Source organism: Amphiprion ocellaris, chromosome 1, assembly GCF_022539595.1.
Source record: "Amphiprion ocellaris isolate individual 3 ecotype Okinawa chromosome 1, ASM2253959v1, whole genome shotgun sequence".
NCBI classification, from domain to species: Eukaryota; Metazoa; Chordata; class Actinopteri; family Pomacentridae; genus Amphiprion; species Amphiprion ocellaris.
The window spans coordinates 40,428,899-40,573,077 of NC_072766.1; the positions used below are offsets into that span (position 1 = coordinate 40,428,899).

At 38.5% G+C, this 144,179-nt stretch overlaps 2 protein-coding genes and 2 long non-coding RNA genes across 7 annotated transcripts; 2 read left to right on the forward strand and 2 right to left on the reverse strand.

Annotated features, from left to right (window-relative positions):
- The first annotated feature begins 6,524 nt into the window (after window positions 1–6,524).
- Window positions 6,525–7,889, forward strand: cdkn1ca (cyclin-dependent kinase inhibitor 1Ca). Its single transcript, XM_023280391.3, has 2 exons — window positions 6,525–7,062; window positions 7,155–7,889. The coding sequence occupies exons 1-2, from the start codon at window positions 6,657–6,659 to the stop codon at window positions 7,247–7,249; spliced, it is 501 nt and encodes a 166-aa protein (XP_023136159.2). The 5' UTR covers window positions 6,525–6,656; the 3' UTR covers window positions 7,250–7,889.
- A 14,827-nt stretch (window positions 7,890–22,716) lies between these two features.
- On the reverse strand, window positions 22,717–108,061 carry kcnq1.1 (potassium voltage-gated channel, KQT-like subfamily, member 1.1). Of its 4 annotated transcripts, none has more exons than XM_055012658.1 (18): window positions 107,391–108,061; window positions 90,321–90,411; window positions 77,107–77,233; window positions 76,569–76,620; window positions 75,838–75,934; window positions 67,652–67,792; window positions 61,682–61,792; window positions 55,516–55,611; window positions 55,217–55,333; window positions 51,819–51,957; window positions 46,301–46,327; window positions 45,964–46,020; window positions 40,154–40,283; window positions 30,526–30,601; window positions 27,401–27,495; window positions 27,222–27,268; window positions 27,053–27,114; window positions 22,717–23,981 (listed from the first exon to the last, which is right to left on the reverse strand). In XM_055012658.1, exons 1-18 carry the CDS (start codon window positions 107,744–107,746, stop codon window positions 23,721–23,723), a joined length of 2,082 nt encoding a protein of 693 aa, XP_054868633.1. In that variant the 5' UTR covers window positions 107,747–108,061; the 3' UTR covers window positions 22,717–23,720. The 4 variants fall into 4 exon arrangements, with proteins under 4 accessions (XP_054868633.1, XP_054868627.1, XP_054868629.1 ...); XM_055012652.1 differs by having other exon boundaries at window positions 76,569–76,647; window positions 107,391–108,059; XM_055012654.1 differs by lacking the exon at window positions 46,301–46,327 and having other exon boundaries at window positions 76,569–76,647; window positions 107,391–108,058.
- A 22,012-nt stretch (window positions 108,062–130,073) lies between these two features.
- Window positions 130,074–130,464, reverse strand: LOC118469833 (uncharacterized). Its single transcript, XR_004846798.2, has 2 exons — window positions 130,327–130,464; window positions 130,074–130,217 (listed from the first exon to the last, which is right to left on the reverse strand). It is a non-coding gene; the product is annotated as an uncharacterized LOC118469833 (long non-coding RNA).
- A 389-nt stretch (window positions 130,465–130,853) lies between these two features.
- On the forward strand, window positions 130,854–132,818 carry LOC129347300 (uncharacterized). Its single transcript, XR_008599337.1, has 2 exons — window positions 130,854–131,044; window positions 132,589–132,818. It is a non-coding gene; the product is annotated as an uncharacterized LOC129347300 (long non-coding RNA).
- The last annotated feature ends 11,361 nt before the right edge of the window (window positions 132,819–144,179 follow it).

Below are 144,179 nucleotides of genomic sequence, written 5' to 3' on the forward strand. Positions count from 1 at the left end.
AGAATCCGACCTGGTCAAAACAAACAATATATTTGTGTGATTTGTGTCTTCCCAAACATCCTGGCTGGTTTAGAAATGGCAGAAGATACTTTTAATGATGTCGCAGAGGAAGACGAGAGTGAATTGTGGTGTTTGACAGTATTTGATTTAATGACATGCTCCTAATCCACCTTAGAGTACATGTAGGCTAAATATACAAATAAGGCAGCACAGTATCTTCAGTGTCCAACAGGAATATCTGTAGCTGTAATGTTCAAATGTGACTGTAGTCTACTTCAGTACATCCAATAGATGCTCATGGCTCACTGTGTAGAGCGAATAAACCATTGTTTGTTTTGACCACATCGAATCCCTTTACTTCCCTTCCCTTTTTTTAATTTATTTTTTTTAATATAGTCAGCTGTTAAAGTGCTCTGAAATGACGGTTAGGACGTGGATGACTGAATGAGTTTTTATTGTTTTCTGAGTGAGTAGTTTAAACAACGTGGTCTCAGTTTGTTCCGATGTATTTTAGCAAATCAAGCTGATGTTCTGCTGCGTGTTGTTCTGATGGGAGGCTGCTGAGGGTCTGAGTGTTTCTGAGAACAAACCCGAGTTAAACCTGAAGTTCTGCTCTGGATCTGTTCCACTGAACACACAAACTAACACACAACACAGCAGTGGACGTGCTTCTATGTTGTGGGTTTTATTAGTGAGACAATAAATAGTTTTGTGACTCGTTGTTAACCAGGAAGCCTGTGTTAAGTTGTGACTATCCCCAGTTGACATGGACGTGTTTCCTGAACAATCACCAGGTATTAAACACCTGACAGGATGGCAGTGATCTATATGGATGAAGCAGAAAGCTTGCAGAGCTGATTGGTAGCACAATGAGTAAAACGGTGGTCTCGTAATTTTATCGCTGGATTACGTGGGTTCGAATCCTCTCACCGTACTTGAAAAATACGTGTTTTTTATTTCGGCCAGCACGTTTCTTTTTACTGTCTGTAGATGATATTTACATGGATACAGACTTTATTAAGTAGTGATGCCGACGTTTTTCGGCGAGGTCTTCTTTATCTGGTATCTTTATTTCACGTAAATCCAGGTCTGATCGTGACGAATCTGCGGACGAAACATCTGGAGACGGAAACTATCACCAGTTAACCTGATCACCAGTCAAACTGGAACACCGGTTCACTGAACAAGGTAACTGTGATTATTAAACAGTCAGCCTTACTTTTATTTCTGTCAGTCTATTTTATGTTTTATTCTTTGACAGTAACATAAACATAACCAGTTAGTTACTGCTTGGTGTTAGCCACGAGTCGCTAGCATGAATGCTAACGTTTCCCACACTGTTAGCTAGCAGCTAGCATGAATGCTAACGTTTCCCCACACTGTTAGCTAGCAGCTAGCATGAATGCTAACGTTTCCCACACTGTTAGCTAGCAGCTAGCATGAATGCTAACGTTTCCCACACTGTTAGCTAGCAGCTAGCATGAATGCTAACGTTTCCCACACTGTTAGCTAGCTAACTAGCATGCTCCCTTTGGCTGCAGAGTGGACAAAACTTTGGGTCTTTCTTTTAAACCAGACCAGGAAAATGAATTTCTAAGCAACCAGATCCAACTAGGTTAGGTTAGCTATCTCTGTCTTTGTGTAATTTTCCATCAACTATACAATGTGATGCTCCACTGATCTGATATCAGATCTCCACATGTACTTGTCTGCATTCCACCATTTGGGTTATTTCAAGTTTTATGAAGGTTGTAGGATGTGTCATGTTGCTTTTCTCTACACTTAGGAAAGGTAAATTTGGGTGTTATGCAAACGACTGCAAAAATTAGATTTAAATGTGTATTGAACTAAACAGCTGTTATAAGTGGAACCCTCTGTTTTGCTTAATAATTTGAGTTTCCTGTTTATTTTTGTATGTTTTTTGGATGAATGTGACAGAGTTCCATATTATGTTCAAGGGATCTTTGCCTACCACACCTAATATATTCTTTCTTTGTCATTTCGTTGTAGGCTCTTTCTTGGTATCAACCCTGAGAGGGGAACAAAGACCAGCCAGGAGAAGGTGATGTTGCTCCAGAAAAAGACATCTACTGTAAATCCACATGTAGCCTCCTTTATAAAAAGACTGATGGACTCTGAGTGGGACTTCATGTAAACCTCTCCACACAGAACCTCACTTTCACAAAGCAAAAGCCCAGTCTGCAACCAGATGTTCATGTTGTCATTTTAAGGTAACAAGTCTCAGTATTGTGTTGGGTTCAGTAGAAAATACTTCAGTTCCAGGTTTGTTCCTTGACTAGGTGTTTATTGAACATGATCAAGAGTTATGAAAGACTGATTCTAAAGGCAGGGTTCCTGAAATGTGATATGCAATTTTTAAACAGATTGTTGACAACCTGTTAAACATCATTAATTGTTTTTATAGATTTTATTTTACAAGACTTGAATTACTTGAAATTTGTTAGTTGCTGAATGTGTTCAATGCAGTAGTTAAATAATTTAAGTGATATATAGGAATCTTTTGTTACAGTTCAGGAAAAATGGAAACCAAACTCAGTGTACCTGAACTAGAACATGCAGAATGGGAACCTGTTCAGCATGAGGAAATGATTGTATGTTGTTACTAAAATTGAATGGGTTAAATAGGTCAGTTTTTGAACTATGTTTGATACAGAGTTGGCTTTAATAAAAGATTAATGTTGAAAAATCATCTCTTGTCTGAGCCATTTCTATACTATGCTATTTCCTGGGGCTTTCAGCTCTCTGAACAGCACAATACTGTAATATTTTTTACAGTAATAAACTGTTGTTGTAGAATACGGTAGGATTACTGTAAAATAACAGTGCTCTGCTGGCAACTTTTGCTGCCAACTCTTTACTGTAAATTTACAGGGAAATTTCTTAGAGTGTAGAATGAGGGGAAATTAGCCAACAGTGAGGAAAAATGAGGAAAAATAGCCCAGAGTGTGAGAAAATTAGTCAACAGTGAGGAAAAGTGACACCACAGTGAGGATATTGGAGGCCAGAGTAAGTAAAATTAGCCTGGACAGACGGAAAATTTGCTAACAGAGAGGGAAAATAAGGACAGAGCGAGGAAAAATGAATCAAGAGCTAAAAAACCACCCAGAAACTGCTTGGAGTGAGACACACAGCTGTAGAAAAACACCAAAAACAGCGTAGCAGCATCGATCAGCAGGTCGGAGCTTTGAAATATTTAACACCAGCTGAATGGAGATAAATATGCAATCCATATTTTATACAAAAAAAAGATTGAGCAATAAATCATGCATTAGTTTTGTTCTCCATCACGACGGCCGAAACGGTAAACTTCCTTTCTTTGTGGTCCAACATGGAGAACATTTGTCAGGTTGTAACTCAATATGCCTGCCATTAGCGTCAGTCCAGTCAGTGGTGGCCTGGAGCTCAGAGGAGGAGTTGAAGGTCAGCGAGCTGATCAACCAGACCGTGGTGGAGAAGCTGAATAGTTCTGCCTTCATTACTGCTGCTAAAGGCCCGAAACTTCTCTTTTCTCCACCTCAGAGGCTGGAAAATCAGAGCGGCGCTGGTTTTACTGGCAGCTATGTGACGTGTTCCTCGACAGCTTGATCAAAGACATGAAGAGAATCAGTCTGTTTGTGTAGAAATGATGATATAAACAGCTTAATTGATTTGTTTTTCCCTCTTTAACCTGCTGGGAACAATCTCCTTCTTCACTGTGTTTAAAGGCAATTAAATTCATCTTATTTTAACTAGTGTTTGTAGCCCGAGTTAACCCACCAAACCCCCAAGCCCACCAGCAGGTGTGAAAGGCTTCTTATCCATTTTAAAAAGAAAAATAGACTGTTTATCCAAAGAGAATCATCAAATTCTTACATATTCATCTGCTATGTGCTGTTTGGTTGGAAAACTCATTGAAATGCAAGTTTAAAGAGGAGACATTTCATCCAGCTCATTTTATTCTACATGTGTCATTTAAAAATTTGCCAAAAATAAAATGTTTTCTCTAAGCAGATTCCATAAAAAACTAAAAATTCTGCGCTTCTCTGTGCAACCGTGAAGCTCTGAATGACTCAGCTGAAATAAACAGTGACATGGCAAAAATTCAGGGACTTTTCAGCGATTTATGTGTACAGTATTAGTAACAGCTGTGAGCATTTGGACAAGTGTTGTACATGCTGATGCCCAGTTTTTGTTTTTGTAAAATAAGTAGTTAAAATCTACTTTTATCTTTTTTGTGTAATTAATGACATAACTGCCTTATGCACACAGACATTTCTGAGTTCTCTCTTGTTCATGGTTGTTCTGTTTCCACAGAGGTGCAGGATTTTATATTGCAGTGAAAAATGAGGCCACAGTGAAGAAAAAAGAGCAAACAGTGAGGAAATTTGAGGCCAGAGTGAATAAAAATGAGCCTAGAGTGAGAGAAAATGAGGTCACAGTGAGGCAAATTAGCCTACAGATGAGGGAAAACTGGCTAACAGAGAGGGAAAGCGAGGATAAAGTGAGGAAAAATGAACCGAGAGCTGAAAAAACCCTCCTAGAAACAGTTTGGAGTCAGACTGTCAATCTAAATGCCATCTCTTCATTTGTGCCACTTTTAGTTTTGGGCCTTTTATTTACTTTGACTTTAACAAGAAGACTTTTGGCTTTTGTTTCTCCTACAGGCTCCACTCATACTTATCTGGACACTAAACTGCTCTGCTGCTCTGTGTTTAGACTTCAAACACTAGTTCTTTTGTAGTTTTCGCTCTGAACAACAGGCCGCCATGTAAAGGAAAAGTGTGGTGGACGAACAAAGAGTCCAGTCTGATTTAAATGTGGAGGAATGAAGCCCAGCAGAGATCAGCTTTGTCATGTTAAACTCTTCACCACAGACACTCTGAAAAATAAAGTTTGGCCTCAACAGCAACAACAATTTAATCAGTATTCTAATGAAATCATGTTCAAGCAGAAGACTATAATTACAGGTATTTTCTAATTTAATGTTTGGCAGCATAAACACCATTTTAAAGTTGATGACTCACTAAATTAGGATTTTCCAGCTAGTATCTCCATGTTTTTTGAGAGTTAAATGCTTAATTACTATAATTTTAAAAAGAGCTGTTGGATCAACTAAACCCTCCAATTACCTTCAAATTTACAAACATCTGGGGTCAGTTTGACTCCAGCAATTTAAAGTTTAGGGCCCTAAAACAAACAAAAAAAATTAAGGTGCCCTAAATAAAAAATTAAATTGTGTAAAATGTTGATATTAGCTAACTTCATGCTAACACTTTAGCCTCACATTGTAGTTCATTAATGCACTTGCTTCACTAGATGGGTTTAAGACCAGTCTACAACCTGATTAAAGCATTTCTTTGCTGCTGAGTCATTTCTGATCAATTTTGAGTAATTTTTAACCATTTTTACAGTAATTTTGGACAGCTTTCAAGTTATTTCTGAGTCGATTTGGACAGGTTCTGTCATTCTGGACAAATTGTGAGTAATTTTGAACCAATTCTTAGTCATTTTGGACCAATTTGTAGTCATTTTGGATATTATTTTTTCGTCATTTTGGACAAGTTGGAGTCATTTTGGGTGAATTTTTTAATAATTTTGGACCAACTTTAAGTAATTTTGGACCATTTTTTAGTCACTTTGGACTATTTTTTTGTCATTTATGCCAAATTTTGGGCAACTTTTACAACTTTTTGGACCAATTTTAAGTAGTTTTGAACCACTTTGTTAGTCATATTAGGATTTTTTTGTCATTTTGGACAACTTTGAGTGATTTTGGACCCATTTTTAGTCATTTTGGACAATTTTTAGTCATTTTGGGCGATTTCTAGTCATTCTGGACATTTTGTGTCATTCTGGATATTTTTTGTTATTTTGGCCAAGCTTGAGTCATTTTGGGCAACTTTTAAACCATTTTGTATCACTTTTTAGTCATTTTGGACGTTTTTTTTTCGTTTTGGATCTTTTTTGAGTTGTTGATTCATCACATTTGAGGATGCTAAACATGTTCTGTACAGGCATGAACAAAACTTTACTTTCTGTTTTATACAGCTAAAAGCCTGGGGTCAAACGAACTCATTTTTATGTTATTTTATGTTTTTGTTTTTTTTTTAAATTTATTATATGTTATTTCTATGCTGTTTTAAAATGTTCTTTCATGTTGTTTTATGTATTTCATGTCATTTTATACTGTTTTTAAATGTAAGTTCACGTTTTTCTGTTCTGTTTTTTTAAATCTTTATTTTTTTTAATGTTGTTTTTTGTGTTTAGTTTTTTTTGTTTTTTTTTTTAAATAAAAACCTTCAAACTCTTCAAAATAAGGCTTGAGACTTTGACTTTTTATCTTGCAGATCTACTTAAGGCGGGAATAGATCTCCTGGGTGACTTTTAATCTCAGCCGTCTCCATCCCATCATGAAAGCTTCCCTCCTCCTCCAATTCAGACAGCTGCAGCCAATCAGAAGCCTGGATTCATTGTTCAGACTCCAAACAAAACAGGATGCAGCCTTTAAACGAGGCTCTGATGTTCAGATCAGACCAGAAGGAGACACCAGCAGCAGAAGCAGCAGCAGCAACAGCAGCAGCAGCAGCAGCAGCAGCAGCAGCAGCAGCAGCTTCTCATCTTTCCATCCTCCAGTCTGATCCAGAACCCCGTGCAGGATGACCCACTTCAGGTGCACAGACTCGGTGCGCAGGAGCCTCTTCGGCCCGGTGGATCACGAGCAGCTGCGGCGGGACCTGAAGCTCAAACTTCAGCAGATCATGGAGCAGGACACCCGGCGCTGGAACTTTAACTTCGAGGCTGAGACGCCGCTTCCCGGCCGGTTCCAGTGGGATGAGATCCCCGTTCAGTGCGCTGCGCCTTTTTACGCGCAGAGGAACGACGCAGCCTCCAAACCCGAGCATGGAGACCAGCCGAGCGAGGAGCAGAGCGCACGGACGGACCAGGAGAACCGGCCCAGCGTCTCCAACACGCACAAGAGTCCCGCCGAAGTGACGCCGGTCCGGAGGAAGAGGATGCACTCCAGAGCCGCAGCCAAACCCAGAAATAACGCACGGATCACCGGTAAGACGCAGAGAGTCGCCGCGTCCAGGAGGATTCTGCTGGAAAGACACAAGTGATTAAACATCTTCTTCTCTTCTCGTTTTTCTCTGCAGATTTCTTCTCTAAAAGAAGGAGGTCGACAGAAACCAAGAGCATCCAGAATCCTTTCAGCTCCACTGAAGCAGCTCCGTGCAGAACAATAAGATGAACAAACATCTGGACTTTTCACAAACTGGACCAAAGACTGTTACTGCGCCAAAGGATTTCATCTTATTTTATGTAGTTTTTAAATCTTATTTCGTGTTATTTTATGTTTTTATGTTATTTTTATATTGTTTTTAAATGTTGTTTCATGTTTTTCTATGGTATTTTGCTATTTTGTGTGTTTTAAAAATCTTTTTTCATGTTATTTTATGTTTTTTTATGTTATTTTTAAATCTTATTTCATGTTATTTTATTACTTTATTTGTGCTCAAGCTTAAATTCTGCATTTTTGTGTTTGGGTATTTATTTTATTTATGGACACGTTTATTTAAAGTCTTTTTTCCTCCCATTTGTGATTGTTTACTTGTCAAGATGTGTTTTTATTTATTTTTGTAATTATTTTTTAGCATTATTGGTTTGTTATGATTTTTTTTTTTTTAAATACTTGAATTTATGTTGGGTTTTTTTGTGTGTTTTTAATCCCTTTGTCCAGCTTGTTGTTGAATTTGCTGCTTCTTATCTGTATAGAAAAGCACTACTTTCTTCTCATCTTTATCCAAAATGAACTGAGGTGATGAAAAACATTGTAAATTCCTATGAATACGTCATTTCAATAAATGGTGTCATCAGAGACATGAATTCTACTTCTGATTTTTACTTTTTGCTGTAAAACACAAAGAAACTTGAATTCTTCAAGCCATATCTTTACAAATCTTCATTTATTCTCCAATATTTAATCTTGAAGAAAAAGCGGTGAATCGATAGCTTGGGATGTAAAGCCACTGACTTCTAATACATAAAATAATTAACTTTTCAATCTGTGACAGTTTGTCTGAAGCAAAAATCTGTCAGTTTGTCACCAAGAATATTTAAAAGACTTCAGGAACTTTGGTTTCTGTCATTTTAATCTCTTTGTCCACCTTGTTGTTCAGCTTTTCTACTTGGTAACACTCTAAGCCGCTTCTTACATGTAAAGAAAAGCACTACTTTTTCTCAAAAGAACTTAGAATATCAAAAAATTTATAAATTCTTATTAACATTTCCATTTTAGGAAACTTGTGATTTTATGCAATAAAAAAGGTAATATGTATGCAATATGTAAGGGGGATGTTTCAAGCAAAAATCTCACACTTAATCTTTCTGTAACTGACACTGTTGAAATCTTCTTGTCTTTACATGCGAAACAAAGATATTATTTTTTAAAAATTCTACTTTCTTAACCCTTAGATGCACAAGTGGATCAAAAATGACCCGGTGAGGTCGTTTTCTTGTAATATTGTTCACATGAAAAGTTTTTACAATTTCATTTTCCAGATATTCCTCAAAAACAGTTTTTAAAATCATTCCATTTTAATTTTTAAGCTACTTTTTTTTATACTTTTAAAGAAATTGTAATCTATGTATTACTACCTGAAGCTCTTTATCACTGATATCATACAAGAGGTGACACAGTGCACAAACTTGGAGGAAAAGAGTGGAAAAATGTCAACAAAATGGATGTTGACATTCTTCTATTGCTGTTCTGTGAAATGTTCTTTGTCAATCATCAAAATGTTCAAAATCTGTTATAAAGTAAAAAATGAACATATTTCAAACACAAGAAAAGCACTCAGAGAGTGCAGTCCTCCTCCAAGGCTGCTCAGCCGTTGTATGATTTCTGACAGATGAAATCTTTAGAAAATTTGTTGTCCACAGCGGTGGATTTGTAGTAGGATCACAATGATCATCAGCAGGCAGCTGACGTAGTGTTCACCTGTTGTCATGGTTACAGTGACGCAGCGATCTCGCAATGATACAGAAATCTTTAACAAATCCGTGGATCCAGACTATAAGCTGCATCACTGCCAAAATCTAATCAGGTGTTCCTTGTCATTTCTGACCTTCCCTGAAAATTTCATCCAAATCTGTTCGTCCGTTTTTGAGTAATATTGCTAACAGACAGACAGACAGACAGACAGACAGACAGACAGACAGACAGACAGACAGACAGACAGACAGACACCGATGGTCACATTAGTCCGCCACATTCCTTGGTGGAGTTATGAAATCATTCTTGTGTGGACCAAAATACAATTCAAACAATAATACAAATGTTTATCCTAAACCAAAATGACAAAAATAGCATAAAAACACATTGATTCTTATACAGGTCATTTTTGATCCACTTATGGAAGAGTGTCGGGTCCAATCACTTGCGTATCTAAGGCATGTATCATTTTAATTCTAGGGCCACATTCAGCCCAATTTGATCTGAAGTGGGCCGGACCAGTGAAATTACAGCATATTAACCCATAAAACTCCACATTTTTCCTTTGTTTTCATGCAAAAAAATATGTTCTTCAAATGTTCACATTTAATGAACAAAACATTCTGAACAACCTGAAGTTTCTTAAGAAAAATAAATTCAATTTCAGCAACATTATGCCTCAGTTTATCATTTACACATCACAACTTACAGAGTATCTACAAAGACACAAAACATTTAGCCATGATAAAAATAACAACAGTCGGACAAGAAAAGACAAAAAAAAAGACAAAATATGACAAAAATGAGACAAAATGAGAACAAAACGGCAAAAACATTAAACAAATGACATGAAACAAAACAGAAAAGAGACAAAAAATTAGGCAAAAAGTTACAAAGCACCAAAAAAATGGACAAACTACAAAAATGAGACAAAAAATTACACAAACGACACAAGTGAGAAAAAAAACACAAAACAATGAATAAAGTGAAACACAAAATGAGAAAAATAAGACCAAAACTACAAGTGTGACAAAAAGTAAACAAAATGACAAAAACATGAGATAAACGACCAAAACAAAACACAACAAAAACAAGACAAAATATTACAAAAATGAGACGCAAAGCAACAAAAGAACAATAAGCAACATAATATTTTACTTTCTGATCCAAACAACTTGTCATGGTGTAGAAAGTATTTTAAATTTATAGTTTTACTAATTTACAATCTGCAGTTAATGTCTTCTCTGGAATTTTTACTCTTTACAAAATCGTCCTGAGGGCCAGATTGGACCCTCTGGAGGGCCGGTTTTGGCCCGCGGGCCACATGTTTAACACCCCTGATCCAAGGGTTAAACTTTTTATCTAAAAGCTCCCACGATCACTCATTGGCATTAAAAGTGGAGCTTTATAGTCGGTGAATACATTTAAAAGTTAGCGCTCCTTCGATATGAGCTCAGACTTATGAGCAGCGTTCGGTTTCAGCCACAGATGAGTAGCTTCATAACAGGCGTCTCTCTGCAATCGTAGGAAAAATCAATTCAAGTTGCAAGTTTGGCAATCGAAAGGAGAAAACTGTTTCGGAGTAATTGCATTTTCTGGCTTTCGTATGATGAGACGTTTCATAATCACAGTTATAAGAGATGCCCTGTCAGGCTTGAAATTATATCCATTAATATGGACTGTAATTGGCAAATTATCCCATGAGGAGAGGCCAAATCCTGCAGAAACGTGTTCTCTCCAGCAGGGTTTAAAAGAATTTCAAGGGGCCATCTGGCTGCAGAGCGGGACAATGGCGTCACAAAGCAGAGTGTGTCGTCCATTTCACCTGCAAATCAGCCTTTAGAGCTCCTCGACCCCCCACCACTCTGCTGCACCGTTTCCTCTTTTCACTTTGTCCCCTTTTCATAGTCAAAGCAGCTTTTATCAGCGACATGTGCCCAAACCAAACCCACCAATGTTTATTCTTTGCTTTGGCTCCAGTTTGTGTACCATATTTGCACACAAGCAGGAAAGAAAAGAGCAAATAATCACGTTTTAAATGAGGAAAAAAAAAACAGAGCAGCTTCCAAATTAGGAACTGATGATGCTTCACTTTGTTCCAATGGAGTTATTTTTAGACAAATCAATAATCAAACTATCCCTTGGGTCCATAGGGTCCCCAGGGTTCCCACTGCTAGAATTAAATTCCCTTAAAGATGTGGACGACAAACTGCTCAGTGCATCATCAGTGAGGGAAGCTGTCACTAAAAACATGACTGATTGTTTCATTTACTGCAAATATGCTGCTAAATTCATTCTATCTTTATTTTTTTCAGCATTTCCTTTCTGCATTCCTTGTCCTGCTTCTTTCAGCCTTCATCTATATCCGGCTGCTCTAACATGTAAATTTCCCTAGTGAGGGATCAATGAAGTTCATCTTATCTTTATCTTTTATTCTGCATAAACGGCAAAATAAAACCTGTGCTTTCAATTTTACACTGAAATTGTATTAATTTGCATGATGTCTGACCAGGATTTGTCCAAATTAAAAGACGCTAAATGGAAAAAAGCTGCATGAAAGTCGGTCCAATGACAGTTGGGCCACTCCAGAGATGTCTGGCAAAACTGCTGTCAATAGTCCTGTTAAAAACATCGCCAACACTCAGCCAAAAGTCTGCGACTAGTCTGTGAAAAGTTTTGGCAAAAGTCTGGCAAAACTCAGCCAAAAGTCTGGCAAAACGTCGATCAAAAGTCTGGCAAAACTTCGATCAAAAGTCTGGCAGAACTCCACCAAAAGTCTGGCAAAACTCCACCAAAAGTCTGGCAAAACTCCACCAAAAGTCTGGCAAAACTTCGATCAAAAGTCTGGCAAAACTTCGATCAAAAACCTGGCAAAACTTCAGTCAAAAGTCTGGCAAAACTCCTGTCAAAAGTCTGTCAAGTTTCCTATCAAAAGTCTGGCAAAACTGTTGTCAAAACTCCACCAAGACGACTGATTGTTTAATTTATTACAGGAATGTTGCCAAATTCATTACATCTTTCTATTTTAAAAACTTTTATAGTACTTTTTGCATTTCTTGTCCTGCTTCCTTCAAACCATCTATATCCAGCTGCTCTAATGTAAATTTCTCGTGTGAGGGATCAATAAAGTTAATCTTATATTCATCTTTTATTACAAATATACCCTCATGGTTACATAAACACAGTAAAATAAACCCTGTGCTTTGAATTTGACACTGAAATTATGTTAATCTGCATGATGTCTGATCAGGGTTTGCCCAAATTAGAAGCTGCTGAATAGAAAAAGCTGCATGAAAGTCAGCAGAACTGAGCTGTTTCCTTAATTAAGCAATTAGCCATTAACGTTGCCATCTAAAAGGTTGTATACATTCACAAAAACATGCAATTTTGAAGTAAAATCATTTTGCAATAGCTTTTCAGAGTTTAATTGCATGATTTAACTAATAGCATGACAGGAACATTTGCGCAAATACGCTTTATATTTGCATTATTTACTGTAGCAGTTGACCAAATGAGCATTTTAGTGTTCTCATTGCTGTTTTCTAGTGTTTTTAATGCATTTTCTGAACAACTTGTATGTGGAATATGCTCTCCAAATGAACTCACTCTGCTTTGCCAAAGCAGCGACTCACATAAAAGGCAATTTAAATGTTTTATTTATGTATTTATTGGGATCCTCTATGTTGTTGGAGTGTTTATGGCCACGGCACTAATTACAGGGAGTTATAAAACACACAACAAAAAAGAAAAAAGCCTTAAAACCTCCCCGTCACGACGCTCTCCCCTCACCCACCTCCCGGTTCGGCACAAAGGCCAAACCACCGTCAGCACGCTTTAGGAGGCTGCAGCTCATTGTTGCCACACCAGAGGCAGATGGTCAGTTGGGCCTTTTCTCCACAGGGCCACTTGTGTGAAGGAATGCCTGGACGCCCTGCGGACGGCCAGCGGGGAAAAGGTCACCATCTGCCGCCCAAAGGTCACCTGTGCAAAGAGCTCGGTGTTAGGCGAGCTTTTGGCCATTTCCATAAGTCAATGAGGACACGACTCGGACTCCCCCACCATGAAGCGTAGAAGGAAGCTCTGCTGCCAACATGATTGATGCACGATTTTTAAGGCAACAGAGACTTGGACAGAGCCTCAGAAGTGGCTTATTCATCTGATATACGTGTGAGTCACATTTTTTAGTCATTTAATCGAGGATGAAATGGATATTTGTGTAACAAAGAGAAGAGAGTCGGTGCTGATATCACAAGTTTAAGCCCCAGAGCTCACCTGAAATCACGACTCTGAACTCTGCACAGCGCAGCCTTACATTCTAAACACATCCACACTATAAAACAAACAAAAAAACAAACATAAAAAATTGCTAAAATCGGACTAAAAGGTGCCCAAAAAAAGAAATTAGAATGGGATAAAACAAAAATCAAAACATTTAAATAAATATAACTGCTGTCAATAGCTTTAAAATAATCTTTTATTATTACTATTAGTTGATTTAAATACAATATACACGATATAAAAAGAATGAAGTAGCATTTCCAACGATAGAGATTTTCGATGTGGGCATTATGTACAATTTTTGCCTCCTGTAACTGGAAAAAAGTGTAAATTATTGTTTCCCAGCGCACATACCACTATAAGCTGTGCAGGAAACCATGCTGGCGTTCCAGATAGCAACCATCACCACTAGAGGGAAGCAATCCCAAGTACTGCTTAAACAAAAACATAGAAATAATTACTTAAAAAAAAAAAAAAAAAAAAAAAAAAACAGTTCGGCTACTCCAGAGATGTCTGGCAAAACCGCTGTCAAAGTCCTGTTACAAACTCCACCACAACTCAGCCAAAAGTCTGCGAATAATCTGCAAAACGTCCTGCCAAAACTCAGCCAAAAGTCTGTCAAAACTCCTGGCAAAACCCTGGCAAAACCCTGGCAAAACTCCTATTAAAAGTCTGGCAAAACTCAGCCAAAGGTCTGGCAAAACTACTCCTACCTGGACATGCAACCCAAGGACTCCTTAAATGTAACGACCTACAAAATATAGATAATTAAAAGACACGTCTTTTACAATATGTATGAGTGTAACTAGTGAGAACTACGTTGCCCATGATTCTTTTATTGTATAATGTTGCGCTTACTCAGCCAATGTATTTTCAAGGTGTTTAAGTGATATATTATAAGCCAATAGGATTTTCAGTAAAGCTGCACTCTTAGCCAATCAGAACTCATTTTGTTGGTGAGTGCGGGAAAAAGACAGGAAGAAGAAAAAAACGGCGCAGCGACGTTGGAGAAAGAGAAGAGAGAGAAGCACATGCAGCAGAAGAGAACAGCAGACGACGAGCGGGGAAAATCCGGTTTAATGTCGAGGTGATTAAAGTTGTAGACCTGCATACTTTAAGTATTGGCACAGCTATTATTTAGCAGATTTATGTCTTGTGAAACTTGCAGTTTAGCGACTCAGTCTACCGTAGTTCAAAGTGAAGTGCAGCTAGGCTAGCTGCTAGCCGCGGTTATTGTTTTTGTTACTAACTTGAAAAAGTCTAGGCGTGGACTCAAACGTGGACATTTAAGCACGTATTGCTGTCAGAGACAGTTATAAACACCAGCCGCCACTTTCCCTGAGGACCGGGAGAGCTGAGGACTTCGCTGGAGGACCACATGCTAATTAGCCTGTTGCTACTGCTGTGACGAGGGACCCCGCCGCTGAACTTGGACATACGGACGACGCTGCTGCATTGCTGCTGCTGCTTCATCTTCACCGCCACCTCTTCAGACCTGCTCTGCATCTTGGATTGGTGAGTAAGAGGAGCCTTTTTCTCTAAGGCACTGCGATGGTTGTTTTTCCTATAAAAGGAGCGTTTGTTTTATTTGTGCACCAACTAAGGGCCCCAACAATAACTAAAACCCAAGCGCTTGGTAACATTGTGAACACACACACACACACACACACACACACACACACCTGAACATTGAACTCTTAAAACTGTCTGTTGACACATTCAGTTAAGCTGCCTTTGTTGAAGGTATAATTCATTCTGTTAAATATTAAATGGGTTATTGTTATATATGTTATTTGGTTGACCTGCATATTTCATATTACTGGAGTTTAGTAACATTTAGACAATTATTGCTTGTTTCTGAGGAAATACAATTGTCGCTCATAGAGTTTTGAGTTAAGTAGTTCCACAGTGGAGGCACCGCGCTGTTCTTATTCTCTGTAGATTTTGCCTGTTATAACATCTAATTAAACAAGGGATTTAGCCAATTCACCATCAACTCCTAAGCACTCAGGATCCTGTTTGTTAAGGCTAAAATAGTACCCTAGTCTAATAAAGTACTTCCAGCACCAGGAAGGGGTTACATAAACAAAACATAAAAATAATTACTAAAAACAATTACTCTTTTCTCAGGCCACTCCAGAGGTGTCTGAGAAAAGTCCCATCACCCTCACCCTTGTATATATTGTATATATTGTAAATATTGTTACTACTGTTCTGTTGTTGTTTTGTTCATATCACTACGTCTACTGTTGCATGGGCTGCTGTGACAATGTAAATTTCCCCTGGCGTGGGAAGAAATAAAGGACTTATCTTTTCTTGTCAAAAATCCTGTTAAAATGCTGCCAAAACTTGACCAAAATTCCAGCAAAAGTTTGGCAAAACGTCTGCCAACTCTGGCAAAAGTCCCGTTAAAATTGTGATAGAAGTCCACCAAAAGTCAAGCAAAAATTAATCAAAAGTTCAGCAAAATTCTGGCAAAACTCTTGCCAAAACCTCTGCCAAAAGTCCTGCCAAAAGTCTTGCCAAAACTTTAGCAAAAAGTCTGCAAAAAGCCCGTCAGAACTCCTGGCAAAAATCTGCCAAAACTCAGCTAAGTGTATGCCGTAAATCTGGCAAAAGTCCTGTCAAAGTTTTGCCAAAACTCCTTACAAAAACTCTACCAAAACTCTGGCAATGTAACCCAAATGCAGAGCAACTTTTGCCAACTTCCAGCACACAGACAGGCACCATGAAGCACACAGGAAACTATCAAAAATAAGCACCTCGGTTGCTGTGTGCAGAAAAATGAACCAAACCTTTAAACAATCCAACAACATTTCAACAATCCTGACTCCATTTCAAATCTCAGACTCCCAGATTAGACTCCATGTGACAAACAGAAGAAATACTGAACAGGTCTTTTAAATCCTCTCAGGTAGAGTCATGGGAGGAGTCGACCCACTTCCACTGTGGTGTGTTCAAGAGCTATCGGGAAATACTGAATTCACCTCCGAGTGTTTTTCTGCTGCAAAAACAAAGCAGACCTCTGCGCTCCTGAACTCGTCCAGTGAGTTACAGAAGAGATTCTAAAGTGCTGCTGCTAGTAAATAAATAAATACTAAATCGGTGGATGGCTGAGGCCCAGAAAACATCTTGGAGACGTTTAGAGGATAAAAACCGAGCAGAGCCTTTAACTCCGTGGACCGAGGCCAGAAAACAAACAGTCCAAAACTAAATAAAGTGAAGCAGCGTTTAGCTACAACTAGAACAAACCGCCAGCAGAACTTAGCTGTGGCTATTTTTAAATCCAGGTTAAAACACATTTTCTCTTTTCATGTGCCAATAACTGAGCTCCAAAACTTCTATTTTTACTCCCACTATTACATGTACTTTGAAGCTTCACATTTTTTGTCTTTTATTAATATTTTAATCTTCCATTGTTTTGACTCATTTGCAGTTTGTTAGTACTTATTTATTGCTTTTGCTTTTAATTATGTAAAACAGAGTGAGCTACCTCTGTGTTAAATGTGCTGTATAAATAAACCAGCTTTGATTGATGACTTAAGAGTAAAACAGTTTAAAAAAAAAAACAAAAAAACTTTTTAATGTGAAAACATAACTTTTAAACTACATATTCCAAAAAGGGAAAAAAAACTAAAGTGTTGAGCTCATTTGTTTTTTGTCAGAAAACCCTGAAGGGACAATAAATAGACACTTGGTAATGATACTTTAGTTTCTGATTCTTTTGTTCAGACATTAGGTGAATGGATAGATGTTTTTACCTTGCTTGACAGTTTCGGCGAACACTCTCACCTTCCTCAGAAGCATCTCACTGACAGCATGACGTGTCAGCCGGCAGATTTTGACAGCCAGCATTTGCGGCCCAGTAGAGTCGCCAGATGCTCCGGACCAACCACGCCCATGCCGTAATGGCATGTCGTGGTGAGCCCAACGACCCGACCATCTCACCAGACATGCCGCATCCCCCGCTGTCCTAATTCCTCTGGAGTATGGTGTCCCAGGTGTGGGAGAGCATGAAGCCTCCTTCCTCCCTGTTCATGGCTCTCTCCGCCCGCCTCCTGATCTCCATCGCCTCCTTAATCCAGCGTTTCAGTTTGTTTTCTTCCGTTCCGATGATTCTTGCCCCGTCCCAGTCCATAACATGATTGTTCCTTTTGCAGTGGTCAGATATTGCAGATTTGAGATTTTCCTGTAGTGCCTTTTCTTTCTGTGATCTTTTGAGTCGTGTTGCTGTTTCCTTTTCGCATTCCTTCTGATGTTCTTTTTTCCTTGTGTGAAATGTTCTCCCCGTCTCCCCGATGTATGTGTTCTTGCAAGAGTTGCATGGTATTTCGTAGATGACATTGCACTTATTGTTCTGCTCGATATTGTCTTTTGGGTGTACTAGAAGTTGTCTAAGTTTTATGTGTGGTTTTACGGCGGTGCCTATGTTGTGTTTTTCATGGTTCATTGGATGGGTTCTGTGATCCCCGGATATATGGTAATGTGACTGTGGTTTTATTGTTGTCATGTGTGTCTCGTGCCTGTTTTGTTTTTTGTTGTTTCTTTGCTTTCTGTTTGGTTTTTACCTGTTGTATTCCTTTACTGATGGCCCACCTGGGGTACCGGCAGTGTGTGAGTGCTTGTTGAATGTGTTGCTCCTCCTGTCGTCTGTCCTGTTCTTCTGTGATGATGGTGGTCCGTTCATATAATGTTCTGACTACTGAGAGTTTGTGTGTTGTTGGGTGTTCTGAAGTTAAAAGCAGGTGTTGGTCTGTGTGGGTGGGTTTTCTGTAAACTGTAATTTTTACACTGCCGTCGTCCTTGTGGTGGATGTTTATGTCCAGAAATGCCAGTGTTTTATTGTGCTTTATGTGTGTGTAAATTTGATGTTGCCTGTGGTGTCGATGGTGTTGAGGTGGTCTGTAAGGGGTTGTGTGTATCCAGTTTTAACTTTTTCCAATATGTCGTCCACGTAATGTTTCCAGAGGGTGGGTTTGAGAGGTGGTGGTGCTGTGGTTATGGCTCTTTGTTCCAGGTCCTCCATAAAAAAACTGCTCATTATGGCGGAGAGAGAGGGTCTCCCATGGCGATTCCCTCTTTTTGGCTGTAGATGTTGTTGAATTGGAAATGAGTGGTCTTGGCAGTGAACTGTAATAAGTTGTAAATGTCATGAACTGTGAGATTTGTGCGTTTGTGGAGTGTTTTGTCCTTGTGTAGACGTTCCCGGACTATGTGCAGGGTGACGTCTACCGGGGTTTTGGTGAATAAGGATACTACATGTGTGAAATGAGGATCTCGTCTGTTTCTATTGTTAAGTTGCTGAGTTCTTTGGCCAGTTCTTTAGAATTTTTGCAGTGGTGTTCTGTAAGTCCAATAAGGGGTTTGATTATTTCTGCCAGTGCTCTGGATAGGTTGTATGTGACGGAGCCTATGCTGTCTACTATGGGTCATAGAGGGGAGTCTTTTTTGTGGATTTTTGGTGTACCGTATATTCGGGGGATGATGCTTGCTGTGGGTATGAGGTGATCGTATGCTTCCTGTGTTATTTTCTTGTTCTCCAGAAGTGGTTTTAGCAGGTCTTTCAGTATTCTTTTTTTCTGTGGGATTATTCTTTATTATTTCATATGCGTTTGTGTCAGCTAGCATTGTTTCCATTTGTGATGTGTATTTTTTGGTGTCCATAACGACTATTGTTCTTCCTTTATCTGCAGGTAAAATGGTGATGGTTTTGTCCTTTTTTTAATGAGTCTATGGCTGCTCTTTCTTGTTTAGTGATGTTGCTTTGTGGGAGTTTTGCTGTCTTGAGTATGCCTGCTACAGCATTGTGTAGTTTGGCCTTTTGGCCTTGGTCCTGGATTAAGGAGGCGATGGAGATCAGGAGGCGGGTGGAGAGAGCCATGAACAAGGATGAGGGAGGCTTCATGCTCTCCCACACCTGGGACACCATACTCCAGAGGAAATAGGACAGCGGGGGATGCGGCATGCCTGGTGGGATGGTTGGGTCTGTTGGGCTCACCACGACATGCCATTACGGCGTGGGCGTGGTTGGTCCGGCGCATATGGAGACTACTGGGCGTGCTGCAAATGCCGGCTGTCAAAATCTGCCGGCTGACACGTCACACTGTCAGTGAGATGCTTCTGAGGAAGGTGAGAGTGTTCGCCGAAACTGTCAAGCAAAGTAAATAACATCTATCCCTTCACCTAATGTCTGAACAAAAGAATCAGAAACTAAAGTATCAACAAGAAGACATGATGAACCTTTTTGAGCTATTACTTGGTAATGATTACCACCATTTTTTACATCTGCAGAAGAATCTTCAACTTTCACAAAATAAGTGAACTGATATGAAGACGGTGATAATGGTGTTTGATTAAACGGAACCTTTTCAAGAGAGGAATTTAAATATGAGGCATCTTCCCTGAGATGAATGCAATTACATTTATTATTTCAAATGAATACAGGATATTAAATCAGAGCTCATGATGCTGTGGTGGTGGTTGAGTCTCTGACATCAACCGAATTGAATTTAAAGAAGTTAAAAGGGAAATAATGAATCCTTTAGGGAAATAAAAACTTCATACGTTAAAGTTTTGGAACTAATTGCTGAAAATTTTTTCTGAAATAACTGTGCTGATGTGTTAACTAGATAGATAGATAGATAGATAGATAGATCCGTTGGCCCGCTTTTAGCAGAATGTGTGCACAATATTTCGAGAACCATTAAAGATAAAAACCTGAAATATTCAGTTTTTTGTCTTTGTCACTGACTCAGAATCTACAATATTAGAGAAGCAGATCAATGAATATCTGATTGTAGGGGAGCTGACATATGAAAAAAGTCCTATCTTTGAGGACAGATTAACAACAAAATTGATAATGCAGAAGTCAACTAGTGATATTTTGTGAACTTAATGTAGCTGCATGTCACAACAATACAAAACTAAACATACTGAATACTTGTAAATATCAATAGAAGGTCACAAAAATAAAAAAAAGGCAATTTTCGTTGAACTTTCATGACTGATTGATAAAGTTTGACAAATTGTACCACAAAAGCAAAAATATTGGTAGATTTGGCCTTTTTCAAGTAAATCCATACGTTCTGGAGTTCCAAATCACTTTTCTAAATAGAATTAAAAAAACTATTGAAACTATTTTATAGGGCTGGGCAATATGGCCTAAAAAAAAAATCTCAGATTTTTTCACAAACAATCCCGATTCACGATTTATCCGATTTTTTTACCCCCTACCTAATCTCCTCACGCCGGAGTCCAGTCTACTTTATGCAAATGAGCTGCAGCCCTCTCCAGGTAAACACACCTGATTGCAGCTGGAAATGCGCAGCATGTGGCATGCTGGTCCGGTTGTGGTGCGTTTCCCGCTGCGATCCGGTGTGTTTACGTGGAGAAGGCTGCAGCTCATTTGCATAAAGTAGACTGGACTTCTACTTTATGCAAATTGGATGCGGCGTGCGGAGATTCCACGCATCGTGAAACTGTCCTCAAACTTCTAAACTAGGCGTCAGTGACATAAAACGAGACAGATTCAGCTGCTGCACGGATTATTTCTGCCTCAAATGCTTTCAGAAATACTTTTTGCTGACGTGTTTTTGAAATAAAAGGGAAAATTTGCAGCCGAGCCGCTGTGTTTATCCGACTTGTCTGCAGGACTGTCCAGCTGAAAGCTCGGTCATGTGACCACGTCGCGGCCTGCTGTTGCTCAGCGCTGTCATGTGACTATGTTGTGGTTCGCTAGTGACCACCGTCCGTGTGATTTTCAGATGTGGTGCGTTGCCGTGCGGAAAGATAGCATCTAGTGGACACGTACCTTTAGATCTGCACCGCTCGCCACCATGTTGTTTGTGTATCAAGCGCAGGGGGGAGGGGGGAGCACTCTGAACTACGGGAGCCCAGCGGGAAGGCGTTGGTGGCGGATGTTGATGAGAAAATCGATTTTCATTAAAACAAATCGACATTAAGTATAAAGTCAAATTAATCGATAAAATCGATTTATCGCCCAGCCCTACTATTTTATCTACTTGTCAATATTGAAGATTATGAATTAATGTCACAATGAGAAATAACAGTGAAGTTTCAGGTTTTTATCTTTATCTCTTTTTGTTCAAACTGCTTCAAATTTCAACGTGTGAATGGAAGTTTGATGGAAGTATGTCAACTGAAAACATTGTTTTTTAAAATTTCACTTGATGTATCTATAAAATTTCACACAGGTAATATCAAATATCCATAGTTTATGATGGAAAAGTCTCAAGCAAATTTAGAAATGGTCGAACAGAAGGAACCTGATGATTTGAGATGGAATGAAAACATATTATTTTATGCTTTAGACTAGTAGCAGAACACATCATTTTACATAATCTCCAAGCATAAAAATGCAACATGTCTGGGCAGCAGGATCACAGATTATGACTAAAATATGCTATTTATGATCATTTTAAAACTTTGATTTCATTTAATTTAGCTGTATTTATATAATGTCAACTCACAACACGTGTCATCGCAAGGCTTGTCATCTTAGAAAATTAAACAGAGAAACCCAACTTATCCAAGGTTTCTTGTGGACTTCTGCTCTGGGATGCGTCCATCTGCTCCAACCAGATTGTATTTCTGGAAATCATGTTGCAACCACTTAGTTTGGTGGTTTCCAAAGTGCAGGTCCTGACTTCCACTTTGGGAACCACTGAGCTAATCTCACAGTTCCTCTATATTAAATGAAGCGTCATGACACTGACCATGGGCAAAGCAGTTACATCAGAGGCTTCTCTTATTACTATATTTTTATGTTTAGTTTTTTTCATTTGCTGCCTATAGATGATAAAAATCATGGAACTAGCAAGTGATTAACTATTGAAAAGCTGCTAGCTGGTTGCAAACTGCACTATTGTTTGGTGCGTGATGTGCATTGAAAGATGGACGAACCCTTGGTGAAAAGGTTTCTTAAACAGCATTATATTCAGGCCTTGTTCGAGTATCCATACTACTGTATTATATAATGTACCAGAAAAAGATTCAGCATGCCCCAATGCACAATATATACACTGTAGTGCTCGGATTTTTGCAGTATGCAAACTAGCATGCTTTTTCTGGCTACGGTGTCTCATGCACAAATAAATAAAAAGCCTGAACTTGAGTTAAAATGCACAGATGGATGACCACTCATTTTACACAGTGCAATATTTATAAGGAAGCAGTGTCCCAAATGTATGCATACTGCATTAAACATACCGTGAAGGCAGCTGTAGTAGTAAGCTAATCTAAAAATTAGCAGAGGTGAAACCTGTGTGGAGCTGAGGTGGGTCCTGGACTCTCCGGTGATGGCGCTCACCCTTTATGATGCATAAATTTAAGAGTTAATACAATTTAAACAGATGACTTACATAAAAATTCACTCCCAGTACTGTTGTCACAAATGGGAAAACTAGCTATAGAGACCAAAACTGGTCTTTGTTCCAGGCTGTAAATGTGTTTATTTCTGCTGTAAAGTTGGACATTTTAACGTGGAGGTCTATGGGCATCGTCTCACTTTTGGAGGAAGCCTCAAGTGGACATTAGATGAACTGCAGTCACTAAATGGCCGCTTGGTTCCCTACTGATCTTTTATTTTAGGTTGAGATTTAAATCTCTGTAGTAATTTGCATCTCTTCCTTGTTCTTTTGCCATCACATTGTGGCTCTTTTGTGTGTCTGCAGTCATTTTCTATCATTTTCTGGTTTTTCTTTTCTATGCGGCCATTTTGGAAGCCATTGAGGTCATTTTTAGTCATTCTGCATCCCTTCTACTGACATATATAAGATTTGTCATGCTGGAAACACAGTAAATGCATTACTTTACTTCAGAAATGCGAAGAAAAATGTAGCTTAAATGGACACTACCGCACTACATGATCGATAATAAAGTTTTACTACTATTTCATTACCTCTATGATATTAATACATGTGGTTTATCAGCATAGTTTACTATTACAAAGATCACATCACATAGAGACTTGATAATTACTACAATCTTATATTATTGTATAAGAACTTTTTTCTAAACATTTAAGAAAAGTGAAACAAAACTAAAACAGTGATAACAGCATTTGATTGAACTCTTCAAGTGAAATATTCAAATTTAAAGCCCCTTCGTCTAAGATAATTACAGTTTCTATCATTTTTTAAATACTATAGGATATAGAATCACAGTACAGGTTGTGTTTGCAGTGTTTCCGGCATTAACCTGAAGAATATTCAAGCATAATACTCAACTAAGAATCTAACAGGAGCATAATCTCTAGGGGATTTCAGATAGTTTCAGATACATCCATATGTCCCACATGCTCTACATTCCACATAAATATCATAAAAAGAACTCTGCAGGTCTGCTCAGACGGATGGCTGTTGAAACTGCGTTCAATCTGAATACATCTGATGAGTGAAAGGAGAAGTTGGAGGCTGTTTGGTTTCAGGTCTCAGCAGCTCTCCTCCTGACTGGCGGCGGCGCTGAGGGGAGGGTTGGGGCTGAGCGTGGTGCTGGGGGCGTTGGACGAAAAGGACGAAGGTGACGAAGACAGCTGGTCGTAGCTTGGCAGGCTGTCCTGGCTGGGGAGGACGGTCGACGTCCGTCCAAGCCGTGGCCGCAGCCGGCCTTCGTCTCCACCGGCGTCCCTCTGGTCCAGCAGGAAGGCCAGGGACTCAGCGATGCGGTTCAGACTCTGCTCCATGTGGGTTATCTATCAGAAATATACACAAATTAAGCCAGTCAGAATGAAAACTGGATGAGGCCTAAATTAAGTATGCTTGTTTGTTAAGCAGAGGATAATGTGACATCTTTAATCTGTTGTATTTTGCAGTTGTATTGGGCATGATCTATTTGGAGAAACAGGTGTTGGATAAACCAGGAAACATGATATGAATTAAAATCACAGCTTGGAGCCTAAACTGCAGGTTCCAAACCTGCAACTTTTTAAATTTGGGTGGTTCACAAGATTATTAAGAGGAAAAAATGAACAAAGAAAAAGATACAGTATACTGACTGCATAAACAATGTTCTTTTGCTAATTTTTGCTAGTTTTGTCTAAGATATTGGCTACTTTAATCTCTTTAGGCCAGAAAAATACTTTAAATGAAGCAATTTGAGCATGAATGGATGGATGGATGGGAAAGATTTATATCTTTTTTTACTACATACTTTCTAAGATAGTTTATAAAAAAAGAAAAAAAGTCTGCAAAATGACACCATTTATCAAAGCCAGAAAAAGTAAAAACAGAAATAATCATCTGGTTTTAAACATTTCAACAGTCTCTAAGCTATTAATTTGTGACGTGGCATTTGTTAGTTCAGGAAAATGAATCAAATCTAACCATAAAATCTTTATATTACATCAAAAATCACTTTATCCTAAATATCTCAATACAAATAATAATGAGCATACAGGAGGGATGCAGGATTATTGGGTTTTATTGCACCGTTGAACATTATTAGGACATATTATGGGTTCATTAAACAGAATTACATTTCAGGAACAGAAATTGAAGAGATATTCATTGCCAGCTAACAAGACACAACAGACTGAAAATATAGGAGCCTGTTAAGTGACACCTTCACTGCCATGAAGTTTCTTTTCATTTGACAATCAAGTCAACTCAGGGTATTTATTTTCTTCATATTTTTAGACAGAGTGCTTTTAATATTGTGGATTTATGTTATTCTTACAATGAATATTTGTAGATAGCTTCTCTTTTGCTATTCTAAAGAAAGAAAATCTCCTTAAATGCATTCTCTTCAAGAAACTACCTTTATTTGATAATTTTATTCATGTTACAAGTGTGTTAATAATGGGCAGTTGTGTTTTTCTTTGCTGCTTCTTAAAAGTAAATTTTTTATGTGGCAGAACTGGCACACTCTTAATCCTCTGAGCCTCGAGCAGTTTCTGGGTGGGTTTTTTTTGTTCCTGTCACATTTTTCTTCACTGTAGGTTCATTTTTCACTGCAGTATAAAGTCCTGCACCTCTATGGAAACAGAACAACCTCGACTAGAAGTAGAGAGAACTCAGAAATGCCTCCTGGGCAGCATAACACAGTTGTACCGTCATAAATCAGCAAAAAGAAGAAAAAGCAAAGGTGGAATTTCGTCATTTGTTTTGCAAAGATGGAAAACACCTGGAATTAACAAGGACAACTTTTTTCCAAGTGTTGCAGCACTAGAAAAAATGGTGACTCTGCATACTACAAGTATTTTACTAATAAAATTTTTAATTTGTTCCCAAACACTTCCTGCAGTTCAGCCTAAAAGTTCGTGATTTTTTTCTATGTGACTCTTGATGAAATTGAGTCATTAATGGCTTAATGGTTGAAATGAGGAATACAAAATCTGTATTCCTCATTTCAACCATTGACTGATTGATTGACCGACCGACCGACCGACCGACCGACCGACCCCAGAATCTGGCAAGTGTAGACGCTTTATTTATGGTGATTTTTTACAAAATACAGCAAGTTATTTTGATGAAATACTACAATTATAGTTACATTTTTCATTTGTTTTCAACTTAAGGAGTCACAAAGTTCAAAACCTAATGAATGCTTTTGTTTTTTTTTTTTTGCAATTGCTGGTTCTGATAAATGGCCTAATTTTGCATTTTTTACTGTTACTCTGTCAAGGAGGTGGAGCCTCAGTGGAGTTATGTGACAGTCGGTGTTGGTTTGCATGTCTGTCCGTCTGTCTGTCTGGTAGGAACATTACTCAAAAACGGTACATTCTGGTAAAGTTTTATGCAACAATTTGTGGGTTTTTTTTGCATTAATTCATGGTGGAACTGTCTTTATTACTCTGCAAAGGTATGCAGCAGAGTTATGTGACGATCAGCATAGTTTGTCTGTCTGTCTGTCTGTCTGTTAGCAACATTACTCAAAAACGGACTAATGGATTTGGATGAAATTTCAGGGAAGGTCAGAAATGGCACAAGGACCAAGTGATTAGATTTTGGCAGTGATGCGGCTTATAGTCTGGATCCATGGATGTGTTAAAGATTTCTGTATAATTGCGAGATAGCGACACAGCGTCACTGTAACCATGACAGCAAGTGAACGCAGCTGCCTGCTGTCAATCACATGATTGCGATCTCACTGCAAATCGATTGCTGTGGAGTGATCAGGACTTATCCGTCGGAAATGATATAAGGAACAATTGATTAAATTGTGGAGGTGTTTCTGAGTTCCATCAGTTCCTGCCGCCCGCTACATATTTAGGTCACGCGATTCAGTATCTGTACACAACGTACACATGCATAACACATGCCTGAACTCGGTGCAAGGTCATTTTGTTTGTGGGTACATCTTTATTGAATGGCCACATTCCATGGTTCCATGATTACCACCACAAACTTTTCAAGATTTACACAGCCAGAAATGATTAGACTGAGCAGCCTTGGCAGAGTACTGTGCTCACTGAGTGTTTTTCTTGTTTGTTTTGCTACAAAAACTGACTTTTTAAAGGTTTCCGTGGATTTGGGGGTTCAGAAGGTTAAAGTTTCACGTTTGAAGTGAGTACACATATATTTTACATTACAATATGGTAAATAAAGCCAGTTAAACATTCATATTGTTCTCTGAAACTATTCCCAGAAACAGTTTATTTAAATAAGATATTATCTTCTAGAGAGAAGTCTTATGAGCTCTACTTTCCTAAAAGTTAAACTCATGAGTCCAAGACAAACATGCCAGATTTAAATATTTAACTTTTGTCATTCACAAACAAAACAAACATGTAAAACACTAAAAGACGAGTACCACGAATCCCACCTTGTCCTCCATCCTGTGGAGTCTGGATCCGATGGAGTTGGTGCCTTTGTCTTTGGCTCGGTCTTCGTAGGTAGACAACAGTCAGGTGAGGAATCAGGCAGCAGGATTAGCTTTGTGATTTGTTCCATAGTTAATGTATTTCTGAGAGAGCAGTGGAGTGATTAATTACCTGAACCCGTCTGGAACAACGTTATCTTCCCTAAAGACTGGTCCAGTCTGAGGTAAACAATGGGAAGGCAGAAGATTATTTACACTCTCTGTGTGTTTCTGCTCTCATGCAACCACAAGTTTGTTTTTTATTGTCATGCCGGCAAAAACCCCCCCCAAAAAACATAGCATCCAGTTTACCTTCTCTGGAGCTCCTTGATCCGCACCATGAGGTTGAGGTGACCCTGGGAGTATTGTTCGATCACGTCTCGCACGTCATACGGCTTACGAGCTTGCTGCGAAAAAAGAAGAAAAAGCAAATGTTTCAGATTGTTTCATCAAATTTCAGCCTTAAGGCAGAAAAAAAGTTCGTTCTTACATATTTAAGTTTCTGTCTGGGAGATTGAAGGTTGTGATTTATGTCACTTCATAGAGTCTCTGCTGCTGGGCCTTGAGTTGTAAGGTTTAGAGAACAGACAACAAAAATAATAATTAAAGCTGCAAGCAGCATTGGTCAGATCCTAGCATCATTGCTGGTCAGCGAATGCGAGCATGTCCACCAGGTGGCGCTGCGACTGAGCGTGTTTTTCAGCATATCGATGTGATCGGGGCGGGCCTCTGATCAAACATGTAAAGTTTGAGGCAGATTGGAGCATGTACAGGCCAGTTAGACAGCACTTCCTGTTTCATGGCGAATTGTCGAAATTCCACCAGCCGCCATTTCCACGCCCTCAGACTTTGGCGGAGCATTTTGATAATTTTTGATCACAACAGCTGGTTGTACATCGTGGCCAAATTTGAGATTTCTCAGCATTACCTCTTGAGTTTATAGCTTTGGAAAATGTCCAAAAAAAAGTCCCAAAATCGTCCAAAATATGACACATACTTCAAAATGGTTGACTTCCTGTTGTGTTTTTGGCATGCTTGCCAATTACATTTTTGTGCGTCTTGACGAGTTACATATGCCTACCAAATTTCATGAGTCTATTTGACACGTGCTGGCCATAGTAAATGTTTGAAATTTTCTCAGACCCTAATAATGTGCATGCAATAATAAAATACTAGTTGATTTTGAAAACATAGAATAAACTGCTTCAACAAACTGCAAACATCACCCTCAGTGTCTTCTGAACGATGCAACAACTTCAGACATTTATCCTGTGAGCAAAAGTTTTAATTGTTTTAACTTTACTCCTGAGAAATCCTGTTTTGTTCACACTTTTGTGCCATAATGGTCCAAGGGCTACAGTAACAAGCACACCGTTGCCATGGAAACGGTGCTGGTTCGAGGGCAAATCAGTGCAAAAGTGAATTTGTTGTTGCAGTTCTGAGCACAAACAAATAGCCGCTGCAGCCGCCCACAAGGAAACTGGGATTTTAAAGTGAACTGGCTTCAGTTTTAGCAACAGCAACTGATTTAATTATTGTATGAGCAGCGTCTTTGAGACTGGTTTTTGTTCGTGTACGATTGCTGAGATCTGAGGCCGTGGGTGGAAGAAATTGAGACATTTGTGTGTTTGTAGTGTGTGTTATGTAATGATGTTTTATTTGTGTGTTTTTTGGAAAATTGAGATGCTACATTGTAAGGGACCTTTCAGTAAATTCATAGTGTGATCTTTAGCTTCCATCTGTCCTTGGCAGCCAGCGCAACTAGATTTTAAGCTGAAATTCACTTTTGGATTTGTAGTTAAGTTTTTATGTCCACTGACTTTTCTCATAGTTTCTTGGTTTGTTTGGTTTTTGCGGTTATTTTCTGTCTTTGTGTCTGTGTAGATTTCATGTCCCTTTTCAGTTACTTCCTGTTTTATTTTGAAATTGTCCCTTCATTGTGTGTCGCTTGTGGTTTTATTTTGGTTCTTCGTTGCTCTTTTCTCTCCCTTTTGATTGTCCTGATCAGTTTAAGCTTATGTCTCATCTCCCCAGTCAGTTCTGACTGCTAACATTTTTCCTATCAGGTTCACCTCCTTTATGTTGGACCACTTCCTGATTACTTACCTTCAGTTTGTACTTAGTTTTTTTTTTTAACCTTTTCGCATTTCTTTGGCTCTTAGTTTTGTGTATTCCACGCTTTTATTACCTTTATGCATCTTTAATTAGTTTTTCCTCCAGCTTTTGATTTATTCTGGACTGTGGTTTGGCTTTTTTGATTCAGCTTTTTGATTTAAAGTTTGCTTTTTGTTCCATTTTTCCAGTTGTTGGTGTCTGCATGTGGGTTCCCAATACATAATTTCTTGACTGTTTTGAGCCTCTGATAACTTAAACAAGAGAGTTTCATGAAAATAAAGGTAGTTTCCCCCGTTTCTCAACTGTATCTAATCTTTTAAAGTACTGCACACTTTATTTTTAGCTGTTTGCAAACTCTGCTGTAACATAACATCCTGTCAGAACTGCTGCTGAACCCGTGTTTCCTTCTGGATTATAAATACAGAGAAAACTACTTTAAATTATGCATATAGCGTAACATATTACAATGTTTTTCCTTTGTTTTTAGTCATTTTTTATAGATTTTTTTTGTTATTTTTAAGTTTTCTTTTCTCTTTTTTATTGGTTTTATTCTAACTTTTTTATCATTTAAAAAATAGATTATTGTAGTGCATTTGTCTTGGTTTATTTTACTTCATGCTTTTGCATACTTTGCACCAACTCATATAAGAGCTGCTTCACAAGTACGGTTTGATTTTTGATGTTTTGTCTTTAATTTATTGATTGTTGCCTGTATGAAAAGTTACTTGTAGCTGATTGTATGATTTTTCCCATTTTATCTGTGACTTTAATAAGAATTAATACTGCAGATAAATAGACTATAGATATGTGGAGATTTTGGACGTGAACATTAACTTTTTTAACTTCTATTTTAAGTCTTTATTAATTATCTTTGACAGCCAGAGTTTTAATTATTGATTAATCTGCCAACTGCTTTTATTATTTGGGCATTAAATGAAAAAAAGGCATCAGTAGGTCAGTCAGTGTCATTATAGATGGTGGTGTTGCTCAACCAGCTCAGACTTAGTTATTTATTGTATTGATAAATCAACTTCAGGTTCATTGGTTCTCTGAAATGTTAACATTGGAAGAAAAGATAAGTTATTCAATTTAAATACTTCCAAATACATATAAACCTTGATTATTTTAAAGGGAGAAAATTATCTCTGTAAGAAAAGTGTACTAGTTACCCAACAATTTCTCTTGGCCACAAAATAACGCATTGTTTGTACCACCAGGATGTCAATTTCATCATAACTTAAGCACTGTTTTTACTTCTAAACCATTTATTTTACAGGGGAATGTAAGAAAGCTATTTACTTTAAGAAAAGTGTGATACTTGCCTGAAAATTTCTCTTGGCCACGAAGTAACGCATTCTCTGGATCACCCGGATGGCTTTTCGATGTGACTCCGTCAACCTGTGGAAAAAACAAAAGAGTTTCATATGTCTGTGTTGGTGTGAAATGAAACTGAGAATGTGGCTGAAAATAGTGAGAAAATTCCTTTTGCTTCTCTTAAAAGCTAAAAACACAGAGTGGCCTTGTAAGAAAATGTTAAAATTCGTGGTGGTGTTGGTGAAACGCTGCTTAGACTTGCTGCTTTTATTTTTTCCCAAATGAAAAACGCTGAGAACCCATGAAAAGATGGCTGACATGGGATTGATGCCCAAACTCTTATCAGTGTAGGGGAAGCTCAGGAGGGTTTCTGTTCATCTGGAGCTTCTCCCAGAAGACTCTGAACGGGAGCAAGGTGAGTTACAGGAAGAACAAAGCCGGGTGATTTTTCAGGTCTGCGTGTTTTTCTGCAAATCATTAGCACAAAGCCCAGAGTGATTGTAGGGCATTTAGCCTCCATTATGATGTTGTGGGCATTATTAAATAGCTATTACTTACCGGGGTTCATTACCCTGGGAAAGCAGTGAATGGCTACGGGAGGTGGGAGAGCAGCGAACGCTTTGTCGAGTCCGGTTTGCTGATACACTGAAGGTCTGTGTGAGGCTCATAATGGACTTTTTTTTTTTTTTTCCACAGTGCAGTGGGCTGATTTTCAAATGCAGCTTTCATAACATTTTGTCAAATTAGCACTATGAAATGTCAATCATGTCGCTCTGTGGGCTATTATAGAAATCCATTTTCCATCATAAAAGGATTATGTGGTTGTGATATAACCAGACAGCAGATAGGGAGGCCAATTTCTTTTTGACTTCTCCTGAAAGTGAAATCTCCAACACTGAATGTTTCTTTCTTCGTGTTATAATCCACACCGCTAATGAACACTGTGATGTCAACATCTTAAGGTTTTGTTATAGAGCTCAGTATTATACTTACACAAGGCTGCTTAACGCAGAGAAATGGCTGCAAAGCCTAAAAATCCATCCAATATCACGTCTAAAGCTTGCAAATTTACATGCAGTGTCTAATTTGGTAAAACACTTATTGTGGAAAAGCAACAATTGGCAGTTTTGTAGGGGGTGTTGGATTTATTCTTGGAGTCTGTATTGGTTATTTAGATTTATTCATCCCCTTGGGGAAATTCAAGGTATCCAGTACCTCACACATGATGCATTTAAGAAAAATAACTAATGTGCAAAATCAAAATAATATGGAAATCATGCTGGCGGAAGAAATAAGGTGCAAAATTGAGCTGGTATTTGCAATAAAAAAAAGAGTATTTAAGTCTAAATAGAGTATAACAATAGAAATGATAGACTGCCTGTCCAAAAAAAAGTAGCCACTTGGATTTCACTGAACAAATAGGTAATAGCTTTCCATTGGATACTTACCGCAGTGATGAATATGTTTCAGCAAACAACAAATTATTTAACCCTGGCTGATTCAGTGAGCAGCTGCACAGTGACTCCATGGTTAGCACTTTCGCCTTACAGCTAGAAGGTCCCTGGTTCAAGTCCCGGCCTTCCCAGGATCTTTCTGCATGGAGTTTGCATGTTTCTGTCCATGCGTGGGTTTATTACATGGGGTACTCCGGCCAAAAATATGCTGAGGTTAATTGGCAATTCTAAATTGTCCGTGGGTGTGAATGTGATTGTTTGTCTCTATATGTAGCCCTGTGATAGACTGGTGACCTGTCCAGGGTGTCCCCTGCCTTTACCCTAAGTTGAGTGGGATAGACTCCACCCCCCCCCCCCCCCCCCCCCCCCCCCCAAACGACCCTAGTGAGGATTAAGCGGTGTAGATCTTGGATGGATGGATGATGCAGTGAGGAGCTTCTCATTTCTTAAACAACCATGTTGGAAGACATATCCTGTGGTCGTGGAAAGGATGTTAATCTGTTTCAGAAGGGTCAAATTATTGCCCTGCATCCAGCAATGAAAACCACTAAGGAGATTTCTGGAAAAACTAAAATCAGGTTAAGAACCGTCCAATGCATAATTAAAACCTGAAGGATAGTGGTGAACCATCGTCTTTGAGGAACAAACTCTTAGATGACCGTAGGAAATCAACAGTAGAACTCATGGCTATGTCTAATAGTGAAAGTAAGAGCATTTCCACACACACAATGCAAAGGAAACCCAAGGGATTGGGACTAAACAGCTGTAGCTCTAAGAAAGCCACTGATCAGTGAGGCTAATCAGAAAAAAAAGGCTTCAGTTTGCTAGGTAGCACAAAGATTGGACTGAGGAGCACTGAAAGAAGGTCATGTGCCCAAAGAATGAGGTCAGCTGACTATCTGAATACACTGAATGACCAGGTCTTTCCATCAATGGAGTTTTTCTTCCCTGATGGCATGGACATGTTCCAAGATGATGATGCCAGGATTTATGAGGCTCACATTGAGAATGAGTTGATCAGGAGGCATTATTTTCACACATGGCTTGGCCTCCACAGAGTCCAGATCTCCGCCCCAGTGAGAATCTTTGGGATGTTCTGGAGAAGACTGCACAGAGGTCCAACTCCCCCATCATCAATATAAGATCTTGGTAGAAAATTAATGCAACTCTGGACAGAAATAAATGCTGTGACATTGCAGAAGCTTATCGAAACGATGCCATGGCGAATGAGTGCCGTTCACAGAGATAAAGGCAATCCAGATACAAGAGTGAATATTTAATCTCTTTTTTATTTTCTAAAATGTTGCACTATTTCTTTAATGGTTTCAAGGTTACACACAGCTTTGGATCTCGTGTGTGATATTTCTTTTAGTTTAATAGCCAGCAGTTATCGCTGGCTGATCGCTGAAGGAGTCCACCTAATTCCACGTGGAATTCAGATTGCATGCTTTTTGCGCCAGGGACTCGCAGTTGAAATTATGCATGCACACGCCGGGCCTGCTGCAGATGAAAAAAGCTTTTGATCATGAGATCATTATTACAGTGTCAGACAACATGTTGAGCATCCTCTTTAGTCTTTTTTAACAAGACAACAAGATGGGATGAGCTCAGTCATTAGGAATGAAACGCTGGGACGCGACTGAAATTCTAATGATGGTAAATTTAGCAGAGATCAGAGGCAGAAGTCTTCAGAGCAGCTCGGAGGCACTCGTGAGTCTTCTTTAATACAAATAGTTTTAAAGGTTAGTGTGCTGTATAGACACACCGCAGCCACAGCTGACAGGTGAAGTGAAGAACATCGATAATCTCCACCAGCTGTCAGCCTGCAGGTGATTGGTCCCAGACAGATGATGGTCGACTATGGAAGGAGTCAAAATGGTAGAAAAAATCTGCACATCTGCTTCACCTCCCAACCGACCACATTGGCATCCTGGCCTTGCATATGTACAGTCGTGAACAAAAGCTTCCATACTCTAATAAAAACCATGTATATCATGGAGTTTTCAGTGACTCTGAACAGTTTATGATGGAGTCACAGAAACACATGAATCTTGCAGTCATGCATTTCGGTTCTTTCTTTCATTTGTTTTAAGTCTTCTGGAAAATATGACAAAATCTGCTAGATCAAAAATGTACGTACAGAAATGCTAATATTTGGACATTCTCACCTCAATTGGCACTTTTGGTTTTGAGTTTTCAATGACTCCTATAACTCAAAATTTTCAGTAATGAAATCACTGAAACACATGAAACATTCATGTATTTTGGTTCTTTCATAGATGAAAGGTCTTCTGGAGGAAAGTTCTGTGGTCAGATGAAACAAAAATTAACCTCTTGACACCTGAATTTATTTACAATTAAATAAAAACAATATTTGTGTGTGTTTTTGCTTTCCAGCTGATGCTAAAATAAGTGGAGATTGTTAATTTATCTATTACACATAGAACATAGATACATAGCTATATAATAATAATAAAAGATATATAATAATTTTGTTCCACTCCGGCTGGTCCTACGAGAAATCAGTGCTTGCAAAAGGTTCCGAGGTACGTATTGAATATGCATTAACCAGCATTGGGGGAATGGATACGCTATCTCAGCTGCAGTCTAAATAAAAGTGGTATGTTGCCAATTTGCGACAATAGGCGTAAAGCAGTTTAGTTATTTGGCCACAAAAACTGAGCAGAAATGTGTTTGTAGGAGAGAATGTGAGGCCTTTAACCCCAAGAGCACCAAACCTACCATGAAGCATGGTGGTGGCGGTATCATGCTCTGGGGCTGGCTCTATTATAAGTTTATTAAAGGTCTTCTGCAAATATGACACTATCAGCTGGGTCAAAAATATACATACAGCAATGCCGCTTCAACATCCTTTGTCCATTTTCACTTCAGCTAGGTTCTTTTGGTTTCTGTCCACAAGCTTCTGGTTTATCTTTGACAGAACTGATGTAGTTTAACTAGATCTGTTGTCGGTCTGACACAGGCTTGTTTCTTCATTCCAGTCAGCAGGTTCTTGATGGGGTTTAAGTCAGAACTTTGGGGACACCAGCCTAAAATCTTCATTCTAGCCTGATTTAACCATTTCTTTACCACAGCTGATGTGTGTTTGGGCTCACTGTCTTGTTGAAACATCCAACTGTGTCCAAGATCAACTTTCTACTGAGGACTTTAAATTCAATCCTTCTTCTGTATTCCATTTACTTTGGGTAAAGTTCCAGTTCTACAGAGCATGATACTGTCACCACCATGTTTGATGGTAGGTTTGGTTGTTCTTGGGGTTAAAAAAGACCTGTCCAAGGCAGTCTGAAACCTAAACTAGTTCAAAAATCTTCAGAACCAGTCAGAATACAGTCTGAAACCAGTCCTAAACCAAAACTGAAACCAGTTTTCGAAACAGTTCAAAACCAGGACAAAATCAGGACCAAAACCAAACCTAAACTACTCCAAAAAATTTCCAAGGCCTGTCCAAGACAGTCTGAAACCAATCCTCATCCAGGACCAGATCCAGAGTGAAATAAATCCTAAACCAACTTTAAATCACATCCAAAACCAGAAGAATCAAGACTGAAACCAAATATAAGAATCTCAAGAGTCCAAAACCAGTCCAACATACAGTCTGAAACCAGTCCAAAAGCACATCTAGACAGCCCCAGAGCATAATACTACCACCACCATGCTTGGTGGTAGGTTTGGTTTTATTTAAACTGGTTCAGAGGAGTCACCAGCTGGAGTCACCAGCTGTAGTCAATCTTAATCACTCACAAGAAGTTAAGAGACCATGAAACAGAAAATTTGATTAACCCCACAGATTTTGTATTTTTTTTCAGAAGACCTACACTTAATCTTTCTAGGAACCAAAAGGTATGATTGTTGTTTTTTTTTGCAACAAAGATTCATGTGTCAATGATTCCATCATAAAGCATTCAGAATTCTAGGAGTCATTGGAAACTCAAGACTGTCATATATATATATATATATATATATATATATATATATATATATATATATATATATATATATATATATATATATATATACATACACGATCTTTATGAGTGTATGGAAACTTTGGTTTATGACTGTATGTAGTTTTGCTATACGGTTGATTTTTTGGTTACTTATGGGAGTTTGTAGTGATGAACAGCCATATTTGTTAAACTAAAATTGTATTTTAGTTTGTTACTTTTGGTTAGGTCATGTTGGTTGTTATTTATTTTGCTAAATAGATCATTTTTGGTTGTTGTTTTTGGCTCTGTCCACCCTTAACTCCCGATTACTGCAAATAGTGTAAATAAATATCAGAACAAGGACCCCTAGACGGAGCACAACACCACCACAACAACACTTTCTAACAGCAGCAGCCTCCCCCAGCATTAACTCAGCCTCCAAACTCCCCAGATCCCAATCCGATCGAGTATCCATGAACCGGAACAAGGCTGATCCATAAGGGCCTGCCCTGCAGCCCACAACACCCAAAGGATCCGCTGCTAATATGATGGTGCCAGAAACCACAGGACACCCCCAGAGGCTCGAGGTCCATGTTTTTAGCAGCACAAAGAGGACCTGCACAATATTGTGCAGGTAGTTTTAATGTTGTAGCTGTTGTGGTTTTGTAATTTATAGAGCAAATGTATTACTATTTGTGTTTTACATTCCTTCACCGTCACAGAGTTGCATTTATTGGGGCTTAAACTTTTATTTTTATCACACCGACTTGACTTTTTCAGTAATTGCATAATATCTGTGGCCAGATGGAGATTACACTGCTCTTGTTTCTATGCATTCAATTAAAAAATCTGTCACAATCAAGGAGAGACAACTTGCCTTGGCTCGTTTCCCGTTCAGAAAATGAATTTATGCAAGAACTTTTGCAGTTATCTTTTGTTATCTCTCTGCTAATGGACCAAATGCTTTATGAGATTAATACAAATTTTTAAAAAGGCACATGAAAATATTTCAAGGGAGCTGCTGAGTTCTACCTTCCACCCACCTAACTGTTTCTACATCACTATAACCTCTTTAATATTCACCCACATATTTACTAAGAAGGCCTTGAAACTTGGAAGCATTTTTATTTGTCGGACTTGGTTTGCTGCTGCTGCTATTATAGCTGTGGCATTGGTACATCTTAAAAAAGTTCACACTGATTAAATCACGGGGCTTTTTGCTTTTAAATGATGCATAATCGGGGCCAATGCCATTTCAAGTCCAGCACCAGGAATTACCCTCGACCCGTCATCTGGCTGGTGATTGTTAAGTGGTTAAAGGCTTCGTCTCTTGTGTTACTGCAGGTGTAATTTCTGTCCGCCGGTGACAAGTGTGTGTGGCAGTTTTGTTGAAACTCTTGACACCTCAGTTATCTACAATTTACCAAAACACACAGCATTGCAATGTCAAAGCGGAGGCAACTGCAGCAATAGATCTGTGCTCCGTATCGGGAATGTGTGCCGCGAGACTCAAGACAGACTTTTAAAAAAAAAAAAAAAGACTTTAAATCAAAGACAAACCGAGCAAATTGCAGCACATTTTTCAAGATTTCTGTTTAAGTCGTCGCCCTCTTGTCACAGATAACACAAGCGGTAGTATCTTAAAGTGGCTCAATTTAGCATGGGATTTGATGTGGCGTTGCTCTATGAGAACAGCTGGTTCCATATTTTGGAGTCAGCAGAGCACACAGTGATCTTTGCCAACAACGCTGCTGCATGCAATTCCCAGTCTGCATCATTACCCCACCATTTACGAAGTAAGTCCCACGGGTCAAAACTGTCGCTCCATTTGTTTCACTTACTGTGCACTTGCATTACACTGCAGTTACTTAACACTCATTTCCTCATATCAGTCTCAGTCTCTGGCTGTGCGAGCGCCTCGGCGAGCGCAATGATTTCCCCTAATAGAGAATCATTACGCAGTAGCACGAGCCACCGGGGGTTTGGCATATTACAAAGGTTAATTACAAATAGCACAAAAATACATGCAAACCCTCCCTTTGTACACAGAAACTCAGCGGCGGTGCAATAGCAACGCAATGCTGCAAAACCTTGCTGGAGTTTTTTGTGTTCCAAAAACAGTTAATAAAAAAAAGTCTGCAAAGTTCTACTGATGATTTAAAGGGAAGTTTGTTTAGTTCTCAGAATGTTTTTTTTGTCAATGTTAGGGTAACTAAAGATGTTCTAAAAATGTTTAGTGATGCAAACATTCTTATCATGGGACATCTTATGGATTATATTATGAATTCCCTCAACAACATCCCCAAAACACTGCAGGTAGAATATATCATATTACAGGAACGTCTTCTAAAAATCATCTGAGGCCTCGATGCCATCTTAAAAATGTTTTTCAAATGTTGTATTGAGAACATCCTTCCTTTGGTATCACTGTCGAAGTGCTTTATAGAAGAAAAAGTCAAAAATGTTCCGCCTTTGTTAAAATACGACAGTACAGGAACGCCTTATGAAGAACATTCTGTCATTTGAGGTCTCAGTAACATTTGGAAAATGTTTATTGAATGATTCTTCCTTTTTTATCATTGGGAAAGGTCTTGTAGAAGAATAATGTGTTCCCTCAATAAAAAATTCTAATGTTCTACCTGTAATGGGTCATATTAAAGGAAGAACTGTGTAGATTCTCAGTCATCCAGGTCATGGTAATCTTAGGAGCTTCAGTAGAAATCAACTGGACATCTCTTGTAGGTTCTTGAAGATGTTTCACCTCTCATCCAACTCAAATGAGGCGAAATGTCTTCAAGAACCTACAAGAGATGTCCAGCTTATTTCTACTGAAGCTCTTAAGGGTTTGTAGAATAATGTTCTAAAATGTGTTCCTCAACAACATCCCCAAAACATCTAAAGAACATTGAAGGCAGAATGTTCCACCTTTGTTAAAATATTGCAGTACAGGAACATTAGAGAACATTCTGTTTGAAAAATATTCTGCCATCTGAAACCTTGATAACATCTGGAAAACATTTTTCAAAAGTCAGTTTGAGAACATTTTTCCGTTTTTATCAGGATTGGAACATTGTAAGAATGTTTTATGGAAGAAGTGTTCCCACGAGAACATCTCCAAAACATCCTCAGAACACTACAAGCAGAGTGTTCCACCTTGGTAACATATCGCATGACAGGACCTGTTTCTAAAAATCAGCTGAGGCCTCACCAACATCTGAAAAACAAGTTTTTGAATGTTGTTTTGAGAATGTTCTTCCTTTATCATGGAAAATGTTGCACAGATTCTATAATGTGTTCCCTCAACAACATCCTGAAAACATCTGAAGAACATTGTAGGCAGAATGTTCCACCTTTGGTAAAATATTGCAGCACAGGAAGATCTGGATAACATCTGAAGAACATTTTTTCAAAAGTTTGTTTGAGAACGTTCTTCCTTTGTTGTCAGGGAACGTTGTATAAATGGTTTACAGAAGAAAATTCTGTGTGTTGCCTCAACAACATCCCCAAAACATCCTCAGAACATTGCACACAGAATGTTCTGTCTTAGTTATTCTATCACATTACAGGAACGTTTTATACAATTCATCTGAGGCCAAATTAACATCTAGAACTTCGTTTTTTGAATGTTGGCTTGAGAATGTTCTTGCTTTATTATCATGGAACTTTGTGAGAATGTTTTCAAGATTCTCCGATGTGTTCCCTCAACAACATCTCCAAAACATCCCTAGAACATTGCAGTCAGAATGTTCAACCTTTGGTAATATACGGTGGTACAGGAATGTCTTCTAAAGAACGTTCTGCCACCTAAGCTGTCAATAACATTTTAAAAATAAGTTGTTGAATACTTGTTTGAGAACGTTCTTTCTTTGTTTTCATGGATATGCATCATGTATTCTATAATGTTTTCCCTCAACAACATCCCCAAAACATCCTCAGAACATTGCACACAGAATATTCAATTTTAGTTGTTATATCACATTACAGGAATGTTTTATAAATTCTGTGGGAGGTCTCAATAACATCTATAACACTTTTTTAGAGTGTTGGTTTGAGAACCTTTGCTGTCATGAAACAATCTGTGTTCCTGACAACATCCTCTGAATGTTGATGCTAAAACATTTTCTTAAAACAGTTTTTGAACATCTGATTGAAACATTTCTTTAGTGAATAATTAGAATTTGTATGTAACGTTATCTGATGTTGTGGGAACGTTCCCTGCTGGTTTGGACACTCACTGTGACACCGAGGAGGCAGGAAGCAGCTCGCTGTCGCGCTCCGACTCCATCTCCAGGTCGTCGGCGAAGCTGCAGTTCCTCTGCAGGGCGCTCTGGGACTGAACCTCCAGGAGTCCGGGGTTTCTTTTCACTGCACCGTCACAAACAGCAGACTTCGGTTATCGGCTCGTCTGAGCGGGGACGCAGCCAGTAAAGTCTCTGCTATATTTGCAGCCTTGGACTCCGGCCCAAATCTCTTGATCTGCTACTGTAGCCCACAAAGCTCAGCAGCAAAAAACCAAAGAAATCCACCTAGATGTTGCATAAACTACAAGTCACACCGACAGAAATATGGTTAAAATAAGGAGGAAGCTCGCTGCACAGACCTCCCAGATGGGTTGAGGAAGGCCTACTCGTGGGAAGATTATGACCTCGTGCGACCCCGAATGCACTGTGCACAGAAATGTTTTGGATTATCCCACAACTGTCATTTTCAGATGGGAAAAAAGATCTGAGTTTACAGCCGCAGCCATCGAGCCAAAACGAAGGAAGAGAGGAAACGAGCGTCATTTGGACGAAAGGGTATCACAGATGGTTTACACTAGGAGTTTCTGAAATATTTCATGCCAGTAATGCTGCAATTTGTACTTATGCCACAAAAACTAGGAGGAAAGGCTTTTCTTGTGCTTTGTGTTGTCGCTGTTGGGCTGTTTTGTCTTTTACCCCGTGGAGGACAAATGGCAATTCACAAATTAGTTGGATTAGACTTGTGAGGAAACTTCCTGTGTGTTTCTGTAGGGTCTCTAAATTAGTCAGGTTAATCTCCATAATTAACAGCGCTGTAGGACATTAGCCCTAATATGTATATTCGTTACATTAAGTTCTGTAATTAATACCACTGTAGGTTCTCGACTTTAACTTGTATTATCGGGTATAGTAGTATTTTATAGACTTTTGATTTTCCCTAATATGTGAATTAATGGGGTAAGACAACACTTTAGTGTCTGAACCCCAATATTTAAGCTCGTTTAGTTAATTTATTGCACCATTGCAAACCTTTTTGAGCACAGTTGCTGTTGTTAAAACCTCCTAAGACCTGGCGTCCACATATATGAACACCTTTTATTTTTTTCAAAAAGAGTGTATTGTTCATGACAACTACAACTACTGCAACTACAACTACTGCAATTACTACAACAACTACAACTACAACAATAACTATAACAACAACAATTATAATAACTACAACTACTACAATTACAACTACTACAACTACAATTACTACAACTACTGCAATAACAACAGCAACTACAATGTAAACAACAACTACAACCATTACTACAACTACAACAATTACAACTACAGCAACAACAATAGCAGCTACAACAACAACTACTACCACAAGTACTACAACAACAACTACAACAACTACACCTATTAAGGTGCGTGTCCATTAGATGCGATTTTCCCGCACGGCAACGCACCACATCTGAAAATCACACGGCTGGTGGGCGGTCACTGGTGGACCACAACATGGTCACATGACAGAGCTTTCAGCTTGACAGTCCGGGACACGAGTCGGATAAACACAGCGGCTCGGCCACAAACTTTCCCTTTTATTTCAAAAACACTAATGCGTGCTCAGACCCAGCTGTTCTAAGCTTCTCCTCCAGGGTGAACTGTGTTCCACACCTGCCGACCTTTAAGCACCTTGCCTGCCCCTGATTGGACAAACGCATGGACTCGGGGGCTGGTCTGCTCCTCGATTTCAAACCAGACCAACATGGCGGCTCGGCCACAAACTTTGTCTATTATTACAAAAATACTGAAGCGAAAATTATTTCTGAAAGCATTTGAGGCGAGAAATAATCTGCAGCAGCTGAATCTGTCCTCGTTTTATTTCACTGATGGCTAGTTTAGATGTTTGAGGACAGTTTCACGATGCGTGGAATCTCCGCACGCTGGAGTCCAGTCTACTTAATGCAAATGAGCTGCAGCCCTCTCCAGGTAAACACACCGGATCGCAGCTGGAAATGCGCTGCATGTGGCATGCTGGTCCGGTTGTGGTGCGTTTCCCGTTGTGATCAGGTGTGTTTACGTGGAGAGGCCTGCAGCTCATTTGCATAAAGTAGATTTGACGTCTACTTTATGCAAATTGGATGCGGCGTATGGAGATTCCACTTATCGTGAAACTGTCCTCAAACTTCTAAACTAGCCGTCGGTGAAATAAAACGAGGACAGATTCAGCTGCTGCACAGATTGTTTCTGCCTCAAATGCTTTCAGAAATACTTTTCGCTGATGTGTTTTTGAACTAAAAGGGAAAGTTTGCAGCCGAGCCACTGTGTTTATCCGACTTCTCTGCTGACCGTCCAGCTGAAAGCTCGGTCATGTGACCACGTAGTGGCCTGCTGTTGCTCAGAGCTGTCATGTGACCATGTTGTGGTCCACTAGTGACCGCCCGCCGTCCGTGTGATTTTCAGATGCGGTGTGTTGCCGTGCGGGAAAATAGCATCTAGTGGACACGTACCTTTACAACTACAATAGCTACAACAACTACTACTACAACTAGAACAACTACTACAACTAGAACAACAACTACAACTACTACAACAACAACTACTACTACAACTAGAAGAACAACTACTACAACTAGAACAACTACTACAACAACAACTACTACTACAACTAGAACAACTACAACTACTACAACAACAACTACTACTACAACTAGTACAACAACTACTACTACAAATACTACTACAGCTAGAACTACATCTACAACAACTACTACTACAACTAGAACAACTACTACAACTAGAACAACAACTACAACTACTACAACAACAACTACTACTACAACTAGAAGAACAACTACTACAACTAGAACAACTACTACAACAACTACTACTACAACTAGAACAACTACAACTACTACAAATACTACTACAACTAGAACTACAACTACAACAACTACACCTACTGCAACAACTGCTACAACCACTACTACAACAACAGCAGCAACAACTACAGCAACAACAATAACTACAACAACTACAACAACTGCAACTACAACAACAACAACATAAATGCAACATAAATACCATATAAATACAATATAAATATAATAAAATATAATGACCAGATATTAGATATTATCTGATTATTATATTTATTGGTTACTCCTCATCCCAAACAAGTAGAAGAGATCTAAAATACAAGCCCAACCAAAGCTTGGGTCTTAGGAGGTTAAGGGTGCTATGAAAAAACAACAACAACTTGACTTGACTTTGTTGAAAGAAAGTGGGTTAGAAACAGAGTGGTCTAACCCAGAAAAAGTCCAGACTGAGTTTTATATAATTTTTGTAATATTTTATGGTCTAGATTTTAGTGGAAAACCAAATATTGTGTTACAATGGCCGTTTGAATATTAGACCATTCTTGACAACGCAAAACTTTGAACCCGTTTTTCTCCAAAATTACAGAAAGTGGGTCAGACCACTCCGCTTCCAAACGCTTAATCTATAAGATCCATGTTTATAAGTCATAACTCCAATTAACAGACACAATAATTGGTTGTGGACGGGTGCTGGCGTGAAATAAAAGTACAAAACAGATTAATTAATTAAGAAAAATGAAGTTTGCAGCAAAGTTTGTCGAGCTGTTTTTAAGGAAGGCTGCTTGCAGACCTGTTAATTATCCAAATGTGCAACTGCTGTGGTTTGAAGCGGCACCAGTTGGAGAAGTGTGATACGACAGGTTCCCAATTCTGACGTGTGAAAGAACAGACATGGTGTGAAATGAAGCGGCTTTAAATGGACTTTAGACGAAGGTTCTTAATTGGGGCTTTCAGACTGGACAGATGTGAATCTGACCATCACTCTGAGGACAGAATCCTGATTTATGCACTTCTGGAGTTTGTGTCACAGTCCAACACATACACAGATGGACTCATGATTTGTCCAACATTATATTACAGACCGGCTAAACACATTTAATCCTCCTCTTCCCAGGCAACACTCGACATGTCCACACTTTAAGCTGTAATTAAAGCCACTTGACCCATGTGGTGCAACTTAAAAAGTCCAAATTATGATTATTTACAGGTTCATAATTTCATTTTTGGTGTCAACTAGAAGATGTTTTTCTGCTTTAATTCTTAAAAACACATTGTCTTTCCAGCTGTGTCTCTTTAAAAATTACATTCCTGTACAACTGAACTGCATTCTCAATTACATTTTGAATAAAAATGTATTTTTCTGCCAGATTTAGATTGAAATATGTTTCAGATCAACATGCTAATGCCATTTATTTTATGCTTTTTAGCCAGTCATATATAAAATGGAGTGAGAAACCAAGAAATTGGAGGAAAAGCTACATATATGTTCAAAAGAATCCTATTCATACCCAAACTTTGCTATTTTCCCAAACATATCAACATAATTTTGGTGCATATATTACTTACTGTTGTGAAAATCTCAAACAAAGCTGGATAATTTCCCCAAACCGAACCACACAACATAGTTTTGGTACCTAAATCTAACCAAACAGTAAAAAACAAAACTAGAATCTAAGAATTATGGTATCATGTGGGACGAAAACCCTGTTCTCGTAAGACCACAAACATCCCACTTGTAAATCCATAACTGCATAAGCTGTATCATCTTCCCCGAAAAGAGTGTGTAATAAATCTGCCCAAATAAAAGAAACATTAAAATCATAAATTCATCAAAGAAAAAAATCTGTCTGGATACACACATTTAAATTCCAAATAAAATACAACAGATTTAACTTATCAAGAATATTACAAAACAAACATACGAAGAAAAGCAAAATAGATTTCACTGGACTTAGTTGGATAATACTTCAATTCACTTGAGGAAACACTGCTAGTAATTGAAAAAAATCTAACAAATAGACATTGAAACACCAGGAAACTGGACCACATTACACCGGTCCTCAAATCGCTACACTGACTTCCTGTTAGTCAAAGGATAGAGTTCAGAATCTGACTCCTGCTCTACAAAGCACCGAATGGTCCTGGACCAAATGACCAAAAGCTCCACATGAAGCATCCAGAGCCCTCTGGTCATCAGGGACAGGTTTACTGTGTGTTCCCAGAACCAGAACCAAGAATAATGAAGCAGCATTCAGATATTATGCTCCTCATCAGTGAAACAAACTTCCTGAACTCCTCGGCCTGCTCAAACTGTCGGCTCTTTTAAATCAGAAAACCTGAAAACCAGATTGTTTACTTCAGCTTTCTCTTAGATGCTCAATCTTTTAATGCACTTTTATGATCTTAATATTTACTTTTGTGTTTTATTTCTATGATTTTAATGTATGTCTACCTTTAAATCATTTTTCTGAATGTATTTCTTTGGTGTTGTAAAGCACATTGAATTGCCTTGTGTATGAATTGAGTTATACAAATGAACTTGCCTTGTGACTCCCTTAAACTGGAAGCCTTTTAGGGGAGAAAATACATTTATTTCAATACATAAAAGCAGTCTTGTACAGGAGCATAACTTTTGCGACACAGGGTTGTATTTTTGTCTGTCTGTGTAGCTGCTGTTTTTTTTTTAAAAAGCTACACTCTGCTCTGATTGGTCGACAGCCTGGCGATAAACGTTGGTTAGTTACCGTGATCTTAGTTCTCTGGGTAGAAATGCAAAGAGGTGTTACATGGTGATGTAGATAAATAACTCAAGAAAAACTTTGATGTTGACTTTGCAGAACTTTTACACACACAGAGAAAACTGAAAACACAAAAAAGAAAAGGAGGGAGGGATAATTTTGGCTCTTTAAGACACTCATCAACGGATGAATTTACCTGGAGGCGGTGAACTGAACTGAAGGGAAGACAAAGACGTCCAGGACTGCTGGCGATCTGACGCAAGCAGGACAGAAACACAAACATGACTGCAGAGCATAAATGACTTAACACAACTACATTAGTCAAAAATGACGGCGCCGACGATGCAGTTTCATTACCGTTAGTCATGAATTACAACAAGACTGCAGCATCTCATAACACGGTGAGAAAAACATAGTTTTCTACTTAATGAGAAGGCAGAAAGTGTGATTGTATGGGATGCAGTTAACCAGAGAGAGGACAGGGAGTGTGGAGGGGCAACATGTGCAGGACGAGGACACTAACAGCAGCTCACCACATCCTCCCACAGTGTTGAATCCAGCTGAAACCACAAGCACAGACAAGACGCCGAGAGAGGAGAGAGAAACAGGCAGGGAGAGAGGCTGTTTAGTTGAAGCAGAACTAGAATCTTAAATGAGGCAGTGAAATGGGAGAAGAGTTCTCTAAAAGGTACATTTCCACTGATAAACTACAAATCAGTGATGGAAAAAAGCAATTTTCAACAGTATTTTCCTCAAACTTAAATTCACTTTAAGTGAGGTCTCAGGTTCCTTCTGCTTGACTAGCTCTGATTTGCTTGGAACATTTTCATCATAAACTGTAGATATTTAAAATGGAATCTGGAAGCTGTAATTTGATTCTTTAAATTGCTCATCCACCTGTCTTCGGTAGATTTTTTCACATTGAAATTTGAGGCTGTTTGAACGACAGTAATAAAGATAAAAACCTGATATTTTCAATATTACTTCTCATCATGTCATCAGTTGAGAGTCTGTAATATTGGGTGAGTACATCAATAATCTCTGGTAATGTGAGTTGTGAAAAGTCCCATCTTTGAGCTCATATTATTAAAAAAAAATGTTAACAGAAGTTAACTAGGGATTTTTCTGAACCATTTGTAGCTGAATGTCACAATAATACAAAACTAAACATACAAAACACCTAATAGGAAACATTTGGTCACAGAAATAAAAAAAATATATTGCCAGTGAGTCTAAGGAAAATTGGAGAAAATTGTGCTCAAAATATAATCAAAAAAAAGGTCAAATAAATTATTTTAATTTTGGCATGTTTTTAATTTTTGGACGTGGCTTGGTAGATTGGAAAAACAGAGTGAACCGTTACTTTACTACAACTTGTTGAGAGGCAATTTAAAAAAAATAAAATCTTAGAAAGAAAATGATATAAACTAAAATTTCTACACTGTATGCTACAAAAATGTCAGAGAAATTAGAGATGGTCAAGCAGAAATTTAAATTGCAAGCAGAAAATCAGAATGCAAGCAGCAATGTGATGATTTGACAGTATACAGATGTATTACTTATTTATTGGAGACGTTCCAAGCAGCTTTTTCTTGGCCCTGATCTAATACAAGCCCCGATATGGAGTCTCAATCCAGTACTATTTTCCTTCTTAATACACATTTCACATTCATTGAAGTTAAATCTGATGTATATTCTTGATGATTGAATAGTTCTGCAATGCATTTCTGCATTCAAGCAGTTCCTTAATGTTCTGTAGTTTTTCAGAAATGTTACTGTAAAGCTTCAGTAGGACTATGTCTGAACTGTGGTGTTAGAGAGTAAATGTAGTGTTAGAAGGTAAATGTAGTAAAGAGTAAATGTAGTGTTAGAGGGCAGGATGTACTGTGGCTCCACAAGCTCCAAAAAATGTAGAAAACCTGTATTCTCTACATGTCAGCTAATTTAGAGCAACATTAGCTAATGTAGAGCAACTCCAATATAGAGCAGCTTTAACTAATAATATCAATTTTAGCTAATATAGAGCAAATTTAATTCATGTACACTACTGTTCAGAAGTTTAGGGTCACTTCAAAATGTCCTTAGTTTTGAAAGAAAAGCAATTATTTTTTCAATGAAGATAACATTAAATGAATGATAAATCCAGTGTAGACATTGTTAATGTGGTAAATGACTATTCTAGCTGGATTTTTAATGGAATATCTCCATAGAGGTACAGAGGAACATTTCCAGCAACCATCACTCCTGTGTTGTAATGCTGCATTGTGTTAGCTAGTGGTCTTGAAAGGCTCATTGATGATTAGAAAACCCTTGTGCAGTTATGTTAGCACATGAATAAAAGTGTGAGTTTTCATGGAGAACATGAAAGTGTCTGGGTGACCCCAAGCTTTTGGCCCAAATCATGTGTCAAGTGGAGACCATTATGGGAGTTTAGCTAGCAAGGGGCACCATGACAAAGACTTATGTGGTGTTTAATGACCTCCTGCCAGAGAAATTTGTGCTCACTGTCCTGTGATAAGTGGCGCACAAACAAATACCTGGGCACAGATTGGTGTTGATACCAACAACCTAAAAATTGCTTTTATAGACCTGAACCCAATCATGACATCCTTAGAACACCCCTAGCATTTGTATATGTATATTTACATCATCTACATAATTGAAACAATATGAAGTTCAGGTCAACCAGTACATTTAAATCAAACTAGATGTGGGTTTCTTGTAAACAGCCCAACACTTGAGCCACCCTGATCGTGTTTGTGGAGTCAACGCGACCACACACCAGATGGCAACTTAGTGAAATGATTCAGAGCTAAAAGCAGCTCGCTGTGGATGTAAGACATGCAGTTGGACCTGTAGCTTCAATTTAGCTTCAAATCAAAGGCAATGATTTTAAACAAACACGACGCGAACACACACGCATACATGTGTACGACGGGGCGAATTAAATGCCGACAACCTAGAGCAAAGCGAAACCATTTGCACAGTTACATGTTGGTGGGAGCTCAGCAGTCACCCATCTAAGCAGCTTTTCATGTAACCAGCTGGTGTAAGAGAGAGAAAAAAGCAAAAAAAAACAAGGTTATATAACGAGGCACTACAAAGAGTACAATCCAATTAGATGTTTACATGTTATGGAGATGCTAAAAGTGTCCATATTTATCTCCTGCGAGTCAAGTAAACACACCATCCTGTCCAGCATCTCCTTTAGTTCATCTGACACAGAAACAATAGCCACTAATGCCCTTCATGAACAATGCTTCATTTCGTTCTTAATAATGTTTTCAAAAGGTATATAATAGTCAACGAGGAGAACAACATTCAGAGCAAATGAATAATTACAGAAAATAAACCGAGCTGAAAAGAAATCTATAGCTTGCAGGGCTGATTTAATTAGGTCATTAATTATTAAAACTCTCGTTATCTATTATCTGTCAATCCAGCTGTGTGTCATCTTTATTTTCTATTTTTTGTTTTGTGCATTTATGACATTTTTACACTGAAATCAAAGCTTACTATAATTATTAAATTGGATAATTTTGACCTGCTGGTGGCACAAAACAGGCTGACAATAAAATTCAATTAAAAATCTACTATATTTGTGTTTTTGTGCTTCAGTTAATACTTCATCTGCAGTTAAGCTTTATAAAGCACTGCACCAACTATACAATGAACTGCTAGACGTCCACCTTGAATGACACTGGAAGGATAAAGTATTGATTTGAATCGCTTCTATCACTCTCAGTTGTCCGGTATCGATTGGCCGTTGCTGCGTGGAGTTTTGTAAGTTCAGCAGTGCGCCGTCGGAGTTCATGCTCATCAGTGCAACCTCACGACTGCGTTGCTGCAATGTGCTCATCTATCTTTAATGTTCAGACTTTGTCCTCTGTACCTCCTCTGGCTGCAAACGTACATCTGAAGATCTGACTTCTTCAGTTTACTGGATTATCAGCGAATGTTTGGTCTGCTGCTACTTTCAGACACACTGACACTGTGAGCGTCAATCATGATTTAAATGAAACCAGGTGCATGACTTATGAAACATACAGTATGCACACACTGAACTACTCTTTAGGTTTTGGCTACATTTATGGCAAAATACGAAAAGCCTTTCTTAATCCTACACTGGGGGAATTTGCATTGTTGCAGCAGCAAATACATACATAAATACTAGCTTAGATTGACAAAATTCATCTGGATGTGGAAATATCGCACGTCAATATTTGTTCACAGATTCTTTCATGAGTAAAAGTACACATAGAGAAGTATTAACCCTCGTGTCATCCTGCGGGTCAAAAATGATCCGTTTTAAAGTTTGAAAATGTGGGAAAAAATATATTTTCACAGTGAAACTTCTGATGTCCACATTTTCAACATTTTTTTGAAATCTTTGAATATTTTTTGGTGGAAAAAAGAAATTTTAAAAATGTTTCTTAAGAACATCCACAAAAAAAAAAACCAAAATCCAGCAAATTTTGCTGGATTTGGTTGATTTTTTTGAGAATGTTCTTAAAGAAAATATTAGAAGTTTTACTGATATATATGGAATCACTTTAGATATTTTTAGAATTATTTTGGAAGATTTTTACTCATTTTTTGAAAATATTTACAAGAATTGTCTTGCCAAATTTGGGGGATTTTTTTTAAAATAAAATTTTTCAGGGAAACTTTTAAGGAATTAATGGAATATTCTTCCTGAATGTTTTGCAAATTTTCAGAAATTTAGGGAATTTTTTTGCTGAATTTTAGGCTTTTTTTCAGACAAGGAAACTATTTTTGGAGCTCGTAAATGAAGACAACAGGAGGGTTAATATTGCACAGATGTTATCTATGTTGTACAGATTGAATCTAAGCTAAGCTAGGCTAAGCTAAGCTAAGCAAAGATAAGATTAGCCTTCAATTAATCCAACAGTGGCGGACTTTGTGTTGCTGCAGCACCAAAGGACATAGTAGAAAAATAAAAATGAACCAAGATTAAACATAAGTACTACTTCATATCAAAATTTTTCTGGATGTGTAAAGAACAATATTGCACACATCAATATTTGTGCACAGATTCTTTCATGAGTAGAAATACTGATAGGGAAGTTTTAATATTGCTAATATACCTAATATTGCACAGATTTTATCTATGTTGCACAGATTTAAACTCAGCTAAGCTAAGCTAGGCTAAGCTAAGTAAAGTTAAACTAAGCTAAGATAAACCTTTAAAATTAATCCCACAGTGGGGAAATTTGCATCGTTACAGCAGCAAAGATGGTGCAAACATTTAAGGAATGTAGTACCAAAATAAAAATAAACTAAAATATACATAAATTCTAATTCTAGTAATAACAGTATTGCACATATCAGTGTTTTCGCACAGATTCTTTCATGAGAAGAAATGATATCAATATTGCACAGATTTTATCTAAATTGCACAGATTTAGGCTAAACTAAGCTAAGGTAAGCCAAGCTAAGATAAGATAAGCCAAGCTAAGATAAGATAAGCTAAGGTAAGATAAGCCTTTAATTATTTCCACAGTGGGGAAATTTGCAGTGTTACAGCAGCAAAAATAGTAGTACAAAAATAAAAATTAACTAGAATATACATAAGTACTAGTTCTAGAAATCAGAAGTATCAGTATTAGTATTTTAAATATGAGTGGTGCTACACAGATTTTTTGATTAATAGAAATAGTGAGAGAGTACTAAAATTGCATTGATTATACATAAGTAAAAAATACCGATATAGCATATATTCTATGTCGAATAAAAAGTTTTTTTTAAAAAGTACAAAATATTGATAATTTACAGAATGAATTTGTCCGTAAGTCGAAAAATACTGATATTGCACAGATTTATGAATATATAGAGAGAGCATTTAAATGGACAAAAAAATTCCCAATTCACAGCTTTGAATTTGTGGATTTTGCACCAAAAGGAAGTCTGATAATTTCTCTACTGGTTGTAAATTTATGGAGTTTACTTAATCCATGCTAAAGAACATTCTTAAATATGTTAAAATTGTGGAGAACAACGTGTAGATGAGTGCTGTGTATGTTTTAGTACCTGTGCCCACGGTGCTATAAACGTCTGAACTCAGCTCCCTCCCGCTGTCAAACACCGAGTCGTAGGTGATGCTGGGGATGGTGGGAGAAGTCGGACCGTTGTCCTTGTCGGTGCTTTTCAACTTCCTCTTTATCTTCACCTGCACCAGAAATGCAAACGTCTAAGCTTTGGCGAAGTTTTTGACCCGCGAGTAGCGCAATAGCAAAACCAAGATGTTGAAAATGTGTTAATTTTGTGGTTTCATCCATGCTAAGGTGGTATTTTTGACTTTTAAAACTCTCTGTTCTGCAAAAAAATGTGAAATTGTTATGGTTTTCAATAATTTAAAATGTAGTGTTAGAGGGTAGATGTAGTGTTAGAGGGTAAAAGTAGTGTTAGAGGGTAAATGTAGTGTTAGAGGGTAAATGTAACATTAGAGGGTAAATGTAGTGTTAGAGGGTAAATGTAGTCTTAGAGGGTAAATGTAGTGTTAGAAGTTAAATGTAACATTAGAGGGTAAATGTAGCTTTAGAGGGTAAATGTAGCGTTAGAGGGTAAATGTAGCGTTAGAGGGTAAATGTAGTGTTAGAGGGTAAATGTAGCATTAAAGGGTAAATGTAGCATTAGAGGGTAAATGTAGTGTTGGAGGGTAAATGTAGCATTAGAGGGTAAATGTAGCATTAGAGAGAAAAACACAAGACATATTGTACGTATACAGACGAGTGACAAAGGAAAAACATGCATCATGACAGAGACTTTTCTGATGCTTAATATCTCCCAGTCAGAGCCAGAATATTTTATGTCACCAGTTGCACTCTCTTTCTGAGACCTATGGCAGTCGAGGCAAAAAAAATACTAACGCAAACATTTTTCTTGACTTCGAATGCACTTTTATTGCTTAATTATGTTTTATTTCTATGATTTTAATGTATGATCTTAATGCCTACCTTCAAATCATTTTTATAATCAATTTCAAAGTTCTGTGCTGAATGTCTTTCTTTGCCATTGTGAAGCACCTTGAATTGCCTTGCTGCCTAGATATTCTTACATATATTCATTTGAATATAATAAAAATCTGTAAAAATCCCCACAAGTAGCACAGTGTGAAGCATAGGAAAACATAAATCAAGGTATATATGGGTTATTATTATCCATTCAGGACAGTGGTGACAACTATTAGCAGCTGAGCTAGATGGGTGACAAATTAAAGGAAAAAAATAATGTAAGGCATCCTAGTGAGGTCTTGGGCCACCAAATGCTGCCAGAACTATTTCAAAACACCTTGGCATTAGTTCTTTAAGTCTCTGAAGCTCTACTGAAGGAATGATTCTTTCAAAATAAATCCCATCTTTTGATGTTTTGATGATGGTGGTGGACGAAGCGCTATCTAATACATCCATCCAGTATCTCTCAAAGGTGGTAAACTGGGTTGAGATTGATTTGCAGTAAGTCTTCCTTCTAAAGGGATAAGTAAACCACCAAAATACCCCTACAGCACAACAAAGCCACCACCTCCCTGAACTGTGGGGGTAAAATGTTCTGTTTTTTCCTTTCATTTGTCACCTGCATCAGCATTTCTCACCTGTGGCCATAAATATTCAGCACCAATTTCGACTTTTTATGTTAAAAAGACACACTACAGGAGTTAGCATTTATGTTTTTGTTGATAGTAAATGCATGAATTTGTAATAATGATGACGAAGTCTAAAAGTAGCACCACAAATAAATACATCTCCAGTGTCGGGTCAGTAAAATTATCATTTTATATTGACATATTTTCATGTTTTGTATTGCTCCTCTGACATTCCACCTCTTTAAAATGTACTTCGACAGGGAGAATGTTTGACACACAAACAGTATTTTAATTTATGCATGAGTGGGGGCACCGTATCCACTAGGGCTGGGCAATATGGCCTAAAAAAAATCTCCGATTTTTTTCACAAAAAATCCCGATTCACGATTTATCCGATTTTTTTTTTACCCCCTACCTAATCTCCTCACGCTGGAGTCCAGTCTACTTTATGCAAATGAGCTGCAGCCCTCTCCAGGTAAACACACCTGATTGCAGCTGGAAATGCGCTGCATGTGGCTGCTGGTCTGGTTGTGGTGCGTTTCCCGCTGTGATCAGGTGTGTTTACCTGGAGAGGCCTGCAGCTCATGTGCATAAAGTAGACAGACTTCTACTTTATGCAAATTGGATGCGGCGTATGGAGATTCCACGCGTCGTGAAACTGTCCTCAAACTTCTAAACTAGGCATCGGTGACCTAAAACGAGGACAGATTCAGCTGCTGCACAGATTATTTCTCGCCTCAAATACTTTCAGAAATACTTTTCGCTGACTGTCCAGCTGAAAGCTCGGTCATGTGACCACGTAGCGGCCTGCTGTTGCTCAGCGCTGTCATGTGACCATGTTGTGATCCGCTAGTGACCGCCGTCCGTGCGATTCTCAGATGTGGTGTGTTGCCGTGTGGGAAAATAGCATCTAGTGGACACGTACCTTTAGATCTGCACCGCTCGCCACCATGTTGTTTGTGTATCAAGCGCGGGAGGGAGGGGGGCGCACTCTGAACTACGGGAGCCCAGCGGGAAGGCGTTGGTGGCGGATGTTGATGAGAAAATCGATTTTCATTAAAACAAATCGACATTAAGCACAAAGTCGAATTAATCGATAAAATCGGTTTATCGCCCAGCCCTAGTATCCACTGATACCCACGAATCAATATCAATTCTAAAAACTGCTGCTGGCTCTTGTCTTAGTTGCATTCGTTTCCTGCAGTAATTATTGTTTCGGTATTTGTTATTTCTTCCACACAGATTTCTCACCAATAAGGACATTTTTCACAGGAATAGTAATAAAATATCATCCCTGTCACCTGATTAGATTTTTAATCCTTCATGTGACATAGTTTTAATACTACTAAGTAATTTAATTAATCGATTTGTTTGGATTCTGGTCCCTTAAATCTGTAAGAAAATGGACAAAAATGGAGTTGTTCTTCATCTTGTGGACATGTTGATTTAATTCTGATTTCTCTTTTCGTGATTTTGAGCTAAATTTACTCTTAAGTTAGAGTAAAAGCAGCTGCATCAAAGCGAACAAATACGCAGATTTGCTCATTAATTAAAAACCAAGTTAAAAAGATTGAAGCCTCTGATGAAAGAACTCTCATTTTTTATTATTTTGCATCAGTGAGAGCAAACTATCTGTAGCACAGCCTTCAAAATGACTATGAAGTTAAATAAAAACACCCCAAGAAGAAAGAAACGGCCTTCACATTTTAGCCTTCAAGAATTTTGGATGTACAGTATTGCAGGGCTGTTGCTTCAGACTGCATTAGTCGTACCTCTCTGTACCTAATAAAGAGGAAATCTGAGCATAAGAAGCAGTTCCGGTGAAACCTATAAAATGATTACTAACCGATTTCTTGGGCTTCGGGGTGGACAGAGAGGAGGCAGGCAGGTTGGATCTCTTTCTCAAAAACATCTTGAATGTGGCAGAATCAAAGTTCTCCACTGCAAAACATCTCCACGACGTCTGGAGGGGCGTGAAAAGAGAAATATATTGGTTGGACAGGATAAATTTCATGCCAACATGTCTGTCGTGCAAAGAAAGAAAGCGAGGGGTTACATGAAAGGATGGAGTCCATAACAAGAGCTGGGGGTCGCTAGACGGTTCAATCCCCCGGCTGCACTGAGGCTCTGTTTGAGTATTTCTACCTGAATGAGACAGGCGGCTGCAGGGATCTGTCTGTTGAAGTGTTTCTGCCGCTGCTTCTGCTGCACCTTCAGGGCGAAGCCGGAGCCCAAGATTCCCTATGAACAACACAGTCGCTGCTCATTAATTCAGTTTTAACCGCACACTCACAGGCGAGGAGACAGAAACAAACAGCAAACCGAGGGATAATGCGGCGCTTAATGGGGGAACATTTAAGTCTATTATTCATAAACAGAAATTAATAGATTAAAACGCGGAGATTGAGCTGCTTTTCCTCAACTAAATCATCAGCGCTGTAACTGTTTCAGACGTTTCATTATGAACACTGAGGCGAACAGTAATCCATAAATTGGTAACTATACTCGCTTGCTTCAAAGCCACAGCTGCTGTTAATCCTCACTGCAGAACTCAACTTCGAGGTTCTGTCTGCAGAAGTTATTGGGTCTGAAATATTGCATTTTAGTCTGGAGACTAAATTAGGCACTTTATCTTATTGTTGCTCAGTCGCTTTGCTGCGTTTCATTTATTTATTTAACCTCCACATCATGGAATCACTTGTGCACATGACAAAATCTATGCTATAGAGCTACATCGAAGTCATTTCAAGGGAAGAAATCCTTATTTTCTTTTAAAAGATGTGTAAAATGTTAACTTTGATACACAAAAGATGTAGTTTTAGGGGTTAATCAATGACCAAAGGTTGACTTTAAGGCTCTTTCTCACCCACTGTTTGGTTACGTTCATGAAAATATCCTGATTTGGTTTCAAATACAATAAAATTAAAGCTTCTTCTTCATTTTTTGGGTTATGAAGGCGAAAATAAACCAGTAAAACAAATGGCGAAGACAGAGAGTGATTATTTTTATTAATTTAAAAAAAATATATATATAACTGATGCACAAAAGATGAGTTTTTATGGGTTAATCAATGACCAAAGAGGGACTTTAAGGCTTGTTTTCACCCACTGTTTCATTAGGTTTAAGAAAATATCATTGCTTAGGTGAAAATACAATTAAATTCAAACTTCTCCTTAATTTTTTGGGCTATGAAGGCAAAAATAAAGCAGTAAAATAAATGCCAAAGACAGAAAGTGATTATTTTCATTCAGAAATCTCAAAAAATGTAACTTTGATGCACAAAAGATGCGTTTTTAGGAGTTTAATCAATGACCAAGGGTTGACTTTGAGGCTCATTTTCACCCAGTGTTTGGTTCGGTTCATGAAAATATCCTGATTTGGTTTAAAATACAATAAAATTAAAGCTTCTCCTTCATTTTTTGGGCTATGAAGGGGAAAATAAAGCAGTAAATTAAATGAAAAAGACAGAAATTGATTACTTGAATTTAAAAAAATGTAGCTTTCATGCACAAAATATGAGTTTTTAAGGGTTAATCAATGACCAAAGAGGCTCGTTTTCACCCACTTTTGGTTAGGTTTAAGAAAATATCATTGCTTAGGTTATAATACAATTTAATTCAAGCTTCTCCTTCATTTTTTGGGTTAGGAGAGTGAAAATAAAGCTCTCAACACTGCTTAACTACAAGCTTTGCAGTGGCTGCTAAAATGCATCAGTGCAATTACACATCATGATCCATCATGAAACTAATGTTATAGAGGTACAACTAAGTCATTTTACTGCAAGAAGTGATTCTTTTACTTAAAAAATGTCAAGAAATGTAGCTTTGATGCACAAAAGATGAGTTTTTAGGGGTTTAATCAATGACCAAAGAGGCTCGTTTTCACCCACTGTTTGGTTAGTTTCATGAAAATATCCTGGTTTGGGCCAAAGTTCAATAAAATTCAAGCCTCTCCTTCATTTTTTGGGTTATGAAGACAATTGAGCTGCAAGCATAAATCATTAGCGCTTAGACGTTTCATGAAGAACATCTAGGCGAACAGTAATCCTTAAATTGGTAACTAAACTCACCACATAGTTTGCTTCAAAGCCACAACTGCTGCTAATCCTCACTGCAGAACTCAACTTTGAGGTTGTTTCTTTCAGAAGTTACTGGGTCTGAAATATTGCCTTTTACTCAGCGCTCGACGGTAAACAGCAAAGATTTAAAAATCTCATTTAAATTAGCAGACATTCAGAAACAGAAATCTAATATAATCCTGTGAAACCGCATTTGGGTCGTGATCGATGTACGCACTTGTGCGTCTCGTCGGCTTCCTTACCGCACTTAAGACACAATATTGCAGCACTGCCTCACAAAAATTGCATTCCTGCACAGATAAACTGCTTTCTTATTGATGTTTAGAAAGAGACACATTTTCTCCTCGAAAGGCAAGATGAGGACACATGAGGAAATGCTTCTAGTTTGATTATTCTCCGTTCAAAATCGCTTTACTTCGCCTTGTTAACATGTTCATATGATGTTTTTTTTATGTGCTAGAGGACATATCATGAGTAAAACAGGTTGTCAAAGCCATGACTGGGAATTAACTTCCATTCTGGGGTTTCTTCCAGGGTTTTAAAGCGAAGGAACCATCATTATTCCAGTTCAAACATGGCGTGGCTAGAGCAATCTAAGATACAAATACTTCTACAGTGTTTTGGCAAAGTCGTAGGTGAGCTGGTGTGCTCGAGCTGCAACAAAAGCTAATAGGTGGCTGGAGAAAGACACAAATACTTCATGAATCCACATGTTCTAAAAATTGGAATGGTTTGGAGATGCACTTAGGCTATTTTGCAGTAAGAAGGGATTATTTTCTCTTTAAAAATGTACTAAAATGCTTATATAAAAGCTGGGGTAGGCAGTATTTTTGGGCATCATTTGGCAAATTTTCCCAAATAACCTTTCAGCAAATTGTAATTGAATTTATCTGAGAAGAACCTGGACTCCTGCAGCTCTTCTTAGCTCTGTTTTCAGGCTTTTTAGAGGTTTAATCAATCACCAGATGGACTTTAAGGTTAGTTTTTACCCAATGTTTGGTTAGGTTTCATTAAATATCATGGCTTCGGTGTAGGACAAGTATTGTCCTATCTAATGTGAGACTGGTTGACTGTAAAGGACCAAAAGCAAAGCAATACGATTAAAATCATATTGGTTAGAAAGGTCACAAACAATGGTAATCCAGAACTTCAACCTCCACATCGTGGAGTCACTTGTGCACATTATACAAACAATGGTATGGATTTACATCTAAGTCATTTTACTGCAAGAAGTAATTAGTTTCATGAAAAAATCTCAAAAAAATGTAACTTTGATACACAAAAGATGTGTTTTTCGGGGTTAATCAAAGACCACAGTGGGACTTCAAGGCTCTTTTTCTACCACTGTTTGGTTCGGTTTAAGAAAATGTCATGGTTTGGGTTAAAGTATAATTAAATTCAAGCTTCTCCTTCATTTTTTGGGTTATGAAGGCAAAAATAAAGGGTTAAAATAAATTTTGAAAAGAGAAATTGATTAGTTTAAAAAATTCTAAAACAATGTAACTTTGATGGACAAAAAATGAGGTTTTAGGGGTTAATCAATGGCCAAACATTGTCTATAAGACTCTTTTTCAACCATTGGTTCGGTTCATGAAAATGTCATGGTTAGGTTTAAAGTATAATTAAATTCAAGCTTTTCCTTCAGTTTTTTTTAATTATAAGGATGAGAATAAAGCAGTAAAATAAATGGCGAAGACAAGGTGATTATTTTCATTAAAAAATCTCTAGAAAATGTAACTTTGATGCACAAAAGACAAGCTTTTAGGGTTAATCGAAGACCAAAGGTTAACTATAAGGCTCTCTCTCACCCACTGTTTGGTTTGATTCATGAAAATATCATTGCTTGGAAAAAAATACAAATAATTTGAAGCTTCTCTTTCATTTTTGGGGTTATGAGAGCGAAAATAAAGCAGTGAAGTAAAAGGCAATGACAGAAAGTGATTATTTTCATTAAAAAATCTCTAAAAACTGTAACTTTGATGCACAAAAGATGAGGTTACAGGGGTTAATCAATGACCAAAGAGGAACTTTAAGGCTCGTATTCACCCACTGTTTTGTTAGGTTTAAGAAAATGTCATTGCTAAGGTTGAAATACAATCCAGTCGAAGCTTTTTCTTCATTTTTTTTGGTTAAAAAGGTGACAAGTTCTACCTCAATTACGATATAATTGGTTGGCGGAAATGGAGCAAAAGTAAAAAAGTCAAAGAAATGGCAAAGATACATTGATTAGAAACGTGTTTGTGAAATGTCATAAATAAAAGTAATCCAGAAGTAAATAGGCTTGGCTCTAAACATAATAGAGAATGCAGTTTAGTTGTAAGTTAGTGGAGAAATAGCTGAACATTGGCTCTAAATTTTCGGTTTAATCAATGACCAGAGAAGAATTTTACGGCTGTTTGGTTGTGAAATGTCACCAACAAATGTAATCCCTCTAAACATAATTGAAAATACAGTTTAGTTGCAGAGGAATGTGAGTTTGCAGACACACCAGTGAATATTATGAGACTGAGCTCTCGACACTGTTTAACTACAATCTTTTCCTTTTCTTTGCGGCTGCTGAAACGTGTCAGCGCAAGCTTTTACATATGATTTGGTGGTTTAAAGATGCAATGGGGAGACGCTGGAGACTAAATTAAGTGCTTTATGTTAGCGTCGCTCCGTTGCTTTGCTGCATTTCTCAGATCACAACTGAAATTTGTTCAAACTCCACATCATGATCATCATCATCACCGAGTCACTTGTGCACACCACAAAAGCAATTTCTCATCCTTTTGAAGCAAAATTGCAAATGCTTTGGCACATTCATGCAAGTCGTGTTGTACAACTGTCTGCTTTCTCCCACGTTATCAATTACTTATGTCATGTTGATCAGAATGCTTTATATTCCGCTGCCTCTCTGCTGAATAGTCTCGAAAACACCCAGGCATTGGTTCGTTGCATAAGTCATTACATGCCAAACGGCTCAGCCAGTTTGTCAAAACCTGTCAGGAAGCATATTTTCCGTTTTTGCAAATGTGTCCTCATACAACTGTGTCACTACGATACAGAAACCACCATTTTGGTCCAATGTAGAAGGGGGAAAAAATACTAAATTAGAAATGCAGAGGTAGGGAACACCCCTTGGGCAGTGCTGTATGTCGAATTCCAGTGCAGCCTTCCTACACCTCCAGATGCTCCCGACTGTTGGGCCACAGATTCTCATCCATATCAGAGCACAAAGCGGTGCAGAAAGAATCTTTTGGAACGTCTTATCCAGCCTCTGCAGGCGTCTGCTGTGATGTGTTTTTTCTTGGTATTGTGCAGTGCGGTGCTGTAAAACAGTCTTTTTTTTCTTTTTCCGTATCGCAATGACATGGTCTGCCAGCAAATTACAGTACAAACAGTAAACGTGCAAATGTGAATCCTGTCCAATCTCTTGAAATCAGTCTCCCATGTACAGTAATGTGCAACCTTGTACTGCTGGAATTGATAAGATGTCGTACAGGAGAAGCGAAGCCAAGTCATCACAACCCGTTTCTGCAACACAGCGAAGCATTTACTCTTGTATAAATAATGACACAAGGATTTGTATTCTGGGCTGCACAGTGGCGTAGTGGTTAGCACTTTCGCCTTGCAGCGAGAAGATCCCTGGTTCGCGTCCCGGCTTTCCCGGGATCTTTCTGCATGGAGTTTGCATGTTCTCCCTGTGCATGCGTGGGTTCTCTCCGGGTACTCCGGCTTCCTCCCACAGTCCAAAAATATGCTGAGGTTAATTGATCATTCTAAATTGCCCGTAGGTGTGAATGTGAGAGTGATTGTTTGTCTCTGTATGTAGCCCTGTGACAGACTGGTGACCTGTCTAGGGTGTCCCCTGCCTTCACCTGAGTCAGCTGGGATAGACTCCAGCCCCCCCGCGACCCTAATGAGGATTAAGCGGTGTATAGATGATGGATGGATGGATGGATTTGTATTCTGAAAGCGCTGACATGTTCACTGCTATAAATATTTGCTTTTGACAGAAACTAAGAATTCTGAGCAGGTTTTTGCAGGTGGTGGTTTGAGAAATGCTTTTTTTACGCTTCGCAAAGCTCGAGAAACACAGCAAAGCAACTGAATGAAACGCTAAAAGGTTTTCAAACCACATTTCTGTCTGAGGAGGATTTTCATCCAGCAACATATCTGTGTCACCAGTATGTTAGGAAATAAATAAGAGACTTTCACAACCCGAGAGACGAATGTTTTCTACCCACTTACTGCAGGAAGGGCAAAGAAAGAAATGGCAAAGACGGAGAAACACGATGCAATGGTCTTTCCGATCCAGGTTTGAGGCACTTTGTCTCCGTAGCCAATCGTAGTCACCGTCACCTTAAAGAGAAAAAAAAATATGAAGATTAATACAAGAAGCTTTATTTGGCAGATTCATATATGGGTACTTATGTTGAGTACAAAGCATTTACATAAATGCTAACTCTAGCTTGTTACCAAAACCTTAATAACTATGCTAACATGCTGATATTAAAGCTGAAATAGGCATTATTTTTGACATAATTTAGCAAAAATTCTATAACAATTCTTTAGCATATTGTAATTTATGTGATCTGAGAAGAAACTGAGCTCCTGCACCTCCTCTTGGTTCTGTTTTTAGACTTTAGAAAACTTAGTCAGTGACGGAAGGCTTTGCACATTTACATGTACACTACCGTTCAAAAGTTTGGGGTCACAATTTCATGTTTCCATGAAAACTCACACTTTTATTCATGTGCTAACATAACTGCACAAGGGTTTTCTAATCATAAATTAGCCTTTCAACACCATTAGCTAACACAATGTAGCATTAGAACACAGGAGTGATGGTTGCTGGAAATGTTCCTCTGTACCCCTATGGAGATATTCCATTAAAAATCAGCTGTTTCCAGCTAGAATAGTCATTTACCACATTAACAATGTCTAGACTGGATTTCTGATTCATTCAATGTTATCTTCATTGAAAAAAGTGCTTTTCTTTCAAAAATGAGGACATTTCTGTGACCCCAAACTTTTGACCGGTAGTGTATATCCATCCAGATGCAGGAGAATCTTAATCAGTGGTGGCAAATCCTACATTAGCAACAACTGCAACCAAACAAAGAAAGTCCTACTCATCCAAAAGAGATTCTAAAAGAGAGTCTGAGAAATAATCACAGCGGATGTTATCATTAATCGGTTAATAGCTACTCATAATTTAAAAAATGAAGACCATGCATGTCAGAAAATGTATTACAGATTAGTTGTAGTACCTGGTTGCACCACTAGGTGGAGCCTCTTACTATTTAATGAGAAGGAGCTCTGCTGCTTGTTTGCTGTGCTTATTATTGTAACACTCTTGGCAGGTTGGTTTTGGAAAGCGGAGACCATTGTGGGGGTTTAGCTAGCGATGGGCACCATGACAAAGACTTCTGTGGTAGTTAGTGTCCTCCGAAAAGCATTTATTTTCTCAAGATGAGCTGGAGTCTATTTAAACAGTGTTCTTACTGCCAAATGGCTGTTTTTACTGCAAAAGTCACATATCCATGGTTAAAAAACACCACCCCAAAATGGAAAACTGTCCATTAAATTTCATTTACAATTAACTGATTAATAACCAATTATCGGTTGAGAAAATTGTTTCAAATTTGCATCTCTAATAACCAAATTCAAAGAAGTGTACTTTATATTCTGAGCATGGCAGTCATCTGCTGCTAATTTAATTATTTCAAAATATCTAAATACGTTCTAGTGGTTGGTGTAGGTAGATTTAACAGCAAATTGATGGCTGCAGGTTGGGCCGATTCAGTTCGTGTTGCTTATATTTCCATTTCTAGATTTCTGTATGATGTTTACCACATTCTCCATCTGAGTTTAGTGTGCAAGGAAACCAACTTTTTCTAATTAGTGTCACACCAAAGTACTAAACATCTGACCTTAATAAGGCTTTAAATATAAAAAAGTCTAGACATGCTGTAGTTCCTGCGGTTCATTCTGAGGGTTGCATGAATGCTATCAAAATTCAAAGCAATCCTCACAGTAGTTATGGAAACATTTCACTGGAAACCAAATATATGAATGTCAAAGTGTCACAAGATGAAAAATCACAGGGATCAGTAAAGTCAGTTATACAACCTTGGTACTTCAAAAAATATCACAGCAATCCATCATATGGGGTGTTTCAGTAGAGAAATCTAAAGTAAATGAACGACCAGCAGATCGATTCTGCAATCTGTACGGCCGTCTGGCTATTGTGGCTAATAAAAAGCTCTGAAAATGCTGCTTTTATGACCGAGTGGCAACACCAGAAACACGGCTTTGTCTGGTGCTGTGTCATGTTGCCTGACGTGCAGGTGACTAAACAGATCTGCTCAAAAGACTGGAAAGCAGCCGTTGTTGCTGTGATGAATCTGCTTTGAGTCCTAATGCAGCGTAGGAGGCCGATGTTTCCCCAGACGCTGCGACCGCAAGTTCGATCTTTCACCTCTCCGACTCTTAACATCTCCTAAACAGACGGAGAACGAACCTAAATCGGATAAACATCCCGATATGTAAAGTGTGAATATAGTAGAAAAAAACCACATTCATTTAAAGGAGACTGGAATGCTGTTGACTCTGCTGTGTAAATGTGTTAGTGTGTGTGCGTACGTTTTTTTAATATCAAAGTCCCCGAAGTTTCCAGGAAGCTGAGTGGGTGGTGACTTATTGTCTGAAAATAAATTTTCAGCCCATATTCTCTCCACTACTTGTTTTTGCTGCTTGTATTAGCAGCCCACTAGATGTGCCCAGGGGTTTCCACACAACTCCTACTGTAACAACAGTAGTACAGATAAAACACTTCTATATTTGACCTTTCGCTCTGTGAAATTCAGCTTACAACAGTAAGTCGGTGCTTTCTGCAAAAATCTTACTTTTGGCAAGATGGGAGAGGAGAATATTTCGATCACAATGGGAAGCCAGGATCGGCTCGGGATGGCGCTGACAATTATTTCTAATTATTATAAATAAGTAGAGATTAATTACAGGGATGTAATAAAGTCACTGAGACAATTAAAATGAATTTTCTGACTTAAGTGACTCAATTAGGTGGTTATTAATTAAATGAGAGTTGAATGAAGTCATCAAAACCGCTTGTGTGTGTGTGTTATGAAGCAGCAGGTTAGCTTAGCTTAGCATAAACACAGGAAGCAGGGGGACAGTGGTGGACAAGACAGAAGTATTTTGCAATTTTAAAGGTTGTACACCGGCATCAAAAGCACTTCCTACACTGTAAAATCAAATGTTGAATGCCAGAACGCTACTGTAAAATTACGGTAAAACATTTTCTACATTTATGATGAAGAAATGTATTGATATTGTTGATTTTATAGTTCAAAAAAGGTACTTCATTTCATTTTACTCTAAAAAAAAGTTTTAACCTTTAAAAATATGAAAATTTACATGAAAATACGCTATAATATAAAATTTGTGTAACTTATTATAAATATGACAGCATTTTTCCATCATCAGTACAACAGTTAGTGTATTTAACATTTAATATGTGTGTTTTTAGCTGTCATAAATATTAAAGCATATGTCCGTTATTAACACAAAAGCACATCAGTTTGACTGGTAACAAACTGCATTTTTTTTTTACATGTAATAAATGCAGAAATTGCCTTGTTACTTGTTATAAATATGGCAGCACGTTTCCATTACCAGTACAATATGTACATTTAACTGGGAAAAACTGTATACTTTTAGAGAATTAAATGCAACAATTACAGTATTGTTACACATATTACGCCATTTTCCCATTAAAAAATGTGCAGGAGTTGGGAAATGCATTTTTCAAGACAAAATTAAAAAAAAAAAAAACAAAAAACACACTTTTCTCCTGATTAACTTATTTATGGTGATTCAATGTTAGAAAAACTGCAACAAACTGTTTTAGAGTTTGCAGATTTTTACGGTCATGGTTTGACAGTTTTTCACCGTGAAATGTACAAACATTTTCTACAGTGTATGTTGAGAAAAATCGCAGCTCTGTGTGCGCTGAACACCTGATAGTGAACAGAAACTTCAGACAGATTGTAGAAGGCGCTCTGGAGGCTGATTCGTGTTGATACAACCTGACGGCTGCCACTTTGGCGACCCTGAGGTTTATTTGCTCTCACCCGCTTTGTGAATCACACATGAGTAAGCGGGTTTCTTATGCAAACATTACAATATTGGGATAAAATGGCGGTCTGGACGGATAACGCTGCATGTATGCGCAGATATTTCCTCCAGCTGTAGTGACATGGTGCAGGTGAAGCAGGTTAATGAGAGTCTGTCTAAATGCTGTGCAACAACAGACTGACACCTCTCTCAAGTGTTATGTTTCCTCACGCTGCGACACTTATTTGCTATTTTTACTGTATGCCTGAAGTGTAAGTTGTAAAATTAAGAAAAAACAGATCATAAACCGTACAGCTATAAGCGAAAACCTCACAATAACAACACCTGCTCCTCAGTATAGCACCACAAACACCTGGAGTGTAAAAATCAAGCGCTATTCCCACCTTAATTAAATGTAGAATTGCGAGATCAGAAGCCTCATTTACCAATTTTACAAAACCCTTTTCAGTTGCACACTTCATTTTGATGTGGTGTGTCGATATAATAAAATTAATTACAATTTCTTCATTAGTTGATTTAAAACTAAATTTGAGTTATCGTAACTTAATGAACTTGGCTTGATAACCTATTTTTTCTTCACCTTGAGTTCAGAAATTAGAGTAAAAAACAATTTCAGACAGCAAAACTGTGTTAGAGGGTCTACAGGCTGAATAAATATGATACAGAGGGCATTTAATTAATTCTTCAAATAAAAATTCCAAAAACTACTCAAGTAAATCTAACTGGAACAAACTGGTAATTAAGCACAAAAACGCCCAAAATATCATTTTAGATAATGTGAAAAAAAAAATAGTTGGAACAACTTCATTTTTATGAGTAATCAGCTTAAAGACATTAAGAAAAGATTAATTAAAAATAACTGTAATTGAAAAGGAAAAGTAATTCCTCAAATTCAATGTATTTTGCTGGTTAAACATAATGTCATGTCAATAAAATGAGATTATCTGAGATTCTTCAGGAGTTGAGGACAAAACTATTAGCCCCTCTATAAATATTCTCTGATAAAGTGCCGTTTAACAGAGCAAGCACTGTTAAACACATAATTTCTAAACATAATAGTTTGTTTTAGAAAACATAAATTCTTTTTATTTAGTATTTTTAACACGAACGAAAATCTACAAGGGTCAATATTATTAGCCTTAGGAAATGACCTTTTCGTTGAGCCACAGCAGAAACCAATATTGAGCCAATGATGGACTTTAACTTGCTCTAAGTTTGTGAAATAAAGTTAAAGGGTAATTTTCCAGTATACAGGCATTATAATAACTTTATTATTTATTTTATTTGTTTAACGAGAATGTGTTGGGATTCATGAGGAAATGTACCTGGAATTTTTAAAAAACTACACTGAACTTTGGCTGGCTGTTAGCAAAAAAGAAGCAAAAAAGACGACTCTTTGCATGAAGGAAGCTAATAATTCTGACCTTGGTATGTTTTGAGTTGGCATGTGTCATTCCTGAAATAAAAGTAAATGTAAAACTGCACTATCATTGTGTTGCTTAATTTCCAGTACCAGTTCTGTTTTCTGAACTTTAGTTCTAAAATTCATATTTGCTCTTGAATCAAACGTTCATTTTTGTGTGGAGTTTCATTAAAACTACATTTCAGTTTGGCTTTAACTTTGCTGAAATCAAAGTTTCTTGTTTTAAACTGAGCGAAAATGAACAAAATAAAAACTGTGCGGCTGATCTGTTTGAAATTTTGTGAAATAATTATATTTCTGTGAGCAAAATAAGTTTCCCAAATGAAACTAGTATGTCTGTTAAGAATTCCTCGCTCTGGGAGAAGTTTCAACAAGAATTTAATTTCCTTCTAATTATTTTGTCCTCGACTTTACACCAAACCCTGAACGTGATTAAAATCAGATAACAGGGCTCAGTGTACGTGTAAAGATGCTTATTGACAGATGTTAGAAGACTTATTCCAACCCTAATGCATGCCTAGTCCAAGCTCTTACCCTATGCTAGCTTAGCCAACCTTAAACCAAGCCTTGATGGTAAATTTAATGATTTATCTTACAGTAAAGTGCAAAAAAGTGCACACAGATCCCCAGCTTCTTACCACTCCCCACCACAGAGCGTCTGCATAGTTTCCAAACTCAGTTGAGCCGCTGCTGTCGACGGCGTCTTTCTCTGCCAGGTAGACGAAGTACGAGGAGAAGATGAGGCTCAGGAACCCGATGTATAAGGTGGTGATCAGCTCCTGGAATAAACATGCACAGACACGTACATATTTCAATAAACAACATTCTAAAGAACATATTATAATTAGATTATATATATATCTGTGGGTCTGCTTCTCAGTTCAAGTCTAATGCGGGCGTGTTTGCTAATAATATGACATACGGACGTGAATATTCATGTGAATGTGATGATTAAAAACGTTCTTTTTTAAGAATGCTGCCGTCTGAGCCGGCATGTGTCACTCAGGAAGTAAAGTTTTTAAATCCTGTCATTTAGTCGCTTCATTTTCAGTTCCAGTTCTGTTTTCTTAAATTTAGTTATAATATTCATATTTAGTTATGAAAAAATGACAATAAAACTTCATTTTCCAGGCATATCACTAAAGTCACACTAAAATTATATCTCAATCTTGGCTTTGACTAGGGTGAGGTGAAAAGTTTTAGTTTTAAGTTGAGTGAGAATTATTTAAATACAAAATATGCTTTATTAAGTTATTTTTGCCGAGCTTTTCATTAAAACTACACTGAAATGAGTCTATATATTGTAATCCTGGGTTTGACTAAACTGAGGTTAAAATATCTACAGTTTTATTTGAGTGAAAATGACTAAAAAATAAGAAATATGGAGCAGTGGTTCTTTCTTCACTAAAATGATAAAAATCCTATTTAAACGCTGGTGGTTATAATGTTTGTTATTGAATAAAACTGGACTAAAATCTTCATTTTTAGCATTTGTTTCACTAAACCTACACTGACATGACTGGAGATATTTTAATCTTGGGTTTGACTAAGTCAAGATTAAATTATTTTGAGTTTTAGTTGAGTGAAAAAAAGACTAAACAGAAAAATATGGAGCTGACTAGTTTGAGAACTAAAATTTAATCTGAAAATAGCTGTCATGCAACATCTTTTCTTCTTGCTCAATTTACAGTACTTTTTACAGTTCTTTCTTTTAGTGGAACTACACTAAAATGTAAAGCCAGGATTAAAATATGTAGAGTTTTAGTTTAGTAAGAATTGCTAAAATATTTTTTTTTTCTGATCAGTTTGACTAGAACTAAGAATAAACCTAAAAATTAGCTGTCAAAGTTGACATTCCTTCATTATTTATATGCTACCATATACACTAGCGTTCAAAGGTTTTGGTCACTTAAAAATGTCCTTGTTTTAAAAAAAAAAAACACAACACATTTTACATTGATTTTTCTTCTCTCCTGCTTCCTGTGCTCACATGTATGGCATTCTAATACATCTGAACTCCCAATAAAGTCGTATTTCTGTTGTCAGACAATGGAAATAGTGACTGAAACATGTCTCAAACTTACCAAATATGAGTTAAATCAACAGCTTTGCTAAGAATTTGGATATATTTTGCAGAAATCAGAGAAAAAAATACACAACAAGAAATTGCTTTAGCTCCTCTCTACCTGTGAAATATAGACTTAGTGTATGTTATACTTTGTTTAATATACAGACCAAACTTTTTCACGTACTAAAGTGTTCATAGAATCTAGAAATATCTACGGCTTTGCATCTGCTCGCTTATGCACCTTGAATTTATTTGCTGAAACTACACGTTTACAGACACTACCATTCAAAAGTTTAGGGTCACTCAGAAATGTCCTTATTTTTGAAAGAAAAATGTTTTTTTCAATGAAGATGACATTAAATGAATGATAAATCCAGTGTAGACATTGTTAATGTGGTAAATGACTATTGTAGCTGGAAACAGCTGATTTTTAATGGAATATCTCCATAGGGGTACAGAGGAACATTTCCAGCAACCATCACTCCTGTGTTCTAATGCTACATTGTGTTAGTTAATGGTGTTGAAAGGCTCATCGATGACTAGAAAACCCTTATGCAGTTATGGAAAACATGAAATTGTCTGGGTGAACCCAAATTTTTTGAACGGTAGTGTAGGTCAACTTTAACTCATTTAGAGCAAATTTGATTAATATAGAGCATCTTTAACTAATAATATAAACTTTAGCTAATTTAGAGCAACATTAGCTAATGTAGAGCAACTTTAACTGATAATATCAACTTTAACTAATATGGAGCAACTTTAGCACATTTCTGAGCAACTAATATGGAGCAATTTGAATATGGAGTAACTTTAAGTAATATTATAAACTTTAGCTAATAGAGAGTGACTTTTACTAATATCAACTTTAGCTAACATAGGGCAACTTTAGCTAACACAGGGCAACTTTAGCTAACATAGGGCAACTTTAGCCAACACAGGGCAACTTTAGCTAACACAGGGCAACTTTAGCTAACACTGGGCAACCTTAGCTAACACAGGGCAACTTTAGCTAACACAGGGCAACTTTAGCTAACACAGGGCAACTTTAGCTAACATAGGGCAACTTTAGCTAACATTGGGCAACCTTAGCTAACACAGGGCAACTTTAGCTAACACAGGGCAACTTTAGCTAACATAGGGCAACTTTAGCTAACATAGGGCAACTTTAGCCAACACAGGGCAACTTTAGCCAACATAGGGCAACTTTAGCTAACACTGGGCAACCTTAGCTAACACAGGGCAACTTTAGCTAACACAGGGCAACTTTAGCTAACATAGGGCAACTTTAGCTGACATTGGGCAACCTTAGCTAACACAGGACAACTTTAGCTAACATAGGGCAACTTCAACTTATGTAGAGCAACTTCAATATAGAGCAACTTTAACTAATATCAACTTTAGCTAATATAGAGCAACTTTAACTAGACATTGTTAACGTGGTAAATGACAATTCTAGCTGGAAACAGCTGATTTTTAATGGAATATTTCCAGCAACCATCACTCCTGTGTTCTAATGCTACATTGTGTTAGCTAATGGTGTTGAAAGGATAATTGATGACTAGAAAACCCTTGTGCAGTTATGTTAGCACATGAATAAAGGTGTGGGTTTTCATGGAAAACATGAAATTGCCTGGGTGACCCCAAACTTTCGAACAGTAGTGTATCTCTTATCTTACAAGTTTGCAGAGTATTAAAAATCTGTGTACCTGTGTCAACTTGAGGCAGCTAAAAAGGAAAGAAAGTGCACCTGAGTTGAAACTGAAAGTAAGCTGAGTAAGAATCTGTGATAGCTGGAGGGGTGTTGATTGAATCTGCGTGGGCAGTAAATCATCATAAATTAGTCTGAAGTCCTGGCAGCTGATCTCTGCTACTGTATTTAGAATAAGTATAAAGCATCTTATTGCAGATTCAATAAGGAGCTGTGTATGATGTTGCTCAGGAGGTCTAATTGGGCGGCCTTGACTCTCATCCTGCCTGACTGTAATTGGACCGCTGCCTTATGAAAAATCTCTTTAAGTGCACTCACCTCCTTCGTGATTTAAACTGTGTTTAACCACTCGGAGCAGCCGCTGCACCAAAATTGGACTGAATTCCTGATGAGTGAAATTCTTATTTGTTCCTCGGCCCAAAACTGTCACTCTGAGATATTTTAGAGAGCCACGGAGAGGCAGCAGCAGATGATTGCAAATAAAATGTGTGTGTGTGTGTGTGTGTGTGTGCGTGTGCGTTTGGCAGCAGTGAAACAGCATAAACTTCTCTGTACATTAGCGGTAAGCAAATGGCACTTTCACTGCATTAGTGCTCAACATCTGTGTTTCTTCATGCACTAAGGTTACAGGGTTTATATTGAGTGTTTGGGACGTTTCAGTGGCGGCTGTGAAACGTGGAGAGAGCCTGGAACTCCCTCATATGATGTTTGCAACTTTATGAGTGCCTGAGTCAAGGCAGTAACAGCTTTCAAAATGTTTTTTTTTTTTTTTTAGGCTTTTATGCTGCTGCTGTGACCTGGCGATCACTTTCAGCAGCTTCCTATCTGTCTGACCAGGAGAAACTTGAAAAATGTCCATTTTTGGCAAGTTTTTTCACTAAAGCTACATAAAAATGACTCTAGTCATTTTTGTCAAGTCTTATTTAAACGCTGGTGGTTATAATGCTTGTTCTTCCATAAAACTAGACTAAAATGCCAATTTTTGGCAAATTTTTCACCAGAACTACACTAAAATGTCTCTAGATATTGGAATCCCGGGCTTGACTAAGTCAAGATTAAAATATCTAAAAAAACAAAACATATTGAGCAGTACTGGTTCTTTTTTAACTAAAATGACAGACTCTTATTTAAACGCTGGTGGTTGTAAAGTTTGTACTTGAATAAAACTAGATTAAAATGTCCATTTTTGGCAAGTTTTTCACTAAAACTGCACTAAAATGTCTCTAGATATTGGAATCCTGGGTTTGACTAAGTAAAGATTAAAATATCTACAGTTTTAGCAGAATGAAAATGACTAAAAATAAAAAATATGGAGCAGCACTGGTTCTTTTTCAACTAAAATGACAAAATCTTATTTAAATGCTGGTGGTTATAATGTTTGTTCTTAAATAAAACTAGACTAAAATGTCATTTTTTTGCAAGCTTTCACTAAAACTAAACAAAAAATGACTCTAGATACTGTAATCCTGGGTTTGACTGAACTGAGATTAACAAATTTAGAGTTTAAGTTGAGTGAAAATTAGAGCAATTACTGGGATGTGTCATTTATGAAGTAAAAATAAATGCAATTCTGCATTTCTAATCCTCGTCAATGTTTCAGTGGCGGCTGTGAAAAGCTGAGAGCCTGGAACTTCCTCGGATAATGTTTGCAACTTTATAAGTGCTTGATTCAAGGCAATGACGGCTTTTAAAGCCTTTTTGAGTTTTTTATGCTGCTGCTGTGACCTGGCAGACGCTTTCAGGAGCTTCCTATCTGTCTGACCAGGAGAAACTGAATGCTACTCGATGTCTCCTCAAAACCACACAGACACTGACACTGATTGGAGTAAACGAAACTCCACTGGCTTTACAAACTCCAGCTGTTACCACAGAGCGGCTGCAGTTTGGAGTGTTTACGTAAGAGACTGGCAGAACAAAGTGTTCGGGTTCCGTGTTGGTGGCAAGAAAATCGCCGAGGAGCAAATATTGGAGATGCAATCCGCCGGAGTGCAGCTGGTTGATGGCAGTTTGACCTCTATTGCGGCGGCTGTTGTACGAGCACACACTGTATTTCCCCGGTGGACGTCGGGGTTGTTCGGGGCGTTAACGGAGCATGTCATCACTCTGTACCCAAGATGGCTGCACAGTGGGATGAAATAAAGATAAAACATTGGCATAAGGAGCACAGTTCTGCCTCCACACGCCGTCATATTGATTTCTGATGCCTTTAATCAGAGCTGAGTTTAGCTGGGCCTCTCCCAGAGTCAATCTCACACTCATCCTCTCTCTTCAGACTCCATTTGCGCCTCGGTGTGAAGAGTCCATCTCGGCCCGGCTACTGTGAGTGGAACTGGACACTGAAACCTCCACATCAGCGCCGCCTCGACTCCCAGCGCATGTGAAACAGGTGTCGGATAATGGAGGAAGCATGATAGGAATTAAAATCACAGCTTGGAACCTAAAACCTGCAGCTTTTTAAAAAAAATCTGTGCAGTTCAGAGGATGATTGAAGGGAAAAGAAATAAAAATATGCAATATATTGGCTTCTTAAACCGTGTTCTCTCTTTGGAAATTGGATATTTTAATCTTTTTAGGCCTGAAAAATACTTTGAATTAAGCAATTTGAGCAGGAAAAACAGTCAGTTTATCTTGGGTTGAACTCTTCACAACTAATACCCAAGAGATTCTGAATTGAATTTAAATGTGCCAAAACAAAAAACAACAAACAAAAAAAGCAGCTATTGATAATAAAAACAGAAAAGTCTCAAGCAGACTCATAGATTATGGCTAAAATATGCTATTTATTACCATTAAATTTTTAAAATTCAGTTCAGTTTAGTGTTATTTATAGTGAGGGAATAAAATATTTGAAATATGTAACGTATATCTAAAATCTCAGTATAATATGTAATAGAAATGATATATACAGTATGTATAGGTCACCCAGAAGTAGGTTTGAAAGACTTTTTGTCTTTGAAAAAAGAAAACCACCATTTATCAAAGGTAGATGGTGTAAAAACAAACGGAACTGACTAATTTTAAACCTTCCAACAGCCTTATAGCTATTTATCTGTGACATGATGTTTCTTCGTTCTGGAAAATTAACCAAATCTAATCATCAAATCGTGATGTTTCGTCAAAATGGGGGGACACTTTTCCTACAAGTCTCAATCTCTCCCATATTCAATCTTTCAGATGACGCATTCACAGAAAAACCTAGAAGGCTGGGGTCTGCCCGGACCATCTTCTGCTTCTTTTTCTTCTTCCCTGAGGTGACGGTCTCAAAGCGCTGCTGCTGGCCACTCGTATGGTTGGACTGGTAGAGAGATGAGGATCCTGTTCCGCCTCATACAGAATCCTGCTGCTGCTTAAGGGTTTTCTGTTGGTTCTGCGGTGCCTGTTTCTGTTGGTTAGCGTTCTGTTTGGCAAGACGTTCCAGGAACTGCTTGGCAAAGTCCTTGGCCTCGGGAGTGTCCCCCAGAATCTCTCGATTTTTAAAAAAATGCCAAAAATTAATCAATTGTGCTAACTAGATTCTGAAAAAAATTTAAAAAATTCTGTGTTTTTCCACGCATAAGTGAAGCCTTCAGTGGCTTTGCTGCGGCCAATGATCATGTAGCAAAAATTCAGTTTCACTTCAGCTGAACTGCAGGCTGGAGACGAGGATGGAAACAAACTGAAAATGTAAAGAAGTAAAATATTTACAGTATTTGTCCAGTATTGGTAACAGCCCTGGGCTCTTGGAACATATTTGCACAAGTTGATTCTATGGCTTTTCAATTTTTGTAAACTAAAGAAATCGAAGAAATTGCACTTTTTTCAATGATTTATGGCATTATAACTTTTTCGTACTGCACATAAGACATTCTTGAGTTTTCTATACTTCTGTAGATTGTTGTGCTGCTTCCATAGAAGAAGAAGAATAGAACTTATATTGCAGTAAAAAAAAAAAACCCAACAGAAACTGCTTCGGCAAACAACTGTTAAAAGGTTCACAAGTCATAAAGGACAAACACCGATTGCTTGAACTTTTCCTACAATGCACCATCTACTACTTCGTGCAAGATCACGCATTTATAAGAAGGTAGAGCCACCATTTTCAAGTGTTACTAACACCTGTAGGCACTTGGAATATGTTGCATAAGTTGCCTTCAAGTCTCGTTTTATGAGATTTGGGGCAAAATAACTGTCATCCTGCAAAGAAGAAATTTTTTGAGCTTTTTCTCCTTCTGCTTATGGCTGTTCTGTTTCAATAAAGGTACAATACTTTATATTGCAGTAAAAAAGTGAGCAAAAAACACTGCAGGATCTGAGTGTTAAAGGGTTTGCTACACTTTTCCTACACTGCACCATCTTTTCCTTTGCACATGGTGGTTATTAGTGGAAGATTTTGCATTTGTAAGAAGGCAGAACACGCAGTAACGGTTTAACAACACCATCTGACTACATTTCTTTTCTATGGCGGGTGCTGTTAAACTCTACCTGTTATTTTACACCCTCCATCTGAAGTGCCTTCCACAGAAAACAGCCTGAGCATCACTCTGAGCCAACACTCGCTTTCTTTACAGCTGTGGTCAGTAGCTGCTGATGGCCGGCCTCAGCTGGGAGTGATACGCTCATCAGCCAAGGCCAATACAAGGAAGGAAGCACAGTAGGTGCTACTGGATGAGTAACATCCTTGGCGGCCAGCTCATCACTCTCTCCTTTTATATGGACGTTAAAGACAACTACCGCGGCCGCCGGGGATAATCACGGCCACCTCTGTGTCTGGGCTGAATGATACCCTGGAGGAAGACATAACCCTCTGTAGCAGATGAGCCTATAACCCTAAAAACCCAACCTACTGCACAGCGTCGCTTTTCTTGTGAGCTCTCTGCACGATGCCGTTTTAAATGCACCATGCATTCCGATGTGATCTTTCAGTAAAGGAAAACAATACACGATGAGCAGAGGCTGCGAATCCCCACCGAGAGAGATGAGCCTCCAACTCACTAATAATAATCAGAAGCCCCGGTGGGAATGTGCTGAAATTGAAATGAGACGTGCCTTTTAAAGGCGCCGTTGTGTACCTGCCGATGGATGAAGACGACGGAGCCCAGGAGACGCCAGGTTCCTCCCTGCCGGTCGACGTGCAGCATACGAAGGATCTGCAGGAAGCGAATCCCTCTGGAGAGGAACATAAAACACGTTTATCTACCCGCACTGCCTTCAAATCAGATGCATGTGCTGTAGCTATGTATACATAAACAAAAAGTCCTAAAGTATGGTGGCATCAAAGCAGTCATTATAATCACAATCTGAAAGCTTTGCAGCACATTTTGTGCACTTACAGTTTACACTAATATAAGATAAAATGAGCTAAGACTAGCTGAGCTAAGCTAAGCTAATAAAAGATAAAATAAACTTTATCAATCTCGACAGAAATTCTTTACACAAATAAAAAATATCTAAAATACTACTTTACCCGACTATAATACATATTAAGACTGAGATTCTACAGTATAATACTCATCACGGAGAATAAAATAATGTAATAATATAAAACCCTAGAGTATCATAAATCATAGAACTAAACCTAATGAATATGAATACCCTGCTGCGTTATTAAATATGCAGATTATTCAGACTAATTTAGAGCTGAAGTTTTGACACCACAAAAATACACATAAAAACTCAACAAATCCAAGTATTCCCTGGATCCCTCTATATTAGCAGATTTTGTTTCTATTCTTTTTATTTCCATGTTATGTAAAATAATGCGTGTTTCTACATGCATTATTTAGAGTAAACTGCATCTTACCTTACAGCAGAGGTGGCAAAGACCTGACCTTTGGATCCCACTGACAGCACAACTATTGAGGCAACAACTACAATCAGATCTGCATGAATAGAGAATGAGAGGCTTCAGGTGTAAATATGACACATTGGTGAACATAAATAATATGAATATATCCACATACATACTCAGAGCTAGTGCTGTCCTCCATATGAAGCTTGTAAAAGTAAAAAAAGAGAGTACAAATGTGGGGAAAAGTGCTCATTCATTAAAAAAGAGAAGATTCTATTAATCAATTTGGGTTACAAATAACATTACTCCTAATATTCATTGCTGCATATTTAAAAAAAAAAAAAACACCTGGAAGCTCCAATTTCAGGAATAAAAAGCAGAAAATATTGCAGTGACAGTTTTAATTTCATGCTGAATTTGTCTTAGATATCTCATTTTGGGATGCAGCTCAGGGTATCTTACAGATATTGTTTAAATGCTGCATGTGGGCACAATGTGTTTTGTGTGCATGTGCATAGATGCGAGTGTGCACCGGAGGTTGTGTTCCCACCTATAATAGATATTGGCTTCCTGGCAAAGCGCAGTCGGCCCCAGATGCCGACGTATTTGCTGCGGCAGCCTGCTGACCAAAGGCGAACAAAATATTCCACCCCGAAGAACACCACAAGGACGATCTCCTGTCAGACGAATGAGAGGGAGCAGGACGGCAGCATGAAACAGCATCTTACTCAGTGCAACAGCACCTGAACAGCTGCTCAGTTCGCCGTGCAACAAATACGCCTGCATTATGTCTGCAGCTGTTCTCTTAAGTGCAGCCTCTCACTTAAAACTTGACCATGTCACCGATTCATTAAGGATCATCGATTCTCGTTTAGCAGATGCACCATTTGTCACTGTTTAATTTGCACCACATCATCGATTCCTACTTCGATTCGTCCGCTAAACAGACCCCGACTCGATAAAAACTGCATCCTGACGAATGCTTTGATAATATTTTTCAGTATTTCGCTCATTTTTTGGGCTGATTTTACACATTAAAGTGGAGCTACGACTGCAGAGATGCAGCACGGAGTCTTTTTTGGCTCCGCAGAGAGCTGAGAGATCTGATTAATGTCCTCCAGAGATGTCACTTCAGTCAGTGTCGGCTGGGATTAAGGAAAATCTGGAGGTGTGGAGTTAGAAAAAAGTGGATTATTAGCTGCTCAGATCAAACCACAGACTGCATATAAGACATCTGTATCATCCATTGGTTTCTGGATCCAATTCTGAAGCCTCAGGTTTGGAATTTAGACATCACCATCTTGATTTTTTGGATTTCGAGGGGGGAAAAAAAAGAAAAAAAAATCCTTATTTTATGGAAAATACCTAGAATTTTACAGTAGTTTTCAGCATTAAAAAAAATGGTACAAAGCTCTTTAAAATTGCAGCCATAATCTGTCATATTTGATTGTAACCGTCTTGCCAGTAACACCAGACAACATTGATTTTCATTTGTTTGCAGAAATTTGAATATTATTCACTACATTATATATATTTCACTTGTGTTCTCAAAGCAACATGTGCAGTATAACATCTGTACACCACAAATAGGTGCAATTTACATCTCAAGGCATCTATTTTGTTTTTTTTGTTTTTTTTTACACATGGTGCTCTTTTTATCCTGTGTACCGATTTTATTTTTATAATTTATATTGTATTTTGCTTTTTTATTGCTGCTGCTCTTACCTTTTTCATTATTTTATTTTATTTTATAATATTTAGTTTTTCCTTGTATATAAAGTTGACTGGAGAAAACCCACAAAGAAATCCGTACAAATGGCAATGAAACTCCATTATATTCTATTCTATACAGTATTTTTCTGCTTTGTTAAATTCCACATAAATGTAAGTAATATGATACGATGTGTATCTGAATATATAGCTCTTTATATATTTATTCCCATGGTGTCATTTTAATGTTTTTCATTGTAATTTTGGGGTAATTCCTTTTGACTGTGTGTGTTCAAATACAAATTGAGCCAGTTTTTCTATAATTACATCCAGTGTAATGCTTAAAAATCATGTTGCATCCCTTTATACCCCCGATGGCCTTACGGTTTCCATGCAGGAGTTTCAGGGTTGTGCGTGGACATAGTCATGTTAGTTCTTCACCTTCTCAGGTGTGAATAAAAGACACGAGTCTTATATCGTCATAGAACTCCAGCTGCTGAAGCTCACCGTGCTCTCAAATCTAGTAATACTTTTTCACTTTGTTCCCTCGATATCTTACTTAACCCTTGTGTCGTCCTGCGGGTCAAAATCGACCCGGTTTAAAGTGTGAAAATGTGGTGGGAAAAAAAATTCAGTGAAACTTCTGATGTCCACATTTTCAACATTTTTGGGAAATCTTTGAACATTTTTTGGTGGAAAAATTGAAATGTTAAAAATGTTTCTTAAGAACATTCCCAAATATATTTACAAGAATTTTCTTGCCAAATTTGGGGGATTTTTTAAAAATAAAACTTTTAAGGGAAACTTTTAAGGAATTCTTGGAATCTTCTTCCTGAAGGTTTTGCAAATTTTCAGAAATTTGGGGAATTTTTTTCCTGAATTTTTTGATTTTTTTCAGACAATATTTTTTGGTGCCCGTAAATGAAGACAACAAGAGGGTTAAGTTATTCATATACTGAAATAAAACTTATTCTCGTTAACTTATCTATCTTAGATTATACATTACATTAAAAATTACATGTCCTAATTTTATGACTAAAATAGATTTTAGTGCAAATAAAGGTTTGTCTTCCATGCTTGTTTCAAGTCTTTATGCTAAGCTAAGCTAAGCTAACCAGCTGCTGGCATGAGCTTCATATCTAACGCAATTGCTCTCTCATTTTCCTCTTATTTTCCCAATTATTTCTCATTTCACATGCCAATAACGGAAACTTCCCACCACAGAACGTGTCCGACATTAAACACAATTAAATCTCCTCACTTTCACTTCTCTGCAAGTTTCCTCCAGCACTCCTTGAAGACAAATGGATTTTAAAAAAAATCAATTACGGCACACAATTACACCAACGTGGATATTAATGAACTGGTGCAAATGAGAATGCAATTACCTCCATATGTCTCTTAATCAGCAGCAAGCATTAGGAAAAGAAGCGTCTGAAAGAAAATCAATAGACTGCCATAGATATTTAATGGTGACAGCCTCCTTTCGCACTGAATGATGAGAGAACAAAAGAAAACTGGGGGATTTGGGCTGATGATGTTTCCCTTGTTGTGCAGCCGGAGACGTTTTCAGCTTGGATTTATTGGGAAAAAATGTAAATAAATATAAAATAGCACACTGTAAGATAAAAACTGGATTATTCATATGTTAAATTGTGTTCTTGGACTCTAATTTGCAAAATGTTTCTTAATTTATTCGCCGAGGATTTCTAATTCAAGGTCGAAACAGCAAATACAAAAAAAGCAGAACATTAACAAACATGAATGAAGAAAAACAGGCACACAGGAGGGTTTAGATTGTGTTGTCAACTGTAGTTTTCACAGTCAACAACGATCTTTGTAGCTGAGTGGGAAGAGAAATTCTCAAAGTACTGAAAATAATAAAAAGTCTGACCACCTACAACCTTATCCTATATTAAAACTTTCTTTTGTACGACATAATACAGAAAAAGATGCTTGAAATGGTGTAAATCACATAGTTTGTAGAGCAGAGCAGCTCAGTTGTGTACAAAGCTGGTAGCACTGTTTGCAGCACATGTAGCAGAGCTAAGCTAAGCTAAACTAAGCACGTGGTGGTGTGGAGTCAAGAGGTGTCTTTGGGGTAAGCTGCCACTCATTCTACAGGGTGGGCCATAAGTATCCATACATAGGAAAATGTATAATGTGTATTTTTTTTTATGTTTCAGGTATCCTAGAAGATGCATTTCACACTATCTTTGGAGGCATTTGAAGGCCATGGTGTATCAGGTGAAGATACGAGACATAAATCATCTCAAGGAAGGTATCACCAACACCATTACAAACATAACTTCAACTCTGCTAATGCAAGTTCATCAGAGGTGGAAAACACGTATTATGTGTTTTCGAAACAATGGTAATCATATAGAGCACATTTTATAAATAAAAACAGTTGTCCAACATAAAATATATGGAAATTTATGACCCACCCTGTAGAATTGAAGGATATTTTATGTCTCTCCCATCAAATTTCAAATATTCCATGTACAAAATACTGAAACATGCAGTTGTTGCATAAATTTGTTTGTCCTGAGACCAAATCTAAAAAAACTAGGAGAAAATACTGTTTGAAAATCTATTTAAAATACCAAATAAGTCTTGAGTTCCCCCTAAAATGCCATTTTTCTCTTGTCCCACCTCCCCGATGACCAAACTGAATCTCAAATAAAACAGTTAAAATGAAATTTAAATCTCCTTTTTTTTTGTATAATTTTTTTCATTGATGTCTCTTGAAATTGTGGGAACATTTTTCATCAACATAATATTTTAAATAATAATTGTTATGCATGGAACGTGTCCCACAACAACCCTGTTAGCGTAACTTTTTTAGCTGGTAGAAGAAGAAAACAGTGAATCACATGAAAGGCTGGAATTAACATCATCAAACAGTTTTCCAATAGAATGTGTAGACCAAAGCTATGTCCTCTCTTCTATTTTTCACATTTTCATCACATTGTCAGCCTTGATTGAATGTCTCACTCTACCTCATATTATCAGGATCAGACTAATTCTTTGGACTGTTTTCCATCAGTCAGTTTGTCCTCTTGGTCAGCAGTAACAGCAGCTAAATATCTAGCTTCTACTGCTGAGAAAAAGATCACATTAGCATGGATTAGCAACCCTGTTACTGTGATTAGAGTAGGGTTAGCAAACAACACAGAAAACATGGAATAAAAATGCTACCAGTGATGTGTCAAACCTTTGATAGTTTATTACCTATTAGGGATGAATCTGGAGCAGAAAATTGTAAAAGAGAGTTTATTTTTAAAAAATTTTGAAGCCCAAATATCCTCCAGTTCTGGAATGACCCACTATAGTTTGTGGAACGCATTCCTCGAAAGTTAATAAGCACTGCAGCATTCAATATTTTCAATAAACTTTTACGTATGTGTGTTGAGAATATGGGCAGATGTATGAAGATTACAATTTCTTACTCGCTAAGATTGGTATCGGCCTCAAAAATCCAGTATCACTAGACATGACAACTGAGCTAATTCCAAACACCGGCTTCTCTTTTTGCGAACTTTAATTCATCCGGTCGGGTTCAGGAGGTTCAGTGTTGTGCATCTGAGAAAACCTTGATCTTGTAACACAATCAAACGCTGCATAACAAGCGAGATGCCGGGTTAAAGGTGCTCTGCGGAGGTTTTGACCTCCAGCGGAGCTACTGTGCTGCTTCTTTGTGCTGCTTCTGTGCAGAGGCGTCCTCATTTGTGCACTCAAGTGTCAGAATGAACAGTTCCAATGAACTACATGTGGCGACAATGCACCGAGATGTGCAGCAACACGCCGTTAAAAGCCGGAAAGGAAAAGACAAAACTTCGTAAATGTGATATACTTCGTCTTTTTACTTTCAGAACAGCTGTCATTAGAAAGTATGCTCTTTCATGCAGTATGCATACAACTGGAACACACCATTTCATCATTATAGTGTGTCTTCCTTATATATTCGACACAGTTTGTAGCATAAAATGAGCTGCAGCTTCTGTGCGCTCTCAGCTTGTTGTACAGATTGTTAGTCGGAATGACAACAAAATCATTTCAGCTAGCATTCCGCAAAATCTGACTAGATTTGCAGGACATTCTGGGATTGTTAGCATGTCACAAACTGTATAAAATCTTTTTCTTGCATGCTATATAGTATGGACATGGGAACATATATGGGTTGTGGTTGAATCAACAATTTTCTTTGATGCTAACGAAAAATGCCACAGGGTCAAGGAAAAACGGTGATGGAGAATTCATAAAGGACAAAAGGAGGATCCGACTGCACTAACCAGGCTGTACTTTGAATGTCTGCTGTTGCAAGGAATTATGGGACATCATTATCTCTTTTCCTCTCATAAAGAATGTACAAGTGCATCCTATACTATAGGTGTCAAGAAAGGAAGCGTTGAAGCATCTGTCCTTTGCATTTAAAGAATTCAAACAGCTTATATCATGGTTGTAACCTTGTCTCTGCAAACTCCCATTCCTATACAACTAAACTGCATTTTAATTATATTTTGAGGGGAATGTAAATGCAGGTAGTTTAGTATAGCCGTCAAAAGAAAACCAACAGGAAAAGACATCAGCAGACTTTCTTGCAGAAGACGAAGGTTCATATCCTGAGATGGACAAGACAGAATCAGTTTCAGATCAAAATTTTGTTTTCTGTCATTGTTTACTTTCGATTTTAACTCTTTCTGGTCACGTTTATGCACCAAAACTACGTGGTTAGGTTTAGAACAATGCCACAGTTTGTTAGACACTTTTAAATGCAGGTGGTTCCATGCTTGATTGACATTAAGGGTCAAAATTACAATTTTACGATTTCATTTATCCAAAGCGATGTGCACTACTCATTTAAATGAATGAGAAAATGTGTCCAAACTGACATCTGAGAGTAGATCCAACACAAGCAAGGATCTAGTCAGGAGAAAACGACCTGGATAAGAGCCTTTAAACAAGTTTGTGTGATAATAGGACCGTAGTGTTTTGCAGTCAGTCAAATGCCAAGGTGTTCAGTGAAGATCTGGGTTTTAGTCTTTTCTTAAAGACTGAGAGAGACTCTGCAGATCAGAGTTTGGTAACTCGTTCCACCACCAAGGAACTGCAGAGGAGAAGAGTCTAGCTATGTACCGGCCCTGTTGTGGTGGTTGGATCAGGAGTCTGTTGGTGGCTGAATGTTCAGATACCAGGGAGCTGTTTTCATTGTAGTTTTGAATGCAAGTGTCAGAGTTTTGAATTTTATGCTGGCAGAAACTGGAAGCCAGTGAAGCGATCTGAACAGTAGAGTGACATGCTGTTTTTGGCTGGTTGAAAACCAGATGTGCTGCTGCATTTGGATCATCTGCAGAGGTTTGACCGTGCATTCAGGGATGCCAGTAAGAAGTTGCAGTAGTGGGGGCGTGATATTACAAGAGTCTGTACCAGGAGTTGTCTTGCATGTTCAGACAGGAAGTCTCTGATCTTCCTGATGTTTTACAGGACGGATCGACACGACCGAGCAACAGAGGACACATGAGCCTTGAGGGTTAGTTGGTCATCGATCATGACACCCAAGTTTCTGGCAGACTTTGTGGGTTTCAGTTGGGTGGATTCAAGCTGGATGTTGAGTTCTTGTTGAATAGAGGGACTGGCTTGGAGGACAAGGATCTCAGTCTTGGAGAGGTTGAGTTGAAGGTGGTGTGTTTTCATCCATGCCAAGATAGGCATGGCATGATGAGATCCCGGCGGAGACAGTGTGGTCGCCTGGGGGGGAACGACAGGAAGAGCTGGGTATCATCAGCATAGCTTGGTAAAGTTTAAGAAAATAACCACAATTGGGTGGTATTGATTGAAGCTTCTTCTCCATTTTCTGGGTTAGTAAGTTGAAACTGTAAAAATAAATGCAAAAATGTCTTGATTGGAAATGTATTGCAGATAAATTAAAAACAAACTAAAACATGCTTCCCTCAAAACATGATTGAGAATGCAGTTTAGTTGTGTAAGAATGTCATTTTCTTGAGATTAGGCTGCTCGGCTGCAACTTTAATTCGTTTCACTCGGTTAGGAAGCTTCCTCAGCAAAACAGACAAATCGATGGGTTTGGAAATGTTTTATAGAGAAGATAATGCTTTTATTGTGTCTACAATTGATGTTAATTTACCAGAAAGCTCAACCGGATGCCTTCTGTCAATAAGCTATTTGTAAGAATGTTAATTAGAAATCAGTTTGGGTGAGGGTGAGCCTCTTTCCCTTCCATATCTGACGGTTTTAACATCCCTCACCCTCCGTCCTCACCCCTCCCTCTCATTACAGGAAGAGCAAGGAGGGCAATAAATCTGAGATACCTCCCGGAGTCGTCGCTCCGACTCCGTGTCTCGACCCAAAGCGACCATCGATCCTCGGTTCGCCCCCTCGTGTTCGACCCTCGACCTCCTTGTTCGTCCTCCCACCTTCAGCGATGAAGCCATTTGCGTTCATACTTCTTTGTCGGTGAAATCACGTCCTTTGCACGATCGCAAAGACTGAAATAAAGCGCCCGGATACTGCTTTGTATGTGAGGAACAAACAGATTCTTTAGATGACGTGGATCCTTTGGGCGAAGCGCCAAAGCATCTGGCCAAACACGCCGCTACAAACAGCGCCGAGCCTGAGCTACATCTCCAAGTACAGAGCACAGCGGTCTCCGTTAACCTTGAGCGTGAGGGAAGAAAGAAACAAGACAAAGAGATGCTGCTGTGGTGTGGGAGGAGAGAATGAAAAAGAGTGGCAGGGTCAGAGCAAATCTCCAAACTAGAAAAAACACTACAAAGCACCAAACGGCTCCTCTGGGACGGAGGATGGAAAAGATTTTTTTTGTTTTTTTTTTGGGGTTGGAACTATTAATTATTCATCATCTGTACAGAAGAGAAGAATAAGAAGATTAAATAAATATCTCCAGAGGGTGAACTTAAGGCAGGAAAAACATTTTGCCAGAGAATATATCTCTATTCTATGTATTTATTAATAGACTTGTCACTGTGTAATTACAGGCCTCACAGTGTAGCTTCCGGCTTCTGCATGAATCCGACAATGAACCTGTAGGATTGGAGATTGTGGTGTTCGGCTCATGAAACACCATGACTATTTCATCCCCTTATCCTCAGACCAAGGTGAACTTGTCACACGTGGCACGCTCCAGTTCTCCTCAAACAAAATCCTCAAGTCCTCCTTTATCCTTTCTCAGGGTTTTCTTTTTTTTTTTTATTTAAGCCTGACTGACTCACCCATCACCCAAACAGCTTCCTGCGCTTGGCAGCCGGTGTCTCGGGGTTAAGTTTATCTCATTTACTATTGATTTCAGTCGAAGTGCCTTCACCCTGCAGCGGGACGCGCTGAAATTTTCTACAGAGAAGCTCCTTCTGTGGTTCCAACAACAGTCTGTTTATTTACTTTTCCTCACCACGCCGAGGTTTACTATTTGCCGTTTCAAAACATCGAAAAATCTCAAATGTTTTGCGGCTCCTAATTAAGGAAGTTAATCTAACGTAATCCCATAAAGAACTTTATAATGGCTCAACGTCTGCACGGTTTTAACAACAAAACCAAACAAAAATGCACATAATGACACAAAAATACACAAAATGACAACAAAAAAGGACAAAATGACACAAAAGGACAGAGAACTGAGCAAAATGACAACAAAAATGGCACAAAACAACACAAAACAACAACAAAAACACATGAAACGGTACAAAATGACAACAAAAATATACAAAATGACACAAAAAGGTACAAAATGACAAGAAAAACAACACAAAATGACAACAAAAATACAAGAAATGGCACAAAATGACAACAAAAACACACGGAAAGACACAAAACAACACAAATTAACAACAAAAGACAGAATATGGCACAAAATGACAACAAATATACACAAAATGACAACAAAAAGGGACAAAATGACAAGAAAAACAAAACGACACAAAAGGACAGAAAACTGACAACAAATATGGCACAAAATAACACAAAATAACAAAAAATATAAATAAAAAGACAAAACAACAACAAAAACAGATGAAATGGCACAAAATGACTACAAAAATATACAAAATGACACAAAAAAGGTACAAGATGACAAGAAAAACAGACAAAATGACAGAAAAGGACAACAAAACTACACAAAACGGCAAAAAATGACAAGAAAAACAATAACAAAACAACACAATTTAACAACAAAAAGACAGAAAACCGTACAAAATGACAACAAAAATGCACAAAATGACAACAAAATTCACAGTCTGTTTATTTACTTTTCCTCACCACACTGAGGTTTAATATTTGCTGTTTCAAAACAACGAAAAATCTCATGTTTTGCAGCAGAATGAGACAAAAACAGAAGCCGATGATGGACGTCAGGAGGAAAGATCAGATGAGATTTAAGAAGCAGAATCTGGGAAAAACAGTGTTTCTCTTCTTTCAAATCTCAATTCTCAAGTCTTTGCATTTCACAGACGGCTGGTCGGGATCATTAAAGAGTTTCCCTGCAAACAGTTTTTGTTTACATGCAGTGTTTCTGTGGACTCTTAAGGCCTCGCTGACACATGGAACGCATCTTAATGATCAAATATCTGTAAAGCTGATTGATTTTTTTGTTTTAATGTTGTGAAAGCTGCATTATTTAGACTAGACGGACGTTTTTTTTTTTTAGTTTTCTCATTTCATACTTGCAAATTGCTGCCTTTAATTGAACACATGAAGATTCACAACCTGCCTGTGGAGCTGCATTAAAGTGTTTTCATCACTTTGGCTAATTTTGTATTCTGACATACAGAGTTCTGTAATACAAAGCAAGTAAGACATTTCTGAGCTTTCTTTGTGTCGGTCGGCTCAGCAAAAGATCAACCTCCATTTAAAAATATTTGGTATGACAAGCTGTCTGTTTACTCAGGTTTTCGGCTTCAAACTGAGCGTTTTCACATAAAGTGAGGCGTTTAATGCGTAACGTGACTCTTCTTCTGCACAGAATGGAGCAATCGTGCAGCTACTTCAGTCAACAGGTAGATTTAATGGAAAATTATGAAAAATGTCAAACTTTATAAAGAAAAACAAAACGACGACAAAAATACACGAAATAGCACAACACAAATCGACAAAAAGACAGAAAATAACAGCAAAAAGGGACAAAATGACAATAAAAACAAGCAAAACAACACAAAATGACAACAAAATCCCAGAAACAAACCAAAATGACAACAAAAATACACAAAACAACCCCAAATGACAACAAAAACATACAAAATGACACCAAATAACACAAATTGACAACAAAATGACAGAAAACAGCAAAAAAAGGACAACAAAAATGCACAAAATGACAAGAAAAAGGTACAAAATGACAAGAAAAAGAAACAAAATGACACAAAAAGACAGAAAATTATTCAAAATGACAACAAAAATACACAAAATGGCAACAAAAATAGATGAAGCAATACAAAATGACAACAAAAGCATACAAAATCACACAAAATCACACAAATTGACAACAAAAAGATAGAAAACAGCAAAAAAAGGACAACAAAAATAGATAAAATGACAATAAAAAGGTATGAAATGACAAGAAAAACAACAATGACACAAAAGGACAGAAAACTGTACAAAATGACAACAAAAATACACAGAATGACACAAGCATTTACACCTGACTTTGTCTCAGAGTTTTAACTTTTTTTTCATAATTTCTCACTAAATAAAAGTGAAATTCATGTCGCCGATTGAATATTCCCTCTAACAAATACTAATAGAATAATCAGTTTTCCAATCTGCAAATGAACCTGACAGAAAATCAGGTTCACCTGTCATATAATGCAGGATATAAATGTAATTTCTGGCTGAATCTGGTTGAATATTCTCTGTCATAAATACTAGTAGAATAATCAGTTTTCTAATCTGCAAGGTAGACGGACTCGGCAGCAAATCAGAACTACACATAAGGTCTTCATTTTAATTTAAAAGATATATTTATGTGACTTCTGGATCACTAATCTCGTTTTCATAGCAAATCCATCAGGTCTGAGTATCTGCTTCCAGTAAAATCACCTTAAAACTACTAAATATAGGAGACAAAAGATCATTTTTTAGTAGTGATTTCTGTTTTGGTACTAACATTCAACAACAAACTCACTAAGAAACATGTGTTACATCAGTGTTATTGTTGTGATTGTCCATGTGAGTCCTTGTCAGTGTTTAGGAATGATGATATAACATCAGATAGAGCAGCAGCCAGCAGCTCCACAGAGGCTCTTCAATCCCTCAGCATCAATAGAAGCTTTACAGCAGAAACACCATCAGCAACAAAAGTCTGTGTGCACAAAGTCTTAAGACTCCATAAACGTCACCGAGTTCCAGAGAGCAAAAACCCCCACATCGATCGCTAAACTACCAACTTACATCTGTTGCAAACAAATCTTCAACTTATTTTTTTTCTGGAGTGTGTACTATTAAGCCGGCCTTCCCCGCTGCACAGTGTCCACTGTCTGGATCCAAAACAATCACGATGTAAAGGTTATGGATAAAAGAAACGACATCCACTGTCCCTTTGGAATGGAAAACCAGCAGCAAACTTCCAATGATTGTCAGATAAAATTACTCCGTCTTTACAAAGCTTCTATATTTCTACATATTTTATTTTTTGTTGATGTAAGTGTCCCAGGTGTCCACCATTTTTAAATATATCGACACAACAGAACAACACAAAACAACACAAAATGACACAAAACAACAGAAATCGACAGCAAAAAGACAGAAAACTGTGCAAAATGACAGAATAACAAAAACACACGAAATGGCATAAAATGACGACAAAAAGACGCAAAATGACAACAAAAAGGTAGAAAATGACAAGAAAAACAAACAAAACAGCATAAAATCACAACAAAACACAAAAATGACTCAAAACAGCCCAACATGATAACAAAAAATACATGAAACAGCACAAAATGACAACAAAAAGACATAAAATGACACAAATCAAAAACAAAAAGGCAGAAACATGCACAAAATGACAACAAAAATATACAAAACGGCACAAAATAATGACAAAAAGGTACAAAATGACAAGAAAAACAAAACAGCACAAAAGGACAAACAATACACAAAATGGCATAAAATCACAAAAAATACACAAAATTACAACAAAAAGGTACAAAATGGCAAGCAAAACAACACAAAAGGACAACAAAGATACACGAAACAACACAAAGCAACAAGTAAAAGACCACAGCAACACTCCAACATGAGCTCTTATTTTGAAGGCTGAAACCACCATAAACTGAAAAACTTCAGCATGAAAAAGGAAAAGCTAATTCTATGAACCCAACAGAGTTTGTTTGTTGAACATAATTTCACCAGACGTTGTATTAGGTTAAAAAAACACACAAAAACCGTGATGTAAACTGTGTCTGAGCATGACAGGAAGGCTGACAGCCCTGAAGGTACGTGAGCAGATCTTTTAAATCCCAGGCTGGAACCGTGCCGTCACTGAACCTTCTGTTAGCGGCTGGACGACTCCAACCTCCCCACCACGTTCAAATGTCACAATCTTCTTTCTGCAGCCCATTCCTGAGCTGCGTGAGACGACGCGGGGCGAAGATGGAGAACGCCACGCCATTCACGGCTTCTTTTGTAACCTCGGTCATGCAATTAACCTCGGCTCGCTTTACAATTACATGTGCCATCTCTTTTGTTGCCGGGGTCACAGGTGGACTCGCTGATTATTTTTTCTTTGAGGCCGTTATTTTCAGTGAAACCCAAGACTTTGACTGGTATCGTAAGGTGGTTTATAGTCTTAAGAATATGATCATTGCAACATTTTTGTGTTTTTGTACCATTTTTATGTTGTTTTCTGGCATTTGCTGAAGCTAGAGGCTTCATAAATGACCTTTTGGGTTGTTTTTTTTGTCCATGAAAGGACGGATTCATCCCAAATCCAATGTGACATCCACACACGTCAGGTGCAGAACAATGCGTTTCTTCAGGATAATCTCAGTCAGGTGTTGTTTTTTACTATTAATCGTATTTGACACTCACCACCCAGAAGAGAGTCGTGTGAGCCAGAGCCTGGTACTGATCGATGGTGGAGAGGACGCTGAGGATCAGACAGGCCAGAACGATAAGGAACCTGCAGGAAACAAACGCCACAGAGCGTTAGATTTGTGGACGTTTGTGTTTTATTTAGTGTTCTATCATCCATTACACCAAAGCTTTCCACACAGTAAAACATCAAGCAGTAATCCAGATGCTAAATGACAGAAACATAGAGGGGAAGGATGTACAAATGATACAAAAAATCTTTAAAAAATTACTTAAATACACGAAACGGCACAAAATGCCAAGAAAAATACACAAAATGACAACAAAAAGGGACAAAATGACAACAAAAAGGGACAAAATGACAAGAAAAACGAATGAAACAGCACAAAACCGCAAACAAAATGACACGAAGTGACACAAAATGACAAGAAAAACCCACAAAGTGACAGCACTGCGTTGGATTTGTGGTTATTAACACATGAAGTTGTTCCTGGAATCAAAGCTCTTCCAGATCGTCATCAGTCGAGTCACGCACTTCTCCCCGCTCGGCTTTTTAACATCCCACCTCGTATCCGTGGCGACGTTTGGCGCTTTGATTTACCTCGCTCCACTTTGAGCGTCTAGCTTGAAATAAAGTTCAAGACAGCAGAACATTACTTAGGCTTTTTTTTTACCCTGAAAAGTATCTGACTGAATTTGAGAAAAAAATAAAAGCATTCAAGGACGGGCCTCTGGAGGAACCTTCTGAACCGCCGTACGAATGCAAAGCGTGATAAACTTGTCAAATAATGAGTGCAGGTTTGCACACGCCGGATCAACAAACACCAAATTGCTCTTTAACATTCTCCTTTTCCCTCCCAAGGTCACGAGTGTGAAACTACTCAAACTGCTGAACAGAAAATAATGTTTTTTTTCTTAGAGATAAGACTTCCAGCTGCCGTCACACCAAAAACACACATGTGACCTTGAGTTTTTGACTCCTAAATGGAAATTAAAAAGTTTAGTGACCATCAGGATGTCAAGAAGATTCAGTTTTTTTGTAATTTGGATGAAAAGAAGAGCTAGTTTCATTTATGGTTTATGTTTCGTATCGGCTGTTCATAAAAATCTGAGTGGAGGATGTTGGATTTGACGGTACAGGAAGAAGATCTGGTTTTATTTTGGAAGAACAGTACCAGCCTGGTTGGAGGATTTTCCCACATTTTCACATTTTCGGGGAGCAAAATTTCAAAACTGTCCTCAGCTGGAGCCATTTAATCATTTAGATCATCTGGAAACGGCTCTGAAAGTGTTCTCACCAAACGTTATGGCTGCAGGAGCTTTATTCTGAATTCAATTCTCAGTTGTTTTTTTTAAACTAATTTTGTGTCTCGTTTTGTGTCTCATTTTGTGTGGTTTTGTGTTTCATTTTTTTGTGATGCTTTCTGTTGGGTGTTTGGTGTCTTGTGTCTTTTTGTGGTCATTTTCAATAGATTTTAAATTATTTTGGACCAATTTGACAAATTTTGTGTCTTGTTTTTGTCATTTATGTCTCATTAGTGATGCTTTGTGTCGGGTTTTGTAGTTTTGTGTCTTGTTTGTGTCACTTTGTGGTTATTTTGGATAGATTTGAAGTCATTTTGGACCAATTTGACTCATTTTGTGGCTTGTTGGCTTTTTATGATGGTTCTTGTTGGGTTTTTGTGGTTTTGTGACTCATTTGTCAGTTTTTGGTCTTTTTTTGTCATTTTTTGTCTCATTTCTCTTCTGAATCTCATTGGTGATGCTTTTTGTCGGGTTTTTGCTGTTTTGTGTCTTGTTTGCGTCATTTTGTGGTCTTTTTGGATAGATTGTAAGTCATTTTGGACACATTTTACTAATTTTGTGTCTGGTTTTCATCGTATTGTCATGTCTTGTGTCGTTTCTGTTGTGTTGTGTCTTGTTTGTGTAATTTTGTGGTCATTTTCGACAAATTTTTAGTCATTTTGGACACGTTACTAATTTTGTGTCTTTTGTTGTGGTTTCATGTTGTGTTTGTGTCATTTTGTGGTCTTTTGGGATAGATTTAAAGTAATTTCAGACAAACTTTGAGTCCTTTTAGACACATTTTGAGTCATTTTGGACACATTTTACTAATTTTGTGTCTTGTTTTCTGCATTTTGTGATACTTTTGCAGGGTTTTTGTTTTGTGTCTTGTTTGTGTCATTTTGTGGTCTTTTTGGTCAAATTTTGGAAACATTTTACTAATTTTGTGTCTTCTTTTTGTCGTTTTATGTCTTATTTGTGATGCTTTGTGTTGGGTTTCTGTTGTTTTGTGTCTTGTTTGTGTCATTTAGTGGTCTTTTTGGGGAAATTTTGGAAACATTTTACAAATTATGTGTCTTGTTTTTGTTATTTTATGTCTTGTTTTTCTTTTGCATCTCATTTGTGATGCTTTTTGTCAGGATTTTGGTGTTTTGTGTCTTGTTTGTATCATTTTGTGGTCTTTTTGGATAGATTTTAAATAAGTTTTGACACATTTGACAAATTTTGTGTGTTTTTTGTTGCTTTGTGTCTTCTTGGTATCATTTTGTGGTCTTTTTAGATAGATTTTAAATAATTTTTGACACATTTGACAAATTTTGTGTGTTTTTTGTTGCTTTGTGTCTTCTTGGTATCATTTTGTGGTCTTTTTAGATAGATTTTAAATAATTTTTGACACATTTTACTAATTTTGTGTCTTTTTTGTTGCTTTGTGTCTTCTTGGTATCATTTTGTGGTCTTTTTAGATAGATTTTAAATAATTTTTGACACATTTTACTAATTTTGTGTCTTTTTTGTTGCTTTGTGTCTTGTTTGTGTCATTTAGTGGTCTTTTTGGGTAGTTTTTAAGTCATTGTGGACATATTTTCTGCAGCACCGTCTGTACCGTCAGTCCTGAAGCTGGGTTTGGGTTTAGGGTGTATGAAGCTGAGCAGAAAGGTTGGCACTGGGGCAAGGACAAACTGATTAACGTTTCATTTCCACTGGCAAGAGATGTGGCGATAAAGGGCAGAACTCCTGAACGGGTTCTTATGACAATGTCAGTGTGTCTTTGCCAAAAAACTGACAGAATAAACTCTGATGGCCGTTTCTTTATTACTTGTGTTGCTTTAAGCAGTTAGTTTGTACATGAGGGTCTTTCTATCTGGTTTTAAGTGGTGAATATTGATTAAGCTGAACAAGTTTAAAGTCTGAGCTCATAGCTAACAATAGTTTTTGAGTTAAATGTACTTAAAGAAGGTTGGCTTTGCATCGTTTTCTTTGCAACAATCTGAGTATTGATCTTTGAAGAGTCATGACTTGTGAAATAATATAGTTAGAGTCTGGAAATTTGGTAGATTTATTGATATTTACACACCATCTTCAATGGTAGAACCCTGTTTTGATAGAATAATACAATGGTGCAAATCTGGTCAAAAAATGTCATTTTTTCTGTCTGTTCTGATATTCCACCAACCATAAAACCTTTATTTTTTTACCCCTCAAGAGGCAGATTGGTACCATCCATCCATCCATTATCTATACACCGCTTAATCCTCACTAGGGTCGCGGGGGGGGCTGGAGTCTATCCCAGCTGACTCAGGTGAAGGCAGGGGACACCCTAGACAGGTCACCAGTCTGTCACAGGGCTACATACAGAGACAAACAATCACTCTCACATTCACACCTACGGGCAATTTAGAATGATCAATTACCCTCAGCATATTTTTGGACTGTGGGAGGAAGCCGGAGTACCCGGAGAGAACCCACGCATGCACAGGGAGAACATGCAAACTCCATGCAGAAAGATCCCGGGAAAGCCGGGACGCGAACCAGGGACCTTCTTGCTGCAAGGCGAAAGTGCTAACCACTACGCCACTGTGCAGCCCCCAGATTGGTACCAATAGAAGCTTAAAAATGAATTGTATGGTGCTATTCAGATTTTCCGAAAAAAAAAAAAAGACTAAGATATAGTGGATTTTTTTGCATTTATGGCCGATATTAGGACAATCATTGAGCAGGTCTGTAAGGTAGACCTGGAAACTGTAAGACTTATATAATGTTACTATTGGGATAAAAGAGAAAGGATGGTTTCCCAATTCATAGTGCTTCAAATAACTTTATTCAAAGTGGTACCATAAGTAAAAGTTTATTATCTACATGTCAGATGTAAAAATGAGCCTTTTAGGGTGAAAAATTAAGGTATTATAGTTGGTGGAATATCAGAGTAAACAGGAAAATGGACATTTTTGACCTAATCTGCAACATCATGCAACTGGTTTGTATTATTCTATTAAACTGAGGTTGTACCAGTGAAGACTATATGTACATATCAATATGTGTCTGGTTTGTGTTGTTTTGTGTCTTGTTTGTAATTTTTTTGGTCCTTTTTGACACTTTGTACTAATATTGCGTCTTTTGTTGTGGTTTTGTGTCTTGTTTTTCTTTTGTGTCTTTTGTGTTGGTTTTTTGTTGTTTTGTGACTTGTTTGTGTTATTTGTGGTCATTTTGGTCAAATTTTGAGTCATTTTGGACACATTTGGCAAATTTTCTGTCTTTTTTGTGGGTTTTTTTTGTCTTGTTTGTGTCATTTTGTGGTCTTTTGGGATAGATTTTAATTCATTTTAGACTAACTTTGAGTCATTTTGGACATTTTTTACTAATTTTGAGTCTTCTTTTTGTCATTTTGTATCTCGTTTTTCTTCTGCGTCTCACTTGTAATGCTTTGTGACAGGTTTTTGTTGTTTTGTGTCTTGTTTGTGTCATTTTTTTGGTCATTTTGGACAAATTTTGAGTCATTTTTGACACATTGTACTAATGTTGCGTCTTTTGTTGTTGTTGTACGTCTCTTTTCTTTTGCATCTCATTTGCATTGCTTGTTGTCGTGTTTTGTTGTTTTGCGTCTTGTGATATTAATAAAAAATAAAGCTAATGGGACATTATCGAGCGATGTGATGACATTATTTTCTGCCAGATGGTTTTCATGTTTCCAGGATTAATGATGGCACCCTGAATATGGCTGTATAATGTCGTCCATGTTAACCCAGATGTGAATGAATCACCGTCTGAATGGGTTTCTCCTCTTCACTGGAGAGAACATGCAGATGCACTTTGGAAATCACAAATTTAGGAGGAACATGAACACTGCTTATGTGTGTAAAGAGCTGAATCCTACTATTTCTACTAACCTTGGAATAAATGTGCACAAAAAGGGTGGCAGCTGTAGCTTTAAAAGGAGGATACACGGGAATAAAGAGTGAAATATCACTCATGAAAGGCAAAATGAACACTACCAAGGACACCACAGCGATAATAGTAACCTAAAGCCATCCTAACCCGTCAAAAGTGGCAAATATTTGAACAATTTCATGCCCCATTGAAACATTGTGGTGCTTGCTGCCTGGAAGAAACTCTTACAGAGCGGGAACATTTAGCACAGCATTGATGGAAGTGTTTGCTCCACCGTTATCTCCCTGATACTGTTTTAAACTCCCAGAAAGCGGCCCTAAAGGATGGCAGTCTTGCTCCTATATGATGGAAACTATGTGCCACGGTGTCCGCTCGGTGTTTGCACCACGAAGACTCTTATCGCTGCAGAGTTTGTTGAAGAACGGCCAGGAATCCAAATACCCCTCTGTAGGCCGACAGAGACACGCATGCATGAACGTGCACGCTACACGTCAACACAGATAAAAGGCCGAGGAGAGACCTGATCGGAGCTGCCGTGTTGGAAGGACCGAGCAGAAAGCTGCAGAACAACCCGAGACCTGCCTGGAAACACCAGATACGCCCATCTGCCATAAAGGAATTTAAATGTCTGAATTCATCATTCATCAAACACTCTCAGTGAAGCACAAGACCTTCTGCATCGGGTAGAGTGAGAAACAAGACAGATCGGACTCTTCCTGAATGCTGGAAAGATAAAATCATGCACCTTAACCCAACATCTGAGGAGACATTTCAGCACTAGATGGGTCTGAAATCGAAAAGGTTGACGATTTCCTAGATCTTGGAGGCTACACCAACACAGCAGATAGAAATAAATAATAAATAATAAATATAGAAACAAAAACTGGTAAAGCTTGGGGAGCCCAGTGGAATCCATCCTGCTCTATGGATCTCCTCTTAGTTACTATCAAAGACTCTCTCAAAAAGAATTGGTGGGACTTCTACAAGAATGTCACAAAACATCTCCTGGAAATCACACCTCACCAACAAGTCGCTATATGGTCCACATCCACGCTGGTCAACCGTCATTAGAAAACGTAGACCAGACCTGGATGGACATGTGGTGAGACACAGCGAAGCAGCTGGTCGTTGTTATGGAAACCTGATACTATCAGAAGGACTGCCAGGCCGAGCTCAACATTAACCCTGGTGTCGTCCTGCAGGTCAAAATTGACCCATTTTAAAGTTTGAAAATGTGGAAAATAATACATATTTTCATAGTGAAACTTCTGATGTCCACATTTTCAACATTTTTGGGAAATCTTTCAACATTTTTTGATGGAAAATAAGAAATGTTAAAAATGTTTAAGAACATTCGCAAAAAATCAACCAAAATCCAGTGAATTTCGCTGGATTTTGGTTGATTTTTTTGTGAATGTTCTTAAAAAAATATCTGAAGTTTTACTGATATATCTGTAATCACTTTAGATATTTTTAGGATTTTTTTTGAAAATTTTTACTCATTTTGGAAAATATTTACAAGAATTTTCTTGCCAAATTTGGGGGATTTTTTTGAATACATTTTTTCAGGGAAACTTTTAAGGAATTATTGGAATTTTCTTCACGAAGGTTTTGGAAATTCTCAGAAATTTGGGGAATTTTTTTGTGGATTTTTTTCAGACAAGGAAACAATATTTTTTGGTGAATGTAAATGAGGACAACAGGAGGGTTAAGGAAGGTTCTAGAAGAAGAAACTGGTCTGGAAGACAAAGAACTTTAGACTGCAATGCTGGACAGAGGGAGCTAGATGTAGAACTTTATTCATGTCACCGATTCCGTCGGATGCGATCGACTGACTGACTGCCGTCAACAGGATGTAAATTCGTCTATTATGAAGAGCGCCACCGAAAAGCAAAAGTGCTCACAGGTTAGGACGTGGTGCAATTTGTTGAAGTTTATGTTTGAAATACGACAGACTCAGTTAAAAAGGAGGATCAAAAGAAAACACAAGCGAACATCAAGCTTTCCGCAGCGAACGCTCTGGTATGCTAATGGCTGTAATTTGTCAGCGAGGCTCTGCTTAAATTATTTCAGTGCATTTGAAATGCCAGTAAACACATGCGCTCAGCATGCTGAGCGTACACTTCTGCTTCACTCCTTATTCATCAGAGACTCTCCGACTCGTCAGTCCCTCTGCACTCTAACTGCACCATCATATTTCACTTCCCTTACCTCCAGGCCTATAGATAATGCCGTGTTTCTGTCTGCCACCGCGGGCCTGGTGGAACAACAGACAAAATAATACGCTGGCTCGGCTACACAGGCACCACTGAACTCTAAACAAAGGCTCAAAGCGCTGCTCCTATCTATTTTTGATGGACAGATTCACTCAGTCGGCTGTGTGGAGACAAAGCAGGCGACGGGATAAGAGTTAGCGGTGACACTGGCCGCCATGTCACGGCCTGTTAGCATCAAATATCAGGAAAAAGCAAAGATAAATCGATGGAGAGCAACAGGAAAGACAACAGTAGCCTTCGTTGGGGTAAAAAGTTCAGAGACATGAGCCGGTTACCTACAAGTGACCGTGTATGTTTACTAAAGTAGCTCAGAGTAAAGGTCAAAGAAACATGTCTGAGGTGGAGAAACGATGTAGTTTAAGAGAAAAAACATACAAGGGGTGATGCATTCTCACTAAAAGACAAGAATAACAATCATGATCTCTCGGTCCTTTTGTTAAATTACAGAATATCTGGTTCAGTTTAATAAGATTTGAGCTTTCTGAGTCCTGAAATGTTGCATCCTCATTGATCTGTACATCTGGTCTTCAATGGTACAACCCTGCTTTGATAGAAGAATGCAAACCACTGATATGATGGTGAAAATCTGGTCCAAAAATGTCAATATTTCTGTCAAATCCAACCTTTATTTTTCACCCTTAGAGGCTGATTTTTCCCCTGGTGATTGGCACCAATAGGAGCTTTAAACATGGAGGATATGGGGCCAGTTAGAGTCTTACTTTGAGAGAATAAAGTATGGAAATTAGGTGTTTTTTGCACGTTTTATGGCTGATATTGGGACAATCATTGAGCAGATATATAAGGTAGACCTGGAAATTGTAAGACTTATATCATATTGCTATTGGGCTAAAAGAAAATTAATGATTTTCCATTTCATAGTGCTTCAAATAATTTTATTAAAGGTGGTACCATGAGTAATTTCATTCATGTTTATTATCTACATGTCAGACATAAAAATGAGCTTCTTAGGGTGAAAAATGAAGGTTTTATAGTTGTTGGAATATCAGAGCTGACGGGAAAATGGACATTTTTGACCAAATGTGCACCATTCTATCATAGGTTTTGGCTGTAATTTGTTTTTAATTTCTGTTATTTTACTGATTTTATTTTTTTTACAGTTTCATTAAATTGAAAATATCTAAAGTTTTTGGAAATAAGTATTAGTAATTTTTAAACAATGTTCACATCATATATTAAAGATTGAAAATTGGAAAAAAAATGTTTTCTTACAGATTTTTCCACTTTAGTTAAATTATAGAAACTAACTAGTAAAAATGCAGAAAAAAATACTTTAATTCACTAATTAACTATCTTAAAAAATGAGTCAAAACAGTACATTGCCAAAATAAATAAATTTTAAAAAGTATTTCTGGCTGTAATTTTTAAAACAATTTTCTGCTACTATGTAGATTTCTTTTTTTTTACAGTTTCGATACTTTTAAAACATCTGAAATCACAGGAAAAAAGTATAACAATAATAATAATTTTGAAAATAACGTCTACATCATATATTAAGGACTGAAAAATGAAGAAAACAATAAAGTATTTTTAACAGATTTTTCCTGTTTACTTAAATAACACAAACTAACTAGTAAAAACAGAAAAAAGTTTTAATTTACCAATTACCTGTCTTTAAAAAAAAAGTGATTATGGCTGTAGTTATTGAACAATTTTCTGCTATTTAAGAGATTTTTTTCTTACACTGGAGTTAAATTAAAAACATCTAAAATCACAGGAATAAAGCATAATAGTAATAATAATTGTTGAAATAATGTCCACATCATTTATTAAAGATTGGGGAAAAAAGAGGTCAAAATAGAAACACCACGAAATAAATAAATGTAAAGAGAAAAGAAAGCAGAAAACAGATTTGAGCTTTCTCTTAACTCTGCTGGTTGTCTCATCTTTAACCTGCACAGCGGATGCATCCGGACCAAAATCTGGCACTTTCTGTCAGATTATAGCACATTAAACCCAATTAAAATGCAACAAAAACAATAAATACTACATGCATAAACACTCCTTCCTTCTGAAGAGTTCATCAGATCATTTCATAAACTAAATATATATGCTAATTTCCAGATAAATGCACTATTCTGCTACCTTTTTACCATAATAATAAAGAGGCCTGAGTGGCTGGAAGTGCAGTGGAACACCAAGCTGACAAACATATGCAAAAACGCACGCACGCACGCACGCACACACACACACACACACACACACACACACACACACACACACACACACACACAAGGGTATTTGTGATAAGGCTGCAGGTCGTGCTGACGTCTGAGTTGTGGGTCAGTGATAAGGCCACACTTGTTGCTCCCACTCAAACATTTGCAAAACAAGGCAGCAGAGTGACCCCAAAAACCTGCAGCAGACTCCCGCTGCAAACACCTGCTGGCGGCAAAAACACAACGGGATTTTCTAAAGGCATGTTGTTGAGCTTCCTGTGTGATCACATTACAGTTCTGTCCTGCAGATATTGGCTCCTTCTCTCGTTCATGTCAACGCAAAGAGCCTTCAGTCTCTGCAGTCAGCCAATAGAAACACAGTCTGAAGTGTTTACAAAACGGCACAAAACACTTAGTCATATGGAACTGAATGATATAGCATTTTACTTTATGATCAAAACGACAAAAGTCAGACAAAAAAAAGACAAAAAAAACAAAAACAAGACAAAATGCTACAAAAATGAGACTCAAAATGACACAAACAAGACACAGATTGACAAAAAGTGAGACAAACGATGCAAAACAAAACAAAAGAGACAAAACAGACAAAAAAGTTACAAAGTGGCAAAAAATGGACAAATGACACAAATGAGACAAAAAAAGACACAAAATGACAAAAATGATACACAAAACAAAGAAAAATGCAAAACACAAGATGACAAAAATAAGACAAAAAACACAAGCGAGAGAAAAAACACAAAACAAAAACATGAGACAAATGACAAGTCAGATTAAAAAAAAGACAAAACAGCAAAAACAAGACAAAATATTACAAAAACGAGACAGAATGACAAAAGCGAGAAAATGGCAAAAAATGAGACAAACAACACGAAACAAAACAAAAAGAGACAAAAAAATAGGCAAAATAGTTACAAAGTGGCAAAAAAATGGACAAACAACAGAGACAAAAAAAAGACAAAAATGGCACACAAAACACAAATAAAGCAAAACACAAGATGACAAAAACAAGACAAAAAACACAAGCGAGACAAAAAGGAAACACAAAATGACACAAACATGAGACAAATGACACAAAACAAAACAAAAAAGAGACAAAATTAGACAAAACAGTTACAGAGTGACAAAAAATGGACAAACGACGAAAATGGCACACAACACAACGAATAAAGCAAACATAAGATGACAAAAATAAGACAAAAAATACAAGTGAGACAAAAAGGAAACACAAAACGACAAAAACAAGGAACAAACCGACAAAAACATGGAGATAAATGACAAAAGTCATACAAAAAAGACAACAACAAAAACAAGACAAAATATTACAAAAAGGAGATACAAAACAACAAAAAAAAAATGAACAATCTAGTATTTTACTTTCTGATCCAAACAACTTGTCATGATCTAGAAATTATTTTAAATTTGTAGTTTTACTAATTTACAATCTGCAGTTAATGTCTCCTCTGGAATTTTTGCACTTTACAAAGCTGGGCCAGATTGAACCCTCTGGAGGACCGGTTTTGGCCCGCGGGCCTCATGTTGGACACCCCTGATTTACTATATATGATATGATCTATCTGCTCAGTTTATCTCACCAACACCGGAGCCGCTGACATCGTATTTAGATGCAGACGGCAATTTGAGGCCAATTCAGCCTTCAGTGGAAGCAGAAATTTCAGATTTAAGCCACTAGAGAAAACAAAAAACCCATCAGACTGAAAAAGTTGTCAGTAGAAGTAAAAGTAGTGATGCCTAGGCGAACGATTCTGCAGCACAGAAACCTGTTCATCGTTGTTTTATTGAGGGAGGACAACACTGTGGGTTGTTTGTATGTCTTTAAACCAATCACAGTCACAGTTTCACCTCAAAACAGTTACCTTGGGAGTTGATTTGGTGGAAGATTTGCATGCAGGGAGATGAGATTGGTGATTAAAATGGATAATCCACTGATAAAACTAGCAGACCCTCAGCAAAAGTTGAACTTTTCTGTGTGCTACCTGAAGGTTGATGTTTCCAGTAGTAAAGGGGCTTTAAATAAGGGAACACAGACACTTTCATTTCTATATTTATGCACATTTTAGTCAGTCCAATGTATCACTTATTATTGTGTTTGTTATTAAGTGTGCCAAGGCATAAGCGCTGAAGCACTTATCACTATTCCTCAGGTTTTCTCTTATTACAGATTTTTCCCGACATGATTTTTGGTGCCCAGCTCATCCTGCAGCTTTAAGCACATAAACTATATATCAGAATGTGCAGCTCCATCGGAAATGGTGTGCTATGCTCATTATTCTGGCATTTAGCAAACAGAAATAATTTTACTCACCCTAACTGACCTGAAACAGGAAAATTTTAGTCTGATTTAATGTCAGACAGTAAGAAAAAAAAGGGTTTTGTGTCTTTTTATAGAGTGTTTGTAAACTATGTATATAGATCTCTTAGTGGAACTCATTACAGCTTTTATTATTATTATTATTATTATTATTATTATTATTATTATTATTATTATTATTATTATTATTATTATTATTATTATTATTATTACATTTGCATAAAATAGAGCTAAATTTTAGCTCAGCTGAGAAAAAACTGAGCCTTTAATTGAAGTTAGGAAGGTTTCTCCTGAACATGAACATTTTAGGAGATTTTAGCAAAAAATTACAAAAACAAATCAGATTGTTGCATTAAATGATTGTGCAAAGCAAAAAAAACAAAAACAAAACAAAACATAGTGAAATGATGTTGATCTGAAGGTGGATGTTCATCAATGAAGAGATGACACAGGTAGATCAAATTAAGAGTACATTTAATACGGACGAGCTCGTGATTCAAGCATCATGCGGTGGATGAACGAAGAGAGTTACAATGACTAGATCTTTATAGGTTTCAACATCTGGCATACATTAGGATACATTGCGTGAGAAGAAGAAAGAGAGAAAGAGGGAGCCAGGAGGTCCCTAGTCCCTTTAGGTTAACCCACAGGTCAACCTGTGATGAATGATGGCTAAAGTAAACGTTTCAACATATGGTTTCATTCTGTTTAACATTCTTGAGCTAAAGAAAATATGTAGAAAGCACGTATCCCAGAAAAACACATACTATCACATAGCTATCCCACCTAAAAATTATTTAAGAAGTCAGAAGTTTACATCCACTAAGATTACTGTGCCTTCAAACTATTTGGTGATGTCATGGCTTTGAAAGCTTTTCATTGGTTAATCGACAACATTTGAGTTAACTGGAGGCACAAAAAAATCTATAAAAAATTCTCTCTCTCTCATTATTTTGGCATTTAGCAAATGGAAATAGTTTTTGTAATTCTAACTGACTTAAAACAGGACAAGTTTAGTCTGATTTAATGTCAGTGAGAAAAAAAAAAGGTTGTAAGTCTTTTAATAGAGCGTATACGTACATCTCATGTGTAGCTCACATGTAGCTCAACTGAGACAAAAAACGGAGCCCTGAAGTGTCAAATTGAAACTAAGACAAGCCTGAAATGAGAATCACAACTGTAGGTTGTAGTAAGATTTTCTGCCGGCACAACGTCTAACCTTTTGCTGATTAAACAGAGATTTTGCAGTAATCTCAGCCTCCACCAGCTCCTGTGTTGCTGTACACTTTATTCTTAGTAATGCACTGTTTGCTTATGTTCCCTTTGAGTCACCGAGACTCTAACCTGCTCCGACAGGCTGAGCTCCCCTGCATCCCCTCCGACACCGAGGGGTCAGCGGGTGGCAGAGCTGAGCCACCTCCTCCTCCTCCTCTTCCTCCTCCTCCTCCTCCTCCTCTTCCTCCTCCTCCTCTTCCTCCTCCTCCTCCTCCTCCTCCTCCTCCTCTTCCTCCTCCTCCTCCTCCTCTTCCTCGGCAGCTCGCACAGTGCCAAGTTTAGCTGCCTGCTATCAGTACCAGTGAGTGGGACAGACACCACACATGGGGCTGCACTGGAAGATCAGAGCCTGCATTCCTAAACCTCTCTGCTTGAGCACTCCGGTATGGAGGCTGTCAGCTTCCTGGACGAGGTTTATACCAGAGGGATAAAAAAATAAATAAAACACACACAGCGAAATGTATCCTGTAGCATTATATCAGCGCTGCACAGCCGAGTATTTATCTGCAGCAGCAACATCTCATCTGTCAGGGAAGACGAATTTTCAAGAAACATGACAAAACTTTCCAATCAGTGAAGCATGATGGGACATTTTCATGACAGTGGAGCTTTAACACGCTCTTAAAGCTCATTTTAGAGACATAATTCCACACATTTAAGTTAAATGCATGAATAAATTGAGAGAAATCTTTTGAGTTGAAAAACAGATTGTGCAAAAGTAACTTGGTGCAGAAAATCCAATGTAAAAATGCATCTTGTAGGAGCATTTCCTATTTCAGTGACAGAAGTATTACACAAATATTGACCAAACTGTCAAAAATAAACATGTTTAAGGAGGTTATCACTGACATTGTGATTTCACTGGCAACCCAGATTGTTTCTTGTCTGCACCACAGAAAACATACCCAGGAATTAGTCTGATTCTAAAACCCTGTGAGCATCTACAACAGTTAACTAACTAGAAAAGCACTCAGAGAGCCCAGTCCTCCTCCAAGGCTGTTCATTCCCCCATATGGCATTATCAGAAATGCAGCATTTGTGTATTAGTTACTGATGATTACAAATCACGACACCATAGAATGTGTCCATTTAATATAGATGTATCCACAAACAAAATGACCTTTCACTGAGCACAGGCGTGTGTTCTGCATGTGTACGTTATGTACGGATACCGAATCACGTGACCTAAATATCTAGCAGGTGATGGGAACTGATGGGACTCAGAAACACCCCCACAATTTAATCAATTGTTCCTTGTATCATTTCTGACAGATAAGTCCTGATAAGTCCTCAGCGTTGGATTTGTAGTAGGATCACAATCATGTGATCATCAGCAGGCAGCTGATGTAGTGTTCACTTGTTGTCATGGTTACAGTGATGCCATGCCGTTATCTCGTAATGATACAGAAATCCTTAACAAATCCCTGGATCCAGACTATAAGCCGCATCACTGCCAAAATCTAATCACTTGGTCCTTGTCTCATTTCTGACCTTCCCTGAAAATTTCATCCAAATCTGTTAGTTTTTGAGTAATGTTGCCAACAGACAGACAGACAGACAAACAAACCAACACCGATCATCACATAACTCTGCCGAAGTTCCACTTCCTTGGCAGAGTAACAACTAACTAATAATGCTAGTAGCTGCGTAAACTTAATATTGTCTGTAATGTAAACTTGAATTTACACAAAGAAGAAAAATCTCTGAAATAAAAAAGAAAATTGACATTAAAGTGACATATTTTGTTTCATCTTTTTATATTGTAAAAGGATCAGCTTCCAGATGAAGCTGCCAGATGGGTGACTTGTCTGAGAAACACTGTTTTCTTGACCTAACACCCATGTTTTTAATCCTTCACCTCTTCAGATTCTTCAGATTCATTCATAACAGCTTAAATAATGCATCTTAAGTATCCAGTTTCTCTGTTGATTTGCTTTTGACAGTTGCCTTGCTGATGCAAAATTCATTCATTAGTTGAATTAAAACTAAACTTAAGTTGAAGTAACTTCATTAATCTGGGTCAAATGTTTCTTCACTGTTCACCTGGACCATTTCAGATGTTCAAGATTGTGTGTTAAAGCACCTGTAGGCTAAATAAACATGATAAAAAAAGGACATTTCAAGGTCAGTTTTGAAGACAAATTCCACTAAAGCAATGAATGTGAGACTATTTTCAGTTGTGACGTGACCAACAATGGACTCGTGTGCAGAATTTAGTCTACATAAAATTGATGGAATATGTTATGCGGCTGCACGTAGCTAATGCTAGTCATAGTTAGCTGTGAAATTTGTAACTTCTGCCTTTAAGTTTAGCAAACTGCAGGAAAAGAATGCTAAAGTTTCATTTGACAAATCTGCTCAGCTACAGTGCGCTTTAAATACGAATTTCTAATTTTAAAACAGTAAATTTGTGTTTTTTGTTTTGCAGATTTAATTATTGTTGAAATATGCAACTGCAGCTCAAAATTTTAAAAAACTACCAACAATTTTATTTCTTTAAAGCTCCAAAATGAATAAAAACATACTGAGAAAAGGAAAATCTCATTGGAGCAAATTATGTTTTGAATTGTTTGTCAACTTAAAAATGCACGTTGATAGTTATGGCACATAACCAGCCTGAAGTCACCAAATGGTGCATAAATAACGCCAATTTCTTACATCACTACACATTTTTTTTACTATTTATGCCTCATTTCATGCAACATAATCTCTATTAATTCATATCATGCAATACGATGTGTCATTTTATGCTAAAATCTCCCGTAAAATACACCCGTATGTTTGGTTTTCTCCATCAAATTGCAAAGAAATGCAAAGATGCAGAGTGTGATTTGCATTCACTGCCCCCTTGCCTTTTAAAAGCGGTTGGTAAAATACTCATCTTCCACTTTTTAGTGTGACCAGGCTGTGCAGCTGGTAAAACATTGATTGTAAAATGACATCTCTTCACAGTGGAAGTCTATGGAACTAAACAGCATGGAAATGACATGCAGAAAACTTGAAATGTGTATCCATCCCATGAGAAATGTAGCCATCCTTTGACAAATCTCACAAAAATTACTTTCAAATCATGTGGAAAAACTTAATAATTTATCAGTAGTCAACCAAAAAATGTATGTTTATGCCAGAAAATACCTTTTAGTGAAGAGGAAAAGCTAATTCCTTCAACTTAACAGTTTTTTGGTGATACATGAATGAATTAACTCAAGACTGAAGCAAACTGTTGCATTATTTTCTGTTGTTGTTGAGCCCAAACCTGACTTTTTAGAGTGCTGCTCCACACTGAATGATCTCAAACTGCATCATTTCTATTTTCCTAAACTAGTCCCTCCTACTGTCAGGAAGCAAAACACTCATAAACAATCCTTGCAGGATGCGTTGGTTTCAAAGTTCTGTTGTCAGAGACTCACTGAATGCTAATGCCTCAGTGCTGCACTCAAACTGTTCTGCAAAATTAAACGCTCAGTGGTGCTGAGGAAAACACTCTCCCTAATGAAACATCCCTATAATATTCCTTTAGTGCTCCTGCGAGGGTTTATTTTGTCTCACATTCCTTTGTCTGTGATGAATTATGTGCTATTTTTCATCTGCTATGGCTACACTAAAGTATCCCTGTACTATTCCTGCGGGGACCCTCTAGTTGTGCTCTGATATCTGCGCGGCATCTTTCTAAAATTCACAGGATTAACGCTTCTTTGTAGTGAAGACTTCCAAGGCTCATGCGCAATTAAACTCCCTGTTTAATTAGGATCTTAGAGTTGCAATTATGCCCTTGAATACCCTACGGATGCGGATGATTATGAAAATAAAAAACACTCACACTGTGAAGTGGTACACGAAGCATTTCCAGCCAGACGGCCTCTCCAGAAAGTTGTACACGCGTCCTTGGATGTAGGCGCGGGTGAGCACCGGACGGACCCCGGTGCTGTACACCGACATCCGCACCGACATGCGGGGGTGAGATAAGTAGGGGTGGAGGTGTACCGGGGGGACACCGGGGGGAGAGTTGCCGTCCTCTGGCATCCTGTCTCCGTCTGAAAGCACGTCCACAGGTGTCCCCGGTTCAGGCGCGCTGAAGGTGGTTTCCGACAGCTCCAAATCCGGCGGTCTCTTTCCACGTGCCACACCGGAGGACCTCCGTGAGTTGACCTGACCGGGACCGGAAGAAGTCGACATCGCAGCCCCTCCGTCCCTCTCCTGTCGCTGGGTGAACTTTTCCTCACTTACTTCTCGGTCAGTGACTCAAAAGGACAAATGTTCTTCCATGTGCGCTCTCCGTCTGTTGCGCGCCTGATCGCACCAAGGCGCATAAAAGTGTAACATAAACGGAGTTATTAATGCTCTAAATCACCAGGACGGTGTTTCTTTAATTTAACTTTACGGCTCTCTGGGCTGCTGAGGGTATAAGACGAGCCTCAGCCTTGACTGAGTCTCGTACCTCTCTCAGAGCACTTATCAGCCTGCAGAGCTGTCGCCAGGCGGTGCGCTGTGAGCCGCCAGCTGTTCAGACATTTTACTGTTCGGAGAAACTGCTGAAAAGCAATCTGCGGCTGATGAACTCCATCCTCACCAGCACCGAGAGCTCTGTAATGAATAATTTCCGCACAGAATGCAAAGAAAATGAACTTCTTGGAAGTGGCTTGCAATTGACATTCTATAGGGAGAGGAAATAATGAATCATTCAGAGTCTCATATGGATGCTGTTGGAATTCTTCTCCATTAATTCCTGCATGTGCAGCTGAGTACACGAGCTGTGCCATTTCAATACCAAACAAAACACACTTCATATCTTAAGGTTACTGGTAAATAAGACTGTGACCTTAAACTCAGAATCCAAAACAACGTCCGTATGCTGATTAATTATCATTTTCATTATGTTTTCAGTGGAAAACAGCTGAAGTTGTGCTTGTACAAGGTTTTCTTTTGCCATAACCAAGAAAAATATGCCTGTAAATATGCACTGAAAAATGTTCTCAGTGGCTGAGATGTGCATATAATGACTCACAACTTTATAGGAGCATGGAAAAGAAAGACACTGTTGAAGAAATCTCATTTTAAATCTTGACTAGAGTTCAGCAGTAGGCATGTGAGAGACTCTGAAGTCAACTTGAAGATGGTTCTGTGGTCTGATGAGACTAAAATTGAGCTGTTTTTGGCCATCGGACCAGACTAGACCAACACTGCATATTATCACAAATACACCATCCCCACTATGAAGCATAGTGGTGGCAGCATCATGATGTTTGTTTTATTAAGATCCTCTATTAGCTTTTGCAAGGCAGCAGCTATTGCGCGAAAGAGATTATGGAGAAATCCTAGAGGAAACCAGATGTAGTCTGTTCAACATCTGTATTTTTTAGTGTTCGAGGCCTTCAGTAGCTGCAGTAACCTGTATTCTTGCACATGAATGCACACATGCCAAAATAAAGCTGTAATTAGCAACTTGTACGTCTTTAATTTTTAACTAGACTAGAGTTCAAGGGAGGCATGTGAGAGACTGAAGTCAGCTGGAAGAAGCTTCTTTGCTCTGATGAAACCAAAATTGATCTTTGAGGTCATCAGACCACACTAGACCAACAGTGCGCATCATTACAAACACACCATCCCCGCTGTGAAGCATGCTGGCGGCAGCATCATAACGTAGGGATGCTTCTTGGCAGCAGGAACTGGAAGGTCTATAAAGGTAGCTGGTAAAATGAATGCAGTGAAGTATAGAGAGATCCTGGAAGATAACCTGATGCAGTGTGCTGTACATCATCATATGAAGCTTGGTGGTGGCAGCATCATTACATGAAGCATGGTGGTGGCAACATTATGATGTGAAGCACGGTGGTGGCAGCATCATGATGTGAAGCATGGTGGTGGCAACATTATGATGTGAAGCATGGTGGTAGCATCATGATGTGAAGCACGGTGGTGGCAGCATCATGATGTGAAGCATGGTGGTGGCAGCATCATGTTGTGAAGCATGGTGGTGGCAGCATCATGATGTGAAGCATGGTGGTGGCAGCATTATAACGTGAAGCATGGTGGTGGCAGCATCATGATGTGATGCATGGTGGTGGCAGCATTATGATGTGAAGCATGGTGGTAGCAGCATCATGATGTGATGCATGGTGGTGGCAGCATCATGATGTGAAGCATGGTGGTAGCAGCATCATGATGTGATGCATGGTGGTGGCAGCATCATGATGTGAAGCACGGTGGTGGCAGCATCATGTTGTGAAGCATGGTGGTGGTAGCATCATGATGTGAAGCACGGTGGTGGCAGCATCATGATGTGAAGCATGGTGGTGGCAGTATCATGTTGTGAAGCATGGTGGTGGCAGCATCATGATGTGAAGCATGGTGGTGGCAGCATCATGATGTGAAGCACGGTGGTGGCAGCGTTATAACGTGAAGCATGGTGGTAGCAGCATCATGATGTGAAACGTGGTGGCAGCATTATGATGTGAAGCATGGTGGTAGCAGCATTATAACGTGAAGCATGGTGGTGGCAGCATCATGATGTGAAGCACGGTGGTGGCAGCATCATGTTGTGAAGCATGGTGGTGGCAGCATTATAACGTGAAGCATGGTGGTGGCAGCATCATGATGTGAAGCATGGTGGTGGCAGCATCATGTTGTGGGAATGCTTCTCGACAACAGGCCTCGGAAGGCTTGTACAGATAAAGGTTGGAATGAATACAGCAAAGTGTCAGCAGTCTGCTGTGTTTCTGTATTTTTGAGTGTTAAAGGCCTCCAGCAGGTGCAGTAACTTGTCTTCTTGTACCTGTATGCACACGTACTGGAATGAAGCTGTAATTAGCAACTTGTGCATCTTTAATATTACATTTTCAAACAAAGGAACATTTTGATTGGCTTGAATTCATTAGTCGAGGAGGTGTACAGAACAGCCTCCCATTGTTCGAGATGACATTCACCCCGTGAGTCATTTTCCCTCATTAAACCGTCAGTTAGACGTAAGTTAGAGTCATTGTGAGAAAGCCTCCGACAGCTTTACTCAGCTCTCGATTCATATTCTGAGTTTAGATGTACAACTGCTGGAGCTGCAAATATTACTGTGGTCACTAAGCAGCTCCGGCTGCACTGTCTGCATACGTGTGATAACCTTCATTCCATCTTTCACCTTTCCTATTCTTATCTGTCATCCACTGTGGGCCGCGCAAAATGGGGGAAATAGAAACACCCACACACGAATGACAAAAACAGAGATTCTATTAACATTTTTACACACCTGAGCTGAAAAAATACCACTTTTTCCAGCTGGATCTTTCCATGAATGAGTGCCCGAGTTCCCCGACTTATGTGTGATTTATTGCGTTTCGAAAGTAACGCTGGCGTTTGTCTAATCCAAGGAAACTCTGGGGATACACGGGGCTTAGTTTGACAAGGTTACCCTGTACATTTTTTTAGACATGACCTTGGCCAAGGTAGTCGAAGGAGGCAGAAGCAAGTCCCCCCCTGCAGCAGATTTTAATAGGAGTCGAGTGGCATCCATGTGATGACAGGATCTGTTGCCAGGTAGATATTAAACAACTGATTCTCTGCTCTTAGACGCTGCCACCCGCTGCATGTCGGACTTTGTTATCAACGCATAAAGGGCATTTATGTTGAAGGTCACCCAGTCTCTCTTTGTCTTACTCTGTGCGTGACTTGAAGTATTTTATTTAAAAATGAAACGCAGTTATCCTTTGTGATGAGGCGATGAGTCCATCAACTGATTACTCAGCTGACACAAAAGTAATGAGCCGCCATCTGGACAATCAATTAGTCAGTAAAGTAATTTTTAATTGAAAATGTCAACATTTGTTGTTTTTTTTCATGACCTGGACCAAATCTAGATCTATTTTTTATTTTATTTACCACAGACAAGGTAGACTGTAATGATTTCACCAGAGCTTTAAACTCATTCAGTGTGACAAGGGCTTGAAGTTGAAGTTGAGATTGTAATTTATTCCAAGTATTAGATGCAGAAAACCTAAACGCTTTCTTGCCCAGTTCAGATTGTACTTTGGGGACAATACATTGCAGAGTATCCATAGATTGGAGATTGTGACTTCCATGTTTCCTTGTTAAAAGTCAAGACAAATAGGAAGGAACAATACCCAAAATTGTTCTGTAAATAAACTGGGACGTCGCAACACTTAAAGATGTCCAGTTAACTTTAGAATAGAGGACACAATTGTGTGTAAGTGGACCGCGTTTGATAATAATCTCAGCTCCCCATGACGCACACTATCCAGTATGCTAAGACAATTAGCAGAAGTCTTCATATACAACACATCTCCATAGTCAATAACAGGCAAAAAGGTTGTTTCCACCAATTTCTGTTTCACACAAAAAGAAAAGCAAGACTTGTTTCTGTAATAAAATCCTGAGTTTCTTTTTCTTTTTTTCTATTATACTGAATGTGCTCCTTAAAAGACAAATGGTCATCAATTAAAAATCCTAGATATTTAAAAGTAGAACTCAATTTGTTGACCATTTCTTGTAATTTTTTTCCAGACAGTGCTGATCTTACAGTTTTTGAAGTAGTAAAGAACATACATTTTGTTTTGTCTGTATTTAAAACAAGTTGCAGATGACAAAGTTGTTCCTGTTGCGCAATATATGACAGTGTCATTTGCATAGAAATGAAAGGTTGAGTCTGGAATATTCTGTGAGATTATTTATGTAAATAGTGAATAATAATGGATCCAGCACAGAACCTAGAGGGACGCCCTTTTTCACTTGCAGTACCTCTAAATTTGCCTTCTTTTCAGGTTAGGTGCAAAGCATTTTTCAGCTGTTCCAACAGATTTTTAAATGATTTCTTGAATGTTAAATCAATGAAGTATGTTCTATATCACGTCCACGCTCCGCTCCACATCACCTATAACGTTCATGCTGCATCACCCTTTATTTATTCTCCCAGGAGTGAATAATGTTCCGCATGTTGAGCATTGTAACTCGTGTCAGCAAGCGACTTGGAAGACTGATTCCAGTGGAAATGGAGGAATCCTCCCACCGACACCAGAGGGCAGACGGAAAAGCCACTGGCGTCACTCGCTGCAATAAGCTCAAAGAAATGTAGAAGCTCATCTCCCTCCGCGAGGGTGTGGGGAGCCGGCGATATTTTATTAACTGTTATTTACTCAGGCTGATCCAGGTGAGATTAAGGGATCTGTTTTCTTTTTTTCTCTGAGCCGCAGCTGAGACAACAGAAACTCATAATTTAGTTTGCCGAGGGGAAACAATAACATTCCGGCGTAATTAACAGGCAAATAAAAGAAACTGGAAGCAAGAGAGAGAGAGAGAACACACAGAGATTTTTAAATCACAACCAGAATGTCAACAGTTTCTTCCCCATCATGAATGCTCTGAACTCAGAGGCGGTTACATAAGGTGGAAATGTTTCTGCAGGGTACTCGGCAGACAGCCTTTCCAAGTAGTCTCTGTCCAAGCGTTGAGCCCAGTCAGTGGAAATTAGTCATGGGATCTCAGACTTTATTGTCCTCCATATTTATGAGTAATATAAACACATAAAGGGAACGGGTTCTATCCCTCGATGGCCTTATAAACAAATTATCGGTGACTAAGCCTATTCATGTAAAGACATTACTAATCAAGCCGCGGCACATAATGTGTGAAGATGGGTTCGGGTTGTTCCTTTTGATATAACCCAATTAATAATGATGAAGAGTTTGCGTCACCGAGCTGATGCTGTTGTGAACATATTCACTGTGGCCCAATTCACGGGCTGAATCCTTTGAAGTCTGTGTTTCTAGACCAAATATGACAAGGCTGTCCCCGTCCAAAGGCCGCTCTGAATGCAGCTTTAGAAAAACTTCTCCCGTTTCGCTTGCATATGAAGGACATGACTGGTGTATCCGCGGAAACCCTCATTGTATGTGTGGATACTCGAAGCCAAAACACGCTACAAAACAAAAAAACACAAAGAATCAGCCGTCAGTGGCTCCCTGCTCGCTGCAGATCAGAACACCAGCAAACCTTCAACTCTGCTCATATCTACTATACACCTCATAATGGCTAGTTGAAGTCATTCTGCCATATGTTAAAGGAGAATAATGACAACCTCCTTGCAGATTCTCTCATTTTGTTGCTTTTCAACACTGAATCATGGTCATTTTGTTTGCCAAGAACTAACAAAATACAGATCCATCCATGCAAGTAATGTCATTTAATTTAAATCATAAGAAGCATAATACATGATTGCATAAGTATGTACCCTCTTCAAGGTGACTAATTCAACACAGGTATGGCCAGTTGGTGCTAGAAGTGACACAGTTATTGAAATAAAGATCATTTGTGAATGCATCTCAATGATCATAGTATAGAGACTCCTGTATCTGGAAGGTCCAGTCACTGGTGGATCAGTACTCCTGGATAGAACTACACCATGAAGACTAAAAAACACTCCAAGAAACTCTGTGAAAGGGTTATCAAAAAGTGTAATGATAACTTGCAAGTCACTCAGTATTCCTTAGAGTCCAGTTAAATCCATCATTAAGAAATGGAAGGAATATGGAACTTGGGTAAATCTGTTGAGAGCAGGACGTCCTCAAAAACTAAGTGACCGAGCAAGAAAGAAACAAGTGAGGGAGGCCACTAAGACACCTATGACTTCTATGGAGGAGTTACAAGCTTCAGAAACTAAAATGAGAGAGGCTGTTCATACAACTGTTGTCTGTTCTTCACCAGTCAAAGCTTTGTGGGAGACAAAGAGAAAAACTCTGTTGAAAAAAAAAAAACTCATTAAGTCTTGACTAGAGTTCACCAGAAGCCATGTGGAGACTCTGAAGTCAACTGGAAGAAGGTTCTTTGGTCCGATGGCACTACAAGTGAGTTTCTTGGTCTTCAGAATATGATTAGTGGACATTAGACATGACACACCATGACAAATCCTCCACCCCCGCCATGAAGGATGGTGGTGACAACATCATGATGTGAAGCATGGTGGTGGCAGCATCATGAAGTGAAGCATGGTGGTGGCAGCATCATGATGTGAAGCATGGTGGTGACAACATCATGATGTGAAGCATGGTGGTGGCAGCATCATGATGTGAAGCATGGTGGTGGCAGCATCATGATGTGAAGCATGGTGGTGGCAGCATCATGAAGTGAAGCATGGTGGTGGCAGCATCATGATGTGAAGCACGGTGGTGGCAGCATCATGATGTGAAGCACGGTGGTGGCAGCATCATGATGTGAAGCACGGTGGTGGCAGCATCATGATGTGAAGCACGGTGGTGGCAGCATCATGGTGTGAAGCATGGTGGTGGCAGCATTATGATGTGTGGATGTTTCTCAGCAGCATGTCTTGGAAAGCTTGTAAAGGTAGAGGGTAAAATAAATTCAGTAATGTCTAGGAAAATCCTTGAGGACAACCTAATGCAGTCTGTAAGATAAATAAGACTTGGAAGATTTGTTTTCCAGCAAGACAAGGACCTGAAGTATACAGTCAAAGCTACACAGAAACGGTTTATTACTTCTCTGAAAAAGTTACAGACTGAAGGGGGTCTTTAATAAATCTGTCTTGAATTGCTTGACTTCCACTGGGCAGAACTGTTTCTTTATTTGTATCATGTTTTGCCCATGTGACCAGCCAATCACGGTTTAGGATTAAGATGGGTTGCTCTTTTAAATGAAGGTAAATTCAGTAATAGCTGTACCCACTTAGATGTGATTTTCCATGTATGTTAACTGCAAATATTTGACAGTATTCCACACGTCTCACACATGAATGCAGCTGTTTATTTGCAGCCTGTAAACAGCATAACAGAGAAATTGAGGTTATACAGATAGAAAGTATTTGATGTTATTTCCAACCCAAATTTCTTTAAATTCACCCCAGCTGAAACAAGCGTGTTCCCTTATCTCCGATTTACCACCTACATCTGCGGTTTGTTCAGTAAAAGGTAGGTGTGGTGTTGTGCCCATGGAAGTCTGGTGCAAAAACAAGCAAACAATCAGAGCTTTGTAGGTGGGATTAGGAAAGCGTCTATCTTCCTTCATAGCTCGGTAGATAGGTAGGAGCATCCAGTGAAAGCAGCAATGGAAAATAGCCCCAAATATGACAAAAATTGTACAAACACCTGCAATAAAGGCTTAACTGGGAGTTAAAAATACCAAATTATGAACTTTAACTGCCTCTAGCAACTTGATAACATAACTTCACGACAGAGACGCTGCATTACTCACTTTGACTGAACAGGATAAAGGAAAACAGGAAAACAAAACACCGCTCCCTCAACATTATTACTCATCAGCCTTGATGAGAGCATCACACACATCCTGCAGATTCTTTCAATCTATTAAACTCATCGCTAAGCTCAGACATCCAGCCACTGTGGAGGTCGCTGGAGTAAACGTAAGTCAGTGTCGTATCGCATCTTCTTCAGGGGAGTATTCATTTGGAAAAGGGTAAACTGTGGCCGCGAGGAGAAGCTCCTTGCTGGAAACAATGCAAAGTTATGCTGTCTGGATAGCAGGTAGAAAACCAAAAAGAACCTCTGTTATCAGTCGGGATCAAGGTTTCGTACATCTACTTTTCTTTATGAAGCACCTTTCAGAATCAAGGATTAAAATCAGGAACTGCTGCTTTACGTAACCAAAAAAAACAACAACATCATGGTTCTGACTCCTGTTACAGCACCACAAACAGCAACACGAGCTCGGAAAACACTTGTTCCTCCTAGTTCCTTTGTGCTTTTCAAACCCTACTGATCATTTACAAATCCCAGAACGGTTTAGGCCCAGAACACATCTGTGATCTGTTCAGAGAATACAAACCTAGCAGGGCTCTTACATCCAAAGACTCAGGTCAGCTGGTCCAGGCCAGAGTCCAGACTAAACATGGAGAAGCAGCATTTAGCTGTTATGGTGCAAACAGTGGAGCAAATTACCAGTGGAGATGAAACTTTCACCAAATGTAGACACTTTTAAATCCAGGTTAGAAACATTTCTTTTCTCATGCGCCGATGCTTGAAATCTGTACGATATTGTTTAACCATCTGCACCTCACTATAATGCTCTTAATGTTTTATGTAAATCACTTTGGACGTGAAGGGTTCTGTACAAATAAGCTTGCCTTGCCTTGGCTGCATCATCTCTGTGAGCCACTACATAGCCCAAACACATTTGAATTAAGCGACCGAGACGCCCCACATCGCTGCGACACCAGCTGTGCACAGGGGAAACACAGCAAGGACGGCTGGTGGACAGGTGGAAAATGTCAGCGTCTGAAAAAGACACACAAAAAAAAGGGGAAGCCGAGGACGAGCAGCTGTGACAAAACACTAAATGTGGAGCTGCTCTGTTGGGAACTAAAGCGCTTATTCCGATGCTGGGCGTTATGTAAACACTTGGCACGTCTGCAGCTGTTTTCCTCAAGTTTCTGGCATTTATTCGTGCAATAGCAACATTACACATTATTATAATTTCTTTTGATTTTGGACATTTTGAATCTCGAGATGAAATGTGCTTTTATGTATGGCTCGGGGGCAGTGTGGTTTTTTTTCACTGCGAGACTTTGCACAGTTTCTCTCGCTTATGTAAATTTCTAAATGCACTTCAGTCTGAGCCCACGCAGAATTGATTTTAATCTAGATTAAAATTTGCAGCACATTTTCTTGCAAAACACCTGAACGTTCGCAGCGCCGGAGCAGGACCATGCCGACATCTGGATCCATCCTTGATTAAGCTATAAATAGCCCAAAAAATTCAAAAGGGACCGCTTTAAACGTTTCTGCCCTTGAAGATCTGTCTGTATCCATTCCAGAGCTGGAGCCTTAGTAGCGGTAAGCCCATAGTCCATGCTGAGATGTTGTCTCATCTAGTTAGCATGCCACGTCCCAAGAAGCAGCTTATTTTGTCCAAGCGTCTGAGATGCTTTTCTGCTCAAAATAGTATCTCAACTTGCTTGTTGTGTTGCTTTGGCCCAGCTCCCCCTCCGCCAGATAGCCCCCGCAGGCAAAGATTTTAGCACTTAGCACTGCTCGGCGCTACAGGTTACTCCCGGATCAGTCTCCGTGTCACTCAAATGCCAAGAGTTAAGTGTAATTGCTGTTGTTGTGTCCTCGGGGTGCTGCGGTGCTCCCTGTGCCGTGGCCTGCAGAGAGGTAACGAGGGCAGCCTGCATTCATGATGCTGTCAGCAGGGAAGACGGAGGCAGTGGAAGTGTATTGTTAGAAGTGTGTCAGGCTGAGATGCTCTGGAAGTGCCACAAACAGCCACAAACACTGTGAAGCTGTTGACCCGCTCTAATAATACAGTCGGTGACAGTTAAAGCAGAAAGTCTGGGGGTGTTCTGTATTTTCTTCATCGTCGTCAAGCCTCACGAGTCACCTCAGTGCAGTTTATCTCAACTCAGGCCTGTGTTTATTTTTTAAAAAATCTAATTAATTAGAGGCCTTGTGATTAATTAATCACGATTAAGCACGTTTTTGTCAAATAGCAGTATTTGACACAATAAGCAAAGTTTTTCGATTCAAATAAACTTCGTTGCAGATGTTAGCATGTCTAGCTAACTACATCTGCTGAGCTGCTAACACAAACCAAGAGGTAATTTTTGAAGTAACTACATTGTTTTCTGGGGTTCAGGTTAAATTTAAACCACAAAGCAAAACTAAAAGCCTGTTTATAACTTGACAGTGCATTTTTCTCCATCACGTTCAAGCTGGAAATGGATGCTATTCGCCATATCCATCTTTAGGCTAATGCTAGCAACTACGCTCAGCGCTACTGGATTCAGGCACGTTTACATTCCAGGATTATTATTAAACTTTGTTTTGTGTTCAAACACTCCGATTAGTTCTCTCTCTTAATGAAATGTCTCTTGTATTGTCTTGTGAAAATATAATTGAAAATATGAGCAATAATGCAAAACAAATCTGTTTCATTTCTATTTATCTGCATTTTTCATCTGTCTACTACATTCACAGATTACTGCAAACTCAAAGTCCAATTATAGCGATTATATTCAACATTTTAGGACTTTTTGTAAACTCAACTTTCAATGTCTTGAAAAGTGGACTATTATGGGATGGCTACACCGTTAGCCGGTAGCAGGACTGTCGTAGCTAATGTTAGCTCTGGTGCTAACAGCAACATGTTTTATATTGTAGTGATCAGAAAACTTTTTGTTGCACAATTTGCACACGCTTTTATCCAAGCTGCCATCGGGAAGATTTTTAAAAGAAAACTTTCCTCCCAACAAGCTCAGTGTGGTCTCGTCTTCCTGCACTGTTCACCAAATTTCTTGACATCACTCAGTGTGTTTTGTGCATCTTCTTCACGGCTGGAAAACAGACTTTAGGTTATTAGCGCCACCTACTGGGCTGGAGTGTTCATCAGCGTTACTGGTGTGGCAGAAATTAGGGAACTGAGAAAGGTGTGATTAAATGTGTTATTTTTCCGGTAATTAATTAATCGAAATTAACACGATAAAGTCCCAGCACTAATATATATAAAATATGTCTGTTATTAATGCAAAAGTACATCGATTTGACAGGTACAAACTGTATTCTTTTACATGAAATTAATGCAAAAATTGCCCTGTTACTTGTAATACATATTACGGCAAGTTTCCATTAAATAACTGTGCAAGAGTAGGGAAATGTATAAAAGTTTACAGATTTTGGCTTGACAGTTTTCCCCTGTAAAATTTACAAACCATTTAACCAGTTGAAAGTAATTAAATCAAAATGACATAAAAGCTTCATTTTGTGTCTTTAAAAGTCACAACTAATGTTGTTTTCTGCAGGTTTCGTGGGCAATAAAATGATCTGTGTCTGAATTACAGCTGCAAACACTGAAGCTGTTGGCCTATTTTAACAATAATAGTCACTATAGTTGGTGACAGTATAAGTCCGGTGATATTCTATATTTTCTTTATTGTCAACAAACCCCATGAGTAGCCTCAGTGCAATTTATTATGACTCAGCCTTACATACACCATTCTGCTGCTGTAAATATTCACCAGTGCAATAAAAACATTCATTCACAGCTGAAAATATTCCCCAACAAATGCATTATTTACTGCCGTTTGGCTAATATTTGCAAACAGTGCACAGCTGCTCCAGGAAAATATTTAGCCCTTTTAAAATGTAAAGATCGTGCAGCTCCAGCAGAGACGTAAAGGCTTCGGGCAGAGAGCCAGAGCTGAGGAAGGAGAGGCTGAAAGTACAGAAAATATGGAGAAATGGATCATTAGTTCCAGTGCAGAGCAGATTTGAAAAGGAACTCAATAGCCCTCAGATGCATAAGTGGGTCAAAAATTATCTGGTGAGGTTGTTTTTATCATTTCATTTTCTAACTATAGCTCCAAAAACATACATGTTTTTGATCTCATTCCATTTAAAATTTTTAAGTTCGCTTTTATACTTTTAAAGAAATTGTACTATTTAAGTTACTATCGCAAGCTCTTTATCACTTATTATATCATACAAGAGGTGACACGGTGCACAAACTTGGAGGAAAAGAGTGGAAAAATGTCTACAAAATGGATGTTGATGTTCTTTTATTGCTGTTCTGTGTAATATTCTTCTTTTTCTATTTTTCAGTGAAAAATAAACATATTTCAAACATGAAATCATTCTTGTGTGGACCAAAATACAATACAAACAATAATATAAATGATTATTCTAAACCCTCCTGTTGTCTTCATTTATGGGCACCTAAAAATATTGTTTCCTTGTCTGAAAAAAATCCAAAAATTCAGCAAAAAAAAATCCCCAAATTTCAGAAAATTTGCAAAACCTTCAGGAAAGAAATTCCAATAATGAAATCCCTCAAATCTGTCAAGAAAAACCTTTTTTTTTCTCAAAAAATTGGAAAAAATCTTCCAAAAAAATTCGCTGGATTTTGGTTGATTTTTTTTTGTGTGAATGTTCTTGAAGAAACATTTCTTTGTTTCCACCAAAATGTTTTCAAAAATTTCCCTAAAATGTTGAAAATATGGACATCAGAAGTTTCACTGTAAAAATATCTATTTTTTTTTCCACATTTTCAATCTTTAAAATGGGTCAATCTGACCCGCAGAACGACACGAGGGTTTACCAAAATGCAAAAATGGCATAAAAACACACTGATTCCTATACGGGTCATTTATGACCCATTTATGGAAGAGTGTAGGATCCAGTCACTGCATCTAAGGGTTAAAAATGCTAAATGCATTGACTTATTTATCAAATAAACCTCCCTTTAAAGATCAACCCAGACTAAACCACAGGTCAAATCACACGTTTCATATCAGAAATGTGCAGTTTTCCCTTTATTGCGTTTCATTACTTTGTCTTATCTCGCACAAAAGTAAGAAATTGAGATTTGATGATGGGAAAAGAATGAATGTCGCTGGAGATTGAGAGCTCAGGTGAAGCAGACAGGATGTGAAGCTGGATAGTTTCTGTGCTGCAGCCGCTGACTGACTGTATTGTAAAACTGGCATCCCGTGGTAACGATGATAGCAGACAGCAGCAGCAGAATAGTGTCGTTGTCTTTTGTCCAAACACCTTCTATATTTAGCTTCTGCCTTGTGTTCTCAAACTGTATGAGGACAAAAAAAACAGAAGGCGGAATGTAAAAGGCTGTATGTCAGCAGATATGGAACATTATATTTATATAAATAATAATAATATAAAAGGCTGTATGGCAGCAGATATAGAACATTATATTTATATAAATAAAACTAATATAAAAGGCTGTATAGCAGCAGATATAGAACATTATATTTATATAAATAATAATAATATAAAAGGCTGTATAGCAGCAGATATAGAACATTATATTTATATAAATAATAATAATATAAAAGGCTGTATAGCAGCAGATATAGAACATTATATTTATATAAATAATAATATAAAAGGCTTTATGTTAGCAGATATAGAACATTATATTTATATAAATAATAATATAAAAGGCTGTATGTTAGCAGATATAGAACATTATATTTATATAAATAATAATAATATAAAAGGCTGTATGTTAGCAGATATGAAACATTATATTTATATAAATAATATAAAAGGCTGTATGGCAGCAGATATAAAACATTATATTTATATAAATAATAATAACAAAAGGCTGTATGGCAGCAGATATAGAACATTATATTTATATAAATAATAATAATATAAAAGGCTGTATGGCAGCAGATATAGAACATTATATTTATATAAATAAAACTAATATAAAAGGCTGTATAGCAGCAGATATAGAACATTATATTTATATAAATAATAATAATATAAAAGGCTGTATAGCAGCAGATATAGAACATTATATTTATATAAATAATAATATAAAAGGCTGTATGTTAGCAGATATAGAACATTATATTTATATAAATAATAATATAAAAGGCTGTATGTTAGCAGATATAGAACATTATATTTATATAAATAATAATAACATAAAAGGCTGTATGGCAGCAGATATACAACATTATATTTATATAAATAATAATAATATAAAAGTCTGTATGGCAGCAGATATAGAACATTATATTTATATAAATAATAATAATATAAAAGGCTGTATAGCAGCAGATATAGAACATCATATTTATATAAATAATAATAATATAAAAGGCTGTATGGCAGCAGATATAGAACATCATATTTATATAAATAATAATAATATAAAAGGCTGTATGGCAGCAGATATACAACATTATATTTATATAAATAATAATAATATAAAAGGCTGTATGTTAGCAGATATGAAACATTATATTTATATAAATAATAATAATATAAAAGGCTGTATGGCAGCAGATGTAGAACATTATGCTTATATAAATAATAATAATATAAAAGGCTGTATGGCAGCAGATATAGAACATTATATTTATATAAATAATAATATAAAAGGCTGTATGTTAGCAGATATAGAACATTATATTTATATAAATAATAATATAAAAGGCTTTATGTTAGCAGATATAGAACATTATATTTATATAAATAATAATATAAAAGGCTGTATGTTAGCAGATATAGAACATTATATTTATATAAATAATAATAATATAAAAGGCTGTATGTTAGCAGATATGAAACATTATATTTATATAAATAATATAAAAGGCTGTATGGCAGCAGATATAAAACATTATATTTATATAAATAATAATAACATAAAAGGCTGTATGGCAGCAGATATAGAACATTATATTTATATAAATAATAATAATATAAAAGGCTGTATGGCAGCAGATATAGAACATTATATTTATATAAATAAAACTAATATAAAAGGCTGTATAGCAGCAGATATAGAACATTATATTTATATAAATAATAATAATATAAAAGGCTGTATAGCAGCAGATATAGAACATTATATTTATATAAATAATAATATAAAAGGCTGTATGTTAGCAGATATAGAACATTATATTTATATAAATAATAATATAAAAGGCTGTATGGCAGCAGATATAGAACATTATATTTATATAAATAATAATATAAAAGGCTGTATGTTAGCAGATATAGAACATTATATTTATATAAATAATAATAACATAAAAGGCTGTATGGCAGCAGATATACAACATTATATTTATATAAATAATAATAATATAAAAGTCTGTATGGCAGCAGATATAGAACATTATATTTATATAAATAATAATAATATAAAAGGCTGTATGTTAGCAGATATGAAACATTATATTTATATAAATAATAATAATATAAAAGGCTGTATGGCAGCAGATATAGAACATCATATTTATATAAATAATAATAATATAAAAGGCTGTATGGCAGCAGATGTAGAACATTATGCTTATATAAATAATAATAATATAAAAGGCTGTATGGCAGCAGATATAGAACATTATATTTATAGCTGTCCAATTTACACCAAAAATAAATAAACAAATAAATAAATAAATGCTTTAACAGCTCAAACAATAAATAAAAAATAAAGCTTGGATGTTTTCTTATGAAATTATGTTCAACCAACAACTAGCTTTTCCTCAACAATCAAAAATATTTGTAATTATTTAATAACTGGTAGCGAAAAAGCAAGTTTTGAAGCTGTTTAATTTTGCCTCATTTTATTTAAAATGACTTATTTTTGTGTTGTGTAACAAAAAAAAGATTTTCAAAAAATTGACAAAATTAAGTTGATCCAACTAGATTTTTTTGGTGGTTTTTGGATGTTTTTTTTTTTCTTCAAGTAGTAGTTTTTCAGGAACTAATTCAAAATTTTTGTCTTGTTTTTATTTATTATTTATTTTAAACCGCAGTTGTGCTAATGGATAATGTTTGGACTCAATGATGAAAAAAAATAAAGAAAGAAAGTAAATCAATCTAAATAAATAAATGAAAGAAATTATAATCAAATCTAAACCCAACAAGCAGTTATTATCAGTAATATGATCCGTGCTGTTTTACCTGCTTACAGAGGACCAGCTGAGTTTAATTAAATAAAAATGACATAAAATCTTCAGTCTGTGTTTTTAAAACTACTAATAACTAACTAATGTTGTTATCTGCAGGTTTCCAGGGCAAGAAATTGATGTGAATTATCCTGCAGGTCAAAGCTTCAACACAAACACTGGCTTAGAGGAGGAAAGTGAAGGTTGTCTGTGGATCTCTGTACAAATAAGAAATGTTTGCGTTGGGGAACTCGAACTTTGCACAGTTAGATGGAGCTGTTAGTGAAAAACAACAGTTTATAGCTTGTACAGATGCTGCTGGAGGACGTTTGACAGATTCAGATTGTCAGATTCTGACGTTTTAACAAACTACACGTCACTTTCTGTCTAAACAACTCATTTCAATATGAAAGTCCAGTTTTTCTTTATGCATTGGCCTGTGAGTTTGGTCAAAAGTTGTCTGTTTTCAGGAGTATTTTCAGTATTAACACGGTCAAACTCCATTCAATCATTTCACATTTTCTTCAGCGTTCACTTATTGTTTTATTTCAAAAGTTCTGTAAAATATTCTGGCTGAATTTTGAGAATTTTCTCTGCTTTCAGACCTGACAATTTAGTTTTTTTGTTTTGTTTTACATTTTTAAGAGTTCAGTAAGTCCAGAAAAAAAAACATCCACGGCCATGAAATTTCACGAGGACACAGACAGAATAATTTCCAGCAGCTCAAAATGATTAAATAGCGACAGCAGAGGACATTTCTTTCAATTATTGGTCCTTGAAAATGGAACAAAGTGCAATATTTTCAAACGAGAATGGCAGAGGAGCACCAGAAAGTTACTGCAAGTGTATATAAATGGATGAATCCATGTTTTCTACTAAAAATACAGTTTTATTGAACATTTTACCAACTTTTGAGGCTCTAACATCAGTAGAATTTGATGTGAGGCAAGTTTGGCATAAAAAAGTTTTAAATTGCTGCTTTTGATTGAAACACATTCAAAAACACTAAAAAGCTGTTCAAAGTAAGACAAAATGGTCCAAATGACTCAAAAATGATCCAAATGGTTGAAAGTCTCAAACAGACGATGCATATTCAATTATTGGTCCTTGAAAATATTCTAAAAATAAAATATTTGACAGTATTCTGTCCTGAAAGTGTATATATGTATCGATGCATCCATATTTGCGACCAAAATACACCCTTTAGTTGACATTTTAACAACTTTTGAGGCTCTAACATCGGTCAGATTTGATTTATGGCAAATATAGCAGAGAAAGATTCAAATCTTTTGATCTTTAGACTTTAAACCTGTCCAAAATGACTCAAAATTTAAGCAAAATGAACCAGACTTGTCCAAAATAATTGCAAATTTCTCCAAAAAACAATAAAGACTGTCCAAAATGACCTGAAACCTGTCTGGAATGACTCAAAGCTGTCCAAAATAAGAGTAATGAATAATTATTGAGACATGAAAATGGGAAAAAAAAAAAAAAAGGTGCAAAATTGTCTAATGAAAGTGGTATTGTGTTCCCTGAAAAGTCCGGAGCCGTACTTTCTACTAAAATACAGTTTTATTGAACATTATACCAACTTTTGAGGCTGTAAAATTACTCAGAAGTGAAAACTGAATTCAGAAATTAACTCCCACGGCCATGAAATTTGGTGAGGACAAAGACAGAATAGTTTCCAGCAGATCAAAATGATTAAATGCTGCCAGTAGAGAACAAATTTGTAATTATTGGTCCTTGAAAATGGAAGAAACTGCAACGTTTTCAAACAAGAATGGTACTGGAGCACCAGAAAGTTTATGTAATATATATATATATATATATATATATATATATATATATATATATATATATATATATATATATATATATATATACACACACACATATATATATATATATATATATAAATAAATAAATGAATGTATCCATATTTCCTACTAAAAATATAGTTTTATTGAACATTTCACCAACTTTTGAGGCTCTAACATTAATAGAATTTGAGGTTTGGAAAGTTATTTGCTATTTTTACTTGAAATCTGTCCAATATTGTCCATAATAACTATGATGAATAATTATTGGCACATGAAAATGGAAAAAAGTGCAAAATTTTCAAAGAGGAATGGTACTGGAGCACCAGAAAGTTCCTGTAAGTGTGTATGTATCAGTGTTATAGATGATATTTCCTACTAGAACTACAATTTTGGTCACATTTCACCAACTTTTGAGGTTCTAACATCATTAGAATTTGATGTTTGGAAAGTTTGACAAGACAAGATTCCACTTTTTTGCTGTTTTTACTTGAAACGTGTCCAAAATAACTCATCTTTCCTTTGTCTTCCTGCTGCTGGAGGATCCAGGCTTTTGGCTGGTTTTGGGTAAAAGTTAACTTCAGGACAGCAGCAGCCTTTTATACCTGACCTGCCAACTGGGCCGTACCAAGTGCTGCTACTTCGTGGGGGGATCGGGTTCATATGAATTAAACATTACACTATTCATTTGGCTTGTGTTGGGTATTCAGATGTATTTGTGCAATGGTTTAATGTTGTTGTTTTTGATTCAGTGGACAAACGGTGCTGTTTTGTTATCTTTGTAGTTAGTTTAGGTGTCGATTGTTTTATGTTTCCCCTGTTGTGTTTATTCTGATGATTTGATCAGGCAGAAAATATATGTACCATCTGGTTCTTTGTTTCTTTGTCAGGTCAGTTGTGAGTTTTGTTTTTCTGGGTTATTTTGTTGCTGTAATCTTAGTTCAGTTCTCTTCATTTCCCTCTTTTATGGGTCCTGAATTTGGTATTTGTTCTTGTTATTTTTTTGTACTTTTTAGGGGGTTACAAAAGCAAAAACAGCTCACACTCTAGCATGTTAATATTAGCCATTAGCTATGTGCATAGCTGAGTCTAAAATCTAGTCGTTATTCATTTAATGTATCTTCAAACATGATTTTACGTTTGTGTTTTAAACCTTCCATTATGTTGCGGGTCAAACTAATCCATTTTAAAGCAAATAAAATCTAAAAAAAACATTGTTAAAAGTAACTTTTTGGTATGAAACTTCTTCTCTAATGAACATATAACATGAAAATGGTTCATTGCACACATTCGCAAACCCAGCCTGAACAGGAGAGGTGTCTTGTGTTAGTTTATCAACTCCATAAAAGAAAAAAAATTAAATAAAAATGTAAAATAATTTTTTTTTAAAAAGTCACTGTCATGTAAAACTATTGTGTTTTATATGTAGGTCTTTCCAATGTACATTTAAAAAAAAGTTTGAAAATGCATTGTTTATGAAAAATGAGAGAAGTATCCTCATTGAACCCTGATCTGTGAGAGGTAAAGAACACCACTGCACTAAATATTGATAGAAATGGTTATTAATGGAGTTAATAATGAGATATAAACAATGTTTTTTGGGATTTTTATGGTTTCTAACATTTTCTGGATAATGCAACATGCTCTGAAACATCATCGCTGTTCCTGAGAAACAAACCTAACAGGAGGGTTAATTGTGTTTTGCAATAAATCAATCAAGTGCCATTCCATTCATCATAGGCGTTCATTTCTCTCCATCTAATCCGATCTTTTGCTTCTGTTGCCTGTTCCATGTGTAGCCATGATGTCAGTCCGTCTGTCATTTCATTGTCTGCCTTGTCTTCTCTTCCATTTCATTTTTCCAGTTGTGACGACATATTCCAGGGTTTCTTTCCTTATGATGTGTGCAGAAAATGTTGCTTGCTGTTTCTAAATTGAGTTCAATAGCGTATAATTTGTGTTTAGTAATTTTAAAACGTCTTCATTGCTTATCATGTCCGTACAACATATACGTAGCAAGCCTCTGTAAAACCACATCTCTGCTGCAGTGCTTTTGGTTGACATTTTATTATTTATGTTCCAAGATTCACATCCGTACATCAGAACTGGTAAAATATAACAGCTTATAATATAATTTTCATTTTCATAAATGCTGTTCTTGCATTTCTACGTGTGATGTCGGTTTCACACATCCCATCTGATGTCATCCATGAACCGAGATATTTGAAATGATGAACCTGCTTCAGTATTTCTTGGTCGAATTCTAGTAACAACAAAACAAGTGAAAAAATATGGAACTAGCTGGTGAACATAATGCAGAATTTAAGGCTAAAGATCCTCATATTTTTTCAGGTGCTGCTGAAGACCAAACCAGAGGTGAAAGAGAAGCTAATGTATGAATGTTACGCTCACGCATGGCCAAAAACACAACTAGTGCAGCAATAGCTTCATGTCTTCTGGGTGTGTTCTAAAACCCATGCTGTCATGCTGTTTAGAGAGCCGGCAAATAATTCCGGTTTTCTGCCCTTATAAAGTACGTACAGTTGCATACTGTTTGCATACAGTTTGGTCATTCCCCTCCGTCATAATACTGCCTTAAGCTTTGACTGTCGTGTATTTGCTGCAGTCTGCTGTGCAAAATGAGCTGTAATCAGTCTGTGTGCTCTTGGCGGCTGAAGCTTGTTTGTTCTCATGCAGACGCAACGACATATGTGACGTATCTTCTGCTGCACCGTCAGAATGGTGGGGAGACATGATGCATGAAGACATCCTGGTATTTTTACATGAATGGAACGTGCTAAAACTCCTTCTGAAACACTACATGGTACGAACACAGCGCTAGTAGCTCCCTATATATAGTGCTACATGGTTACATGCTTCTGGTGTGCAATTACATGCAATTTCCAGGCGATTATGCATGATTAGTGTGTCAGAAATCATCCACTCATTCCACAATTCCTGTCATGACTACTATATAGTCTATACTGTATAGGGAGCTCTTCAGCTAAATGATTGTTTTTGGACACTTGATGAGTCTTGGTGTTGTTAATAACGTCACTGCAGTCACTCAGTTAACACGAATCAGATCGATGGTAGGGAACGACCGTCATTTTTCACATAAATTCATATTATACGAAGCAAATTTTGTAAAGTTAGTGAATGAAAACTTTTTTCTTTGTGTTGTGGTACATCACTCTGCTTCTATTAAACATAGCAATATGGATTATTGTTTTTTATTTTAATATTTTTGGACCATAACTCATCGATTTGTCTCCTGCCATCTAAATATATGTCTAATCACTATAAAATACGTCTTAATGCTAAAATAAACAAGTGTCAACACTATAAAATTGGTCTTAACACTAAAAAAACCACGCCTTAAAGCTTTAAAATATGTCTTAAGATTATTTTAAAAAGTCTGAACAGTAGAAAATACGACTTAATAAAATACATCCGAATAGCTTTCAAATGTCTAAACACTATAAAGTGTCATGACACTATAAAATAAATATTATCTGTAAAAAGTACATCTCAATACCATTAAATAAGATTTTAATGCTTTAAAATGCGATCTTAATGCTATAAAATACATCTTAACACTAAAAAAATACGTCTTAAAGCTGTCAAATTCATCTTAGCTCTTTAAAGTGCATCTTAACAGTAGAAAATTTGACTTAATGCTGTGAAATAAGTCTGAAAACTAGAAAATATATCTTAACATTATTAAAAAAGTCATAAGAAATACATCTAAACTTTGTTTAATTTGTCTAAATGCTATAAATCACGTCTTAATACCATAAAATGCATCTTAACACTAAAAAAATAGGCCTTGAATGCTATGAAATATGTCTCAGCTCTATAAAGTGCTATAAAATACATCTTAACATTATTTTAAAAAGTCTTAACAATAGAAAATATGACTTCATAAAATATGTCCGAATACCATTCAAATATGTCTGAACACTATAAAGTGCATCATGACACTATAAAATAAATATTATCTCTAAAAAATACATCTCAGTATTGTTAAAAAAGATTTCAATGCTATAAAATATGTCTTAAAACTAAAAGAAAATGTCTTAAAGCTATAAAATATGTCTTGGCTCTTTAAAGTGCATCCTAACAGTAGAAATGCTGTAAAATAAGTCTTAAAACTAGAAAATATGTCCAAATATTATTTTAAAAAGTCTTAACAGTAGAAAATACACCTTAACCTAATACTGTAAAAATATATCTTGATACTATAAAATTAGTATTAACTCTAAAAAAGAAATGCACCTCAACACCATGAAAGCAACAAAATACGTTTTAATTCTACAAAATACGTCTTAATCTGTGGAAATGACACCAGTCCTCCGTTGTCTTTCTGATCCGTCTTCTTGGAAGCAGTGCATGATGGGACATGTTACTGGATTAGTGACCACGTCTCCACCTGAATACAGGAAATGAAATCAATATTGTCAGGTATAAAAGATGCAGAAGCTGTCAGAAGAACTGAGACGTTCCTGAGGTGTTTGCAGGCGTCGTGTCCACTAACACACATTTCACTTCATTGTGTTACGATTCTGCGAGGCCGGAAACGAGGAAACAAAACCTCGGCTGCTTCCTCTGGCAGAGCGATCCGTCCGTTAGGAGCCCAGCCGTCCACACGCTCCGCTCTGCCTGACCAGAATTATCGCGGCTCTTTGTCTTCGTCTACGGGGCAGAAAAGCTTGACTTCCTGAAGACGAGCAGGAAAAAGTGAGGCGAAGTCAGCAGGACGACAGCAAAGAAACTACGGGGGGAGTGATGGATAATGAATCGTGTAAAATAGAACAAGAAAACTGAAGCGAGAGTTTTTTAAAGGGGAAGACAGAGCGGCGGCTGTTTGTTGCTCCATGGCTTCAGGGGTTTCTGCAGCGACAGAACAAGGCGGCGACTGAAGTGATGTGACTCACCGCCTTTATTCCAAACTGCTAAACTAATTGGATCAAGTCTATAAGTGGATCCCAGGACCGACCTCCACAGAAGCTCGGATAATTCCTGCTGAATATTGGTTGATTTTCAAGCCTCTGGGGGCATCCCAACTGTTTGCTTTTCTAAATGTGACCAACAATTAAAGGGAAAAAAAAGTAGAAATGAGTGGAACCTGGAGGCAGCGACGCCCCCGGATCACCATGGAAACGCTCCAGGACATGACGCAATTAAACACAAAGTGCCCGAGGAGGTGGCTAGGGATGATGCCGACTCATTCGTTGCCGTGTTAATGGAGGTTGGAAAGTGAGAACTCAATGTTTATGTGGGGAAAAACTGTTTCTGTGCATCTTTTGCTCAGTGAAAGCAAACATTTGGGCAAAGGAAGACAAACGAAAGGAATCTAAGTGAAACTTTAGCAGTTATCTGACACTCCACAACTGGGGGATTCAATCTACACTGTAAAACAGCCTTTAACAACAACTCGGAACAATTTGCTGATATTTTAGAGTTCTTCTATTTTGTGAAATTACAGATGTTGACATGTTGACTGTACAACAAAGACAAAGACAAAACCTGAAATAATGTCAGATAATCAAAAATCCACTTGATAACCATAAAAACAACAGGCCCAAACTGTGCACAATGTCCATTTAAAAAAAATTAACAAACACATTTTTTTCTTTTACAAATGGTAATTCATTCATTTGGCTATAAAATGACATGCTTTTCTTGCCTTTAAATCTGCAACACATCTTATAAATATTTTATACAGTTTGAAAGAAAAATTATTTATGTTAAGGACAGAAAAATTATGAATGTTTTTTAAGCTGTCATTTTACAGATTTCCTCTGTTTTGTTAAATTTCAGATATCGAGTAAAATAACAGAAAAGGGCAGGAATTTACATGTTGGCTGTAAAAACAAACAACTGCACTGCATTTAAATAAGCTAATTATATATATGTGTGTATATCTATCTATATATATATATATATATATATATATATACACACACACACATATGATTTAAATTAACAGCTAACTAGTAAAATCACTGAAAAACATAATTAACAAGTTGAGTGTTGAAAAAAAAAGTTTGACCAAAGTTGACCATAAAAGTGCCCTTTTAAGGAAAAAATTGTATATATATTTAAACGATTATTTCAAACATTTTCCCTGTTTCGGCAAATTGTTAAATTGTTTGGTCAAAATTAAAACAAAACAAACAAATACAAAAAAAATTAAAATAAAAAAATAGACCAAAAATTTAAAAATTATATTATTTTTTAAAAATGAAAAAAAAACAGAACAGTTTTCCTGTGTTTAAATCTGCTAAAAATATCATTATTTCACATTTTTATCCCAATATTTCCATGTTTTTTAACATTTCAGCATCCCACAGTTTTGCTTTACATATTTTTTTGCACCCTTGATGTCAGATTTTCCCATTTTTCATGCAGGTACCAGAAAGATCCTCCTGCTACCACTCAGCAGCTCTTGGGTCAATCCTTCCATATGCACCGTAAACAGCAGCAGCAGCAGCAGCAGCATTTAGCTGCAGCTGCTGGATGTGCCTCCTCCTTCCAGCACCTCCTGCTGTTCTAATAGATATTGCTGCTTCTTTCATCCAATGTCACGGTGATTACTGCAGCTCCTCTGCTGTGTTTCCTGGCTTCTGTCTGTCTCTGTTGGTGCGAGCCTCTAATTGCAGGAGTGTTGAGGAGTCGGAGCAGAGCTTCATCAGCTGCAGCCGCTTCCAGTAATCAAACCCTCATCCAATCCTCAGCTCCCACTCTTCCACTCTTTAAGTCTCCTTTTCTGATTAACGCCTGTTTCCCTTTTCCTACAGCTTCCTTCAGCTTCCTCCAGATCCCTGGACCCTCAACATCCCCCCTCTGTCCTGCCAGACCCAACATCTTCCAGAACCCAGACGGAGCTTCTGGTTCGGTTCTTCCCTCAGCTCCAAATACCTGCCTGTCAAACTCTGCTTTAACCTCAATCATCAGCTGCTGCCTCTGGTTCACTAGTGCAGCCCAGAACAGTAATTTGTGCTCTCAAATGAAGAATTTATGACATCAATTTGACTCAATTTAATCATTTGTGATGGACAATCAATAATTTGCACTCTTGCTATAATATAATATAATATAATATAATATAATATAATATAATATAATATAATATAATATAATATAATATAATTAATATAATATAATTAATATAATATAATATAATATAATAGATAGATATTTTTATAAATTGTTTGTATTATTTTTTATTAATTATATTATTATTTAAATAAGCAAAAATATCTTTATCTTACAGATATTTGTCATTTTACATTTTTTTATTACTTATTATAATTTAAAAATGACCAAGCATTTGCAATGTTATTTTTCAGATTTTTTTCCAGTTTTGTTAAATTTGAGATAATATCTCACAACTGAAAAAAACATTAGAAATTGAAATTGTATTGTAACAAAAAATATCAAAACTGTACATGTCCACATGTTTTTCATAAATTATTATGTATATATGATGAGAGGACATTAATTAAGCACCTCAGAAGTTTTCACGTATTGTTAAATACATTCGAGTAAATATAATAGATGATTTAAAAAAAAAGCTACAATAACCACCAAGTCAGCAGCATTAGCTTAAAAATCTGCCACTACGTCCACATAATGGTACGTCACAAAAAATTATATAGATTTTTTAAAATTAAGAATAAATTAAGGATTAAATATTAGTAAAACATTAATAAATAATTAATATACAGATTTTCTCTTATGGTACATTCCAGACATTATCTAGTAAAATCCCAATTTTTTAAAATTAATTTATACATTATCCAATATATTAATGATATGTTTATTCAGGATTATATACATATATTTTAAAATAACTGTTTAACAGATTTTCAATGTTTTGTTTAATTACAGGTAATATCTATAAAATCATAGTAAAAATATTAATTCACATGTTGAGTATATATATTAAAAAAAAAAAACAATGACAAAATAAATAAATACAGACCAAAACTGTAAATAGCATTCACAATAAAAAAAATCTGCATTTTGAACAAATACTAATTATTTATTTTACAAAATGTCACCAAAAAAATAGGCAGTTTTACCACATGATCATCATTTTACAGATCTTTGCTGTTGTTTTCAGTGTTTTTAAAAATTTTTTTTTGTTGTTGTTACAATATTCCACAGCTCTTTAAAACATTTTTTAAAAAAATTATATTTAAATCAGCTGCTTCCTCCTAGAGGTGAATCTGTATTACAAACTGCTCTGCTCCTCATCAGACATCTTCCATTGCCCTCAGAATCTCTGCCATTATGTCCTCATAATGAAGGGTCACGAGTTAACATTTACATCAGCCACTACCAGGATTAAAAGCAGCCTGGCTCCTTTTGTCAGCTGTCTCTGGCTGTTTCAGAAACTCCACGGCGTTCCTGTTGAAAGTGGCATGCCTCAGTGCTGAAAAGGTCACGGGATGGCAATGAAGATTTGTGCCTAAACTTGTGTGGGTGAAAGGCGTTCGCTCTGTCCTCTCCCAGCCTCAGATGAGACTATTTCTGGAGTTAATGTGGAGACGTTTCTCTTCATTTTGCTCTCATTATGTGCAGCGACAAATCAAAACGGAGGTAATAAATAGCGACGTGGAATGTTGTGCTCCCATCTTTTATCATCGGAGTCGAGTTCCTGCTCTTTAAAAACGTGTTAACATTTCTAAATTCATCTGGGAGACAAATTATTGAAGCAAATCGACTGTCATGAAGAGTGGAGCCAGAAAAAAAGATATTAACTGTGAATAAATGAAGAGATCTGATGCTCTTCTTCTCTCAAATATGTGATTTATTAATGTTTAACCCTTATGTTGTAGTTAGCTGCATAGCAACAGTTTGGCTCTGCTTTTCAGCGAAAGATACCTAATTTCACTCAGACTTTGATGCTGCCGGAGACCTTGAAGAATTTCTGAGGAGTGTTCCAATGAAAATGTTTGTTTTATGTATAAAATCCTCAACACCTGCAGCCTTAAAAGTTGGCTCTGAAAAGTTTAGATAATAATGTGGTTACACAGTGACTTATAACACTGCAGCGCGTTTCATACTGAGTTGTGAACATACTGAGGTCACCAGTGTGCAGCAGAAAAATGCATTATGGTGCATTAGTAGCTTGCATGAATGTTTAATTGGATTTATTTGTTTTTGGGGGGGGGAACTTGGAATGAATCTCCAGCTTCAGAGCTCATTCAGTGATCTTGCACCACAATATTCTCTGAGTGTCAATTAGATTATAATATACAAGACAAGTACCATCTGAAATAAATCAGCTATAAACTAAGAGACACATTGAACCTGGTGACTCCCAAAGGTCCACAGTCCTGAGGCAGTTTCCAATTCTATTGTTCACCTAATTGTACAAACACCACCTTTATGAAGTTTTATAACTGCTCACCTCAACTGCCTCAAACATTGGGTGAATGGACCACATGCAGGAAAATGTAATTCCTAAGCTGCAAAGAACAACCCAGGCTCCACAAAACCACATTTCTATACCATTCTCAACAGTAACTGAGAACTGCATTCTCAGTTTAGTTTGGAGGGATTGTCTGCCAGATTAGGTTTGTATCACAAATATGTTTCTAATCGATGCATCTTTGTCACGTATTTTACTGCTTCACTGGTGTTCCAATCAACAACATCAGACAGGGTGAGATGTGTCACTCTGGTAACCCAGAAAACAGAGGAGACGCTTCAAACATGTAATAAGTCATATTCTAATGCTAGCCATGCCATTTTTCCAAACCCTAACCAAGTAATTTTGGTGCTAAACCTTTCCAAAGCTTCTAGCATGTGAAAGTGTTTAAAAGTGTAGTTTTGGTGCCTAAACTGCACCAGAAATCGAAAGAGAAAAACCTAAAAGTGAAGGATGAAAGTAAACGACAGAAAATGGAACTTAATTCTGAGGCTGATGGTCTTTCGTCCATCACGGGACCCAAACGCTGGTCTTCTGGGAGAAAGTTGCTCTGCTGGTCTATGAAACCAACCAGCCCTTCGTCCTACTAATGCAGACATTTTAAGCTCTTTCTGTTACGGGGGGGAGCTGGGGAACCCAAGCGCAGACTCACAGAAACTGACAGACGAATGAATAACTGAAAGAGATTTATTTCACAAAATAACTAATCAATACAGGAACACAGAACTGAACTGGGGGGGAGAACCAAACCAAAACTACTAAACTCTAACAACAAACTCTATGACTATAAAAACGGAAATCTACAAACTGAACCGACTAAACAAAACTAAGCTAAAGAGGGATACTCACAAAATGGGGAAACTGATAACCGAGGGGAAAACAGACTAAACTAAACCACTAACAAACACTATGAATTTGAGAACAGAAGATCACGAAACTAGAACAAACAAAACTAAGCGAAGGAGGGATACTCACAAAAATGGGGGAACTGAACAGAAGGGGTAGGGAAGCAGGCTCGGGGAATCTGGGGTGAACGGAGATGAGACTGGAGCTACTGGCTGGGGACAAAACAGGGCTAGCGAGAATCCAAAAGAACTGCTGAGTCCAAATGAGGGAAATCCAGAGGAGGGGAAAAAGAGTCCAAAAACAGAGTGCAAAACAGAGTGCGAAAACAGAGTCCAAAAACAGAGGGCATGTGGGTCGATGATCCGGCAGGGAGTGAATGAACGGGCAGAGCTTAAATAGGTGGAGGTGAGGTGGAGAACAGGTGAATGGTGTGAACTGATTGCTGCAGCTGGAACTCATTGAAGCAATCAGCAAGACAGAATGCGGGCAGGTGAAGCAGGTGAAGCAGAAGGGTGAGAGACAGGGAGAGAGAGAGACACATGAGGGAGAAGTGACAGACAGACAGAGGGAGCCAAAGAGAGACAGGTCAACACAGAAACAAATCATGACAGGGGAGAAAGGAGGAAAAAGAGGAAAAAGGGAAAGAAGGGCAGGGACTAGAGCAGGATCCTAACAGTACCCCCCCCTCTACGTGCGCCTCCTGGCGCACGAAAAACCGAACAAGGAGCTGGTCACTGAAGAGGAGGGGGTCCAGAAACAAAATCCAAGAAGCACAGGGCGTGCGGAGGGGGTCTGGACGGAGGGACAGAAACAAAAATCCAAGAGGAGTCGGGTGGGTGGAGGGGGAACAGGACGGAGGGACAGAGACGGAAGTCCAAGAGGAGCTGGGTGGGCGGAGGGGGTCAGGACGGAGGGACAAAACAAAGTGTCCAGATCAGTCTGGGGCAGCACTGAGGCTGCAAAACAAAGTTCAAAAACAAAAACAGACCAGAGAATAGTTCAAAGGCTGGTCAAACACAAAACAAAAAATTCAAAGGCTGACGGACGGCCCGGGTGCTGGACGGGCAGACGAGGCCGTTCTGGAGGACGGCCCGGGTGCTGGGCAGGCAGACGAGGCCGTTCCGGAGGACGGCCCGGGTGCCACTCTGGAGGCCGGCGACGGAGGCGGCGAAGCCACTCGGGAGGCCGGCGACGGAGGCGGCGAAGCCACTCGGGAGGCCGGCGACGGAGGCGGCGAAGCCACTCGGGAGGCCGGCGACGGAGGCGGCGAAGCCACTCGGGAGGCCGGCGACGGAGGCGGCGAAGCCACTCGGGAGGCCGGCGACGGAGGCGGCGAAGCCACTCGGGAGGCCGGCGGCGGAGGCGGCGAAGCCACTCGGGAGGCCGGCGACGGAGGAGGCGAAGCCACTCGGGAGGCCGGCGACGGAGGCGGCGAAGCCACTCGGGAGGCCGGCGGCGGAGGAGGCGAAGCCACTCGGGAGGCCGGCAACGGAGGAGGCGAAGCCACTCGGGAGGCCGGCGACGGAGGCACTCTGGAGGCCGGCGACGGAGCCACTCTGGAGGCCGACGGCGGAGCCACTCTGGAGGCCGACGGCGGAGCCACTCTGGAGGCCGACGGCGGAGCCACTCTGGAGGCCGACGGCGGAGCCACTCTGGAGGCCGACGGCGGAGCCACTCTGGAGGCCGACGGCGGAGCCACTCTGGAGGCCGACGGCGGAGCCACTCTGGAGGCCGACGGCGGAGCCACTCTGGAGGCCGACGGCGGAGCCACTCTGGAGGCCGACGACGGAGGAGGCGGAACCCCTCGGGAGGCCAGCGGCGGACGAGACGGGGACCCTCGGGAGGCCGGCAGCGGCGGACGAGACGGGGACCCTCGGGAGGCAGGCAGCGGCGGACGAGACGGGGACCCTCGGGAGGCCGGCAGTGGCGGACGAGACGGGGACCCTCGGGAGGCCGGCAGCGGCGGACAAGACGAAGGCGGAACCCCTCTGGAGGCCGGGCTGGGGACCGACGAAGGCGGGACCCCTCTGGAGGCCGGGCTGGGGACCGACGAAGGCGGGACCCCTCTGGAGGCCGGGCTGGGGACCGACGAAGGCGGGACCCCTCTGGAGGCCGGGCTGGGGACCGACGAAGGCGGGACCCCTCTGGAGACTTGGGAGCGGGGGTGGCCACTGCAGACGGAGACTCAGAAGCAGGAGGTTTGTCAGTGGACACAGGCACAGTCTTTTGGCCGGAGGATTGGTCAGCAGACTGAGGCTGAACAGTCTCTTGACTGGAGGATCCGTTGGCTGACATGGGCTCAACAGTCTCTCGGCCAGGGGATTGGTCAGCTGACCCGGGCTCAACAGTCTCTCGGCCAGGGGATTGGTCAGCTGACCCGGACTCTAAAGTCTCTCGGCCAGGGGATTGGTCAGCTGACCCGGGCTCAACAGTCTCTCGGCCAGGGGATTGGTCAGCTGACCCGGGCTCTACAGTCTCTCGGCCAGGGGATTGGTCAGCTGACCCGGGCTCTACAGTCTCTCGGCCAGGGGATTGGTCAGCTGACCCGGGCTCTACAGTCTCCCGGCCAGGGGATTGGTCAGCTGACCCGGGCTGTTTTGAGGCGGAGACGGCGTCGACAGCGTCGACCCGCTCGGGAACTGAGGCGGAGGCGGCGTCGACAGCGTCGACCCGCTCGGGAACTGAGGCGGCGTCGACAGCGTCGACCCGCTCGGGAACTGAGGCGGCGTCGACAGCGTCGACCCGCTCGGGAACTGAGGCGGCGTCGACAGCGTCGACCCGCTCGGGAACTGAGGCGGCGTCGACAGCGTCGACCCGCTCGGGAACTGAGGCGGCGTCGACAGCGTCGACCCGCTCGGGAACTGAGGCGGCGTCGACAGCGTCGACACGCTCGGGAACTGAGGCGGAGGCGGCATCGACAGCGTCGACCCGCTCGGAGATGGAGGCGAGTGAGGCGGCGTCGACCCGCTCGGAGACGGAGGTGAGTGAGGCGGCGTCGACCCGCTCGGGAACTGAGGCGGCGTCGACAGCGTCGACCCGCTCGGAGACGGAGGCGAGTGAGGCGGCATCGACCCGCTCGGGAACTGAGGCGGCGTCGACAGCGTCGACCCGCTCGGGAACTGAGGCGGCGTCGACAGCATCGACCCGCTCGGGAACTGAGGCGGCGTCGACAGCGTCGACCCGCTCGGGAACTGAGGTGGAGGCGGCGTCGACAGCGTCGACCCGCTCGGAGACGGAGGCGAGTGAGGCGGCGTCGACAGCGTCGACCCCCTCGGAGACGAAGGAGAGTGAGGCGGCGTCGACAGCGTCGACCCGCTCGGAGACGGAGGCGAGTGAGGCGGCGTCGACAGCGTCGACCCCCTCGGAGACGGAGGCGAGTGAGGCGGCGTGGACAGCGTCGACCCCCTCGGAGACGGAGGCGAGTGAGGCGGCGTCGACAGCGTCGACCCCCTCGGAGACGGAGGCGAGTGAGGCGGCGTGGACAGCGTCGACCCCCTCGGAGACGGAGGCGAGTGAGGCGGCGTCGACAGCGTCGACCCCCTCGGAGACGGAGGCGAGTGAGGCGGCGTCGACAGCGTCGACCCCCTCGGAGACGGGTGTGGCGACGTCGTCGACCCCCTTGGAGACGGGTGAGGCGGCGTCGTCGACCCCCTCGGAGACGGGTGAGGCGGCGTCGTCGACCCCCTCGGAGACGGGTGAGGCGGCGTCGTCGACCCCCTCGGAGACGGGTGAGGCGGCGTCGTCGACCCCCTCGGAGACGGGTGAGGCGGCGTCGTCGACCCCCTCGGTGATGGTCAGGAGACGGGGCGTGGCAGTGGAACCTCGGTGGCTGCTGCGGAGTGGCGAGGTCTGGGCGCTGGGGAGCAGCGAGGCCTCTGCAGCGCTCGGCGGCAGCGGCGGGACCTCTGTGGCGCTCGGCGGCGGCGGCAGGACCTCTGCGGCGTTCGGCGGCGGCGGCAGGAACTCTGCGGCGCGCGGCGGCAGGACCTCTGCGGCGCTCGGCAGGACCTCTGCGGTGCTCGGCGGTGGCGGCAGGACCTCTGCGGCGCTCGGCGGCGGCGAGGTCTGGGGTCTCCGGGAACCTCTCTTCCTTCTGGAAGACCTTCTGGAGGGTGGCTCGTCAGGGTACTGGGGTCCGGGTTCAGGTGGGGAACTGATCTGGCTGGGGTGGAAATTGTCTAGTCCAAGTGCTCTATCGAGCAGGAAAGAGCACAGGTCGCTAGAGGAGATGGAGATGGGAGGTGACTGGGAACTCCGGTGTCGGGGACCCCGCTTTCGACCAGAGCTAGGCTTGAAAGCGAGACGGGTCCCCTCGAAAGACGACTTGCTGCTAACATCGTCCAGGGGGCTTGGTGAAACAGGATCTGCGGGGAAACTAGTGGGCTGGGGGCTAGCAGGTGGAGTGCAGGTTGAATATGTGGCTGAGGTAGGCTGGTTCACAAAAGGCAAGGGAGAGTTCAGGAACTCTAAAACGTAATCAGGCAGGTGGCTCGTTAGCCAGGGCATCTTGGTGGCCGCCCTGTGACCCAAAGACACCACCTCGTCTTTGAGCCCCTGATCCTCAGCCTTCGTCCACAAACCCCACAACTGGAGCTGGAGGTCGAAATATTCATTGTATTCCTTACTTGAAAAGAAAATGCCTAGGGGATATGGTGTAGGGTCAGAGCCAGTCTGTGAGCCTGCTGGGTTCAATTTTGGCCGGATCATACTGTTACGGGGGGGAGCTGGGGAACCCAAGCGCAGACTCACAGAAACTGACAGACGAATGAATAACTGAAAGAGATTTATTTCACAAAATAACTAATCAATACAGGAACACAGAACTGAACTGGGGGGGAGAACCAAACCAAAACTACTAAACTCTAACAACAAACTCTATGACTATAAAAACGGAAATCTACAAACTGAACCGACTAAACAAAACTAAGCTAAAGAGGGATACTCACAAAATGGGGAAACTGATAACCGAGGGGAAAACAGACTAAACTAAACCACTAACAAACACTATGAATTTGAGAACAGAAGATCACGAAACTAGAACAAACAAAACTAAGCGAAGGAGGGATACTCACAAAAATGGGGGAACTGAACAGAAGGGGTAGGGAAGCAGGCTCGGGGAATCTGGGGTGAACGGAGATGAGACTGGAGCTACTGGCTGGGGACAAAACAGGGCTAGCGAGAATCCAAAAGAACTGCTGAGTCCAAATGAGGGAAATCCAGAGGAGGGGAAAAAGAGTCCAAAAACAGAGTGCAAAACAGAGTGCGAAAACAGAGTCCAAAAACAGAGGGCATGTGGGTCGATGATCCGGCAGGGAGTGAATGAACGGGCAGAGCTTAAATAGGTGGAGGTGAGGTGGAGAACAGGTGAATGGTGTGAACTGATTGCTGCAGCTGGAACTCATTGAAGCAATCAGCAAGACAGAATGCGGGCAGGTGAAGCAGGTGAAGCAGAAGGGTGAGAGACAGGGAGAGAGAGAGACACATGAGGGAGAAGTGACAGACAGACAGAGGGAGCCAAAGAGAGACAGGTCAACACAGAAACAAATCATGACAGGGGAGAAAGGAGGAAAAAGAGGAAAAAGGGAAAGAAGGGCAGGGACTAGAGCAGGATCCTAACACTTTCAAACTTGCCGCCTTTTTCACAATGTCACAAGTCAGAAATTGCATTCATTTCTAAACAAAATTACATTTTTACACACATTTGAGAATGCAGTGTAGTTGTATTGGAGTGTCATTTTGTGGAGATCACTTCACTTCCTTAGTTTCTTTCAAACTGTAATGTAAAATTCCCTCTGTAACTTCTCTGGAATCTATAGAGAGCTATCGGTATGACAGGTTATCTATGGGTATCTCAAGTTTGATCTTTTTACTTGCAAATGAAGAACCAGTTCCTACTGTTTCCCCTCTTCATTTCCTGATTTTGGAGATGCACCTACCAAGGACACAATCCCTCACTGACCTCCCACCTGCAACCAAGGCCATGCACTCGACTGGAACCTACAACTAAGTTGAAGTCAAACAAGATTGCAGGAAGTTCAACTGCAATGCTGGATGTGAACAATCCATGCTCTCCTCAGTGGCTCTCTATGTACCACACAGCACATACAGTGTATTTTAGTCAGTGTATTTAGTGATGCTGTGGCAGTGGGGTGGTTTTTGCACAGCTGCAGGTGAGGAGGTGTTGGTTCAGGGAGCAGTGCCGGGGCAAATAATTGGCACACCTCTAGTGCTAGCTGAGGCTGCTATTCTGAGAGCAACTAGACCAGAAGACAAGATACGCCATGCTCTAAATTTGCACAATGAAAAACATAATAGTATGTCTGTTACCTTTTCTGTGACATGTATTTATTTATTTCCCCTTGTTTTGAGTGAAATTATAACAGCTGCACATAAAAGTTTTTTTCTTCCTTGCCAAATATGTCCATATGACGTGTTTTTGGGTAAAATCATGAACAAAATAAGCGTCCAACACCATGGCTGAGCATTCCTTGAAACTGCAGTGTACTGATAGCCTCAAAAACACAGAGCGAGACTTCTGGGGCTTCAAACATCAGCGGTCTCCAACCACTGGGCGGCGGGCCGGTACCAGGCTGCACGGCGGAGTCTGCAGGGGGCTTTATTTTGAAAAATGATGAGATCATCTTCCCATGACTTCCCGTCTGTGCTCGTTTACCACACTTTTGTCAGTTTTCATGCCTGGCAGTTAAATGAAGCCGTCAATCTAACCCCTGTCAAAACTAATAAAAAAAAAAACTAACATATCTGGAGAGCTTCTTTGAAAAGACTGGGACAGAAGAAAAAGTAAATACATATTTGGTAATTTTATTAATTTAGGAAGCTTTTTTAAAATTTAAAAAATATATATTATTACTCCACCAAGGAATACGCCATTACATTTTTCATCATCATGTAGTTAATAATCAAATATAACTCAATAATTATCTCATCTAACGCATAATTACAAGATAAAGATTCACTAAATAATGATTTATTTAAACCTGAAAAGCTGCAAACATGATTTTGATGGATCAGGTGACATCATAATTTTGCATCAGCTTCATATTTTGTGCAATTTTAACTTAAATTTATGCGTTAGTTGATTCAAAACTAAATTTAAATTGTCATAACTTCATAAAATTGGCTTAATAGTTCTATTTTTTTCCCTTCATCTTTGGTGCAAGATGAAGAAAAATCATTCCCTCTCCTGTCTATGAAACAAGCCCAGACAATTTCAGACAGTAATTAATTTAAGAGTATTTTTAATTGTGATGTTGCCAATGGATATTTAGCAGTGAAATCTGGCGTTGCACCCTTTGCTTTAGCATTCTAGTGGTTAAAATGCTAAGTTTTATTTGAAAACTATGTTCAGCTATAGAGGGCTTTATTAAAGCAGTAATAATAATAAAAAAAAAATAAGTTGCAGTAACTTAAAATTGGCTCAATAATTCATTTTTTTCTTCATCTTGAGTGCAAGATGAAGAAAGATGAGCCCCTCTCCTATCTATTAAACATGTCTGGACAATTTTATTATCCACAGAGAACTCATACTAAGGTGAAAATTTGCTGTTTTACCTTTTTATTATTATTATTTCTAAAAATAATAATGATAAACTTTATTTATACAGCATTTTTTAAAACGCATCACAAAGTGCTTCACCTCTAAATCCAAGCCACCAAAACATCAGAAACTGAAGTTCCTTAACTTTTCACTTGAGGCTATAAAAGAGTGGATCTCCACAGAGTTCATATTAAAACTCCTGTTGTTGGAACATGTGGAAGGGCAGGGTTGAGGGTAAAGCAGACAAACAAAGGTCTTTATGTGGTCTACAGCCTGGAACTCTGCTGTGTGTGGTTGGAAACTTTGTTGCAAGGCAACAACATTCAGTGTCATGTGACATTCTGAGCAGAACATCATGATGTCACAAAGCTTATCAAATGTCACAGTCATGATGATCTGATTGGAGCAAAATTTGTGATGTCATGATGATGTCATAATTAAGAAAAAGTATAAATACAACTGTCTGATCTTCAGTCCAGTCAGTACACAGCCACCATCGAACAACAAAGACCAACTACCAGCGAACAACAAAGACCAACAACCAC

Excerpts from the sequence above, each read along its gene's own strand:
- cdkn1ca (XM_023280391.3), top strand. The coding sequence starts at position 6,657 with ATGACCCACTTCAGGTGCACAGACTCGGTGCGCAGGAGCCTCTTCGGC. Across the intron at positions 7,063-7,154 it reads AAATAACGCACGGATCACCG|ATTTCTTCTCTAAAAGAAGG; the intron begins GTAAGACGCAGA and ends TTTTCTCTGCAG.
- kcnq1.1 (XM_055012652.1), bottom strand. The coding sequence starts at position 107,746 with ATGTCGACTTCTTCCGGTCCCGGTCAGGTCAACTCACGGAGGTCCTCC. Across the intron at positions 76,648-77,106 it reads GAAGCCAATATCTATTATAG|ATCTGATTGTAGTTGTTGCC; the intron begins GTGGGAACACAA and ends CTATTCATGCAG. Across the intron at positions 46,328-51,818 it reads TTATAGCACCGTGGGCACAG|CTGGATTCAACACTGTGGGA; the intron begins GTACTAAAACAT and ends TTGTGGTTTCAG.